Source organism: Meriones unguiculatus, chromosome 14, assembly GCF_030254825.1.
Source record: "Meriones unguiculatus strain TT.TT164.6M chromosome 14, Bangor_MerUng_6.1, whole genome shotgun sequence".
NCBI classification, from domain to species: domain Eukaryota; kingdom Metazoa; phylum Chordata; class Mammalia; order Rodentia; family Muridae; genus Meriones; species Meriones unguiculatus.
In genome coordinates this window covers 20,719,329-20,862,098 of record NC_083361.1, presented here as the reverse complement: position 1 = coordinate 20,862,098, position 142,770 = coordinate 20,719,329, and the positions used below count along the sequence as shown (strand labels likewise).

The 142,770-nt window shown below is 45.8% G+C and overlaps 4 protein-coding genes across 6 annotated transcripts; 1 reads left to right on the top strand and 3 right to left on the bottom strand.

Annotated features, from left to right (window-relative positions):
- Positions 1 to 48,184: 48,184 nt before the first annotated feature.
- On the bottom strand, positions 48,185 to 65,115 carry Gp2 (glycoprotein 2). Its single transcript, XM_021653014.2, has 11 exons — positions 63,986 to 65,115; positions 62,741 to 62,876; positions 59,767 to 60,216; positions 58,578 to 58,706; positions 57,864 to 58,075; positions 57,258 to 57,406; positions 55,782 to 56,027; positions 54,587 to 54,749; positions 52,892 to 52,976; positions 51,209 to 51,253; positions 48,185 to 48,664 (listed from the first exon to the last, which is right to left on the bottom strand). Exons 1-11 carry the CDS (start codon positions 64,076 to 64,078, stop codon positions 48,606 to 48,608), a joined length of 1,767 nt encoding a protein of 588 aa, XP_021508689.2. The 5' UTR covers positions 64,079 to 65,115; the 3' UTR covers positions 48,185 to 48,605.
- A 2,451-nt stretch (positions 65,116 to 67,566) lies between these two features.
- On the bottom strand, positions 67,567 to 81,188 carry Umod (uromodulin). Its single transcript, XM_021653012.2, has 11 exons — positions 81,008 to 81,188; positions 79,216 to 79,404; positions 77,462 to 78,244; positions 77,265 to 77,372; positions 76,696 to 76,904; positions 75,739 to 75,887; positions 73,647 to 73,892; positions 71,026 to 71,188; positions 70,398 to 70,479; positions 69,686 to 69,727; positions 67,567 to 68,102 (listed from the first exon to the last, which is right to left on the bottom strand). The coding sequence occupies exons 2-11, from the start codon at positions 79,307 to 79,309 to the stop codon at positions 68,041 to 68,043; spliced, it is 1,938 nt and encodes a 645-aa protein (XP_021508687.1). The 5' UTR covers positions 79,310 to 79,404; positions 81,008 to 81,188; the 3' UTR covers positions 67,567 to 68,040.
- Positions 81,189 to 86,527: 5,339 nt separating this feature from the next.
- Positions 86,528 to 118,429, bottom strand: Pdilt (protein disulfide isomerase like, testis expressed). The gene is made up of 12 exons (XM_021653004.2): positions 118,384 to 118,429; positions 111,633 to 111,832; positions 107,386 to 107,592; positions 100,930 to 101,063; positions 99,645 to 99,782; positions 97,853 to 97,963; positions 97,646 to 97,771; positions 95,340 to 95,537; positions 92,541 to 92,661; positions 90,309 to 90,487; positions 88,931 to 89,020; positions 86,528 to 86,943 (listed from the first exon to the last, which is right to left on the bottom strand). Exons 2-12 carry the CDS (start codon positions 111,823 to 111,825, stop codon positions 86,668 to 86,670), a joined length of 1,773 nt encoding a protein of 590 aa, XP_021508679.1. The 5' UTR covers positions 111,826 to 111,832; positions 118,384 to 118,429; the 3' UTR covers positions 86,528 to 86,667.
- Positions 118,430 to 118,497: 68 nt separating this feature from the next.
- Acsm5 (acyl-CoA synthetase medium chain family member 5) lies at positions 118,498 to 139,172 on the top strand. Of its 3 annotated transcripts, none has more exons than XM_021653007.2 (14): positions 118,499 to 118,675; positions 120,606 to 120,812; positions 123,874 to 124,084; positions 126,122 to 126,329; positions 128,246 to 128,389; positions 128,725 to 128,878; positions 131,306 to 131,385; positions 132,799 to 132,922; positions 133,694 to 133,774; positions 133,935 to 134,036; positions 136,279 to 136,406; positions 136,488 to 136,587; positions 138,070 to 138,189; positions 138,560 to 139,172. In XM_021653007.2, exons 2-14 carry the CDS (start codon positions 120,615 to 120,617, stop codon positions 138,602 to 138,604), a joined length of 1,695 nt encoding a protein of 564 aa, XP_021508682.1. In that variant the 5' UTR covers positions 118,499 to 118,675; positions 120,606 to 120,614; the 3' UTR covers positions 138,605 to 139,172. The 3 variants fall into 3 exon arrangements, with proteins under 3 accessions (XP_060222934.1, XP_021508682.1, XP_021508680.1); XM_021653005.2 differs by having other exon boundaries at positions 118,501 to 118,675; positions 138,544 to 139,172; XM_060366951.1 differs by lacking the exons at positions 138,070 to 138,189; positions 138,560 to 139,172 and adding an exon at positions 137,004 to 138,054 and having other exon boundaries at positions 118,498 to 118,675.
- The last annotated feature ends 3,598 nt before the right edge of the window (positions 139,173 to 142,770 follow it).

The following is a 142,770-nucleotide window of genomic DNA, read 5'->3' as shown; positions in this document are numbered from 1 at the left end:
ATCACTAGCTATGCTTTAGGGGTGATGTAAGCAGCAAGTGGCTTAACATTTTTCAACATCGTAATGATTTGCTCCTAATACACACTCTTACAGATCTGACTTTTGAGCTACCCACATGGTTATTCAAAGTCCAAACCACATTCCCCTATTTTCTTTCAACTGGGTAACAATGTGACCAAGTTCTGGCCAATGGGCTATAAGCATACAGTCGTGTGTCATTTCTGAGCTGAGTCCTTAAATAAAACAATGTGGATCTTTTCTGCATTTCCCCATGCTGCTTCAGGACAGCCAGGTTGACAAGTAATGATAACCATGCTAATAATATGAGAGAAGTATGCAAGGAATTGGTAAAATAACAAGTTCAAAAAATTGCCAGCCTAAGACTGTTTTCCACTATGATCATTGCATGCTAGAGGAAAGTAACCTTCTATTTTGTTAAGCTTTTGCCACTCTGGAGCTCTGGTACAGTGGATAAAATGACATTTAAATAATACGGTGAGTTACATCCTCGCTCACCAATATTAGATAATATATAGTGAATTATACTCTAGGTGATATATTGAATCATTTGAAGACCCCAAGTCCTGAATAACTGTACTATTTCTTGAGCACCTGCCACATGTCAGGCTCTGGGAGACACAGTAAGGAAGGGAGCTACTCTAGTTCCTGAGAAGGACACCAGCCACGAGGGGGACAGTGTTACGTGGCTGCCACAGAGCACTCTCCTCTGAGAAAAACAGCCACTGTCTTCACTAGATCCGTAGACTTGGATCATTCCCTTATAGGAGGGCAAGGGACTGTCATTAGACCCCTATCTGAACATTGAGCTACTCTTCCCAGCCATGTGTATACAATGGTGTCTCAATAGGGTGCTGGAGGATATGGGATAGGGAAGGCGAAGCGAAAGGAGCTCTGTCTGTGTGATTCCGGCCAAGACGTTATCCGTACTGGGTGAAGACTTTCCAGTGTACTCTCACTTCTGCCATTCACCCCTCCCCCGTGCATGCTTTTTATACGAGTCTAATTAACTGGTCCATTCAGAACCTGATTCCCTGGGATGAACTTTTTAACCCACGGCAGGCATCACTGGTTAATCATCCTTTCTTTTCTAAGGGCAGACAAACACTTTCAACGCCACCCTGCAGACATTACCAGGTGATCTTTCCTGACTGAGAGGTGTGACAGCCATATGGCCTTCTTGACTTGTGGGCCATGTATTGAGCCTTGTGCACAGTGCTTGCTTTAGCACTTGTTTAGTTTCCTGTGGCTGGTGTAACAACCTGGGTGATTTGTCAGGGGTGGCGGCACACACCTTTAATCCCAGCACTTGAGAAGCAGAGGAGCTCTGTAAGTTCAAGGCCAGCCTGGTCTACAAATCAAGTCCATGACAGCCAAGGCTACACAGAAAGAAACCCTGTCTCAAAACAACAACAACAACAAACCTGGGTGACTTAAAGCAGTGGTAATCTAGTTTTTCACAGTGCTGTAGGCTGGAAGTCTGAAATCAAGGTGCCAATGGGCTGTCCGCCCCTCTGGGGGATTTCTGGCCCTTCTGCTACTGTCATTCTTTGATGTGAGCCTCTCACATTGCCTGTCTTCCTGCCGGGCCTCCCTTCACGGTGCTCCACTCCTACACCACTTGTGGATGTACTTATGGACCAACTCCCTCACCCAAGATACACTCTTCTCAGTATCTTTAATTTGATCACATTTTGTTTGCATTATGGTAGTATTTTCAGATTTTGGGGAGTAGAATATGGACATATGTTTGGGGGAACCTCTTAACCACCGTAGCACTAGGGTCCCCAGGTAAATAAGAAACAAGCTGTTCGCAAGAGCCTTATAGACTGATGGAGACATAAACCTAAACTAGCAGCTGTAACATTACACAATAAAATACTAGCAAATAAGGTAGGAGGAGGCCCAAAGAGAGATACCTAGCCTTAGTGAACAGAAGGTTCTAGAAGACTTCCTAAAAGGGGTGATATCTTAGTTATTTGTAGCTCATCACTTGGTCTATTTGCACTCTTTCAAAGTGTGGTCCTCTCTAAGCAGCCAGTAAGTATTTGACTTCTACTCTCCCGGCTTGAAGGCAGTACTGTTAGGCATTTTGAGATTGCTGCCACAGAAAAACAGGCAGAGCTCTGAAAGCTCTAGAGAGAGGATGAATCAGAAGGGCAAAAGGAGATGATTAAACCTGGAAAAGGAGGTGTGAATGATGGAGCAATGAGAAGGAAAGAAAGAAGGAAGAAAGGAAGGACAAAAGGAAGGAAGGAAGAAACGGAAGGAAGGAAGGAAGGAAGGAAGGAAGGAAGGAAGGAAGGAAGGTGGAAGGAAAAAAAGAAAAAGGACAACTGGGAGCTGAGGCAAGGCTGAAAGAAAAACCTTGCACTCTGGCTTTGTGCCATTAAGTGATCCCTGCTAGAAAGGATGCAGCTATCAGGACTTGTAAAAAACAAACCCATCTCTGCTTCAGCCGACTTAAGCAGAACTTGTTGGCTGTACAGAATGGAGAGGCCCACATTATCCCTTCAGATCTGTCTGGATTCAGGGCTACAAATGACACAATTTAGATAGAAAGCTAATTGCTCCCTTTGTCTCTGGGATACGATTCCCTTTGTCTTGCTTCATTCCAGCGGGCTGAGAGCTTCAAGTTGAAATGTCAATGGAAGAAAAGCACTTCTCTCTCAGCATTTCAATCAATAACTTCATGTTCTGAAACTTATGGGCCCAGTTGTAATTATGTGCCTGAATCAGAACCAATTATGGTGGTTCTGAGTTGTCTAGCCTGTCTGGTATGAGTAGATGACAGATAGAAATCAACTTGTGCTTATAATTACTTCTGCCACCAAACCAACAGAGAGATGGCAAGCTGTGGATCCTTAAAGGACAAAAAAAAAAAAAAAAAAAAAAAAAAAGGCCACTTAATACCAGGAGATACTGATCATACAAAACCTGAGTCTCTACACAGAAAACCATAATAATTGCTATTGTCACTCTGATCCTGGCGACGTGGTCCACTTGCCTCTCACAGTAATACAATAAAGTAGACACACTGGCTGGAAGTTGGGGTGGTGTGTCCATTTTATAGATGTGGAAATCGAGACTAAGTGGAATGAAATTGTCTCCTAGTGCACATGGACTCAGATCTGAATCCACCTGGCTCCACAGCCTGTTTCTTCTGCCAGACCAAACCTCCTCTCTGGCCCCTGACTTGTGTCTCCCAGCTTTCTGTTTCGGTATCTTCACTGGTAAGATGAAAACTGTTATGGTTTGAATCTGACCTGTTCCCCACAGACTCGTTTGCTGTTTGAGGAGGAGATTGTAGAACCGCTAGATCAGGAAATATAGCTGGCAGTGGTAGGGCCCTGGGGATGAGTCTTCTAGGCCGTAGCCTAGTCACTTTCATTCTTACGTTATGCTTCCAGATCTTCTAAGACACAGGACTCGGCAGCCACAACCTCCCACTGTCATGTAGATGGGACTGTCTGAAACAGTGGCTCAAAACAAACTGCCCCTCCCCCCCTAAGTTGTTTCAACTAGCTATTCATTCCCAGAGAAGAAATGCAACTAACTCAGAGATCTGCTCACTGGGCTACTGTGAACGTGAAATGGTGTGTAGTCAACAAATGTCAGCTGTCAGTATTGGCAGTGGCTGGGCTCCTACAACTGCCCACAGAAAGCTATTCAGGGAAAGTAGTGTGAGAAATTGTCCCTCGCCCCAGAAATCCCACAAAGGGGTCAGGAATGGCTCCTGTAGGCAGATTCCGGGTCTTCTTGTCCTCTGCAGACCTCCCACAATTAAAATATTTTATATAAGCCATCGGCTTGCAGGATTCTGAGAATCCCACCCCAGCATCCAGAAGGGCCACTTGACTATAAGGACAGCTGACAGGGCTTCGAAGCCTCCAGCCTAGCAAGGGAAGTACTGGTCCTTGGCTCTATTCCAATCCTTCCTCCTCCACCTTACCCTCCCAGGAGTGGCCGGCTGTGCTGGAGATTGGCGAATTCTCTCTGCATCTGCTGAAGTGAAACAGCATATTGACGGTGGCCTGCAAATGTGAATTAGATGGGATCTGCTTTGCACTTCAATAGAATAACAGGTGCTAGTTCTCAGCGGAGCCTATGCTTCTCTTCTGTTGAGATGCAGGGGAGGTGAAAAGAGCTGCCTCCTCACCTGTGTCGCTGATGACTTCTGAGCACTGGCTTCGTAGCTCCTGTCTGCCTGTCGTTTTATTCATGGTCTCAGGGTTCCTTCCCATAGACACACCCTCCAGGAAAGATTTTGTTATCTTAAGTGCAACATTCAGCTTTTTATTACCACAAAAAAATATCTGGCCCCAGCTTGACCCCCTTGCAACTGCCTTCTCAGGGCAGTTCAAGGAGGAGCGGATTGTGGTGATGAAGGCCTATAATCCCAGAAATCCAGGTCCCTGGAGCAGGAGCAGCAGGAGACAGGAGTGTTATCCAGTGAGATTCTAGCTCAAATTTCAAAATAAAAAAGGACCAGGAGCAGGCATGGTTGAACATGCTTGTAATCCCAGCACTCAGGGAGACAGAGGCAATAGGATTTTTTTTTGAGTTTGAGGCCATAATGGTCTATAAAGCAAGTCTAGGACAGCCAGCGTTACACAGAGAAACCCTGTCTCAAAAACGGGGGCTAGGGATGTAACTTGTGGTTCAATGTTGCCTGGCATTTGCAACTGGTTTATTCTTCAGTATAAGACACAAGCAACCTTAAGGAGTTGTGAGAGTAACATTCCTGAGGCGTGTGTCTAATGACCCAAAGATTCCCTACTGAATCTCAGCCCCAGAGGACCCACCAGTTCTGAAGAGCATCATCTTGAGGAACAAACCTCCAGTCACCATCGGAAATGGGGTCAGAAACCACATCCTACCCCAGCAAAAGGTTATATGTGGAGGCTGCAGTATTCCACATCAGACCAAAAACTTGAATGCAGACCTACCTGAGGCAGGGACTGCACTGGATGCTTACCTTTCGGAAGACATTTGAAAGGGAGACACTGTGCTTTCGTAGATCTGGAGTTTCGTGAGTTCTGGAGCCAGAGCAGGGATTGGCAAATGTTTTCTGTAAAAGATCAGGTAGTGAATAGTTAGGATTGGGGGCGGGGTGGGCCACTTCTCAGCCTTCTTCCACTCTCATCCACACTATTAGGGTGGTAAAGAACCCACAGAGAAGCAAACAGATGGCCTCTAACAGGGCTACAGTGGTATTTATGCAGGCACTCACTACCTTTTTCAATGAGCAGATATGAAGTCTTATTTAATTCCCCCATGGACCTCCATTTTCTCACCTGCAAAGGGAGCCATAGTATCCCTTGATGCCAGTTCTAAGCGTGCTCTTTGATGCATTGCGAAGACTGATGAATCTATGCGTGAAGAGCTCTCGTAACAGGGTCCGCCATAGAATGAAGGTCATTGCCATATGGCACCATCTCAGCCAGCATCAGCATCTTCAGTACCATCTACCCAGAGCTGTTAAACGTGATCATGGTCAAAACCTGCTTCATGAGGGTGCTGTTAGAATGAAAGGAGAAAATGGGTACACAGAAAGTGACCTCTGAGGTAACTGCACCCACTTTTATAAGGATTAAAACGGGAGATGACACAATTGCTTGCATGGTGCCCAAGCCAGAATTGTAGGAGAGGTCAGTCTCAGAGTAGAAAGTCAACACTGAGTAGAAAGAAACCACTTGACTTTTGCACTTGCAAAGGACAGTTCCAAGAGGGGTTCCCTACAGAACCTGGGTTTGGGAGGATGGGAGAAGAGTGCAGTGACGGTTTTCTATGGGAGAGAGTTACATGAAATACCACCATGACCTAGCAAAAGGAAACTCCACATGCCTGCCCTCCCTAGCTCCAAAGAGGCGGCATCACTGCTCCTTGCTGCATAGACCCTCCTGGGTTTCCTCTAGATAATCTACACTCCACATCTTTCCAGGGGTCAGCTGAATTCCACAGAGCTTAGGGGTGCTTAACGCTTACTCAGTTTATGTCTTCCGTCTACCTGGCCTCCTTGAATGTGATGAGAGCAGCACAGCGTCAATTTAATGTCTTCTGCAAACACAAGCTGCCCAGATGCCTGCCTATGAGTTTAAGCTGTCATGAAGACGTACTATACCAAGGGTTAGCTGGGGCTATGGAGTCAAAGATTAGGTTTTGGGTTCTAGCACGGGTATGGTCTTCTGCGTGACAACAGGCAGCCTGACCTGCCCGAATCTCTGTTTCCTCACCTGTAAGACAAGGAGTCCCACAGGATTCAAGGAGAGAGCAAACACATGGAAATGCAAAGCTTGGTACCCAACACATAGGAAGCTGTTACAGTGAGAGAAATTACTGGATCTTAGGGTACAGGGCAGGATGGCTTTAATCCATTCAACCCTCGACATGCCACTGTCTGAGAATGTGAAGCCCTTACATTCTCCACCTGTGAGAGGAGTATAATGATTGGGAATACAATGGCTTTCTAGAGCACTTGATTCAAAACTTGACACTTCAGGAACAGTAGGGATTTGTGTTACTGTCATGTCCCCATGGTTCATAATCATAGCGGATGGCAGAACGTGGGAATCTGAAAGGACCAGTCCTGCCTAAGGTCTGTCTGACTGGGTTGGACCAAAAGCAGTTGGAAGATGGCCTCAGCTTCCAGCCTAAGCTTTAAGACTCTGAAGTCAAGATATGATCGGGGCCACATTAACTCCGGAATCGTTCTTGGCATCTACCTCTGCCAGCTGCCTGCAGCTCTTAGCTTACAGCTCTATGTCTGCTTCCACTGACATGCCACCTTTGCCATCATCTGCCTGTGTCTTCACTGTGTATCTCTCTGCTTCTTTTGTAAAGACACTTAGGAAAACTCTTAGGGCTTGTAGTAGTTGGTATTTTGCTGCTGTGCTAAAACATCACAACCCAAGCAACCTGGGAAAGAAAAGGGGTTTATTTTTCAGGTCACACTCCATCACTGAGAGAAATCAGGACAGGAGCTCGAGGCAGGAACAGAAGCAGAAGCCATGGGGGAACACAGGTTAGAGGTTTGCTCCTTGTGATGGTTTGCAGTATTCCTGAACCTGTGGGTTTCTACTCCTTTGGAGTGTTGAATGACCCTTTCTCGGGAGTCATCTAAGGCCATAAGAGAACACAGATATTTATATTACAATTAATAAAAATAGCAAAAATTACAATTATGAAATAGCAACAAAAAGAATTTTGTGGTTGGGAGTCACCACAACGTAAGGAACTGTATTAAAAGGCTGCAGCATTAGGAAGGAACCATTCCCTTATGGCTTGTTCAGCCTGCTTTCTTTCAGTATCCAGGACCATCTGCTCAGAGGTAGCACTGCCCACAGAACCTGGGCCCTCCCACATTTATAATCAATCAAACAATGCCCTTCTGACATGCCCAGGGGCCAATGTGATGGAGGCAATTCCTCAGTTAGGGTTCCCCTTTCCAAGGTGTCTCTAGTTTATGTCAAGTTGATAAAAACTAACCAGAACATGGTCCACCAGATAATCTGAAAATAAATAAATAAATAAAAACCCAAACAACAACAAAACAAAAACAAAAACAAACAAACAAACAAACAAAAACCCCTGCTCATCTCAAGATCCTTACCCATACCTGCAAAAATGTTACCATGCTAGGCAACATCAAAAGATCCTGGGGGTGGATTCTTGCTACCTTTGGGAGCCTCCATTCAACTTACTTCATTTTATGGGTCTTATGGAAAGCATGAGCAACATGACCTAACTCTGGGTCAATGCACTGAACTTCTGTGCTACACTGCTTCTTCTGAGCTGCTGTCTATGGGTGGTTTTAAGGATTTAGTGAGACTTGTGAGAAAAGCACTTAGCCTAATGGGGAGAAGGGAAAATGTGGGGAGACTCAGGGAAAAGAAGGAGGAGACTTAGGGAACTAGCAAGGGAGGTGGGATAAGCCTGTTATTCTCCACAATCTGGAACAAAATAAACTGTCGCTTTTGAGGTCTTGTCAGAAGATCCCCAAGGTCAAGTCCAAACCACAACTGAGTGGTGTACCCTGCTGGTGTCTCTTTCTTGAACTGTTGGAATTCATTGATTATTGTTTATCCCAAAGCCCCAAATCAGCCGGTCACAAGATGTCACTGAGCCCTTCTCCTGACCCCTTCCCTGGGTGGTGCCTCGCTCTAGTCTCTGAGGTCTTCAGCCTTTGACTAAGAGGAAGTGACTTCAGCCATAAGGGCTAAGGCACACAAATGAGCCAGGCACCTTGGCACAGGAAGTCCCTCTTGACCTCTTAATCTGCTCTACCATATGCTCTGCACGCTCTGGACCTGGTGTCCTTAGCAGAGAGCAATGTCCTTTCTGATCTGATTTTGTGGCCCTGTCTCTGATGACTAAGAGCTCCTTGAGGTCAGACATAAACCAAAGGCTTTGGGGTCCTTGACTTCCGGGCCAGATGTTTCCCTCACATTAATGCATAGCATTTCAGCAGAGGGATTTTGTGTTCTGCTTACTGCTCAGTGCTATCAAGCAACCACCCAGAGAGGCATGTCCTCTGCATAGCAGGGGCAACAGTGAGCCTGGGAGCTGCTCCTAGGGTTGGCACTTGGGACTAGCTGGACTCATAATGACTTTGTGAATCTCAGGTCCTCCTGGAGACAATGAATTTTAGTGGCTAGACAGATGGCTCCCCGCTGGCCAGGGAACACAGCTGTTCCGGTAAAAGAATCTGCCTGAGCTCCAGAGAACACCTGCTAGTCTGAAGAACACGGACCACTCAGTTGCAGATCGCAGCACAAGTGTGTCCTCCCTCCACCAGAGCCCGTGAACTCTTCCTCTAAGCTGTGTGACAGGCCACGGTGCTTGACCTCTAGATTTCGTTGTGTCTGGCATTATTAGGTATTTCCCCCAATGCAACATTGATTCTTATGTATTGTGGTGGGCTGCTTCAGGGCCGTGGCAGGCTTTCCAGGCCAAGTACGGCAGGAACCGTACCAGCAGGTATCTTGAACAAGCAGGAAAGTAACCAAGAGCATTGGTTAATAAGAAAGTGCATAAACTCCACCACCTGTAGTGTTATGAATATTTATTAAGGACTTGTTGGACTAAAAAGATTGCCAACAAATAGCCAACCAGAACAAATCCATGCCAGGATGTGAATGGGCACTAACTGTATCAAAAGAAGGGCAGAACAGCCAAAAGTCAAGCAGACGCTAGGCTGGAGATGTGGCTCAGGGGTAGATGTGGCTTGGTGGCATCTATGAGGTGTTGGGTTCAGTCTCCAATGAGAGGAAAAAGTGCACTGGGAACTGGGCATGTTGGCGCATGCCTACAATCCTAAGAGTGAGGAGCCGGATGTAGGAGGATCAAAACTCAAAGGTCAGAGCTAGAGAAAATGGCTGAGTAGTAAGAACAATGACTGTTCCTCCAGAGGATTAGAGCTCAATTTTAAGGACCCACATACTGGCTCACAACCACAACTGTCTGTAACTCCAGTCCCAGGGTTTCTAACCCTGTCTTGTGGCCTTGGTAGCACCGTGTGCTTCTGCGGCGCATAGACACACATGGAGGCAAAACACCCATGCCAATAAAATAAACACATTTTATTTCTGAAAAAAAGAAACCAAGGTCCAGACAGAGCATTGTGAGATGGCGACGGCATGACAACAGCAACAACAACTGCTCTCTAAAAATGCCACTGACCTGGTTCATTTCACATTGGCCACCTACTGCTGAGCACGGAGCTTGCCCTCGAGTGCGGATTGCGTGCCCAGTGAGACTCCACTGGGGAAAACCATCTTACCTTTTGTGAGATGTTTCAATTGTACATAGCCCCTGGGTTATGGTTGGTGCTTTGTGTCTACTTCACATCTCACAACACAGGGAGAACGCATAAAAATAAAACCTAAAGCCATAATACATAAGCAAAGATCTGTAAGATCAATCATCATTGTCATCATTATCCTCAGCCAAGGAGGGTCTCAACGGTAGTGAGTTTGAACTAGACTTCAGTACATGAGATGCTATCCCTCATAGACAATCAGGCAGACATGGCTTGAAGTAATAGCCCCGCTATTTCTTGGTTGAGTGATCTTGGCGAAGGCTTCTTTTTCTGAGTCTCAGTTTTCTGATCCGTGATAAATGTCCCTCACTCACAGGATTGCTTCAGGGCTTACATGAGGTTGTGATTATGAATTCATTTTTTCAAATTTCATTTCTCGTTTAGGATTTTTATAAAAGCACTTATTAGTTATATCGGAGGCAAGCAGTAGGCAGGCTCCGGGTAAATGGCAGGTGAATATGGAGAGAAATGACATGGGCTCTTTCTTTCCTTGCACTGCACAAGAGCAGAGAGGATTCTTGGATCTGCTCAAGAACTACAGACCAAGTGTCCCTAAGCCATGGCACCAGGCATGGTACAGGAATGCAACTCAGACCTTGCAAAAACTCTACTACTGTTCGCTCCTGGTCTTATGAAGTAGTTTTGGAGGAGGAGGGTAGGAGATGGAACTCAAATGGTAAAGCACTTTCCTTGGATGTGTTGAACTAAGCCATGCTTCTTAACTCACCTGCCTGTTTAGGAAGGCCTCTGCTTTATTCCGTGTTGTACTGGGTAGGTAGAGCCATGTGTTGGCTTTGTGCTAACTCTCCTCAGTTCATAAGACTCTGACACATGAGGACCCAGATGAGGACAGGAACCATCATTTGGGATTCTGCCCTTGGATATTGCTTTCAGGTACTTTGCATGGTAGCTAGGCCCCTGAAGGAATTTCAGAGGTGACAACAAGATGAAGGACAATGTGGTCTACTGTGTCGAGTGCAGGCTTCACGTTTGAATTCATGCAGGTTTGAACGCCAGGTGTTCAGCTACCCACAAGCTTAGTGAATTTCATCAAGTCCTCCCGTCAGACACTCCACCTCAGAGACATAGTGTCAGTGGAGTTAGAACCCTCGTCTGAAGTCACAGAGCCAGCAAGCCAGGCAGTTTCACTGAATTTCAAGACTGTCTGACACCAAAGCCCAGAACTGGCTGGTTCCGTTTCTATTCTGCATGATTTATACAGATTTATATAAGCTATGTTGTTAGCCATGTTCAGTGAGGCCAACAAAGATGGCCACTCATGAAAAGACTTCTACTCACAGTTTCCAAGAGGAGGGGCAGCTCCATGCCATTTGGAGATTATATGAGGAAGCATACATACCCCCCCAAACATAATATTGGTCAGAAGACAAATGTGGTAGGAGGAGACGAGAAAAAGAACATATCTCATTATATTCTCCATAGGAAGAAATGATGAGGCAGGATGATTACTCAGGCTTGGGATAGGCTGGCTGAATAACCTCAGCAGAGTCTGTGGTGTGAGGATCTCCTGGTTTTCCTGTTACATGGTCTGATGGTGGTTGGGACAAGAAACGTTGGCCTGCGGTTTACAAGCCTGCTAAGGGAGGCATTTGAATGTAGTGAATCGGCTTGCATAGGAAAAACTGCTGAAGAAGTTACAATCTCAGGGATCTAGGTAGCTCTGGGAAGAGTGCCTCCTCCTTGTTTATCAAGGTCTTTAGATGTCAAAGCATCATGAAACACAAAAACATCAAAGAAAACAACAACAAAGCACCCCAAGTGAAATGAATACCCTCATCCTTGGTGGGCTTTCTGAGCTGCATAGTTCTTACACCTGTGGTGCTTCCAAATGAATCTGCGTGGCTGATGCCCTTTCTTCTGCCCTGAGGTCAAGCCCAGGCCTGAGGGGAGTTCTTCCACTGTGCAACTGCAGTCTCACTGAGTAGTGTTGGAGAAAGTGACCTGGTAGAGTGGCTTGCCTAGCATGCAGAAGGCCATAAGTTTGATTTCAGAATGAACGGGATATGGTAGCAAATGGCCATAATCTCCACATATAATCTCCACTAGTAAGGTAGAGGCGTGAGGATCAGAAGCTTAAGGTCATAGTAGGGCTACATCATAAGTTCAAGATCAGCCTGGGATACATAAGAGCTTGTTGGATTTTTTCCCCTTTATTTTAGTTTGTTTTTCTGTTTTCTGTAGTCCTGGGGAACCAACTCAGGGTCTCACACATGCTAGCAAGTGCTGGACCACTGACCCACTCCATACAAAGGTTATATTCCTATGAATGATGGCTATGAAGTGCAGTGGCACGGCTTTGAGCTCAGTCAGAAAGTGATGCAATGGCATTGCCTATCGCTGCCAGATAATCCAAGTATACATTGAACACACAGGACTGACAGCTTTGCTGTGGGTCATGGGCAGTTAGCAAGGAAGCAAAGTTATAATAAACTCTGATTGAAATGAAGGTATGGGTTACCTAGGAATAACCTTAACTAAAAATGTGTATAAGCTATGCTGTGTCAAGCTATAAATCTTTCCTGAGGGATATAAAAGACGAAAAGGTGCAAAATGCATTTTTAGTGCTGGGTATCCACCAATTTATCTGGTTAAATAATATTATATAATTCTCATTAAGACATTTTCAGTTTTATTTGCTGCCTAGTGAAATATTAAATTTAATCCATAAGAATTCATATTTGAAAATAATCAGAGATTTTATGAAAAGAAGATTAACAAAAAACCAGAAGAATAAATCCATCTAAGGTGGTATAAAAGCTGGGCATGGCTGCACGTGGCTGTACATGCTTACAATTCCAGGGTGTGGGCAGCAGAAGCAGGAAGCATGAAATGCAAAGCCAACCTTGGCTACAGAGAGTGTCTGAGCCCAAACTAGTCTACCAGAGACCTTGACATAAAACAAACAAACAAACAAACAAAACCATCCTAGGCTTTTCAAATCGGCGAGAAGTGCTTTCTACATTTAAAACTGTTAGGTAGATAAGCTAGCTTCATGTAACAAATCAAGATGAGATTCCCTACCTCATGATTTACAACAAATTTCATGTTGTTTGAATGACTATATAAATAGTAAACAAATGTAAGCCTTTGTAAAACGATAGAAATGAAGTTTCTTTTTTCTTTAGAAAGTGAAAATGGAAGTCAGAAATCACCCAAGGAAAAACACTGATGGATTTTCTTACATAAAATTTTAAATCCATGCAGCAGAAGAAAACAGCATTAAAGGGCGAAAGATGCACAGAGCAGTCTTTGCAGTATCAGTTCTTTACCGTTTAAAATGTCAGCATCCCTAAGCATGCCAGTGGAAATGATGGGCAAGACATCTGAACATGCACATTCACAAAACAGAAAATGAGTGTTTAATAAACATTTTAACTTAATATGAACACGATATATATGTGTATATATACACATATATGTATATATATGATTGAAAATTTAGAGTTCCAATTAACACTTGTAACTGATAATGATGTCATTGTTTATGTGAACAGACTGGCTCTGTCCTTTTTGGTAAATTAAGTCAAATAGTTTTAAAAAGCTCATATCCTTTGTCCTCGGCTAATCTACATCAAGAAATTTAAATGGAGCCAGGTGTGGTGGTGCATGTCTGTAATCCTAGCATTTGGGGAGGAAAAGGCAGGTGGACCTCTGTGAGTTCCAGTCCAGGACAGCCAAGGAGATACAGAGAAACCCGGTCTCAAAGAAAAACAAACAGAAATTTAAATGGAAGAAAGTAGAGGAGGATGTCTGTCTGGAGAAGAGACCCTAATCATTTAAGATCTCAAAATATTTTTATTGCATTGATTATTATGGCGTGAGGGAGTTCGACAACCTGCACTGACAACCTGAAGGAATCCTTGCACCACGAAGGTCTCAGGGACTGCACTCAAGTCATCAGGCATGGAAACCAATGCCTTTACCTGCCGAACCATCTAACCAAGCCCTTTAAGTTATTTTTTTAAGATAATAACAAATTAGTGGAAATAGCCTAGATGTCTAGTGATAGCGCATTGGTTAACTATCTCTTGTACTTATACGATGGGATTTTACATAGCCATTAAAAATCACCTTACAAGTAATATGCACATGTACACTCTTGAGGACAAGAAAGATCCCACAATTCAGTTACTGTTACGTAGCTTGATGGATGTCAGCAGGGTTAGAGGACATTGGGATGGACCCTGCCCTCCTAATCAGCAGCTTGTAAAACAAGAGTTGGAACAACAGGACTGTAATTACTGTCAGAGGAAGCAGACTTGGGTCCTGGCTCTAGCCCTGGTGGGAGACTTTTCATGCTGCCCTGGCCTGAAGGTCATAAACAGATAACTCTAAAAACCCGGTTCCCGGATCATAGCTCTCCTAAGATGGCCTTCTGATAAAGTACAAGTGTGTCCATCACCCACACCCATGAGAGTTCATTTTGATGAGCTTGTGAACAATCCAGACAGGAAAACACCCCCAAGAAGGCTGTCATTTCCAGAAATGTATAATCTATAATTACATAAAGCCCATCTGCAGCGTAGATAAAGAAAATGGTGTTTGTGGCCAGTGTCCACGCTCACCCCTTGAGATGCTCTCCTCCCTGATGTACTATTCTCAGTGTTTCACCCACAAGGACAGGGCAGCTGAGCTGAGTCCAGCAGGAGCCCAGTGTCATCATAATTAGAAGAAGAAGGTTCCAAAGCTGTATGTGAAATACAATCCTATTGCAGCACGTATGTTATATATAATCCCCCTTTTAAAGGAAGTCCTGAAAATTAGACACCATCCTGCTAAACATGGTTATCTCGATGACTGGGAAACTGCGGCCTCTGTTTACTCTGAAAGCTTTTGCATATATATTCTGAAGCGGCTGCAGACACATAATTCTTCAATGTGTAAAAACAGGGCAATGTAACATTCTATATGGTATTTGTTATTAGGGACTGGTTTCTGGTCCGTTTCCCCCCAGTGAGAAGGAGCCTTTGGAGGACTGTGGGGAGGGGCTAGGAAGATGAGGTTGGGTTAAAGGATTCCATCCTCGACGCTACTGAAAATGAGGAGAGAATTGTCCCTGCAGAGACTGTCTGCTGTTCTGACCTTCACTCTGAAATGAAATTAGAAGGCCACTTGAAAAGAGAATGTTTTCTCTCCAAGTTTGCTATAAATATTTAAAGTGGAAAATATGGATTATGTCAAATGGTGGTTGAGGAACACAACACAGAAAGCTGAGTTTATGCTGGAACGTAAGTGTGGGAAGGAAGGCAGCTGAGCAGGGAGCTGGCCATCAGGGCGCTCAGCTGACTTGGGGTGACTTGGACAGATCGACGGTGCTGATGAAGTTGGAGGAATGACAGAAATTGCTGGATAGCCCGCATCTTGCTATGTTCCAGGCTCTGAGCTAATGAGGGCGTGCACCATTTATTATGTTTGAAATGTAACCAGAGGGAGAACATTCCCACTGGCTACAGTCGCATTCTGAGACCTGTAAGGAGGCAGGCTCAGCAAGTGGCATTTGCTCCCCTCAACAACCCAGTCCTTGTGGGCCCTTTTCTTCAGACATACAAGGGGGATAAAAAGAACATCCATGGGGTCTCCTTCTCCTGGTCCAGGTAAACACAGAGGTGTTACGTAGCTACCCTCCCCTCACAGCCCACCCAGGTAAGTCTGTATATTAAACACTTACCCAAACACACAGTCAGACAGGGTCCTAGGACTCTGGATCTGACCATTTAACTGACTCATATCCTTTGACCCAACCACTGTGCATCAAAAACCTATGGGGAAAAAAAGTGATGAGAACACCTGTCTGCAGAGAAATTCTCCAAGTATTTAAACGATTTGTCAAAATAGAAAACATGTAGAGGCAGCCTAAATGACCAGTTACAGAAAATTGCTAAAGTATTTATATTTATATATAGAAGAAGTTTATGCAGCCATGAAAAATTACAAAATGAAACAGACATGGTAGCTCATGCCTATAATCCCAGCACTCAGGAAGCTGAGGCCAGCCTGGGCTATATAAAAAGCTTAATGTCAGTCTGGGCTATAAAGTGTGACCCTGTCTTAAAAAAAAATCTAACAACAACAAATGATGATGTAATAGAAACACATAAAATACCCAGAAAGTGGTCCAAAATATAATTATTATTAGAAAAACAAGGTTGCAAGGATTATGTATAACATATTCCTATTATAGGAAGAAATAATATAACCTCCTTTAAAAAAAAAACCTTCTAGGTTAGGCATGGAATTATAAATGGTTTAATGATTGTAGGAGACCTAAGGTTCTGGGATGTTGGATGCAAAATAGAGAATGACAACGAGATTGAACAAACATCACTTACTCCTTCATTCATCATACAGGTACTGGACACAGCTTTTGGCACACTGAAGGACCGAGGAATGGTCCTTCCCCAAGAAGAGGCACAGTCTAGTGAGAAAAACATTGGCTGAATGAGTGAATGAGCAAATGAAGATGTGAGCAGAGGGAAAAGTTGAGTGAAATCTAAGCATAGGGCAGTTAGGGGAGAGATGTGGAGACCTGAGCCTGAAAGGAAGCTTAAGATCGTGTTTTAAATTATTTTTCTAGTAAATTAGTCTTGACCTTGTTTCATACCTTTGTTAACTCTTGTTCTAAACAAAACTATAGACGGGAAATCTGATGTTAAAATAACTAGCTTCCCATTCTCTCCTTGCCCCAGTCTTCCAGGTTATCCAACCAAGATCTCAAGACTTCTATGTCATTTTCGGAGGCTCTGGGCTACAGTCTGGACCCATTAGGATGAGGTAGGCTGTGCTGTAACAAATAGGTCCAAATCTTCCTTTGTGGCAGTGGTTGTGTGGTTTTGTTTTGCTCTGCTTTATCTTATGCAGGGTCTCTCTATGTAGCCTAGGCTGGCCTTGAACTTGCAATTCACCCACTTCAGCATCACATGTGCTGTTATTACAAGTATGAACCACCAGGCTTGGTTGTCTCTGGAGCCCAGTGCCAAAATGACAGATTTACCCATTCATGTTCCACGACCTTCTTGAGTTACTGTCCTCTATTATAGTTATGGCGGAGGGATCTTCTACTGTTGGCGGGGGCGTAATTAATCTGTCATTAGGGTGTTCTTAGAGTCTTCAACCTGGAAATGCTACAGCCCCCTCCCACTTGGCCACAGAGAGTCACGGGACTGTATGGAGAAAAGAGAAGAGCAATTCTCCTTTGCACCCAGGAGGAGAGAAAAAACATTTTGGTGAGCATCATCAGTGACTACCCCAGAGGCAGGAGAGAGTTACCCACTTACTGGCTGTGTTAATTTGGAGAAGTCACTAAAGCTTTCTGAGCTATTTCTTTTTTGTCTTTTTTTTTTTTTTTTTTTTGGTAAGACATATAAAGCATAAACAATTCTAGGGCAGGATATTCCCTGCCTCTCTTTTATTGTCTATTTCCCCCTCCCTCATGCCTTCTCTATGTTTCAACCCCCCTCTCTAAAATATCAGGGTGGAGAGGGACAGGCCTAGGTACAGAAAGGTCATGTACTTTCTCAGAGCCCAAGCCAACATCCTGATGAATGTGGAAGCGGGGGACAAAACTTAACCTCAGAGTCCATAAAAAATTTACAGAATTGCAAGTGCCAAGCAAAAAATACAAAAGAGTTCTCTGCACTACGGGAAATTATTGAAGCCATAAAGATCCCGGCTCTTGCAGATGAGGCTGTTGGCGAGTGGAGCAGGGCAAATCGATAATGTCATACTCCTTGCCTGGATCAAAATGCTGAAGGAAATCACTGCAAATAAGAAAGGGACAAGGTTCGTCTCAGTCAATCACGGCACCAGCTGAATCCACGGCAGGGCACAGCCTAATCGGCAGGCCCGGAATGTTAAAAGCCAGGAAAGCATTTAATCAAAACCGGAGCCATCGTAGATTCTAGAAGATAATTACTCAGCACTGTGTAGAGCAGCCTGGAGGAAGGGTCCGGCCTATTGAGATCAATGCTGGTTTCATCACTCCAGAGAATTCTGAAGTGGGACAGGGCCCAGTGGGGGAATGAGAAGAAAAGCATCACAAAGCAATGATACAAAGATGGCATCTCACTGTGGAGGCCTCTGCTGTGGGTATCATGGGTAAGGCACATCCATCACTTCTTCATTCACACAGTTATTTATTCATTTGATTTTATTTCAGTGCTTAGGTAGAGCCCAGAGCATTGCACGTGCTGGGTAGGACCTCTCTCACTGAGTTACACTGCCAGATCCTGGGATTTTGATTTGGGGTTTCAACTGGATAGCCCAGGTTAGCCTTGGTTTTGTGGTCCCCATTGTCTCAGCCGACCAAGGGCTGGGATTCTAAGCATGTGCCACCATGCCTAGCTCTGGCAAGAATTTATTGAACATCCACTCTGTGATGGACATAGCTTTAAAAGTTGAAGCCCCACTAGAGGCTAGAAAAGTTGGGTGTCTTCTCTTGTGGAGCTGACACTGGAGAAAAGAAGACAGTGGAAAATAAGAAAAAAGAATGTAATTATGTTGGACAATGGTCATGAGTTAAGTCAGTTAGTGGAGAGATACACAGAAGGTTCAGGAAGTCGTAGGCTGCTGAGCCTCTTCTGGAAGGAGACACTGGAAAGAAGACTGGACAGACAGCCTGAGGGAAGTATGGAAGCCAGAGACAGGAGCACAATTGGTATATTGTATGTAGGGGTTGGGGGTTGCCCTCAGACTTGGTACAGAACACACCCAGATACCAAACTCTCAGCACAAAGGAGATTTATTACCCCTGAGGGACAAGCAGGGCGAGGGGTTGCCTCTGGACCTGGGAAAGGCAGATAGCAAGCAGCAGGCATTGGGTTTTTAAGGGGAAAAGGGGAAAGTCTGTGTTAGGACAAGTAGGTAAGTCCCTGCTGGCCATGTTAGCCAAATAATGAATTTTGATTGTTGGACTTCACTGTTTAGTCTTAGGAATGAGTCAATGGTCAAATAAGAGAATGGACTTGGGGGCTAGCTTTAGGAATGTAATCTAATTGTTTAATAAGGGAGAGGGAAGGGCAAAACCATCTTCCATGCTTGGGCCTGTTAGAGAGTCCCCTTCACTGGGGACTTTCAGGATGCAGGAGAAGCAGAGGTGGGAATTGGACCAAGGAGAACCTTCCAAGCCACAGTGAGAACTCACAGGCTCTGAATGACTAACCTGATGGTCCAAGTGGCTGAACATAGTGATTTATTGTGGCTTGGTTCATGTCGGTCTTCAGTTGTATTTACCCAGGACCTGAGCAGCCTCATGATTTGTGGAGGATGCTGGTCCTCCATCCTCCGTGGTATGCCGGAGTAGCAACAACTAGATTCTGATATGATGAACACGCATGTAACAAGCCCTCATGGGTTGACTTCAGCCCCCTATGCTTGGCCTGACCACATCTCTGCTCATTGCTATTATTATCCTCTTGTGCTAATACCTATTATGTATGCATGTGTTGGAAACCACTAGATCTTATATAATAAATATGAAAAGTATTTGTTTTTAAAAACAAACACGCTTTTAATTTAAAAATTTCTGTATAGAGGCCAGTAAAAAGCAGTGATTCTCAACCTTCCTAATGCTGTGATCCTTCAATACAATTCCTCGTGGCCATGAGATTATTTCTTTGCTACTATTGTGAACTGTAATGTAAATATCGTATATGCAGGATATCTGATACGTGACCCCTGTGAAAGGAGAAAAAGAACAGTAGAGGGGATTTCTTTAAACTACTTCCTGCTGATTAGGGGCATCATGCTCCTTGGAGCAAGTCTGATATTGTGCTTAGGATATTTCCAACCAGCAATCCAGCAAACAGCAAACAGCAATCCACACAACAGTAGCAGGAGCAGGAGCAGGAGCAGGAGCAGGAGCAGGAGCAGGAGCAGGAGCAGGAGCAGGAGCAGGAGCAGGAGCAGGAGCAGGAGCAGGAGCAGGAGCAGGAGCAGGAGCAGGAGCAGGAGCAGGAGCAGGAGCAGGAGCAGGAGCAGGCAGCAACCCCTGCCTCTTCAGGAGTCCCAGCTACCCTGCCTTTTGGGGCTCTGGCATTATATACCCTCTGTAGAAGTCCCAGAATTCCAAATGTCAACTGTCTTCAGCTGGCAAAATCATGCCCCTGCTAGAACAGAGCATCAGGCAAATCATAGCTGCTATGGTCAATCTGAAGCAACTCATATCCCACACCCGGGATTTAAACAAAAATATATTCCTGAAACTTTTCTGTGTTTTTAAAGAAACCAAAATTCTCACTACATGCGCACACACACAGCAAATGAATAAAAATAAATAAATGTAACAATATTTTATACATTTGTTGCATACATCACACTCTTTTGATACATGTTTTATACACACAGGAGAATGAATGAACAACCGTTTTATGTTTATAACGCTGGTTTCATTGAATCTTCTTGTGTGAGCATACACTTGAAGTATTCTGCATGCCTAGTAACTTTCAAGAATACAATATATTGTTATTAATTGCAGTCATTTTTAATCTATGAGTAAACTGAGGTTCAGAGACCATTGGCTTCAGTGACCACCAGCTGTTACGGTTTTGGAAAGTGTCTCTGAAGTCCTATGGGCTAATGTCTGGGTCCTCAGACTGGTCCTGTTGGGGAGTGAGGCTTAGTGGGAGGCCTGAAGGTCATTGGGGTCACATCCCTAAAAAGGATCACGGGACCTTCTTCCTCTCCTTTCCCTCTCTTTTCCTAGCTATGAAGGAGGGCAGCTGACTCTACCAAGCTCTCCCTGCCATTTCCGTCAGCTCCTCCCCCCATCCACTGAGGCTCAAAGCAATGGTCTGCCCAATACCCATCTGAAACAGTGAATCCAAATAAACCCTTCCTCTTTATAATTTGATTACCTTGGGTATTTCATTAGAGAGATAGAAAGCTAGCTGCCATTCCAAAAGAGAGCGGTCTGAGGATTGGTGATGATCCCCTAATAATCCTTATTTGTTTTGTTCATTGCTTGGTACTCAGCTTTTAGCACGACCCTTGAAAAATAGCAGCCGTTCAGTAAATCTCAATCACTGTTGAAAACTAACAACAACTCGTGCCGTCAACAGAACAAATGGATCTTTATTTTAACAGAAATAAAATTGCGTTAGGTTATTTCCTCCTGAATTTAGTTTTTCTCACTATGGACATTTTTCATTATTAGCGAAAGTCTAGAATTGTTCTTTCTTTGTGTGTGCATGGGTGTGTGTGTCTGTGTGTGTATGCATGCTAAGGCCAGAGGACAACCTCAAGCGTCATTTCCCCCAGTGTTGTCCCTCTTAGGTATTTTTGTTTAGAACGGGGTCTCTCACTTAGTGTTCAGCCCACTGATTAGGTGAGGCTGGCTGGCCAGAAAACTCCAGGAACCTACCTGTCTGCATCTTCCCAGTGTGGAGATTACAAGCGCACGAAGGCATGAGAAAAGTTGGTTTTCCGTTTTTTTTTTCCCCCAACTACATGGTTCCTGTCCGTGTGGTGCTTACAGATACCGATCAAACAATAAAACAGGGCTACCTGGTTGTAAAGCGTGAGCATATAAGCAGGGAGGTTCTGTTCCTCTTTTGGATGTGATTCATCCCTAAAGTATCATGGGTTGGAATCTTGGTCTTCTTCAGGGGTGGAGCCTGGTGAGAGATCCTTAGGTCTTCTGCAACAAGATCATAGGAGCCCGGGCTCTTTGACCTTCTACTTCATAATGTCACGTTTCTTCCCAGATATGTTCCCCACCATGAAGTAATAAAAACCACTAGACTCCATTTCAGAGCCTGTACCATACTCTTGGGGCATGCAGAATCCCAAACCGTAAGCTAAATAAACTTCTGTTCTTTATACAGCTATCTGGCATGAGGGAACTACCTGTTACAGTAGTGGAAAAAAAAAAGAATAATAGAAGGGTTTTAGAAGTGTGTCAGAAATAACTTACTGGAGTGAGCATTAGGGAGACTTGCGGGGTTACTGCAGATCTAGAAGATATCTCGAGATGAGTGGAAGGGTGCAGGCCAAGCTGGCAGAGGGAGATGCTACAGGAAAAGAGAAGGTATGTGCAAAGGCCCTGGGACAGCAGAGGATGTGAGAGACTGAAGGACTGGGGGAGGCTCAGAGTAGCTTGTGCCCTGCATCCTACGAGTGGTACATGAACGATCTCCTAGACACCCCCCCACACACACAAGGATAGCAACTCTAATATAGGTTTCCAATTCTTTTTGTTTGTTTGTTTGGTTTGGTTTTTGGTTTGGAGACAGGGCTTCTCTGTGCAGTCTTGGCAATCCTGGACTTGATTTGTAGACCAGGCTGGCTTTGTACTCGCAGAGATCCGGAGTGTTAGGATTATAGGCGTGTGCCACTGTGCCCGGCAGGTTCCAAATTCTTACTGGTGACTTGAGGGTGGTTTTAAAAGACACAAAGCAGAATTCTTCCCCTTGACTGGAAGAGACCAGGGCGTCCTCCGCACCCTTTTCCTAACTGCTTAGCTTCATGTCTCTTTCAGCATGACTCCCAGAGCCAGGCCTGAGTCCCCTCCTTCCCTCACTGGAAGTCGTTCTGTCATTGCTGCACTGTGAGGTCAGGGCCAAACTGTTTACTACTGACAGGGTGGAGACAGCTTTCCACCATCTCATTTAAAGTTTCTTTTTATAACCTTCATTGCCTGCCTAGGACCGACCACCCTCCGGGAGGTTCTGCTATACGGGAATCCCACTTAGCTTGATAGAAACCACATCTGTACCCATGGGATGTCATCTTCCCTGCCACACACACAGGACAATCCAAGTACTCAGGGCTGTTTCATATTAAGTTATGACTGAGGCAGAGACCCTGGTTTAGATTAGGCTACATCTCACTCCGACAAGTTGATTTTCAACTTGTTTATTCTTATCATAGGTTCAAACGTCTTGGAATCTGTTCTCGTTTAGGGTCACCTTGTATTGTGGTAGCATGTGTTGCTGGCAGTGTCCAGATAAAGACCCCCTTTCCTTTCCTGATCATAATAAAATGTCTGATTTCCGAGTTCATGACTTTTGGACTGAAGATTACATCTCTCAGCTTCCCTGGCATCTAGGCAGAGTCCTCTGAGTAAGTTCTGGCTCCTGGGAAGTGTACAGCTGTGCTGCCATCTATAACTTCCTTAAAGGAAAGTAGCATTCCTTGTCATCGTTCATTTCACAGCTGGCTGTAATGTCTCGATTTTGCACAAGAGTATGTATGACACAAAATGGCAGAGCAATGAGACAGCAGGAACCTGGTATTTATGACACCATGAAGTGTCCATGTCACCTCTGTTAGCTGCCACACTGTGAAATAGGAGACAGTTAAAATAAAATAACCACTGTTACTTGAGCAACCAACTTGTATTCTAAATCACATATTTTGCCATCAGATAAGTTACAGGGCACATACTAGCTACTCATGAAGTTGTCACTATTCAACATTTTTAGAGTTTTCCAGTTAACAGTGGGGATGAAAATGAGGGCACTTAAGGAGTGTTCTACAGAGACAATCTTTAAAGGAGGTGCCTTAATGGAGATGGGGTAATATTGGATTAAGATAGATCTTTACAGAAAAGATACACGCGAAAGCCGGTAATACATTTGGTAAATTGGTGTGGATGCAAGAGACATGCTTTATGATACAATGGGGATTTAAATGTGATGTTTAATTCCAGCAAGAAAGAAAACATTGATTCCCTCGTAGGGGAACGGGACTGGGAGATGGGAATGGTAGACATTCTGGGACTTTTAAAATTGAAGAAAGCCAGCCTTCTTTGTGCTATACCTGATGCCACAGCACACCGTCTGCCCTGTTTGCTGCAATTCATTGCAGCTATGAAGCGATGTTTTTTTGACTCCAGCTCATGCTCCTCAGTATAGGTGGAGAATGTGGAAAGACTTTGGTTTTCCTTTCAGACCTTGCCTCCAAGAGAAGGAAAGGGGAAGGGAGGTAGGGAAGAGATCGAGATTCTCAAGTTTCTCTAAGTAGCCAAACACAACAAAGCATCGTGGGTAAGGAGACGGGAGGCATAAAGGCTCTGTTATGGTATTAGGAATGTAAGGTGTCTGAGGAGATGAAAGAAAGCTGGGTGGCATGCCCAGCTTGACATAAGGCAAGGCAGGTACTGTGCCTTAACCCCAGATGAGGTTTCTTCCCCAGAACCTCTTGGAAACTGGTGAGTCCCGGGCGGGAGATGAGGCTTACTAAAGCCTGTCTAAAGTTGTCCCCTCCACTGTCAGAGCTAGTAACCGGTGTGGCCTCAGACTCCACAGTGCAGCGATGCCAGAACCCCTCCTGGTGAGGGAAGGATGGGACTCAGGCCTGGCTGCAGAGAAGCTGGCTGAGACGGTAAGCTATGCAGTTGGGTGAGGCAGAGGATGCTCTGGATAAGCGCTCGGGTCTGGAATTCAGGGGAGATTTGCACTCGCATCTGCATGCCGTGCCTTTCTTGCCAGCTCTGAGAACAGAAGTGATCCGAGCTTCTGGAAGGTCAGCTTCCATACTTACATATGTAGGATTTAATATCATTTGTACATAAGATTCGAATCATGTCCAAGCCGCCATTGGAGTGTTGTTTATCAGCCCCTGCTTTGTTCTGGGAGGCTGATGTCTTCAGATGAATTAATTGATCAACTCCTTGAAGATGAATATGCATGCTTGATGGAGGATGTGCCGTCAGCCACACAGCAAAATCCTTCATTGATCTGCCCTCTGAGAACCCGAGTGGAAAAGAGGTACTGGATTTAGCAGAGAAAATGGTCTCCAGCCTGATTCTATTGCTAACTTAATATTTTATGTTTGCAGAGTCCTTTCCCTTCTTCTGCTGGCCCAGCGGATACTGGCCGTTGATGGCTCAACCTGGCCAGGGTCCTGGGAGCACATCAGCAGAGGCCTAAGAAGCATGGAATCTGATCTGGAAGAGTTTTGGCTTCTTCCAACATTCTATAGACAGCCGCTGAGCTCTCCTTCCACGAGGTACCCAGCAGGCAGCTTGTACCCTGAGTACAGAGATGAGAAAACTAAGTCTCCACCCTCAGAGGGCACAAGTGACTCAGTGAGACAAGGCAAACAAGGTCACTTTCCGGTGCTCCACACATCTCTCTAGCTCATCGTTATCCCACCTCTGAAGGGACCCTCTAGCTGCCCAGAAGCTCTGTGGTTCTTAGTCTTCAGCCCCACACCATGCGCTCCCTGCTGGTTCCTATTCTCTAACCCCGAGCTCCTGCACAGGCTGCCTCTTCATACAAGACCCTCTGCCTCCTACCCTGACATATTGCTTCATTTCTGGTCTGTTTGGGGATTTAGTTCTGATATCTCCACCCCTCATAAAGCCTTCTTCAATGCTCCATTATCAGGCCAGAGTCTGTTTAGATGCCCTCGTACCCCAGCATATTCATAGTCCAACCCTCACTGCAAAGAATAGCAGCCGCCTGGTGCTGCTGTCTTTGAGGCCTTACTGAAGATTTGTTAAAGTTGTGCCTGCCCACTGCACGAAGGGTTGAGCTTAAGTGTCTGTGTAGGTGTGTCTCAGTAAATGTACAGGAATTTCAGGGGCGGGTGGCAGGGGATGGGTAGGATGGAGGATGAAGCTATCACTCGTTTCCTGGATCCTCCAAGCCAATCTCCATTTGCTCTCAGTCACCGAGAGCTTCAGATCCCCCCCCAGACCCCACCCACACTCAAGCCCCTACACTCATTTCCCGAGAAGTCTCCCAAAAGCTTTGTGTCCAGACAATCTCAAGGCTTTGCCCATTAGAAGAGGAGTTGCCAAACTTCTCTGCAAAGAACCATATGGCTTTCCCCCTAGTTTTGAAACCATTACATTTTGGTAATGACTCTATAATGCTGTCTTTGTAATGAGAACGCTGCTGGTGATGAGGTTTGGATAAATGGGTGTGGCTGAGTCCCAATAAAACTTTATTAACAGCACAAACATCGGCACCTTTTCCATTATATCCGGTCTTATAGTAATGAGATCATTCAGATGGGGAAGTCTCCACACCTGCAGGGCTGGGTTGGGACACCACAAAGCCTGATGTGTGTGTGGTAGGGGACTCCCTTGTTCACAGCCCACTTCTCCTTTCCATTCAAGGATGGTTCTGTCTGCATTCAGGTTGGGAATTCCCTGCTCAGACAGCCTTTCTGGAGACAGCTTTACAGCCACAGCAACAGGTGTGTTTCCCAGTGGTTCTAACTGTCATCAAGCGTACATTGAAGACTGTCATTTGAGGCCTCTGATCACAAACTCCCAGCCTCCAAAACTGAGCTAATAGAATCCCTTTTCCTTATGCATTAGCCAGCATCAAGAATTCGGTCAATATATCACACAGTGGAGACACAGACCTTGCCCCAGAGCAATATTGCCAAGACTCTTCTTCCCTTGGCAGCACTTCCTCAGGGTCCAGAACCCCAGCCATGAGGCCTTGGTTCTCTCTTCTCCCAACACCCATCAGTCAGTTCCCATAAGGGGTTATCAAGGAGTTGCAAGTCTCTCAGCCTATCACACCAGCAAGACAACCTCAATTACCATTTTCTCAGCCAGAACCTCTATGACACCAAGCACATTCTAAGCCTTCTCCCTAACTGGCTGATCATTCTCTCAGTGTCCTTTTTCTTTGCAGAGAGGCCGGAGCCTATCACAGGGACTGTTTATTTACTCCGATTGCCGAGAAGCTCTGCATGCAGCCTGAGTTGTTTGGTTGCTTGTTTCTCCAAATTGGGTATTGTTAAGTTAGGAACATCAGAGATTGACGTCTGAAGCCACAATTATACCCTGTGACCAATACCGATTTCACGCTGCAAAAGATTTCTAAGGGCAGAGCTGCAGCTCACATTTTATATTCTCCTGGTGGATCAGGAAGTGTGGCTGAGAGAGTCCATCCCTCAGGTTCCCACGTGGAGGATAGTCCCTCTCATGTGAAGGCCTTATAACCAGAGCAAAGTGGAGCATCAGGGGCAAGCAGGGTGTCTTCCTTAAACCAAGGCCACACAGGTGCTGAGCGTCATTCTTATAGACAAGATTTGAAATCCGAAGTCAGGACTTCTCAGGATGAGCTTGGCAGGATCTGAGCGGTTGGGTGCAGAGGTTCAGGTTTCAGAACCTCCTCTGTGGGAGATGGTGACAAAGGGAGAACACCCTTGGCAGAGGCCAGGAAGCCCTCTCCCACCCTGCAAATTAGTTCATCAGCTGTCAGCCCCTCACCTTTGGTTGGCCCTTTCAGTCAGTGAAGAATGTACCCCTCCTCCCCAAGCCCTGTTGCCACAATCAGTTTCATCAACCAGTCCTCACTCAAACCATTGTTCAATAAAAAGCTGCTTCAGGGTCACTGGGTGAAAAGATAGGCTCAGCTGACAGTTTGAAAGACTGAGGCTTTCACTGTCTTTCCCGGAGACAGTACATCACACAGTCACAGACAGACTTCAAACACAGCCATAGTGAACCGGACATGCACTTAGGTCTTGGAAATAAGCTTTTTCTCAGAGTTCTAATCACATTTTCCTGTACCACTTTGGAGCATTTTCTTACCTCACTGGGAAACTCCAAAAATAAGAATGTAAATGTTCTCATATACAGCCAGGTGGTGGTGGCACGTGCCTTTAATTTCAGCACACAGGAGGCAAAGGTAGATGGACCTCTGAATTTGAGGCCAGCCTGGTCTACAGAGAGAGAGTTCCTGCACAGCCAGAGATGCACAGAGAAACCTTGTTTTGAAAAACCAAAAACAAACAAACAAAATCCCCAACCAAACAAACAAAAACCAAAAGATTTTCTCATATACTTATCATATGACTTGTCAATTTCACTCCTAAGTATTTACTCCAAAGATCTCAGAACCTGTTCTCACCAGACTGTGTGTATGAAAACAGGCTAAGCAGCCCCAAATTGGAGACAGTACAAGTATCAATTAACTTAGGAATAGACTGATGAGATGTGGTATATCCATATAATGGACTACTATCCAGCAAGGAAAAGAAACAGTGGCTGCTAGAGCATGTAATGATGTGGCGGTAAGAGCTAGATAAAAAGGACAATGTAACGTATGAGCACATATAAATTAAAATTATTAAATTCAAAGTTACTGTCAGGAATCTGACCAGACTCACTGGGCATTAGTTCCTTGGGCAGGATGCACACCAGCTCAGAGAGAGTTGGCAGGGAGAAATGTTGGACTTGATGGAGTTTCTAAACTGGACCATAGTGATGGTTGTACAGCTATAAAAAATTTACTAAAACTTGCAAACGTGTATGCTTACATATTTGATGGTATGTTAATCATACTCCAGCAAGGAGACTTGAAACCTAAAACTAATCCTCTTGAATTTCCTGTCCTCCTTTCCCTCCCCTCCCAGTCTCTTCCTTTCCCTTCCCTCTTCTTGCCTCCCTCTTTCAAATGCTCTCCAAAGGTTTGCTGAACCACCTAGATATTCCTAGCCCTACACTGGGTGTTGTTTCTAGGGGGCCGGAAAGATGGTGAGGGTGTGACCACTTGCTGTGCAAGCCTGAGGACCTGAGTTCAAATCCTCACACCCATGTTGAAAGCTGGGCATGGTCACGTAGGCAGTTGTAACTCCAGTGCTGTGAGGATGTGGAGCCAAGAGAACTGGGGATCTCTGTGGCCAGGCTGTTCTGGACAAGATGGTCACAAAGCTTCTCACATGTCTCTGGTCAGAGTTCAAATGGCATTTTCCCAAAAAGCCCTTTCTACCCTGACTGTAGGCTCAGTCCCCTGTCACCTGTTCTTTGATGTCCCTTTGCTGTTTTGTCTGTTTGTTTTGATATTGTTTTTCCAGACAGGGCTTCTCTGTGTAGCGTTGGCTGACCTAGACTTGATTTGTAGACCAGGCTGGCCTCTAACTCACAGCGATCCGCCTGCCCCTGTCTCCTGAGTGCTGGGATTAGAGGCGTGTGTGACTGTACCTGGCTCCCTTTGCTGTTTTTGTTCAGAACACTTCAGCTTGCTACTACAAATCTCTCTGTGTGGTAGCTGGATTAATGCCCCAGGCTCTCCATGACTTCCCCAGCCCCTCCCGCACGCACATTAAGCTGTGAGCTTTGGCATGGCAGAAGCTCATATATTTTTGTTTCAATAATTTCTTTGGACTCAATAATAGCTTTGGCATAAGGTATAAGCCCAACCATTTGTCTGATCCATCAAGCAATCGATGAATTAGTCAGTTCATTAATTCACTCATTAAAGGCCATGTTTTCCACTGAAAAGTCCACAGGGTGGGAAGAGGAATTTGGGACCAAGGCTACAGTCCGGAACTCCCAGAATCAAGTGGAAAGTGATTCTGAGTCCTTTCTTCTTCCTCAGCAGTTAATAACCAGGTGGCATGCTGCACCCTCATACATCTGTTGGCTTTAATCTAACTGTCATGTTTCCTACTGCTCATTGGCACAGTAATTTAACTTTTTTTCCTCCTAAAACCTCTTCTGGTAAATTGAGTTTCCAGGAAGACACACCATTCTTATTCTACGGCATCGCTCCTTTCTGCTCTGCCCTGATTTGATCCTCAGAAGACCAAATTGTTTGAGGGTGGGTGCATGTCCATATGACTCCATATCAGAGGCCAGCCTAGCATGTTGCTCCTCCTCTTTGTGGAGACAGGATCTCTCATGGTCTGGAGCTGTCTCAGCAGGCTGGGGCAGTGGCTGGTAAGCCCCAGGATCTGCCTGTCTCCACCACTCAGTGCAGAGATGAGTGTGTACCGTCCTGCACACCTGGCTTTTTCATGTGGGCTTTGGGGATCAAACTGAGTTCCTTGTGCTTATGTAGGAAGCAGTTTACAGGCTCAGTTTTCTTCCCAGACCTAAGCCTTTAATCCTTTTAGCAGGTTTTATAGCATGCCAAGCCAACACACTCAGAAAGGACCATGGCCTTGACTGATTCTTCTTCGGATCTCTTCCACCTCGTTTGCTTTCTGTTCCATGCACACCTTCTCCTGTGCTAACCTAGTGCCTTCATTTTGCTACTTCAATGCCTATGACCTAAAAAGCAATTGAACTTAGGGTTGAATAAGATCCCCAAAATTTGAGTACATACCAAATACACAGATCTGATTTTTTTTTCTGGTTACTCCAAGGTGTATAATTTCTAGAAAATCCCCAGGTGATGCTGACACTGCAAGTTCAGCATCTCTGAGGACCACTCATGTCATCCTGACTCTGCATGTATATCCAGTGTATCTAATGGGCTGAGAAGAAAGCAGATGTGCAGACCTCCTCCCAGCCAAGCAAGCAGGAATCTCCAGATGGGAGGCTCATGTGTTTCCCTAGTAATTCCGAAGCTTTAAAGCCCAGAGAGGCTTCGGCTTATCCAGGATTAACGTCTTAGTGTCATTTTCTGTTACTGTGATAAAGTATTCTAACAAAAGTAACTTTAGTGGAGAAAGGGTTTATTTTGGCTTACAGTTCCAGATTACAGTCCACCAGAGCAAGAAAGTCAAAGAGCAGAAACTTGAAGCAGAGCAAGAAAGTCAAAGAGCAGAAACCTGAAGCTACTGGCTACCTAAAGTTCATGCTCAGAAAAGGGGGGCTGGTAAATGCATGCATGCTGCTCCTCAGTTCCTGTTCCTGGACAGTTCAGGATTCCCTGCTTAGGGAATGATGCCACCCACAGTGACCAGATCTTCCCACATCGGTTAACATAATTAAGATGATTCCTCACAGAGGTTCTCAGAGGCCCTTCTCCCAGGGTTCTAGATTGTGTCCAGTTGATGAATTAAAGATAACCATCATGGCCACATAGCAGGGGCAGTCAGTCAGGCTCTCCAAAATGTGTGTTTCCCAATACCTGACATTGGGAGGGTGTCTTCTATACATTACCACATGTAATCCTCAGTTTACAGACGAAGAAGCAGACTTGGGAAGGTGAAGCCTCTTGCCTGAGGTTACAAAGGTAGAGCTGACCTCCAGGAATGCCAGTCCTCCGGTGCTGCCTTCCCTTCAGACAGGTTCTATCACACATCCCTCCCTGCAAGGTTCTGAGATCATTCCCGAAGGGGGCATTGGAAACCTGTGAGAGCCAGAGACAGTGGATGGCTGCAAGGAAACAGGGCTTTCTAGACAGAACAGAATAGTTGCACATATGAACTCACAGTGGTTTTGACAGCGTGCCCAAGGTCTGAGCAAGCTGAAGCAAGAGGAAGCCTCAGCCTGGAGTGAGGCAGGGGGTCAGGTGGGCATGAGGTCCCATTCCTAGCTGAGGATCTCTGGTAATTAAGAGCTTCAAGAAGAGGGTGGGTAGTTTTCTTGAAGAGTACGGGCCTCAGTAGGTCTAACCCACCTAAAAATATATTAGGCAGCACTGATTGGACTCTATGGGTTAAAAAAATAAGTGAGACAAGGTTGGGAGAGTGTAAAATGGCTGTAAAGTGAGGGTGGATCTGGGAGAGGATGGAAAAGAGGATGAAAATGAGATGTTCAAAATACAATTTATAAGCTTATCAAAAAACTAATAAAGATATTTAAGAGAAGACACCCCAGGACTGGAAAATGAAATGCCCACCATTGCATTCCAGTTCCATTACTTGGCACAACTTAGATAGCAGGTGACCCTGGGTGGCTCAGTTGGTTTTCCACCCCAGAATCCCTCATTTGTAAACCAGGGACTTCTCTTTTCTGAGGGGGAGGAGGAGCAAGAGTGAGGGGGGAAGTTGGGTGAGAGAGGGAGGGGAAACTGTGCTTAAGATGTAATATATGAGAGAATAAATCTAATTTTTTTTCTAAAAGGGAAAGAATGGAGGTGATGCCTGGCTTCTGTGCTCTCCAACCCCAGTGAGAGCATCCAGGATGTTCCCCAGCTCTCGAGGGTCTGGAGAACGGTTCTCCATCCCATCTCACTCAAGCCCAAGGACCAGGAGGCAGAAAGATCCTGTCTCCTCCTGCCTCTGGAGAGAAGGTGTGTAGTACCTTAGCTGGGGGCTGCAGAGACCCACCTTGTGGCTCCAGAGGGCTCTGGGAATAGTGGTTTTCCCTCCCCCATGCTCACACTCCCTACTTCTGGGGAGAAGAGGGGAGGGAGTGGGCAGTGACTGAACAGTCCATCCAAAGCCAAGCATTGATCTGCCTCTTGATGTTGTCATAGTAACAGCTTTTCCACGTGGGGAGAGACCAGCTGGCACCACTGGACTCTCTTTACCCCCTAGCTTCCTGCTCCCCACAATCTCAGATGCCTGCCCTTCTGCTCCTTACAACTGTCCTGTGCTCACTGTTCCCTCCTGCACCTACCCTGCTCTTTCGTCATTTCCTTCTGCTTGCTGAGACCCCCATGGCTCACTTCTTCCTTCCCTCTGCCAGTCACCACTCTTCCAGGCCATGAGGCCCCAGGCCTGCATGGCAGCAGCATACTGGCTGTCTCCAGGACACCCACAGAGATTCCTGGGATGGGGGAGGTGGGGTCTCCTTCTGGGCCTGGCTATTCAAGTTAGGTTCTTTCCTTTCCTTACAGCAAGCCCTTGACCTTAGGCCAAAGTCCCCTTGGGGAAAGGGAAACATGTCACTGAGCTTACTTAGCCTTAAAGAAACCGGAGAGGGAGGAGCTCATTTCCTGAAGGCACATAGACCTAGATGCTACTCTCTGAGCTGCCACTTACTAGCTTTGTATTACTCTGCAAGCAAAGACTTCTGAGGACAGATTATTCTGTTAAAATGAAAAATACAGAAATAGTACGCACTTTACTAGGTTATAGGGCAGGCAAAATAAGATGCTAATAGTAGCTCTCCTGAGCTAGGAGCTGGTGTCTCATACGCATAATTCGGTCCCATGATGTTGCCGCACAGATATCTCCAATTACAGGCAAAGGAAGGGTTCTCAGACAGGGTAATGGCTTGCTGGAGGTAGTTGGGTGGTGTTCCTCAGGCATTTTATTTTTTTTTTAATCACAGGAGGAGAACTACTGGAGTTCTTGGATTTGAACTCCATAGTTTCTTATCTTAGGACAGTAGTAGTATGCCTGGCGCATAGTCAGTCAACATGTATCACACCCTTGATGGTCTTGATGGTCAGTTAATTAAAATATTACCATACGTCTAATTTTCTTCAGGGATTAGAATCCGTAGTGATAAATTATACAACATTCCTTGCTCTTGAAAACCATAAAGTTTGAATCTCTCCTCCCCCGCCTTCTTCCTTTTTCTCCCTCCTTCCATCCAAGGTAAAGAGGGAATCAGAAACATCATCAAAGAAGGTGGTGGTGGATGGGCAGGTCACTGCTGTCTTGTGACACGTAGGCGATAGGAGACGGACATGAAGTCAGGTAATATTATCTGCTCAGTGACACTTACACCCAGAGGAGGAAGTGGTGGGTTCTGTTAGAACGAACTGAGAAAGGACTTTGTGAAATTACCAGGACTCTTGCAGAGACTTAGAGGGACAGTTGTTGGGAGAGGCATGCCATGTAAGAGAAAAGATATACCTGGAAGAGAGAGAGAGAGAGAAAGAGAGAGTCCCTGCTGTGACTTTAAGTCAGAGGCTGTCTGTCCTAGCTGCATATTAGAAAGACCCGCAAAGATTTCTCTTTGATTTGTCTTGGTATGAATGCTGGGCTACATCCCTGGAGATTCTTGCTTACTTGGTCTGGTATGGCACAGCTATTGGTGTGGTTTATAAAGTTCTTGGTGATGCTCATGTGAATCCAGAATGATGCTCTGTGTTTGGTGTTTTGGAAACACTAACTCATTTATCTCCATGACAACTCCATGAAGTCAGTGCCAAGGCTCAGATCTCATGGCAGTTGTAGGGTTGGAGCATAGTGTCTCTCTCTCCCTCTCTCTCTGTCCTTCTGTATGTACATATCTCTCTCATTCTGGGTGTATATATGTTATGTATGTTATGTATGTATGTATGTCTTTTCAAACAAAGGTAGCAAGGAAGTCATTAAGGAGGAAAGCAGAAAGAGCAGAGATGTTGTGGATGGATAGGCTGCTTACATACACTGAGCATGTGGGACTCTTTCAAACTCCAGCTGTGTCACCCAAACTCTTAGACTACAGCAGATGTGTGTCAAGTTGGCTGCACATAATAGAAAATCCAAATGACATAAGCTTGTTGAAAATAGTTTTTTTTAAAATTTTTTTGAGGAGGGTAGCATAAAATGCAGATACGGGAGGTACAAAGGTGGTCGATGCAGAAGTTATAGTAGTTTTCTGATGTCACCAGTATTCCAGACTCTGCATACGCATACGACATCCTACTCTCTCTGACACTCACTGATGGCTTCTGTCATTCAGTGCATAAGGGCCACCACAGCTTTTGTCCTCAGGCTTGAATTCCAGAAGCATGAAGGAAGGGAAGGGGTGCAAAGAATCTGCTCCCAAAGTCAGAGCATTTCTGAAGGAGACAGTCCGGAAGCTGCATTAGACAATCCTGCTCTGGTCAGAGCTTAGTCACACGCTCATTCCTCCCTGCAAAGGGTGAGGAAATGGGTGTTGTTAATTTATGTTTTTCCTTATTTTAATGCTTAAAGGATTTTATTTTGCTGTTAATGCTTGAGGTGCTCATAGGCATCAAGTCCCTTGAATCTGAGTTCTAGGCGATTGTGAGATGCTAAACCTAGGTGTTGGGAACTGAACTTGGGTACTCTAAAAGAGCATGAGGTACTCTTAACCACTGAGCCATCTCTATAGCCCCTGTTAGTTTATTTTTTTTAAAATCTGGACCTATCGCCACCAACAACAAAATATGGGTTTTGCTTTTGAGGATAAAGAGGAGATTGGTAGCCAGCAGTGGTGAAACACGTCTTTAATTCCAGCACTTGGGAAGCAGAGGCAGGTGGATCTTGTGAGTTTGAGGCCAGCCTGGTCTACAGAGTGAGTTCCAGGACAGCTGGGAGCACACAGAGAAACTCAGTCTCAAAACAAAAACAAACAAAAAACAGAGAATGAGAAAGAGAGAGGTGATTGATCAATTAATCAGTTGTCTCTTTCACCTAGGAACCTTCTACTTTCAAATGTTCCTTCTCCAAATACAACATGAATTGAATGCAGATTATCAGGCTTCGTGATTCTGTACTTGAAGGTATTCGTTGATGATGCTCATTAACAAGGAGAGAGAACTAGCTGTGGTCTGTGCAGTACTCCAGATGTTTCCAGCTATTGTGTAGCACCTTGATGATGTCAGAACATATCCAGGCTTGTTCATTCATTCATTCATTCATTCAGCCACCTGCCAAAATGTGAGCATCAGGTATCTCCTAAGTATCAAGGATACATTGGTAAGCAAGACAGACATGGTCCTGCTCTCCTGCCATCTTGAAGCTTATGGATCAGCCAAGAAGACAGCCACTAACAAATAACATTGCAAATGTTCAAACAAGAGCCATAATGAGTGTGGATGAGATATAGATAGACTATGGAGGAAATGGGAAGGACTAATTCAGATGGAAGATGAGGGAAGAGGCTTCCCCCAAAAGTTATTTCTTTTGAAACTAAATTAAGGAAAAAGGAGTCCACTAAATTCAGAGGAACTACACCGTAGATGGAGAACAGGAGATTTAGGCAGGTACTGAGGCAGGGGAGAGTTTGATTCATTCTAGGAAATGAAAGATGACTCTCGTGCTTAAAGACCATTAGTAAGAAGGAAGCTGGCATGGATTAAGACTGATATACTCAAAAGATGCCACAGCTTGCTGGACCATAGAGGCTTTGTTTGGGGGAGGAACTTGGATTTTATTCTAAAAGTGATGGGGACCCATTAGCAGAAATGGTGCATAGCTGACATGATACGATATGAATCTTGAGACAGTCTTCTGGCATATTCGCTTACCTATCCCTTTATCCTCTCATGAGCCCACACACCTGTCATCTGTCCTCTGTTTCATCCAACCATGTCTCCTTTCGGGCATCCACCCATCCATTCTTTATCTGCTTACTCTATTATTCTTCACCCATGTATCCACACATTCACCTATTTATCCATTCACCCTAATCCACCTAGTCATATATCTACTCATCTGTCCATCAACCCCCCAAACCCTTCATATATCCATATATTTGCCCATCCCTCCTTATAACCACCTACCCTTCCACCTAGCTGTTTTTTATCCAGTTATATACATAGTCCACCCATCTCATCCACATGTCCATTTAATTGTCCATGACTCTATGTATCAAATTATACTTGTTAGTTTTTATTATCAGCTTAACACAAAATAGACTCACCTGAAAGGAGGGAACCTCAGTTGAAGAATTGCCTCCGTTATTGACCTGTGGACATGTCTGTGGGAAACTGTCTTGATTGGTGATCGATGTGGGGCTCAGAACTAGGCAGGAACGTCCAGGCTGCACAAGAAAGCAAGCTAATACACCCAGAGGGAGCAAACCAGTAAGCATCATTCTTTCGTAAGTTCTGCTTCAAGCTTCTTCCTGGAGTTCCTGCTTTGGCTTCCTTCAATGACAGATTATAAGACGTAAGATGAAATAAACCATTTCCTAGGGTTTATTTTGGTCAAAATCAAGTTGATTCTGGTCACGGTGTTCACAACAGCAAAGTGACTAGACTACCACCTATCTCTCATCTGCCTACACAGACATCTATATGCTCATCTATCTGTTTAACCACGTACCTTCCCACCCATCCACCCACCCAGCAATCTAATTATCCTTTCATCAAGCATTTATATAGTCTCTTTAAGTGCCAGATTCTATCCTAGGTGCTTAAATCAGATGGTTCACTCTCTGTGAGAGTTTACAACCTACAGGGGCAGAGAGACACATAGACATCACCTCCGTGCAGAACATAAGAGCAGTGAATTTTAAGAGGTATGGAAAGGACTCACCTATAGTGATCTGCTTGCCGGGTGCTCATGGGAAGCAAAAAGCTAACAAGTCATTCATCGCTCTGGCTGCCAAGGATGAGGACATCTGGGGCATGAGGATCATGTCTGAGAGAAAGAGAAATACATACGGAAGTGACAGCCTGGGAATTTAGCTTGGGGACAGAAAAACTCCTCAGAAGATACCAGAAAATATAGACACATAGACACATCTGGAATGGATGGAGCTCTCCTATGACCCTGCTGTCCAGGTTCCCCCTGCTTGAGTTTGAAGATTCCTTGAGAGCACGTTGGTAATTTTTCATTTTTGTTTTAGGGACCATCAGAGAGAGAAGGATCTTTTTTTTTTTCATGTTTCAGACATGAAAAAACAAAAAAACCAAAACTATACTAGAATAGCTCGGTATTTGGAACCTGGCTTTCTCCAAACCCCATCCAGCTATGAGAAAGTAGAGCAACCTCTTTGAGGTTTGGCTAACTTCAGCTCTAACACAGTGGATAATGCTGAGCTTGAGGTATCCTAGGATTAAGGTAGAGCTTAAGGTCAAGTTCAATGGCTTGACTATTGTAACAGAGCAGAGAACTTGAGGGAACGTACCCAGTTACAGTAAAAAGGAGGTAACGGTTAACAATGTGGGTACTGGAACTGATCTCATGGAATCAAGTCTTCCCATTTTATCCTTTCCCTTGATTCCATTTGTGTCTAGAAAGCTATGTGCCCAGTCATGAATTCACAGTAGAAGCAATGTCAATATGTCTTCCTTGGACCCCTCTCAACACTTCAGATCATTTGGTAGAGGAATGCTGGGAGTTGAACCTAGCACCTTACTCACTCCAAGTACAGATAGCATCACAAGGCCCCATCTGAAGCTCTCCTCACAGCATCTTGACTCTTCCTCCAACAGATGGAAGACATCCTTCCCTCTTGGGTTAATTACGCATTGACAAAGCAATGGTGAGCTTGGGCTACACATAGCTTCTCACTTTACAAAGGGAGGGGAGGTGGCTTCTGGGAGTGATTTGAGGCCACGTTGCTGGTAAGCACACAGTGAGTTGGGTTTGAACTTAGGCCTGTCTAACTGGGATCCTGACCTGATAGAATTTGGAGCTGACTTGAAAGACAGGCACTGAAGCAGGTCACTTCTAAGAAGGGATATAAAAACAAGTTCGGAACTGTGGGGACTGTAAAATGGGTGATGTGGTGGACTGGAACTCATGGAGGATTCTCAGGAGAGAAGTAAGCAAGTCCCCAAACCATTCTACCCAGCACAGTACTGGGACCTGGGATGTTTCCAACAATCAAAAAGCAAAATGCTTTCCCAAAGATGGTGGAATGAAAAAGGCAGTACACGCTCTGTCCCTCCTCCAGCATCTAACACCTTTCCTTGTTGAACTAGGAGGAACAAGGTGAACACGTGAACACATCAGCACTGGGGGCTTGGAAAGGGACTGTGGCAGGCTCAGGGCTGCAGCTCCAGGGCGGGTGTCTCACTGGACGCTTGGCAGTCCCTTCTCAGAGCGGAGAAGGCCAAGGGGCTAAGAGTCATCGTCACTCCCCCGCAAGTAGCCGTGTGACTTTGGGCAAGTCATGTCTCCTGTCTGGGTATCTGATTGCTCATCTGTAAAATGAAGGTTTGGAACTAGATAGATTCTGCAAATCCCTTCTGGCAATAGCTGCTGTAAAACTGATACTAAGGCCGTCCTCTTGCTGAGGAGGTGCTCTCACAGTGCCCTCTATTGACCATTCGGCAGAGAGCAGGGGCAACTCAGCTCTCAGCTCTCAGCTCTCAGTTCCCTGTTGCCAGGCCTTTATCAGCTGCCCGCCTCCTGCGGAGAGGTTTAGAGCCACAGTTCAGAGTTAGGACTTCGAGAATCACTGGAGTTTAGAGAGAGACTTAAGAACTTTGCATCAAAGTAGTGTAAGCCAACACTTGGTTGGAGTAAAGGATTCCCAGACTGCTGTGTATGAAACGGTGTGTATAAAGATCCCCAGGGCCCGCCTGAGAGAGGTGGTGTCTACATGAGGCTACAAAGTGCCGACCTGTTCATGTGGGGACCCAAGGAGACAAAGGGCATGACGTCTGCAGCTTTTATGGGGTGCTGAGGAATCTTGGGTTGTTCAGGTCATAGTGTCTAGCAAACAACTTGGGAAATGGCTTGGCAAGAGAGCTAAAGCTGAATACACACACCACAACATGAATGGGTCTGATGAGTCCCTGTAGCTGAAAACTGGAAACAACATACAATCCCATCAACCGTAGAATAGATCAATAAACATCAGCAAAGCAAGCTCTGTTCTCCCAATAGAAGGATGTCAGCAATTAGAATGATCAAAGTGTAATTAAACACAACAAACAGTACCAAACTTACAAAGGCAACTTTGAACATAAAAACCTTGGCTCAAAGATCCCTATTGTGTGATTTCTTTTGTAGAAACTTCAAAAATAGACACAACTATAGCAGGAGAAAATGGTTAGCCTGAGGAGATATAAAGAAGGGAGGTGTAAGGGGCGGCTCCGAGGGAGCATCTACTGTTCGATTTTACTTTCTGCGAGACAGGGGTTTTGCTGTGTAGCCCAGATTGACTAGGATTACAGGCATGCATCATTGCATCGGACTTATTCCAGAAAGTGGGTGTCAGTGACACGGAAGTGCTCACTCTGTTAAAATGTATCAATCCACAGAGAGACATGGCCATGAGATACACATTTTGTGCCAGTACAACACAGTGAAGGTATTATGTAACTGTAAAATGACTTCACATTGTTCATCACAGCCATGCCTGCTTCACCCTAGCAGGAATAACACAGACATGGCTGATTTGAAGATAAGCTCCTAAGTGCTTATCTTCTACCTGATAAGACTCAGCTGGACAGGAGAGGATGACAGGGCAAACCGGCTAACCCTGTGCACCTAAGGAGAGAGGAAGCAATCACCAATGAGCTGCTTCACTGGGTTCCTCAATTAGGACCTGAGAGAACCAAGGAAGGTCAAATCCTCTTTCTGTTCATCTCTGACCTTGAGCCTCCTTTCTGCCTGGGCTTCTCGGGACTGGAGAGGTATCATTCCAGGATCTGATCTAAATGGATGGTTCTGAGGCCAAGGTTACCAGAGGGACTTTGTCTTGGGACAGCCCTGGACCTGTGCTGGGGGAGGGAGGTTTGAAATGTACAGCTTGTCAACGGCAGAGTCAGTTTGTCCAGCATCTTCATTTACAGTGGACTCCAGGGAAGCCAAGTGGTATGTTTAAACTTTTACATTAGTGGAAGTCAGGCTGAGCATGAATTGCCTTGTTCCAGCCCCATGACACATGGGGTCGGGGGTGAGGGGGAGGTATCAGTCTCCTTGGGGACAGGAGAGGAGGTTGGATTAACGCATCAGTGACATTCTTTTGGGTCTTCCAGATCCAATGACTCTTCTGAGTTCCTTTTGAGGATGAAGGGATTGAAAGATGCCCCAGGAAGAATGGTTTTAATAGTCTTTATCCTTGCCAGAACTAGTGACTGTCAGCACGCACAGGCAGCTACGTATAGGCATGCTTGTCACAGGCTTGCATACATGTATGTGTCTGTATTTGTACATATGTATATACACAGACAACTCGACAAAATTCTGAGGCAGGGTTTTGGTATCATAGATCAACCGAGGTCATTCAAGGAGGTAATATGTCCAGGTAATATGACTTCGAAGTTGGTCTCGTCTGAGCTGTGCCACCTTGAGCAAGTGACACAGTGTTCTTGAACCTGTGTCTCAGCTGCAAAGTGTGACCTTGGATGTACTGGCACACTCACAGGCACCAAATAAGTGGTAGGCATACGATATTGGTATGACATTGGGGGTGTTCCTTAAGCTTCTCTGTGTCCCAATTTCTTCCTATGTAAAACGGAATAATAGCCCCATGTCAAAGGACTATTTCGAGGATTGAGTTAAAGACTCAATCAATAAAAATAAAGTGTTTGACAGGCTTGTTTTTACATTATATACCAAGCATTCACAGGGTATACTGCATGTGTTAAAGGATGAAAAATGTAATGTTTGAAGTTCAAAATACAATAATCAGATGCAATGCTTTTGTAAGAAGCATTCACCTACTAATGAAAAGACTAAAATTCTTTTCAGGGAGGGAGGTAACAGTAATTACTTGTAGTAAGAGGAAAACCGTTCTGAGCAGGGTTTCAGTGTGGAGTACAGGCTTTGCCCCCTCATTCCCAGAACTTCCTTTGTTGTCTAACACCAGGTCTTACAAAAGGTAAGGTGTACCCACAAGGCACCGCTTGAAGGGCATTCGGAACCAGTGATCAGCCCACCTTTTGTCTTCTATTAACAGGTCCAATGTACCATCTAGAGCCTTCTGCTTTTGACCCAGTTTGAGGAGAGAGGGAGTTTAATTGTCATATGTAATGGCTAGCGTTGATTGCCAATAAAATCTGGAATCACCTAGGAGTTGCAAGGAAGGATTGTCAGGATCAGGTTGATCCTTTGTCATGTCGGGGTTGGGGAGGGGCATTGTCTCAGTTATACTAGCTACTGTGGGAAAACCCAACCTACTTTGGGTACCACTATCCGTAGGTAGGGAGTCCCGAACTGTGCCAGTGTAGACAGTAACAGAGAGTGAGTTGAGAACCAACAAGTGTGCATACATTCATTTCTTTCTGTGCTTGAATGTGATGTCATGGGTAGCTTCAAGTTCCTGCCTTGACTTCCCCATAATGACAGGCTGTGATCTGGAACTGCAGCCAAATAAATACTTTTTTCTCTTAAAGATACTTTTGTTGGGATATTTTATCACAGCAATGGAAATGAGTCCCAAACCACAACAGCATGTATTCAGTGTACGTAATGATGTGCTAATCACAGATATTCAATGTATGTAATGATGGGCTCATATAGGATACTCAATGTATGTAATGATGGGTTCATAAAGGATACTCAATGTATGTAATGATGGGCTCAAAAAAGGCTTCTTCATTTGAGTTTTCCTCTTGCTAGGCCTATGTCCTTTCCAGCAAAGTTTTGATTCCATTTTTTATGTCACATATATAAATGATTTACCAGTCCATAGGTGAGAGAAAATATGTGATTATTTTTTCTGGCCCTGGCTTATTTTGTTTAACATGATGGTCCTCTGTGACATCCTTTTTTATGAAAATGGCACAACTTTATTCTTTATGTGTCACTAAAACTCCATTGTGTATGTACACACTACGTAGCCTTCATCTAGTCAACTGTTGATTGACACATGGGCTGACTCTCTATAGTTAAGCTCATGGCGTATGGGACAGTGACAAACATGGGTATGCAGATAGTTCTCTGTTGTGCGCCAAGTTTGATTCCTTTCTGACTTAGACAACGTGACTTTCAAGGATGCCTTTTGGTTTTATATATAAGGGGTGAGAAGGTAAGTACAGAGTTGTGAGAAGCTGCTATTAGTTATTCTGATGAGAATAACAATAGTTATGATTGACAGAGATGATGCTACCATTATCCTCCCCATGATGCATTGCAAAGTAACCTCACAGCCTTTGTCTTTTTTTGTCTCTGTCAACTTTCTAGTTACACCTACTTTAATTTACACATTGGGAAGAAAGTGCTTGTATGGCTAGCCTGGCAAGGGTCCAGTCCCTTAAAATTAGCTCTTCTCAGGCTACCCATAGTCAACTTAGAAATTGTTCAAATAAGCCTATCTAACCCTTAACAACACAGTCAATATATAAGAAAATTTATGAAGACAAAGCTGGTTTTGTTTCTAAACTGGAGCTCCCAAAGTCTGGTATATCACTTGGTTTCCAACGTTTTTCATCATCATCATCATTATTTACAATTAATTGACTTTGTATCCCAGTTGTAGCACCCTCATCTCCTCCCAGGTCCACCCTCCCTCCCTTTTCCTCCGCTATCCTTCTTCCCTAGTCCACTAATAAGGGAAGTCCTCCTCCGCTACTGTCTGACCCTAGTCTATCAGGTCTCATCAGGACTGCCTGGATCCTCTTCCTCTGTGGGCTGGCTAGGTTGCCCGACCAGGAAGAAGTGATCAAGGAGCAGGCAATCGAGTTCATGTCAGAGACTGTCTCTTCTCCCCTTACTAGGGAACCCACATGGAGACTGAACTGTTCTATAGGCTACCTGTGAGCAGGGGTCTAGGTCCTCTCTATGCATGGTCTTTGGTTGATGCATCTGTAGTAAACCCCGGGCCCTGTTTGGTTTTTTTGTTCTTTTTGTGTTTTGTGTTTTTTTGGTTTTTGTTTGTTTGTTTGTTTGTTTTCAGTTTTGTTGGTCTCCTGTCCCCTCCGGATCCTTTTCTGGTTCCTAACACTTAAAAAAAAAAAAGAACAACTACATTGCCTCAAGCATTCTAGACAAGCGCTCTACCACTGAGCTACATCCCAAGCCTCCATGTGTCTTTTCTGATACCCGTGTACCTAAAAGCATCACTGTATGACCTCCCGAGATTTGTTGGCTCATTGGTTGCTGCATGCATTAAGTTCTGGACCAAACTTAAGTTTTCCAAACTCTGCTTTTTAAGCTTTTTATTGATTTGTGTGTGTGTGTGTGAGTTTCACAACATGCACCCCAGTCTCTCTCGTCTCCCCATCCCTTCATATCTGCCCTGTGTCCTTGCATCACCCCCCCAATAATAAAACATACAAACAAACGAAAAAGAAAGCGTAGAAAACATCTTGTCGTAGAAGCTGCAGTGTGTCACAGTATGTCACGCAGTCTACCCTTTCGTCCATGCATCTTTACTTGCAAGTGGTCCTTTCAATGATTTGTTGGTCTGGTACAAGGCCTTTGGATTCTGCTACTCTATCAATTCTGGATCCTCACTGGGACTCCTCTCAGATATCCTTTTGTTGCCCTGTGTCACGGAGATCCTGCAGCTTTACTTCTGCAGGACCAGCTCTTTCACATGCTCCAGCCGTTCATAGATGAAGTACATGTTTGGGGTAGGCTCCACCCCTCACTGACAACAGCACTTGGGAGAGTAGGGGCCTGGACCTTGCCTGGGCAGCACAGTAGAGCCGACTGTGGGGGAGGGGGCATGGGTGAGCTGGTCCCTAGGGCATGAGCAGGGGAGTTGGCACCACCACTCATCTGTCATGAGGTTGCATGCGTGGAGGGGTGATGCCCTCTTTCCCCTTCCCCTTGCCACTTGCTTCAGTCAGCAGATCTGGCCCTGGGGTCATGAGATCATCGAGAAAGCTGGCCATGTACCTTAACAGCTATGACACTTGGGAGAATGGGTCCTGCACCTTGCCTGGGCATCACAGTAGGGCTGGCCCTGATGGCCAAGGCATGAGTGAGCAAGCGCTGAGGGTGTGAAAATGGGAGAGCTGTCCCAGGCCCTCACCGGCTACAGCGCTCAGGAGAGCGGCCCCGTACCTGGGCTGGACAGCACAGTAGAGCAGGTTCTGGCCGCATGGGTGCGGGTGAGCCAACTCTGAGGACAGGAGAGTGCCTGTGCCTCTGTCCCTTACTGGCTGCCTAATTAGGTGAGCTAGCTGGGGTTCAGTGCCAGAGAGTTTTCCCTAGTGTGGCAGGGTGTGGGAGAGCTGGTGGGCTGGCCAACTCAGCTGGCACTCAGTTCCAGATCCAGGGCCTGGCATAGCCTTGGGCATCTACATGATTGCAGATCAATCCAGACCAGTGATGTTTACATGGCCTTTAGTGGACAGAGCCCTGCTGCTCATGGCAATGGATTTGTACATGGCTCTCAGGGGCAGCAGAAGCTGGGACTTGAGCTTGGTCTCAGGTGGCGGTGCTGGCTACTCACAGCAGGCAGTTTCTCTCCACTCTCATGTCCCCAGTTCCACCTCTCTTCATGGTGCTCAAACTGTTCCACTTCTCTTTCTGTTCCATCTGTCCACCAGATACTTGAATGTCACAGTGGCTCCCAGTGTAGGTGGGCCACACAGCCAGAGAGCCTCTGTGTGTCTTCCAACTGCCCAAGCCACGTGGTGCAGCTACAGGTGGGCCTTTTCCCAAACACTTAATAAGTTTGTTCACTCCCCAATTTTGCCAATAAATGGAACTCCAAGGCCCTCTTTAACTCAATTATAAAAAGGATCACAGCCTTCCTTATACCTAATTCTCACATTCTCCCTACCCATTCTTCCCTGACTTGTCTCAGATGAGTGCAACTGATGCTCTGAGGCCCTGATTCCACATCTCCTCCAGGGCATTAATTCTATCACTGTTCATGCCTCTCCTATGTCTACCTTGTCATACGCATTTTGCAAGGGATAAAGAATGGACACACCACTTCTCTTCTGAACCTCAGTTCCCATCTATAGAATGAAAGGACCAGGCTCCCTGGGACAGAGAACTTTCCTCCTCTCCAAGATGAACAAGTCTGCCTTGGTTTTGCTTTGCTTTGCTTTGGCTGCCTGTACTCTGCATGCATGCTTTGCTGAGGAGAGTCTGAGCACCTAGAGAGTAAGACTTCCCTGTGCCCTGTGCTCTGTGACCTTTGCTTCTGGCATCTTCTACCAGCTTCTTCAGAAGCTCCAACAGGACTAAGCCGACTTTTATGAATCTGTGTCAGCTTTCTTCTCATTATCTATACCCATCATTCTTCTACTATAGAGCTTCCAGATATGGGACCCAGAGCACATTCTTATCTGTGCCATCCTGGACTGGACATGTTCTTATTCAGTGCCTTGCTGGGCAGCACTTGGTGTAGAGGAGGAAGAAAAAGTGAATGGAAAAAGATACATGGTTGGAGTCCTGCCTGCCTTGTGAGAACTAGGCATAAGTCATAATTTTGGTCCTGTGCCTTGGAAATGTGTGTGTGTGTGTGTGTGTGTGTGTGTGTGTGTGTGTCTTCATGTAAAACAGGGACTTATGAACTTTGGAAGGGGTTTTGAGGATGAATGCATGTCATTGGCTGGGACCAGGATGCTGGCAATGGGGAAAGAACAGGTGACAAGTTCAAGTGAAAGACCACCTGTAACCACATTGGGGTGGTGCCAAATGCTCTTGAGGCAGGCATGGAAAGAGAGAGAGAGAGAGAAAGAGAGAGAGAAAGAGAGAGAGAAAGAGAGAGAGATAGATAGAGAGAGAGCTTTGTCCTACATCTTCCATTCTCAGGATGAGATTTTAAGTCTTAAGTTTGAGATTTCTGGGGTTTGAAGGTAGGGTCCACGAGAGCCCCACACATATGACAAAATACATGTTAGCACTGAATATTAACACTGGTATGCATGCTTCTGTTTGCTAACTCATTAACTGTCCACGTGTCAGTGAGCACACGCACATTTCTACCAGCTCATACAGCTATGGTGGAACATTTATACATATGGGACATACGAAGCTGTGCTACTGTGTGTGTACTGAGTTACTGGGGACAGAACACAGACTGTAACTAAGATCATGTGCTCCAAAAACTGCCCACCTGGGAGTAAGCCCTGACCTCAGCATTTAAAGTCTATAGTAGCCCCACCCCAAAGATGGTTTGCTCATTTTTAAATTGGGGAGAATAATTGTACCTACCTTCGGTACTTAGGGTGAGGTTAGGATGTCCACAGTGCACATTAAAATTATCGATCATTGCAAGGTTATTCGTGCTAGTAATAAATATGTAGGTGGCTGATTTGGAAGGTTTAAGTGTGGCTTTTTGTGTATGAAGATTATGACCTTGGGTACATGACCTTAACGACCTACTAAGGTTAATAGATATGCATTAGTATGCATAGCTATTAAACGTTTTATGTTAGTGTGGATGTGCATTGAGGTGCACACGACTGGAAAACCAAGGACAAGTATGTATGTATCTGAGTGTGGTGTTTTTAAGGATGTTCTACCAGGACCATCTGGGGGAAAGGATTGTGCCTCATGTATGATCTTATCTTGAGCATGGGCCCAAGATTTAGCAGTTACTCAGTATATTTATATTGACCAAAAGAACCAAGTAGATTGGCTAGTTAGGGACTTATTGTTCAAATAGCACACTCATTTGGAAAGAAAGAGTAAAAGCAGGTGTAACTAGTTACCTCGTTAGTTATATGGCACATAGGTGGATAGATAAGTTGATGATTGATGAGAGGGAGGGCTAGATAGATGATCGCTATAGACAGATATCAATAGGCAGGTAGACAGCAGACATTTGTACATCCAACTTTGGTTCTAGTTGGGTGGAATTCTGTCTACTTATTCTGAAGAAGATACTCAAGTTCGCATCTCCCAGGAAGCCCCATTTTGTTCTTGGTTGTTTCATGTGTTGTCTTCTGCTTGCTGTGAGGGCCTGATGAAAAGGGAGCCACGGATGGAAAAGTAGAGTTTCCTACCTCACACCTACAAGAGCTTGCTTCCTTTCGCCTCTTCCAGTGAGGTTCATCTACAATTACACTTAACAGGAGAACTGTACTATTTAAAATATTTAAAAGACTTGATCTGGCCCCAAACCTTTCATTCTAGCAAATAGAGAAACTGAATCATAAAGAATGGAGAAGGTTACCAGCGTCCAGGCCTTTGCTGTAGGCCAGTTCCTAGAAATACAGTATACATTGACCTTAAAACTCACAGAGAAACAGAAGCTGCTGTCACGGCGGTCTGTGGGATGCTGAAGAAACAGTCCCATCCATTTGAGACCCGCCCATGAGGTTAGTCTCATAGGCTGTTTAGTGTTAGTTGGTCCCATTTACCCAGTCTCAGTTGACAGGAGCTGGTAAAATCCTGACCCAAACAGCATATTAGAGTGTCCTAAGGCACAGTGTGAGTGGGGGATAGCAAGACAGTAGAGCATCGCTGCTGTTCTGTAAACTAGGAAGTGATGTGCAACCGAAATGCAGGAGACACACAAAGATAAGCAGGTGTAACCAGCTAAATAGTTTCAGGAAGTGTGACAGATGGAAAGATGGACAACCTGCTGTCTCATGGCTTCTTCTAAACTGACCCCTAGTGTGTAAACAACTAGGACGTACTGTTTGCCCTACGTCTTTTTGCTCCACTGTCATCACTTTACTTAATGTAATCTCCAGAAACCACAATTAGTAAGGCTAGAATCTGATAAACCTATATCACTCCCCTTTTGCCTGACTTGGAGTGAGTCTCTGCATCTTGAAACCACACTCTGTCTGGACATGGCAGTGCGCTGGAAACTCTGAGGAAACAGACAGGCGTTAGCACTCTTCCAGAGGTTGGAGAGGCCTTGTGAACAGCTGGGGAGAGAGGAAGCCTCCTTCATTGGTCACGTCTTTGTTAAGGTGCCTTGCAATAATTCATTACACGTCTTCAAGAAGGGACACTACCTATCTTCCAGGCTTTGTTGCTAGATCCCCACAACAGGGTCAATGCGTCATGTTCTGCCTGGTTTCTTCTGTTTACTCTTCCAGAGCGAGCACACCGCAGTGATAACAGCAAGTGCTGTTCCTCAAGGCAATGACAACTCTGCATCAGAACAAAGCAGTTCCTCCAGTGTACGGTCCCCAAGTGTAGAGATGTGTGTAGTTCTAGGTGTCATTGTAGTGATGGAGGGCATGGAGGAATAGTGGTACCAGTCTCCCCTTTGAGAGTCTTCAACCCCTTCCCCACAATTACATGTTCCCATGGCAACTGTTTAGACCAGAATGGAAACACATCAGATAGAATTAATGCAAGGGTCAGTGTGTTCAATTCATCAGCTGTCAGAACAAGAACATTTAGAAAGAATCATTGGACTTGCCCTCTCCCACCCACTAACAGGACACCTCTACCCAGGAGTTATTGATACGCATTGCATCTCCACTAATTACCAGTACCAAAGAGGCGCCTAGCAGGTTTAGGTTCACTTTCTAGCTCTCACTAATGAGTGAGGAAATTGGCATAGGACAAGCTGGCAGATCCTGAGCATGAGAAAAAGAGCAACATAAAGGATAATGCTCTTCCCTTTCCCCAAACCCATCCTAACGCTGAACCAGGTACGTTCACATGAGACACAGAAGAATCCAGCTCAACTAAGGGACGGATAAGAGCCATTGCCAGAGGGAAGAACATGAGCTTCAAGGCCAGATGCCCAGCTGGCTTCTCAGAAGAGCCAAGCCAGGAAGACAGGCAGGAAGAACATGGGCCAGGCCAACGGGAACTCTGAAACACAAGAGACATGAGTCAAATGTTGAGCTTTGACACTTAGCAGCCAATGCCAGCTGGCACCCTTGTCAAGTGCAGTAGAATAACAGAAAGGCTGCATAGCCCTGGATTTGGTTGGGACAACTGTTTTTCCGTTTTCTTCTGGGTACACGGAAGACAGTTTTCTCAGCCTTCTTTGCAGAAAGGTTGTACCATATGATTAGATCTTGCCAATGAAATAAGGATGGAAACTATAAATTTCATTCGTGGGACTAGTGATAAAAGCCTCCAGCATGTTCTATTATTTGCCAAGTATCCTAGATGTGACTCATAGAACATAGTGAGGTTACCAGGAATTACCAGACAGTAGAAGGAGTCTGGGTTTCTAAGGACTTCCTAGAACAGAACTGTATCCTCTAGCACCAAGACATGGAGGATTTGGGTTATTGGCTTTAGCTTTAGTATCACTTACACGTGACTAATCATGAAGAGACAAGAAAATGGGGTAGAGTGAAACACCTCTGGGTCTTGACTATTTAGCTTGGGATCTCAGCTCTGGAGCTACCTGGATAGATCTGGACAAGACATTACACTTCTCTGTGCCCAAATCTCCTTATATACGAAATGTAACTTTTAATTTTACCTACTGATATATCAGATATCATTGGGTTTAAATAAATAAATTTATATCAAGCATTTATTGCAGCATTTGTGGACTGGGAACTACAATTCAGTGGGAACCTACATGTATGGCAAATGTGTGTCCTTAAATTCAATAGCCAATGCCACAACAGAATAAATATGTGCCTAGAACATGGTAAGCATTGTGTAAGTGCTGGTTTATGAAAACTAAACATTGATATCTAATGTGTGCATGCATGTGTATGTGTCTTCTGCACACTATTATATGTTTAGTGTTAAGGAAGGGAACTATTGGATGGCGGTTGTCTTGTATAAGCATGTCAACACCTTTGACACCACTTCCAGATTACAGAATCCCCCCACCCCCAACAATTCGGAGTAACTTGGTAATGTCCTAGAGAGTCTGGAGGGGAAAGATTCTCAGAAACACAAATGTACGACAGGGAGTTTTTACAATGGGACACAGATGCATGATCGGTTAATCCTGAAACACCAGAGGTGATTCCAATTGCTGGCAAACCTAGAACCATAGAGCCCTCTGATGGCCACTTGCCCCCTGTCATCATCAGATCCATCTCCCTCCTCTAGAAGGCTCCAACCTCACAGCCCGCCTGAGAAGACAGACCAGCACTCCGGGGAGCCATTGTTCCTATCTCTGTGCTAACCTAAAGGAGTAACAGAAATGAAGACTTCAAGGCATTTTTTGCCCTGTGCTCTGTGTAATTCACACCATGACTCTTACTTCTTTGAATACCAGTTCAGATTATCAGATGCTTATTTGTTAAATATGTAGACTGCTGCAAAGTTGAGGTCAGAACATGAAAGGAACATTTTCCTGTCTATCTTCACTAATATCTGTCTTTTGTGAGATAGAAAAATATGTTTTCCATCCTATCCAAAACACATTCCAAGTCATTCATCAAAACCCCATTCAGATATCTGTGCCATGTGAAACTCTCTTGCTTATCTCTGCTATGGCTAGTTAGGTCTCGTGCATGCCTGCTCTGTCTACCTGCTTGTCATTTATCATCTTCTGTTCCTGTCTCATTTATTTAGCCAGCCGTTGTTGCCTTTGCCTATAGGGTTCCATTCACCTGATACTTTCTAATCTAGAGAAATTTTCTCTCTGGGTCAAATATCATTTCCTCAAAAAAAGTTCTTCTGATCCATGTTCTCTTCCTACTTGAATCACTGAACCATCAAACATTGTTTGGGCACGTGGCCATGCAAAACAGAGATTTCATTTCCCAGGTTCTTTTGCAGCGAGGTGTGGGCCACATAGCTAGGTAATAAACAAGGAACTGTAGATGGAGGCATTAGCTGCCAGAATGTTCCGTAACACTAATTGACTTCCTTCATATTCCTCTGTCCTGCAGCTTGGCTAATATCTTGGACTATAAAAATGATGACCTCCCCTCAAAGAGCAAGATGGAAGAAGCTTGAGTCTTTGATTGGTTGCTTGATCATAGACTTTCTTTACGCATAGATTTCACTTATGTGTTAGGGAAATAAACTTCTCTCTACTCTAAGACTATTACTTATGCCTATAGCTTCCTATCACACCACCCAACTTTCATTGCTAATTAAATTACTTTTTGCTCTTGATTGTCTATTTTTTTTTTTACCCTGGAACATAAGCTCTATGAGGGGAAGGCACTTGTCCAGTCTTGATCAGCGTCATTGTATCAGTTCCTAGAACAGTGCCTGGCTTATAGCTGCACTTGGTAGACAACCCCTGTTAAGCAATGGTCTTCTCTGCTAGATTATAGAACCACACTTGGGTTAGCCTCGTTTCACTAGCCAAGTTTCCCAGCACAGAGCCTAGCACACTGAAGGGGATGCATAGGTCTCCAGAGGTTGGGAAGGTGGAAGGAAAGATACTTAGCAGTGCTGTGAGAAAAGCGTAAGGAAGCCATTTACCTGCCATATTGGGAGTCCCGCTTGAGGCGTGTAGAATCTGAGCAGCTGTAGGCAAGAAAAAGAAAGTCAGAGCCTCCTTGGTCGTGCTTTGAGGGCTGCATTTCTGGAGCCATTGCAGCTCCCAATCCTCCTGGACCTGATCACCACCATCACAGGCAGTCTTCACTCTGGAGACTTCTGCCAACTGGCAGGCATATATCTAAGCACATTCCATGCAGCTTCCACCTAATTTTCCTAATCAATTTGTGAAGAGAGTACCTTCAACTCCCATTTGTCTGGTAGGAAGACAGAGACTCAGCGATGCCAAGGAACTTGCTAAGTTGAGGTTTCAGACAATAGCTGAGCTGGGATTCTAGCCCCAGTGTGATGGTTACTTTCCATTGTCAATTAGAAAGGGTTGAGAGGTTCCTAGGAGGTAGCTGAGTACAGTTTGGGGTGTCTGTGAGGGATTTTCCAGAGAAAATCAACTAAAGGAGTGAAAGACTTCGCTGAATGAGTGTAGTACCATTCTACTGCCCAGGAGCCTTGATGGGTTAAAAGGGCCAAAGGTAAAAGCTCCATGAAACTCCTCTCTCTCTCTCTTTCTTTCTCTCTCTTTCTCTCCCTACTTCCTTCCCTCCCTCCCTCTCCTTTCCTCACTTCCTGGTTGCAATGAATTAAACAACTTTATTCTACCTCACCCTTCTTCTGTGACATTCTGCCCAACTAAAGGCCCCAAAATATGGAGGCAAGCCACCATGGACCAAAACCTCTGAAATCATGATCCAAAATGGATCCCTCCTTCTTTAAGTCATTCCCTCAGCTATCTGTCCACAGCAATGAACAGCTAACAAACCCTGTGTGCTTGCTTCCAATGCGGATACCCATAATCCCCCCTCCTCGAATTGTCCTGTGACACCATACAAGGCTCTAAGTTGAGAGCTCAGGAAAGGAACAGGACCACTCAAGGCAGAACCTTCTTCATGGGGTAGCTCAGCTTGTTCATCCCAGAGGTAGAGGTGGGAACAGTGCTGGCCTGAGGCTGCCATGAGCAGCCAAGCTGATGAATACATAAAGCTGCTCAGCACAGAGTATGGGGAAATATTATTATTTGACTAGAATTAACATGATTGCATCTTGATTTCTTCAAGGCAGAAAGTTCTTTCTTTTTGGAAGGAGGGGTTCTTGAGTCCTCCATTCAGGTAGAAATAAAAACCCTGACAGCACTATACACACTTATGCAGGATGGATGAAGAGTTGTAGAGGGGTTGCCTACCTACCCTCCTATCTCCAGAGGACCATAGCTAAATTTTGGGAAGCACATTCACCCTAAGGGACCCTGTGTAAGCTCTAGGGAAAGGCAGTGAAATCAGATGCATCTGGTTTCATTCTAACTCCCATCATGCCTAAGCAAGTGATCTCAGGTGAACCTGTGAATCTCCCTGAGCCTTTAATTCTAACAAATAAATGGACACAGCCATGGGAGGATTAAGCTTGCTGATAAATGCGAGAGCGGTTTCTCTCTCACAGGCACCACCATAAATGCCAACACACTTCCACTCATAGTTAAGAGACATTTGTTGGTGATGGCTGGACTGAGAAAGCAGAAAAACCCAGGGTGGCTGGCATTGGTGACCCCAAGCACCTAAAGTCAATTGTCGGCACTCGGCTGGCTATCCTTGTGCCAGGATGGTGTGCACTTACCTCTCTTAGTAATGGGTCCTAAATCTAGAACCCGGGCTAAGTTGATGGCAGGTCCGTTACTGCGGAGTCGGCTTGTAGAGCAAGGCTGTAGAGACATGGAACTCCTGTTATATCAAAACTTAAACACCTTGTCCCTATGTGCAGACTGCCATGGACACAGATACCTCTAGACCTGTGGCCTAAGCACCTGGCTATCCCATCCTATGGCCTTCTTTTTGGTGCTGTCGTCTCTTTCAACTGGGAGAATCCCCAATCGTGCCTTAACACACTTGGGTTTGAATCTCATCTCTACTCTTTCTTGTATAATTGAGGCAAGTGTCTTCATCTGTCTATTATAGTCAAATAGTTGATACCTTGTTTTCTTTAGTTATTCATACATTCATTTATTCATTTATGCATGCAATCATGTAAGAAGGCCAAGGACTGACACCAAGTGTCTTTCTCTATTGCTACCCACCTTACTTTTTGATACAAGGTCTCTCAGCGAACCCAGAGCTTGTCATTTTGGTTAGGCTGGTGACCCAGTGAGCCCCCAGAATCGTCCTGTCTCTGCACCCCCGGGACCTGGGTTACAGACACATGTGCCATCATCCTGGTTTTCACATGGGTTCTGGGGACCCAAACTCAGTTTTTTGTGGATGCACGGCAAGTGTTTTACCACTCAGGCCTTCCCAGCTCTGCATGGCTGGTTTTAAATATTAAAACAAAGCATAATTGCAGCAACATATAGACATACCATAAACACCCAAGGAATACCAGCCATTCAAAACAATCCCCATTAGGAGTGAAAGTATGGGCACCAGAATCACAGCTCAGATGGGGAACACCTCACTTTGGGGACACTAGCTCTATGTGAAGTTGTGGGTTAGGGACTTCTCTGAGCCCTGGTTTCTTTATCTGCACAGTAAGGCTTCATTTAGTCATTGTGAGAGCTCAATTAGACAAAGATGTAGCAGTTTTAGTCCAGTGCCTGACATAGAGAGGGGACTGAAAAGGCCTTACGACAGGCTTGCATACAACCCTCATCAAAAGCCTGAGGTCCGGAAATATTCAACATTTGAGGGTTTCTCAGATTTGCAATACTCACAGTCTTTACGAGCTACCCATTTATAATCTGAGAATCGGCAACCCAAAATAGTCCAAAATCTGAAATTTTTAAGCTTCATGTTGGCCCTGAAAAAATTTAAGACTTTGGGATATTTTGGATTTGAAATTTTTGAATCAAGGGTGCTTAACCTGTAACATCATAATTTTTCATAATAGATGTATGCCAAGGAGAGCTGATCTGCTTTGTGAAGAGACAATAATTGCTCATAAATAAGCTGTGGGAATGCTCAATATCTGTCTATCTTCCTTCTTTACCCTCTCCTCTTTCTTATATTCATCTGCCCACCCATCTGTCTTTTCACCTCTTCAAACATTCATCCATCCGTTCAACCAACTTTTTTCCTTCTCTCCTCCATTCCTCCCTCCTTTCATCCCTCCCTCCCTCTCTTCCATCATTCCTTCCTTCTTTCCTTCCTTCCTTCCTTCCTTCCTTCCTTCCTTCCTTCCTTCCTTCCTTCCTCCCTCTCTTTCTTCCTTCTTTACTTCTGTTCATGTGTTTATCCAGCCTTGTTTCCATCTGTGTCTCCATCTCTAAACCCAGTATGTATGTGGAGAGCCTACTGGGAGCCAGTCCAAAGAGACACTCACTGGTTCACACTGCTCACGGCTGGAGTCACACAGGTGAACTTCACAGTGCAGGAAAACTAGGTCATAATTTCCAGCAAACATGAACATCTGTACTGAGAATCGGCTTTCTGAGGACACCCCATTCTCCTCCACATTGATGGTGGCATCATGTTGATTTGGGCAGCTAGGAGAATGAAAAGGGCAAAGGTATAACTTCTAGCACAACACTGGAGAATGTTGAAGCTCTCTCTACCCCAGACACCTTCTGTCATGCTTTTATGACTTCTTTTTTAGTCCATCATTTCTCAATAAGTTGGTATGGTTTAAGTTTTTGGGTGCACAGTTTCTAAGGTAAGTCAGAATATTACTCTCTCCATTTTAGGTAAGTGATCCAGGGCTAGTTAATCACTTTTGTTGTACCTCCATAGTCTAGTTTATTTTTTTGCCACATTCTTTTTTTTCAATTTTAATTAATTTCTGTAGAATTGCATACACACACACACACACACACATATATATATATATATATACACACACACACACAATGGAATGTGATCATACCCTCCATTTAACCCCAACTCCCCATGTATCCTTTGACTGTAAGGAGAAATAGTCACATCCATTTCATATAACTGATATAGAGCACTTAATGAGGCTGCTGGGGACACTTTCTCATCACAGTGGTGGACATACAGCTGAGCTCAAAAAATGAATATTACCAAGTACCATTAATATGACTTGAATTGTGACTTCCAGGTAGGCATTTCCTTTTTTTTAATCATTAAGTGACATCCAATGATAGCCTACAATATTTGTAATATCATGTTCGCTTTAATCTATGCAAACAAATATAATACCATCTTTAACACATATATAACATATATGTAATATGTAAACCTATATAATAGATTATTGTTACTTAATTGAGCTATATTTTAAAAGTAAGCTTAATGGAAAAGTTATCAAGAATCATGAAATGGAAAATGATTGGCATTTCCTTACCCCACTCATCAAATTTGTTTTAATACTTCAGGTGAAACTATCAAGAATAACACTCCAAAACAAGACAGGATGATTATAACATGTATTGCCAAATTATTTCCAAACGGAGTGAACTAATTTACACCTCTGCCAGCAATGGATGAGATGATATTTTACCCAACACTTAGCTGTGACCAAAATAAAATAATAATAATGACCCAGAGTCTCCTGATACCTGTCTCTGATCATGAAGTACTTCAGGGGGTCATTTCTGTCTTCTGTAGGGGTGGCATAGCAGTTCCTCAACAATAGCTTAAATGTGGAGGCATCTCCTCTCTCCAAGATGGCACCCACATAGAGCATAGACTCCACAGGAAGCACCACTTTGGCCCCTTCATATGGTTGTGTGTAGCCCTGGTCTTGGAAGAGGGCCATCCTGACGGTGAACTCTCCTGCCCCATCCACGTCAATATTCAGAGAACTGAAACAAGGAAAACCACAAGAGTAGAGACACTTGGCTTTGACCAGGAAAAAAAAAAGAGGCAAATAAATCAAGCCCTGTGCTCATATGAAGTTACAGAAAAAAGAGAAACTTTGACTTCTGAATAAACCAGTTGATCATCCATTGAAACAGAGCACTTATTGGCAGCCAAGCCTGTCTCCAGGATTTGCACCCCTTCCTCCTATGTGGTGGGTTCATCAAGCTCTTACTCAAGGAACAAGATTGGTACACAGCACCATCTTATCACCTAAGCGAGAGGGCTTGAGATCAGCTCTTACAGGCTCACAATTTTTAGCCTTCCTTCCACCCCACAATCTTCAGATGAACCCAGTTTAAATCAGATAAGCAGCTTTCTTTCTTTCTTTCTTTCTTTCTTTCTTTCTTTCTTTCTTTCTTTCTTTCTTTCTTTCTTTCTTTAAGAACATAGGCTCCAATGTGAGATAGCCTGAAAACTTTTGAAGTTTGATGTTTTTTGTTTTTGTTCAACCCTTCTCATCCTGCAATTCTGAGAGTCCAGGAGGCAATCAGGAGATGGGCCAGACACCTTGGATTTCCGGCTGAAGGTTTAGAAGAATCCCTTGGCAATTCTTGGACAATGTAAAACCTGGGTCAGTGAGCCTTGCTCCAGGCACAGGCACAGGGAGAAACAGATACAAACGAAAAGCTCTGCCTGCATCCAATCCCACCCAAACTGTTGTTTCCTTCTATTTCTTGTGAGGATAGCTGTTGTTTCTTCAAAGGTAGGTGTAAATTTACTGGGTCTAAATTCCAAGCCTGCAAGGAAGCCTCCCTACCCCCTTCAAGTCTCTCTCCTCACCGAGATTAGTTCAGGGACCCATGTCCACTGACCAGAAGCAGCACATGCTTCTCCTACATTGCACTGTCTGACTTGAAAATGATTGTCAATGAAGACTATTGATACAGTTTGTTGCCTGCTGCCTTTCTCCTCAAGGTGAATGAACTTGTCTGGCAGTTTTGTTTCCTGAGCACATTTTAAGCACTGATCCATGGTACAACATTTCCTTGTAGTAAAAGCTTTAATTTCACAAGTGCCTTGAGCAGGCTGGATGTTCTTGGCTACAATACAGAGTTAAATAATTTAGTGAGTGGCAGCTCCTGAAGCAGGTTGATTGGCAGCACCGTGTGGGCATCGTAGATTGTATGTGTGTGATAAATGTCAGAGCTACAGGTCAAAGGTCAAAGCCATACCTTACAATGGGCTGGAGTGCAGTTTGGAGGCTGATCTTCATGTCTAGTGGGTAGGTGCACTGGAAGTTGACATTGACGAGGAAGTCCCTGATAATGAAATCGGTGGCCAAGGAGAGGGTGTTTCTGTAGCTGGCATGGGTCCCATTGCTCTTTGGCATAAACGTGAAACCACACGCATTTAGTAAGCAGATGTGTGTAGATGGACCTTAAACTCAGAGCTGCCTGATCCCACAGTCAGTGTTCCCAACCATGCAGACACCCTGAATTCTGACCCCCAGGGAGTAAGGAGTCCTCCTTTGACTGCAGAGCTAGCACTTATGGGAAGCCCAGAGTAAACGCTAGGAAATGAATGATTGACAGAGGCTGCCATGCTTGCTCTTCCCTCCCCACCCCTGATTAGAAACCATCATAGTCAGAGCCGACTTCATGAAGCTCAAATGTTAACCCACCCGACCTAAGCCCTTTAACGTGGACCAGAATGTATAAATTCACATAACCCTAGAGGCTCCAAAAGGATAAGACATTTGCCTAGGACCTCACAGCTATGAATATGTTCCCATTTGCACAAACACTACCCTCCAGCAGCAAAGTGTGAATACCACCTACCTCCAGAATGTTCCCACAATCACTAGCCAGAACAGGGCTGGTCATGGACACCCAGTTGTTGGGCTCATTTTGCATGATCCCGCTGCAGTTCCTGTCATTCAGGTAGGCAATGATCTCTTTGTTGAAGCCCAGACCTCCCAGCAAACACTTGTCCAGCTTCACCTTGATCTCCTTGGCTCCACAGTCCAGCTGAGGCTGCAAACCCTGAATATCTAGGAGTCCAAGAAGGAGGTCAGTGGAGTGGACAGAGGACATGGACAGTGAAGAGCATCTACATTCTCTCTGCCTTTAGGCAAATCCACCACACCCATCAAGTTGCTGAATAGACTGGATGAGGTCTGGGACCCCAATAGAAGTCACACTCGGACTGATACAGAGGTCTCTGGTCCAAGATTTCCAAGCATCTCAAGTACAGGATTGACTTAGCTGCCCTCGGGAAATGAAAGTGGTCCTGTAATCCGGACTAGAGCAAAGCCAGATGCCCGTGCCAGAGCCACCTGTTGATACAGTGCTCCAGTAGCTGACCTGGAAGTTTGGTCCGGCACCACCCTCTCGCACCCTTGCAAACCAGCTGGCTTCGTAATAAGCAGACCAAATACATCTCAAGATCTCCACAATGTCAGTTCCATGGCCCTTGAGTCTGTTCCCTGCCTCATCCTGACCCTCTAAGCCTCTTCCTCTTGTCCTGCCTTCTCAGGCCTGGGAGCTGCTCACCGGAAACATTGAGGCCCTGCCTACAGACACAGGTCCAGATGCCATCCTGGAGCGTGCATTCCTCCTCAGGACGACAAGGAACTTCACACTTCCCTGGTGTTGGTGATGGTGGTGGTGTGGTGGAGGGGTCTAAAGGAAAGGGAGGAAGAAAGAGGATCAGGATGCAGAGCAGGATGGGTCTGAGTCCTCCCAGGCCCATACTCTCAGTCCTTCAGAATCTTTATAAACATATGAGATGCTCACCAGAAGAGCCCAAGCCCCCAATTTGTATTTCCTGACTCCCAAATCCAGCAGAGCGAGGAACATCCCTGAAACTGCCAGGCCAAGTGCTATCCTAACTACTTCCTCTGTTTTTTTGGCTCATTTGACCCTGGTGGTAGAAATGTGTGACAGGGCAGAATGATTTTAAGTCCACAGTTGAAGGGGCTATGGGGCCTGGGCTTAGGTCCCAGTGTGACCTTTCTGTGCTCTTAGATCCTAACATGAATGACTGCACAGACACTCTTTCGTGGACTGAGCTGGGGGATTCAGTGCATCGATGGGCTAAGAGCAGAATGGTAGTGGGTCCCGCGTGAGCAGTGTGAGCTGTTTTGACCTTCTGTTTCAGATCAGAAAACAGGTTCTAAGAGGAATAAAGTCTGAATGAGCCTGGGTTCTTGATTGTGTGTGTGTGTGTGTGTGTGTGTGTGTGTGTGTGTGTGTGTGTTATATGCATGTGTGGGAGTGAGCACTCAGACATGCACAGAGGCTAGAGGAGGACATCTAGGTGTCCTGCTCAGGCACCCTTCAGCTTATTTCCTGAAGACAGGGTCTCTCTTTGAGCCTGGGTCCAGCTTTCTGTCTCTGGTCCCCACAGTCTGGGGGTAACAGGCATGCTTGGCCACATCCAGCCTTTTACATGGATGCTGGGGATTTGAACTCATGCCCCCATACTTTCACAGCAAGCACTTTTACCTGCTGATTCTTCCAACTAGCCCAATATTACGCAATACACATTTTTAAGTCAGGCTATCTCACGCTGAAATGTAAGTTTCTGGCTTGTGCCTGGCAGCTCCTGCTTCACATTGCTATGTGTGTATTTCTGACAGGAGCCCAGGAGTGCCTGCTTTGCCTAGTCTCCTCTTGACCATCTCCTCTGGCACCACTGCATCCTGGGTGCAGGCCACCTTGCTCTGTAGCTGCTGCTTACCTGTGCAGTATCTCAGGCTGCATTCAGGGGTACCCTGAAACCTATATACGTGATAGTCTCCCGACTCATCTGCACAGGCCTTCACCTGGACCTCAGAACTCCAGAAGCAACAATTTTCATTCCAGTGGGCACAGGCTGTGTGTCCGACAATGCCATCTCCGAGAACAGGGTGAGCTCCATTCAGCCACATGGGAGCAGAGGTGTGGCACCGGTTTACATCCACACAGGTCTCTGGCATCCTCACTCCTCCGTCACCTACAAAGCGGTACCAGCCATGCAGGTCAATATCACATTCTTCTGCTAACTCCGTGTTCTCTGTGCTTCTGGAGGGATCATCCAGGACTGTGTAATTCTGGCAGGGGTCGAAACAGATGCCAGCCTCTGGAGTTCCAGGGGCTCCACAGTCCAAGTCCAGCCTGTAGGAGCCGACATCTCTGGGGTTTCCATAACCTGGGAAGAACAGAGAGTATGTGGGTGTATTGAGGTACCCCACAGCCTTGGGGGAGGGGGTTAATCCCTCCCCTATTTTGTTTTGAATGTCCCAATGACTCCAATGAGGCCAATAGGTATACATTGCAGTAATGAACACCAAACTTTGTCATTCAGGAAGCAGAATGATCAGCAGCAAGGACACCCAGGCCACCACCTTGCACAAACTCCACTGCCTCACCCAGGATTTCAAAGAGCCTCTCTGCCAGCCACTAGCAGGACACTTCCAGTGTCCCACTCATTCAATGTTTGTTTTGCTCATAAGTGTAATACAGTCTCCCTGAGAAGATCCTCAGACATTAGTCAAGTGAAGCAGAAATAAATATTAGCAAGTGGCTTGATTTGGCAAAATACGTTCTTAAGATAAAAGTTGTCCTAAGTTTGACCATCTCACAGATTTGTTGTATAGCCCTTGGAACTTTCCCATGCATGTGCACACACATACACACACACACACACACACACACACACACACACACCCAGTTGTTTTAAATGTTGGTTGCAATTTTTAAGTTCTTATAAAATCAGCATTGGTCCCTATCAGTCGGTAACAGCACCTACAGATCCATCGTGTCAATCATTCCCAAGCTTAGTGTTACTGGTATATTATTGGCTGTGTTTTTCATTATTGTGCAGCGCTCTTCAAAAAGAGAATCAAAGGACCCTTGGCCTCCGACCCACCCAGTGCAGTAGCTGCTTCTGAAGACTCCAGGCATCTTGAACAGTCCCTGAAAGCCGAAATCACCCCCGCTAAAAACCACTCAGCTGGCACAACCATTTCTGATTGCTGGTTTTCCTTTGGGGGAAGGGGGAGCAATGATGTATGAAGAGGCAGAGAAGTGATGGAGGGGATGATCAGATGGCAGAAGAGGAGACTTAAGTGCAGCTCTGACCTGCTGGCTGGTGACCTTGAAAGGTGGTTAAGCTCTCCTGAGACTCGTTCAAAACCAACCCTGGGAGTTCAAGGTTTCCAGACCCTCTTCCCACACCTCAGGTCCTGCCATGTGCCCACCTGTGTTCTGGTTCCTGTAACTGATTTATAGAGATGCTTTTCAGCGATTCTCTTTAAAAATTAGTTTCATGCAGGAGGGGCTGAAGAGATAGCTCAGTTAGTACAGCATCTTGTAAGCATGAAGATATCAGCGAGATCACAGAGAACTCACTTTTAAAAGCTCAACATAGCGGCATGAGCTTCTAAGCCCAGTGCTGGGGACATGGAAATAGGTAGATCCTTGGGGACTCCCCAACCAGCTAATCTAGCCTACAGTGAAAGTGAGAAACCCTGTCTTAAAAAGCAAAGTGAATGGCACTGGAGGAATAGCATCTGAGGTTACTCCAGACTTCACATGTGCGTGTGTGTGTGTGCGCACACACACACACACTTATAAGTATATAAATATGTTCCATCTAAAGAAATAATATCTTTGATAACACAGGCTATAGGGATGGTACTATTTAATATTCATAAAATAAGTGTGCAGTCACTCAAGTGTTTGAAGAGCTTCCCAGGCTGCCGGGGTCATTTTGGGAGGGTGTGCTTCATTTTAGGAGATAAAGCCTTAAAGATTAAACGAAATGGTTGCTGTACAATGCCACACACAAGCAAGTAGGTCCAGCCAGTTACCTCTAAAATAGTGAATTAAGCACACCTTTGGGCTCACAATCTTACATATATCAGTGAGACTTTTTTTTTTTAAGGAAGGAAAAGCTATTTTCCAGCCTTGCTCATTTTCCAGTGTTTGCTCTAAGGACAGGAATCGTGGGCCTTGTTATTCTTGGATCCTTTCCCACACACCCTGTGATTTCCCATGGGAGGAAGAGCACAGCTCTCCTCCAAGCCTCCAACCATGGCGCTCACATTTGCACCCTTAGCTGGAAACTTTTTTCTACAACTGTCTGGGTTGCTCCCATTTGCAGATCTTAGAAGCTGGGTGTAGTGAAACACCATTTTAATCCCAGCATTCTGGAGGCCAGAGCAGGAGAATTGAGAGCCAGCAAAACACACACACACACACACACACACACACACACACACACACAGAGAGAGAGAGAGAGAGAGAGAGAGAGAGAGAGAGAGAGAGAGAGAGAGATGGACAGACAGAGAGACAGAGACAGAGACAGACAGAGACAGAGATAGAGAGACTGAGAGAGATCTTTAGAATATGTAGATATTGTTAAATCTGCCACCTTCATTTTTACAGATGAGCAACTTGAGAAGGAGAAACAAGGTGACAGGATGATCTCCCTTACCTTTTGGTCTGTGCTCTCTAATCACCTCCTGAGAGGGGATGCAGAAGCTAAGGATCTTGCTCCCCTGCCCTTCCAGGCTCTGGGAGATTGATGATTTGCTCGCTCTCTAGCCCTGACTCTTTGCTTACAATTCCCTGTTCCTGGAACCAACCTGAGCAGCCTTTTCTCCCCCATCCCTCTGCTCCCTCCCTAGATCTTGTTAAGTACCTGAGATCCCTGGAGAGCAGACACTCACCTTGCTGTATTGTAGATGGAGATACCAGTGTCAGAATGCAGGAGGCCACAGCCAGCCACAACAAGTCACAGCCCACCATCCTTTGCGTAAAGTGAGGTTTGCAGGTCACTCTGCACCCTGCAGACTCTCCATGCAACTATGGGAAAGGAAAGGCTCACATCAGGACAAGCCAACAGAGCCCTGAGCCCAAGGGTAAGGTTGAAACTCATATCATCAGTTCAGCACCTATCATGTGACTCTATTCCCTTGGTACCCCTTGCACGTTTTGTCTTACTTAAGTCTCTGAACCACTGTTACAGTTCCCATTTTGTTTAGTTTCAAGAGTCCATTAGTCTAAACAATATTTATACAGCTGCTTCTCTGCAGTTATGAACATAACGTAGCCCACATATGGCAATAGGTCCAGGTTCTCAGAATCCAAACTGCTGGCATGATGTGCAGAAACGGAGTGGGCTAGGAGTAGGGGCTTTCCAAGATGAAATCCATAGAAATCCAGCCAAAGGTGGGTCAGGGCTGCAGAATGTCCCTGAGCTGCACTCGGAAAGTCCCTGTACAGGTGGAAGTAGACGCTCTCTGGAAACCGAAGGCAAGAATTCCAGTGATTGTCAGTAACTATGGATAAGAATGCTGTCTATCTTGATTATATGCATCAGGTCCCGCTAAGACCCTCTGGGATTTCACAAGCATAGCACTATGTCAGACTGAATTCTAAGGCCCTTTCTCCCAGCACAGAAGATGGAATACACTGGCTTCCCAGTTTTAAAAAAAATCTATATATAATGAAATAATTAATAAATAAATAAGCAAGCAAAGAAGTAAGTAATAGGTATAAGAAATGCCTGCCAACTTCAGGTGACATTTGCCTTTCTGTGCCATTGGACCTCTGGGTGATTTCTTGCAGCCTCTAAAAGATATAAATTGGGTCTAGAAACCTGTTTCTGGTGGGGTATTATGATTACATTACAAGAGAACAAAGACAGAGGGGTACCCAGGACTATGGTGTTAGAGACGCCAACCTGAGTGGACACCCATGACTTCTTCTTAGTGGGAAGAAAAAGGATGTTGTCTATAAGCTGGCCACAGCCAGCAGGCAACTGGGACCACTGAGTGGTTTGGGGAGCATTGGTCAACGGTTAAAGTCCAGAGTCACTCCTGGGTTCAGAAAGCTTGCAGATGGCCCTAGCAGGTCCAGTCGATAAAGAGAATGAAACTTACCTCCTCGTTGGGCCCTGGAGCAGGACTTACCTTGAGAGAAGAACCCAGACCCTCTTCCTCCTTTGCCCAGCGTGGGAACATGACCTGCTGCCTGCCTCCTTTATACTGACACTCCCCGCCCATGTGGCTCTTCACGATTGGTGCTGAGGTAGGACTGGCACTAAGCGCCCAGGCACCAGGACTTGTTGAACATAGGTAAGATAAGCCATTTACCGTAAGGGGCCGTGAAAGAAGGGCTTACGTGACAGCCACATGGAAACTCTTCCAGAAGGTTCTGTTTCACACGAACGTTTCTCAGGAAGCAACTGCAGTATGTACTTAAGGTTGGCTACACCAGGCGCTGCCAATACCTTGCAATCATTATTCCTTACATCTAATCCTCCAATAAACCCACAAAGCCGATGGCATGTTTATTCCCACAGAACAAAAATTAATGAGAAGGAAGCAAAATAACCCAAAGGAAAGTAGACAGAAACCAAATAGGCTTGTTTGTTCAGCAGATGTCCAGTGTGATTCCTGTTCCTGGCTGATTGAAGTAGAACACTTCTGCTTGACTCACTTGGGGCCAGGGAGCATGAGAGAATGAAGAAAGGAGGGCAGAGAGCTTCCCATTGTTTGTTTTAGTGACAGGGTTTCTCCGTGTAGCCTTGGCTATCCTAGACTCAATTTGTAGACCAGGCTGGCTTTGAACTCACAGAGAACCACCTGCCTCTGCCTCCCTGAATGCTGGAATTACAAGCATGCGCCGTCGCACCCTGCTGAGCTTCCCATTCTTAAACCATGGAGTTTACCCAGTTTCTGAGGAAATATTTGGAAATGATGAATCAGCATCAATATAGCCTCTCCTCCAAGTCCTCAAAATAAGCGGATTAGCCTAGGCCTTAGAAGGCACGAGACTGTGAAAAAGGCTTTAAGAGTTTGGCCCATATTCAGTCCCTTCTCCAAGTCTTTCAATATCTAAACCCATTGTTCCCTATCCATCCAACTTTTTGTCTCCCCGCCCCCCGGCCAGTTTGTACTGCCCACATATTCTTGGATGTGTGCAGTTCCTCTGGAGTGTAGTTGAATTAGCAGGGGCTCCACTCTTAAATACAGTGGTCTCTCTCTCTTCCAGCCAATATTACAGAGGCATTTTCTCAACTGAGGTTCCTCTTCCCCATAACTTACTCTATCTAGGTTGTATCAACTTGACAGAAAACCAACCAGAAGAGAGGACTTCAATCTAATCACTGCAGAGGGTATAGCATAGAGTTTCCTTCATGGCAGTGGGAGTGTGGCAGTGGGTGTTCACATCACGAAAGCCCGGGAAGTAGAGAGCAATACAGGAAGCAAGGTCACGCCCAACCTTGAATGGCCTGCTCCGAGTGATCTGCTTCTGCCAACTGCACCCCACCTCTTAGAGGCTCCACAGCATCCCAAATAGCACCAGCAGAGGAGGAACAAATGCTGGAAAGAAGGGTCTGTGAAGACCATTTCACATTCAAACTATAGTACAGAAGTTCAAATTCACTCACAGGTTAACCCAGCTTGGATGACTCTCCTGAGCCATTCCCCACGTCCTGCGTGGCTTCTCCTCCTGGGTTCAGACACTTGAGGTCCCTCAAACTCAACAGCTCCCATTCTGACTTCCTCCCTCTCCCTGTGTATGTCATCCACCTTTGTCGATGGCAGCACTTTTCTAGTCTTCCAACCTGGAGGCTTGACTCTTTCCTTTCATTCTTGGGCCTCTAGTCCAGGAAGTTCCACACCTCCACCTTCTACATTTCCAAAACCTTGACTCTATGCCCTCTTCTTCATTTGTTTCTACTTTGCCAAGTGAAGTTTAGGTCGCCATCTTGTGAGAGGGTGGTTTCACTGTTTGTTCTTGTCTCCTTTGTTTCTGCTGGTTTCCCTGTACCCTATGAAATCCCTGCTCCCAGAACCCTATGCCCCAGGGAATCTGACCCTGTTTACACTTCCTACCTTTATTCTTATCACTGTACCTACCAGTTCTGCTTCTGCTAATGCAAGATTCTCTGACTTCCTTCTCACCCCCAAATGTTAGCATAATCTTCCCCCTACCTAGATTGCTCCTTGTTTACCGTATCTGCCAGAAAGCTTTTCCTAAAGCCACATTCTTCCTGGCCCTCTGCTCTCCTCTAGGCCTTTCCAGGACGGCTCTAATCACACTCATTTGCCTGATAACTAATCTGTGCGTCAGAGTCCATAGGCGCTTTGTGATCAGCCCTTCTGATCTTCACTGAGAAAGCATTTGTTTAATCAACAAATTGACAAAAATGTATATTCTAGGCCTTCTCTAGTGAGTTGGGCTTCCAATGTCCAGGTGTCAGTCAGCCTTGTGGAAAGGCACAAGTTCAAGGACTTTTGCACTTGCTGTTTCAGCTACCCGTCCCCAGTAAGATGTGCTGTCCCTTTCTTCTCTCAGCCTCTGCGTGCCAATGAGACTACATCCTGTCATTTTATGTGAAATAGCACTCCAGTACACTATTATGCCTTTCCTCCTCCCCCCAGGTGATTGTCACCATCTGTCACATTTCATGGTTATTATTTCAAAGCATCTTCTTTACCAAACTGGCTGTTTTAGTAACCTGCTATTTCCTCATACTGCGCCCAGAATCTCTAGGGGATACACTAAGCTGTGTGGCTTGCAGATAAAAAGCAAGAAAGGAAAAGACAAGAAAGGGGCAAAGACGTCATTGTGACGTTTCTCCTCTGCCCATCACCCAGTTTTTGTCTTTAGCTCCTGCTCTTGATTCTCTTGGCCCAGACCTTCTCTTCAACTTCTGCTGCTACTATGTCCCAACACATACCATGCTGCGTGAAGTCACTTGGTCCAAGCTGACCACAGAGTAACTGTGGATGGGATAGCACTGGGCCAGCCTATGGGCCATCTGTATAGCTCTTGTGTAACAGCAAGAGGTCTGCACATTCTGTGTATGTCTTTGTGCGATAAGCATTCTCTTAACATGAGACACACTGTCCCAGCATTCCTTCCTGCAGACCCACAAGTGTGACTTTCCCTGGGATCTGATGTGAGGCCTTGGCCTCTCCTGGAAAGTTCCAGGGAAGCAGCTGGGTCAGAAAAAAGAGTTCCCATCAGCATTGGTGACCTTAGGTCTAGAGATCTCTGGGCTCTCTGAGTGTAGAAAGTATGTGGTTCCTGTTCATGTACAAAGTTCTGCAACGACTCTCTCCCAATGGAAGGGGAGGTGGGTGTGCTCTCCTCTCTTCTGCCCAGGCCTAAGAAAAGATCTACAACTTGAGGATTGGCAAGTAGAAGCCCAGTGAACAGGAGGGAGCCACAAGACACCTATTATTGCTTCTACATCTCTTCTCTAAAACTTGATAATCCCAAGTCAGGGGCTGGCTTTGTCTCATCTGCCAGTGTTTCTTAGTACCCAGGGTAGGCCTAGAACATGTGGAGTCCTCAAAGTCCATTTCTGGAAGACCAAATGTGCCTAGTGAGAAGCATCATGGTTGTCCCATTGCAAAGAATCAGCCACCTCCTGCTGTCAAACTCTCCACTTCTGGGGTCCCAGGCAGACTTGAGAATTTCTCACTGCCTATGCTCCCTGTTAGATCCCCAGAATATCTCAACAACTAGCACAGGAACAGCTTGGTAAATATTTAATGAATGAAAGACCGAATGTATTTATGGACAGGTGAAGTTCAGACACGCGTTGAAGAACATTTATTGAGCCCAGTTTCTTGGAGCGACTGCAAAGTCCATAAACATAGGGAAAGAGTCTGTTTTACTCCCACCTCACGATGCTCATCATAACAAACCGTCCCCACAGCAACTGTGTGCTCATTAATGATTTGAATTAGTGACTCCAAAAGCTTATGAGTTAGAATTATTATTTTGCCACATCCCTTAAGGAGGCAGGGACTTCATGTACGGACATATCACGAGTCCCATTTGGAGAAAGAGCAGCATTGAAAGGTACCAGCTTGGTTTTGATAAGTGAGGATTAAAGAGAGTAAGCAGTGTGAGCTCCCTCTCCTGCGGCTGGAAACCAGGCTGCATCTCCCCTCCTGGCCAGCAGGAAGAGAGCTGAGAGACACAGCAGGTTTCCTGCTGTCCATCACTGAAAGTTCAGAGCCAAAATGGCTGAGAGAGGCACTGACAGCCAGACGCTCAGGAGCCCTAAAAGGTAAACAAATGTAGAGTCATGGCAAGGGCTGGTGTGCTTTTGTGCAAAGTAACCTAAGACACTTTCTTACAGACTAGTGTGGAAAGAAGGCTACCCTCTCTGGACTAGGCAGTTAGAAGAAGCTTGCTTCTGAGTGTGAAAATAGATAACGGTTCCGTTCCGTGTGGACTGATTTGAAAAAGGCAGTAGTGTCTCCTGGAGTAATCGGTGTGCACTCTCTTCTAGTGCCTAACAGACTCAACCATCCTAGAGACCTTCGAGGCCAGTCACAGAGGAGGAGTCTCTGTCATAGGAGAACTGTGACTTTCCAGCTCTGAGCCCAGCGGTATAGAACTTAGAACAAACACCAGCTCGCTGTAGCGACCCTCTTAGACCCAGGTTTCATAAGCCAAGAAAGGCAATGGCTATGTGGATTCAGTTTTCATTTGGAGTGTCAAGTAAGGCAACAGGCATAAGAAAAGGGCCACAAAAATGCCACCAGTCCCTGGCTTTTGTGGTCCAGGGCTTGAAGAAAAAAAAAATAAATGGAGTTTCTTGTTTATCTAGTATGCTCTATGCACTACTAAGTTTGGTTCTTGGAAAACAGTGGCCCTCAACAAATATTTGTAGCTTGTGGAGCAGCGCCAAAAGGTGTCAGAGATGTGCCTCAGCTTCAGGAAGTGCCAAGGAAAGGACAGGGCGGGTGTGCATGTCCTTGGGGAACATGTTTGTAACAAATGTATGTGGATGTCTGAGCATATCTGCATGCACTGCAGCTGTGTGTACATCTGTGTAAAAAGACAAGAACATGTGTTGTCTGTGTGTGCAGATGCGAAAGTGTGTGATCAGAATGTGCATATATGAACATTTGATATCTGTATATGCATATATGTGTATTGTGATATGTGTACAAATGCGAGTGTGTATGGTCTGTGTGTTCAGACGTGAATGTGTGCGATCCATGTGCAGATGTGAGTATGTGTGGTCTGTAGCCCATGAATGTGTGTGCAGATGTGAATGTATGTTCTCTGTGTATATGAGCGTCAATATGTTGTTTGTGTGCAGATATAAGAGTGTGCAGTGCAGTGGTGCACGCCTGTGATCTCAGAACTCGGGAAGGCAGAGGCAGGCGGATCTCTGTAAGTTTGAGGCCAGTCTGGTCTACAAAGTGAGTCCAGAACAGCCAAGCCTACACAGAGAAATTCTGTCTTGGAAAAACCAAGAGAGAGAGAGTTGTTTGTGCATAAATTTCTGAATATGTATGTGCATATAGGAATGTATGTGATCTGTGTGTATGCAGATATGGATAAATACACATGCAGACATAACTGGTGAAATCTGTGTACAGGTATGAGTGTTTGTGCAAACATACCAGGACACTGCATTCTCTTGGGCTGTTGGGTCATGCCCAGCACTAATGAGAGACAGCACGAGTGTGTTCATGCATACAAACCAATGTCCAGACATTTCCAACACAAATCACCTCTTGGCAGCTCAGGCTCTGAAGGCTATGCCCTCCAGCCCACTCAGACCCCAGCTAGAAGCCACAGAAGAGTGTCATGGAGCAGATAAGTGTAGAGAAGGGACCTAAACTTACTCAAGTTGCTGAAAGCAGCCTTGGACACGGGGGCCTGGACACCTTTGGGAAAAACAGAAGATCCATGAGAAGTGAGACGTGTGGCTGAGACAAACTCCCTTCACTTGTACCGTCAAGGTCATCTTTCTAAACCCAAATCTGGTCACACCACCCTCCTTCGCTGGATCTTTCTAACACCCCATACCTATTGCCTTCAGAAGAAAGGCTTAAAACCTACCAAGATCGCCAAAGCCTCCCAGGGGCCACACCTACCCTAGGTTAGCCAATATCGCTGGCATACCTTCCCTCAGTTCTCCTAACAGATTGGCTTCTCCTTAGTCTTCCTCCATCACCCACACTGGGTTTGGTTTCTACATCAGAACAGCCCCAAACTGTGTACACTTTCTTCCTGCACTGAGGCAACTGCAGTTAGTTCTACATATCAACATGATGCAGTTTCCCCGACTAGTTCATCAGACCCAAGGCATCAGATCTGTTCTGCCTACCACAAGACATTAAACCACAGTAAGCAGCAGCGCATGTCTCTGCAACGGATGAATGAATAAATGAATGCGCTACAGCTGGCAAAAGAGCAAGGCAGCAGATAGCCCCTCTTGCCACAGAGAATCCACTGCTCCTCACTCTTCAGTTCCCAGTGAGACCCAAGGAGACAGGTTCTGCCCACCTTGCCTCTTCCCCACTCAGAGGCATGATGGAAGAGTAGATCTCTCACCTTGTCGTGTGATGGGACCCAAGTTCAGGACACGAGTGTGATCTATGATGTTCCCACTTCGAAATCTAGTACCAGAGCAGGCCTGCAGGGGAAGAATAACAGGAAATCACTCACGTGTGGAGAGGAAGGCAGAACGTGAACCGTGCATGAGAAGTGGGCAGCCAGGTCAGAAGAGCATTCCCCCTGCCTCAGGCAGGACATAGCAACTCACATCCAAGCCCAGCCCCTTACTGTAATTGTGGGAACATCACTTAAGCTCTCTGAGCTTTTCCAGGTGAGAAAGTGAGCTGTGCACTTCCCTTGATTTTTGTGATGCCTGAATATATTAAAACACCTGATTTGCACTCGATGCTGAAGGCTTAGCTCCTGTTATTGGGAGATAAGCTTGCAGCTTGCAAATAAGGCCAATTTATCAGACAAGCTCCCTGAGACTGCTGCCACCATTTCCTCACTGCCAGGTAGACCAGGTGTCCTGACTGGCCCTGCCCACTCTGTCATGCAGCTCTGTGCCCTTGTGTTAAGACAGAAAAATACCACAAGTGCATGTCTTCCTTTATGCCTGTGGCCAAATGTCTTGATGATAGAGATGAGTGTTCCAGTGGGCTGTTATGGTGGGTGCATGACTCACGGGTTTGCATTTTTCATTCTGAGTGTCGCACAGGTACACTTCACAATGCAGGTAGACAAGGTCGTAATTTCCCGCAAACCGGAACATCTGAACAGAAAATCGGCCCTGAGGGGACTCGCCATTCTCCATCACCTGGATGGTTGTATCCTCTGTGTGTGGACATCTGAATGGGAAACACGAAGACATATGATGGGGTTAATAGGTAATCGAAGACTCGGGAGTCCACTTCCTGGCCTTAAATACCACATCACCACCTGTTAGCTGTGTGACTTTGGGCAGCCCATTAAACCTCTCCGTGCCTCAGTTTCTCCATATGCACATGAGAGTAATAATTATAGCCCATGTCAAAAATAACTGTGAGGATTAATTTCATTGTTTTTTTCCAAAGTGCTTAGAACAGAGTGTGGCACACAGTAGGTGCTCCCTGTGTCTAGAGCTGAAGAAAAATAATAAAAGTCTTCAACCACGGAGTTGGAACAATCCAGAAGTCAGAAATTTCTCACTTCCAAGGAACTATATTGAAGAATCATTAGCTATTTTATGCTGTTGAATATGTGCCTGTCACAACAGCAAAAAACAGGGCATCCTGGCAGCCACTGGGCCAACAGAAGTGTGCATGCTCATCCGCAATGCATGCAATGGCATACAAACACAGCTGCCAAGAGAAATACACCAACACACAGAGGATCACATATATGCTGCGCATTCTGGGCCTTGAAGTGGGCACTCCTGTTTCATTTCACATTTGCTCATTGATTATTTAGAAAATAGAATGTAATTTAAAGGACGGAGAAAGGATTGCTCAGTGTGGCATTCACTCTGCTATATATCCACTATAAGTCAGATCCAATCGTAGCATCTCAGACTCTATTTGACAAAAAAAAAGGAAGAGGAAGAAGAAGGAAAGAAGAAGGAGGGAGTATAAGTAAGGGAGGAGGAGAAAGGAGGAAGAGGAGAAAGAGGAGAAGGAAGAAAAATAAAAGAAGAAGAGGAGGGGGAAGAACAAGAACAAAAAGAACAATAAGAAGAATACAAACAGGAAACAAGAACAAGAAAAAGAAGAAGAGGAAGAGAACGAGAAAGAAGGACTTGAAATTAAGTAGTAATCCATTCCAAAAGGGAAATCTATATTCACCGCAGCTCATGACAGCCCCAATAGTCAACCCAAATAGGTATCCTAGTGTCCCCTCTGGTCACCCTCATTGTCCTCAACTTTTCTCCTGTCTTGTGATGTAGCAACACTTCTCCTTGACTCATTATACTTAGGCCCAGTTTGTCATACACACACCTAGAGACACAGCTACACACCACATTTCTTTCCACTTTCTCCAGAACATGCACACCACAATTTTCTACTCAGGAAAAATAATGTAGGGACCCTGCAGAGCATGGGGCATTTGAGAAAATGAACATCGAAACGCATACACTGACTTGCACCTCAGAGTGAGTAAGTGAAAAAGCCAAGGATGGCACTCGTGTCATTCTAATGCCCTAATAATGTAATGTCAAGTTTACATCAACGTTGTCCTAATTCCAGCCTTTTCACCTTATTTAGATACCACCTCTCTGAGTGTTTGCCTGTGCGTCCCAACATCTGTGTTTTTGCTTACTTAATCCTTTTTTTCTTTCTTATGATACATTTCTGCAGACATTTAGATCGTGGGCACATACGGCGATTGCTTCGTATCACTTGCATTGTAAACAGAAGAAATCTTACAAACGAGAGCAAGGTAAACCCAAGAGCTACCGGATATTAGGGGGACAGTGTTAATATTAAGAAATTCTAAAGCAGACTTCTCTTTTCTTGCAAAGGGATATTCTAAAGAGAAGGTAAATATTTGGTGAGCGCCCAACTGCTCATTTATCTTTTAGGTAGTCAGGCTGATTCTAAGGACCATCCTCAGGGAAGAATAGGTCAAGGCCTCTCCGAAGTGCCTTTCCTCCCTACGCCATGGGCAACGAAGCTTCTCCTTCCTCCATTCCATTCACCCAAGGGCTTTTTAGCTTTTGTTTAATTGTCTGTCTTGCCTTCAGGATTTAAACTGTACGAGGTAGAGGTTTTCTTCTCCTCCCTTCAGCACTGTATCAGTGAAAGCCTGGTAATGAGCAAACTTTCAAAATCTCTGCTTAATTAAGGCCTCTTAAGGAAGGGACATCACACCAGTGCCCTCAGAGTTTCAACTTCTGACCATGCCCACCCCCTGCTCTCCCAGCCACTTCCTTCCTGCTGCTGCTCTGAGACTGCCTTTCCATCAGATTTCTTACATTTTCTCCGTCAGGACCGCCCACTTGGCCCTCCAGTGAGCATATGCAACCCTCTCCAAATATAATGTTTTATTGCATTTAGATATGTGCTTTACCTATTTGCAAGAATATTATAATGCATCACATATTAATATCTAGTGAGAATTCTAGTGAAATAACACCTAAAAACTACCGGATAGCATAGGTAGATCTCTGCATTCTCAGACCCTTCCGTGGCTTTTTGCCTGTATCCTGGGTGGGTCAGGACTATGGGTCAGTGACCTACAGGACCATGAAGATGTATCTCCCCCCATTAATTCTAAAGACATCTCCCCAGATCCCATCCAGGAGCCCCCAAATAGGACCCACTGCTTTACCTGTCCTGGATAATGAAGTATTTCACGGGGTCTGTGGAGTTGCTACTGGGCGTGGCATAGCAGTTGGTCATTAGCAGTACAAACCGGGACAAGTCACCCCCATCCAGCACGGTACCCACGTACAGGAAAGCCTCAGTGGACAGCATCACAGAGGGACCTTGGTAGGGCTGCGTGTAGGTAGGACTCTGGAACATCGCCATCCGCACGGTGAACATGCCTGTCCCACCCAAGCTGATGTTCAGAGCACTAGAGAGGAAGAAGAGCTGGTCAGAGGACCAGGTGGAGGGCATTCACGGACCTTTTCTGGACGACATTCTCGGGAGGGAAGTTCCCTGAAGTTATCTGGCATTTTCATTCAGGAGCAGGGCGGGATCCCTCAGAGCTGCTTGCGAACTGCAGTGAACACAGGGGTCTCTCAGGCTCTGGCTGGGCAGGTCTGAAGTGGTACCCAGGTTTCTACATCTCTAACAGGCTCCCAATGATGCTGATACCACAGCTCCATACACCACACCCTGAGCCACATGTGCAGGGCACTGCTGGTACCCCCTTGCTACCATCCTTTAAAAACGGACAAATTCTCGGGGGGACCTGCCTAGACCTCTTGAATCTCAACCTTCAACGGGCAGAAAGAGATGAGCAGGCAGGAGTCCTGCAGACTTGCGTTCTGAGGATCCGTCTTAATGTTCCTTTCAATACCCACATCAGACTGGGTCTCATCAATGGGTGGGTTTTAATCCACATACTCACACTGGTGGACATTTTACTGCATGGTCTCTTAAAGGACATGGAGAGATCGGGGTCACACAAAAGAAGGTACATGAGAAATGCTCAGCAATACAGAGGTCACTTCACAGCAGGGAACAGGCTGAAGCTTCCTCGAACCCCAGAGAGGTTTGCTCTCTGACACCTTGAAGGCAAGCCTAGGATATGGCCGCATTACCCCAGGGCACTGCCTAGCCAAGTAGTACTCCATCCAATAGCCCAGAACAAGCAAGTCTGACACATCAGCCCGGGACCCTTCCCAGAGTCTGTGTCTTCGAGGGCACTGGTTCTCAAGCTATGGGTCATGACCTCTTTGGCAAACCTCTGTCTCCAGAAATATATACATTACTATTGATAACAGTAGCACAGTTACAGTTATGAAATAGCAATGAAATAACTTTATGGTTGGGGTCACCACAACATGAGGAACTGTATTAAAGGGTCGCAGCATAAGGGATGCTGAGAACCGCTGCTTTAGAGATGCTGCTGTGATACCCTAATGAGATGTTTTGTATAAAGAGAACATGAGGTGTGGCCTACAGCAAATGCTCAGCGTAAGTATCAGTGGCCCATGACTCATCATACTCAAAGACTTTCAATTTTGTTTAGCAATGGGATTCAATTATTTTTCCACCAAAATGGATGGAGTTTCCCTGGTTCATCTCTCCAGCTAGCTTTCCACCCTAACAAGCCACCTCTGAAGAACACGAGTTGTAAATGCCTCTTTAATCAGTTCAGAGAGGGGTGGAAAGTGAGATCTAAATATGAGATATGATGGCGCAGAGTCCCCTCCAGAAGCAGGACCACCCAATCCTGAAAAAAAAAAAAAACAAACAGAGGCTGGTATTTTATTCACCTTTGTAGAATGTCACTGCCCTAAGAAATGCAGTGGAAGTATTATAAAGGCTCCTTGGCAGATGGAGGGAGGGAGGACAGTTAGATGGTGGATATGGGTTCCCCAAAGCTATTCAGTTAATATATGGTAGAGCCTGGGTTGGAACCTGGGTTCTGGGATTCCTCACTAGGTATACTGCCTCCCAGACAGCAAAGCCAGTGTCCATTGTCAAGGCAACTGAAGATCTCATGGTGAGGGCATGACTGGAGGAGGTGAGAGGCTGAGGGGCTACAGAGCTGGCAGACTGAGGAGAGGAGGGGATGAGGGGGTCATGGGGTGAGGGGTGAGAGGCTGAGGGAGTGAGGGAGTAAGGGGCTGAGGGGGCTGTGGGGTTGAGGAGATGAGAGGTAGAGGGGCTGAGGGGGTGAGGGGTTTGGGGGGTGAGGAGTTGTGGGTGGATCCCCCGGGAACACTGTTGCCCCTTGATGGCCACACCTGACCATGGGCTGTAGGGATGTCTTCAGGCTGACTTTCATGTCCAAGGGGTAGGAGCATTCGAAGTTGAATCTGATGTTGACATCCCGGACTATGATCTCATTTGCCAGGTAGAGGGTGTTGCTGTAGGTGGCATGGGTTTCATTCGTCTGTATCAGGGGAAGAGAAGTGGGAGAAAGGCTGATGAGACAGACCTGAGCAGACCCTCAGCAGGGTTTGATAGCCAGTGAGTTTGTCTGTGGACACCTGAAAGCTGCCCTCCCAGTCTGCGTGTTACAACAGCAGTGACTTTTGGAAGAGATGTCATGCTCTGACCTACATTCTCCTCCGGCATCACTCCACCAATGCTTCCAGTGGCCTAAAGTGGCAGGGCTGCTGAATCCCTGCTTCAAGGATGAGGGGATCGAGGTCCACAGTTCCCTGAGAAATGAGGATGTCCCCGAAGAGCATGGGATCTACACAGCCTGGGCTAGTTTCAAAACTGCAGGACTTCTCGTCAAAACTGAAAATGCTATGCAGGCTATCCCTAATTTCATTTCATATCATCCCTGACACATCGCAGTTTCTTCCTTTCCTCCTTTCCTTTTGCTCCTTCCCATTTTCCTTCCAGGGATAAAGGAGGCAAGAGGAAGCCTCCTTGCCAGCCACGCAAAAGTTTACGTGCTGATATCTTCAGAGGTCTCTGGGGGTGAGGCTCTTCGCAGGATCCCTGGACACAGACAGGCTTGCCTCTGGTTTCTTAGTGGCTGGAAGCCATCACTGTGAGCCTAGCCCTACCTTTTCCATCTGTAAAATGGGGGACCATCCTTAATAGCTCAAGCTCACATCAGACACATGAATCAATTTAATCCACCTTACAGAAAAGTCAGACAACTCACCCAAAGCTCATAACCAGGATGGACTGGGGCCTTAAATAGACACCACCCCAACCCTGCTGTTACCACTGGCAGGACTTACTCTCAACACTGTCCCGCAGGGACCATGGCGGGCAGGGGTCACCACGGAAATCCAGTCTCGTTCACCCCTCTCATGGAAGCCTGAGCAGTGGCTGTCACTCAGGTACATGAAGACCTTCATAAAGCCCAGCCTCTGCAGCTGGCACTTGCTGAAGGACATCTTGATGTCATTGGCCCCACACTCCAGCCTGTGCTCCAGGAGGGAGACATCTGAAACGGCCAGGAACAACAGGATTAGGAGCCTGTGACTGGGCCAGGGATGTATCCAGGTACCAGGCATGTTTGCTGGGCTGGCCGCCAGATGCTGTCACTTTAAGATGCCTTGGACTGATGCCATATGCATGTTAGTTTCCCTCTTAGACGAAGAGCCGGCTCAGAGTTTGGAGCGGCAATGATAACTAAGAAGTTTTCCCTGTCAGTCAAGTGTTTGGGGGCTGCTGTATGGCTCAGTGGGTAAAGGTGTTTGCTAACAAGCCTTACTACCCGAGTTCGGTCCCCAGGAACCTACAGGGTGGAAAACCAGAACCGACTTCCGCAAGTCGTCCTCTGATCTCCTCCCAGGGGCCTCACCGGTGATGTTGGAGTCCTCTTTACACTGGCAGCGCCACCTGCCGTTATCCGATATGCAGTCCTCATCGACCCTGCACTCCTGGCAAGTCCCCTCCACGGAGCTAGGATCTGCAACATTATCAACACGTACCCGTCAAACAGCTTGTGCCTCGAGAGACCCCTGCAGACTAAGGGGTGGAGGGTGTCGCACGGCTCACCTGTGCAGTAAGCCAGATTGCACTCCGGGGGCTCCGTCAGGTTGTAGACATAGTAGCCGCCTGGGCAGGCCTTCACCTGCACCTCTGTGGACCACAGGCAGCAGTGGCCGCTCCAGTGCGCGCAGGCCGTGCGACTCACGATGCCCTCGCCACTCGACGGGTGCGAGCCATTCAGCCACATGGGTGCAGCCGTGTTGCAGCGCAGGATCGGCACGCAGCTCTCAGCCATGCGCACGCCGCCCCGGCCCGTGAACCTGTACCAGCCGTGCAGGCCTGTATCACAGGAGTAGCCGGAACCGTACTCCGTGCTGCGCCAGTAATCGACCAGGGTCTCATGCACATGGCAGGGGTCCTTGCACACCAGTGCCCCATCCGGGCCCTCGGGCAAACAGTCCAGCCCTGGCCCACAGGTGCCCTGGGAACACTCGCAGTGCCAACCATCCCCTCTATAGCCCTCGGGACACGCGCACGAGTAGTTGCCCTCTGTGTTGACGCAGGCGGCCAGGGCGTGGCAGTTATTGAGTCCCTGCTCGGAGCACTCATCCACGTCCGTGCAGCCCAGCTCAGGCGTCAGACGGAAGCCGTCGCGACAGAAGCACTCGTAGGAGCCCAGCGTGTTCACGCAGCTGCTGTTGGCAGAGCAGTTGTGAGTCTGCGGGGTGGCGCACTCATCCAGGTCCTCGCACACCAGCCCGTCGCCGGTGAAGCCCGCCTGGCAGGAGCACGTCGTCACCACCCCATCCTCCTGGCAGGTAGCGTTGCTGTGGCATTCAGAACACTTTCCTGCGGACGGAAGAGCCCAGCCTCAGAACCCGCGCTGCTGGGCGGATGCTCAGGCACAGACCTCGTTACCTTGATGACGCCTTAGAGACCTACCCTCCAGCTCCCCGAGTAGATTCCTCTCTCCATCTAGTTAAGCATGGCCTTCACATGGCGCCTTCTTTTCACCCCTTCCCAGACTTTCCACACTCTGTGCCTTCTGCCCAGCGCCTTTTCTCTGACTATGCAGCCTTCACCAAGATCCTGTCTCTTCCCTCTGAAGACCTCCCAGCCCATTTGACAGGACACTCACACTTGGCTTTTAACAGTAAAAGGAAAGAGCTGCTGTTTAGCGTCACGTACTGTCATTTACTCCATGTCTGACAAAAAGATGGGCCTTTTTCATTCCGCAGCTCACTTCCCAATGGGGCCCCCTGACACCCACTTTTATTTTTTTTATTTACAGAAAAGAGCATTGAGATTCAGAAGGAGTTAGCCCCTTGAAAATTGTCAAGCAGGACACACACGCCACACGCATGGCATGAGCACAGAACATGCGCTTTTAACCACGACCCCACAATTATATTTAGTGTTGCTCTACGATGGAAGGCGATGCTCCCCTCATGGAATAACCTCACACTTAAAAGAGAGGGGCCTGCAAGCCACCTGGGGTCGGGGGTCCAATCTTCTACAGACTGGGCATGTTTGTGACTTTGTAGTGACGTGCAGGAAGGATTCAGAGATGTATTATACCATTGCCCCGACATCAGCCTCACCCACACGTTGTTAGTAATTCAGTCTCAGGCCCCTCGCTAGACCTGCTAAAGCAGGATTTGCATCTTAACACAACTTCCAAGTAAGTCCTGTGCACAGTACAATCCGCAAAACAGGCTTAGAATAAAGATCACGTCGAGTGCGCTAAGAGACAGATTAAGATTGTTTCTGCAAAGGGAACATGTCTACATCCCCCCCCCCCCCCACACACACACACTTACTTGCTTCTGATGAGTCACTGGCTCCAGCTACAGTGAACCAAGGGGTTATCACCAATACCACCAGCATCCAGGTCAAAGAGAGCAGCCGCCCCATCCTTTATCCTCTGCCCTCTACCTCTGGACCTGGAAACACCTGCCCAGAGGCGAGGATAGGTTACGTACTTGGGATTCCCCTTGTGTTTCTGATGCCTGAAAGCCCGAGAACAGAGGGGAGTGAGGCACATTCGTGATCCAGCTCCCCTCCCTACAGTCAGAAGGAATGCTTTGGTCATGCACCATTTGTATGGATCAGAAAACAGCATTTATATAGGCCGAGAGGCACAACTTACATGGATAAGGAAGACTATGCAGTTCTGTAGCTTTAGTTTTTGGTGGGTTTCCAAAGCCCAGTGTTCCATGCCCGTCTACCCAAGGGCCACGCACCACACGTTTTGAAGAACTGAGTCTTTTATTTAGGGCAAAAGAAGTTGCAAAAAGTTGGTGCTCTGGACTCACCCCCTTATTAGAGGCATCTTTGGGTTTCCACGGGCGGTTCTTGATCACCTGAACTTACAATTTGCTCAACAAACTTCCACTTACTGGGTGGCTACTAGGTACCAAAGAAGGAGCCAGATACCAAGGAGAATAATGAATGCAGTCTACATGGTCACACCAGTCATGTGCAGAAACGACAGAAGATGAGGAGCTCTGGAGATGATTAACTTCATATACACATATGTAACTGTAACACAGGTCACTATTTTCAAAAAGGCTATTTGTGATGCAACAGGTGAAATAATTCTAGATGGACGGAAGTGTCACCCTGAGTTTTACAGCAGCGACTAGGATGGCATGATGGTTAGATATGGGAGCTGAGCTGAAACAGAACCCGGTGCCCGTGTTACCCAGCACAGCGCTGTGGCACCGGGTGATATGTCCCAGTGTTCTCATCTACGCAAGGAGGACCACATCTTCCTGCAAGCGGCATCTAGGAAATGTCAGGCCTAGTTCTGAAAAGCTCCTGCGCTCATGGAACTTGTGTGCAAGAACAAATGTCCTCAGGGTTGGGAAGATAGCTCGGTCGTCAGGAGTGCTCTCTGCTCCAGGACCTGCACCACCTCAGTGGCTCACAACCACCTGCAACTCCAGTTCCAAGAGACCCTCTACTCCCTGGCCTCTGGGTGCACCATACATGATATTGAACATAAATTCATGCAAGGCACACATACACAAACATAAATAAAAGTGATAAAAAATATTTTAAAAGGACCAAATGTTTCCTAGACCTCTGAGTCTGAGATATGATATGATATAAAACAGGCACAACCTCATGCACACTAACACACAGACATACACAGAGAGAGAGAGGAAATAAAGATTTTAGGAAACAACTCATACTTACAATATATGTTGCTTGCTGACAAGGTGTATTCAATAAAATGAAAACTCTAATAGAAGCCGCATGACCTCACAACCCACTGGTGAAGCTTAAAGAGCACCGTGGCATTCCCATGATTAATTAAAATGGCATATGCAAAGACCCAGCATATAGCAGATATCTTTGCTCACTGCCAAACCCCAGTACATAGCACAGAATATACGCTTCAGGAATATCACGGAATAAAGAAAAATCGCTAGCAAGGTTATTTCGAAAGCTCTGCTTCAAAAAGGAGGAGATTGACATGTCACTGACCACAAAGCTAATAATCAGTGGGGTAATGAATCCAGGGGCTCTGACCCCAGTGTCCAGGTGCTAACCTTCCTCTCCCTCCACCCTGAAAGAGAGAAGGATTAGACAAAGGAGAAGCCGTACCTGAACCCCAGAGAACAGAACTGGTCCATTCACAAGGAAGTGCCTCTGATCAATATATACACATCTGCCCTTGGCAGGCACTCTGTCCTCTAATTATTCTCTTGCTTCTGCTCCTTAAGATTGTTTCTGTGGGGGTAGAATTTTTCTTTCCTTTTGGCGTTAGAGTTCACCTTTTCCAAGCCATGAGGCTGTTGTTGTTATTTTTTTTTCCTTACTAGTTACTAGTTAGAGACACGAAATGATTGGCATTGGGGGTCACACCTGTGCCCGGAAATACAAGGTCTCTGTTTTGCACGTTTTGGCAGCAAGACATTCCTCAGTTAGACATTAACTGGCAGAGTGGTGCCAAGGTGCTCGGTGTTTTCTTGGTCCTGGGCAAGGACAAGGTGGACCCAAGCCCAGGGGACCCGGCAGAAGACAGCATCTGAAGCCACCCTGTGTTAGAATCAATTGACTTTTGCTTTGAAGTCTGGAACACACTCCTGTTCTCAAGGACAGCCTCACCAGATCAGCCCTCCTGGCTAGAGTCCACACAGGAGGGAGAGAGCCTCTGAGGAGGGTGTCAGGGTACAGGACAATCTGGATATCCCTCAACCGGACCTCTGTCAGACAAGACTGGAGTCCAGTCAGTGGGAGTTCTCTGGGCTGACAACTGTTGCTTACCAAGTGCTTTTCTTGGGCCAGACTGGTCTCACATTTTTTTTTTTTAGTAAATGAGCTGAGAAATAAATTAGAGAAGTAACACCCTTCACAATGGCCACAAATAATGCAAAATATCTTGGCATAACTCTAACTAACCAAGTAAAAGACCCGCATGGCAATGAAAAGAAGCTAAGTAAAAAGGGGGACACTTGAGTCTCACTGAAAAGGGGTAATAGATTAGTCATTGAAGGTGGATGGGGGAAGGAGACTGGGGAATGGTGGGAGAAGGGATGGGAACAGGAAGGATGAGGTGGGGGAGGATGAAGGAAGAGAGTACTGGGAGAGGCAACAGGATTTGGGGGGTGGGCATCCCTGGGAGGAGCTAGAAGCCTAAAACACTGGAAATTCCCAGGAATCTGTGAAGGTGAACCTAGCTAAGACTCCTAGCAGTGGGGGATATGAAGCCTAAGCTGGCCATCTCCCGTAACCAGACAAGAGTTCAGATGGAGGGATTGGGACACCAGCCACGAAAACTCAGACCCACCATTTGCCCTGCCTACAAGATGTGCAGAGGTAAAAGATGGAGCAGAATTTGAGGAGACAGCCAACCGCTGACTGACCCAGCTGAAGACCCATGCCATGAAAGGGAGCCCATCCCTGAAAATATTAATGATACTCTGCTATACTTGCAGACAGGAGCCTAGCATAACTGTCATCAGAGAGGCTTCACCCAGCAACTGATGGAAACAGATGCAGAGACCTACAACTGAACACTGAGTGGGGCTTGGGGAATCCTGTGGAAGAGGAGGAGGAAGGGTTGATGGAGCCAGAGCGGTCAAGGGCACCATAAGAAAACCTACAGAATCAACTAATCTGGCTCCAAAGGGGATCATAGAGGCTGAATTGCCAACCAAATAGCAAGCATGCGACATACATAGGCCCTTGAAAAATATGCAACAGTTGTGCAGCTGGGTCGTCATGTGGGGCTTCTAGAGCTGGAGCAGGGGCTGTCTCTGACTATATTGCCTGCATTCACATCCATTTCTCCTAACTGGGATGCCTCCCTCAGCCTCAATAGAAGAAGATGTGCCTAGTCTTACTGTCACTTGATGTGCCAAGGCTGGTTGATATTCATGTCCATGGTATCAGAAAAAGGTAGGAGAGATGGAAGAGGGAGGGTAGGTGAGAGAAAGGGATTAGAAGGAGAAGAGTGAGGAAAAACTGCCATCAGGATGTAAAGTAAGTAAATAATTAATTTTAAAAAGATCTTTTTATACAACATATATATGGTTTCCCGTCCCCTACTCCTCCCAGTTCCTTCCACCTCCTGTCATACAGATCCACACTGTTTCTGTCTCATCTAAGAAATAACACAAATAAATAAAAAGCAAACAAATCAGGATATGACAAAAATAAGCAGATTTTTAAAAAGGCTCAAGAAATGCATATGTAGACACACACACACACACACGTTCACATACCCAGGAATCCCATAAAAACCTGAAAATGAAAACCATAATAAATATGCAAAGGACTTGTAAAGTATGGGGAAAATCTTCTTAACATTACAAGACAAACAACCTCCAAAGATGATGGCTGAGCAAGGCACTGATCTGTGAGTATGGCAGAATGCCATTACGAGTTATTTCATTGCTATGGTTTGTTGTGTTTTGTTTTTAGTGAAACAGTAGTATTTTACGTTCCCTTAGTCCCTGGCCTATCTGGTCTCAGGTTCTAACCCACCCAACTGTGGTTGGGTATGGGTTCCATCACATGGAGTAGGCCTTAACTCACCAGATATTATTATTAACTCACCAGTTATTCCCACAAGCTCTGTGCCACTATTGCAACATTGTTATCTTGCAGGCAGGTCACTCATAGACTGAAAGATTTGTGGCTGGCTTGGTGTTTACCTTTCTCCTTTGGTGGAGAGTGTCTTCAGAGTATTTTCTAGGACTATGAACACTTCCGTGGACCTCCATAGAGATGAAGGCTCTATGTGGGCACATTCACTGTGTTGGATGAGTTCTGGAGGTGTTGTCTTCAGCAAGGGGCTTGACTCTCAGTTTGTGGAGAGCACCAAAAGCCTTGGCAACAGCCTGGGTTGTTTGGGGGTTCTCCAGGGATCCCTTTAGCTACTGGAAACTTCATTTGGTGACAAGAGATGCAGAGAGTGTGCTCGTATGTTGTCTCAGTAAAACAGAGGACTGAAGTTCAGAGAAATTGAGTAACTTCTTAAAGGTTACACAGCTAGCTAGTGCTCACTGCAAACTGAAGCCCAAATTTTACTCAGATTTACCCCTTCAGTCAACTTTATTTCTTGAGGGTTAAAGAATATCCCATGCTTAGTCACTGAAAGGTCTTATTCTGACAAGTGGTTCCATCTTTTTCATTAGGGTGGAGTTAAGGGGATCAAAGGTTTTGAGAACACGATCAGACAGAAAAGAAGGGGTTCAAGTGACAGATGGATACACGGGAGAGGAGCTGAGAGCAGCCCTTCCCAAATGAGGACTATCTGGGCCCCATCTCTCTGCTGCTTCTCCTCTCCCTTCTCTGAGGATCTAGGTGCACTTGTGGAGCAGGCACACCACAGTCTTTTTCCTCTACTTCACTGCTTGTCGTGGGCTCCGTTCCATGTGCTTTAGCCTCCACAGCCCCCAAGAACCCCTCCTTTGACTGGTAACCACATGGCTGTGAGGTGGAAGCAGGTGAGTCTTACATCGTGTCCTGAATACTAACACCTTTCCCCATAGGGGCATCTGGCGCCAGTGAGTTCCAGGGCTGCAGGCTGCTCTCTGTTTCACCCGGATGTGAGCAGGTTGTGGGGGGTGGGGTGGGGGTGGTGGAGGAATTGCTTCTGCGGGTCTAAAGACACAAATAGCCTTTACATGTGTGATGGGTGGAAAGCACAGAGGCCCGAAGGGAATTTAGGGAGCAAAATCCCCGTAATAATACCCTTCCCTTCTCAGAAATCCCATAGCCCTTGATGAGATGAATAAGAAAAGCAGTATAACTATGAAGCACTGAGTAATGGCCCCCAAATATACACATCCTATTTCCTGGAATGCATGAATATTGCCTTGCAGAATGAAAAGGACTGTATAGGTGTGATTAAGTCCAGGCGAGAGATATGAGGTGGGGGGAATCCTAAAGGTTGAATACAACCACCACAGTAGAAGATGAATGCAGAGGAAATGTGAGGATGAGACATAAGGTCCTGGTGATTCCAGGACAAAACACAAGCCAAGGAATGCAGGCATCTCCCAGGAGACTGCAAGGCAAAGGTTCCTTCCGGGATGCACCAACCCTGATGAACCTTGGCTTTTAATCCAATGTGAAAAAAACTGAGACGGGGTTTCACTAGGCAGCTCATAATCCCCCTGCATCTGCCTGAGCGCTGGAATTATAGCTGGATACCAAGCCTAACCCATGAAACTGATGTATAATTTCTGGCTTCTCAAACAATGTGAGACTAAGTCGATGTTGTTTTAAGCCATTAATTCTGTGTTTGAAACAATCAATGAATCCTGGACCTGGAACAATGTCCTCACCTCTTCCCTTGGTGATAACCATGAAGTCATGTCTCCAGGGAGCAGGTGTTGCCTGATTTTGTTTGTTCCAAGGACATTTTCTGAGCCTCTACAATGTACCACGGAGAACACGCAGCAGGCACTAAGAAAGCAGTGTCTCTCTTTGTATTCGTGAGGCTGGTCATGGTGGGAACAGGAGTGTACTGTTCAATCGCTTGATGGAATAGCAAAATGCTCTCAGGTATTAGTGTCTTGGAGGACTTTTTAGAAATGGCAACATTTGAAATCTAAATGATGAAAGCAGCTGGGTGAAGATGGGGGGATGAGTTTTCTGGAGGCTTGAGTTTAGATAGAAGGAACAACCCCACAGAAAGAATGTGTTTCGTTCAAGGAATACGTAAGTGTGACTGGTGCATAGGAACTCAGAGAACTGGGGAGAAATGGAGGTCCACAGAGCTGTCTAGACTTTGCAGAAACAGACTGGAAATATTCTAAATGTCATGAAGATGCCAGCGGCAGGGTGGAGACAGAACAGATAGTGAGCGCTGAGAGCTGCGGTGTTTGGAATCATCTCTGCATCTCTGGGAATCTAGAAAGGGAGTGAAGAGAGGACCTGTAGATTATCAGGAGACAGACCAGTTCTGAGTCTTTGGCTCCCAAGAAACAGTGGGGTGACTCTCAGCAATGCAGAGAAGTAGGTGGGGTCATGGGGAGGGAAGCGAGCAGTCACCTAGAAAGAACAGGTGGATCACGTGGAAGGAAGCAGCTGGAGTCACAGAGGAAGTAGGTGGAGTCCATGGAAGGAGAATGGAGTCACAGGGAGGAAAATGGGTAAATGCATGTGAATCATCAAGTTTATAGTAATAGGGAAAAAACACACAGGGGATTATTCTGCCATGACTATTTGATGGTGGGTTACTTCCTGGCTTGTAGACATCTAGAGACAAGCTTGGAGTTGGATCTCTTAGCCTGTCGAACACCTGATTTGCAAGACTTAGCCAGACTTCCTGAAGGCACAACTAGTGGGAAGTCGCATACAGAGGGGCTAAATAGGTGAGCTCTAGAGTGACAGGAGAGATATGACTCCCACCAGTTCTCCAGCTGAGTGATTCTGACTGGTACTCATCTCCTTGTGCCCCCATTTGTTCATCTGAAATGGGGACAATGAAACTGGCTTGTAGTTATGCTCCAGAAGTAAGTGAAGGCCTGGGGAGTTGCAAATACCCAGTCAGTATTGGCATCGCATCGTGGCTCCCCTTGCAGCCCTGGCTGAATTCCATGCCAAGCGGCCCTTTCAATGAGCACAATTTCAATTAGCTAGGGGAAAAGAGGACATGAGCAAACAAGATCAAAGACACGCATGAGCTTTATTGTCTAGCCCCCACCCAACCTTCCACTTGATCCATGGCAATGTCAGAGTAGATGCACTCAGAAACTGATGTCAGGACCTGGAATTGGGCTCCTTTCCCCCCCAAGGCTTCAGAGAATCTAAAGTTCTTCTCTGGCTTTGATTTTCCTCTCTGGTTGTGGCCCTTGCTTCGGCTGAGCCTCCTCCGCCGCCTTCTCAGCAGTTTCCTTTCTGCTCGCTGGCAACTCTGGCTTGCTTATGTTCCTCGGGGCAGGTGACTCTTTCGAGGGTCTGTCTTGTTTGGTTGTGTCCTCTGGCTTGAGCAACGGCTGCTCAGGCAACTCCTCCATGACATGCGTCTCTGGCTCAGCCAACTCTTGCTCCTCTATCACTTCATCTTGCTCAATGGACAACAGCTGGTAAAGAAAATGTGGGAGCAAGAGAGAAAAGGGGGGGAAGAATAAAGAAAAGAAATAGGTGTGATCATTGTAGTGATGATTGGTAAAGCTGTCCTCGATGACGCCAGAAAGAATCCTCTTCGGCTTAAGTCTGTCCTCAAAGATACAGTGAGATGACAAAGTGCCCAACTATGGTTTTGACCTCTTTGGCAGGTGGCACACTTCTGCCGATATAGCTGCCTAGCCCCTAACTCTAGGACAGAGCAGGTGACTTTCACTTAGGTAATGAGGTCTCTCTCTCTCTCAATAAGGAGGACCCAAGGGAGGGTGCCCAAATGTCACTTAGAAGGGGAACTAGGATAGACAACAAAAGTGGATGACGAGAGGGAACTGGGCAGAAGATGGAAAGGGGGGGAAACAAAGGTGGGGACCAGATTTGGGGAGAATGGGAGAGGGGGAGATGAGAGGGCTGGGAACAGGAAGGGAAGGAGCAGCTCCTGGTCAAGCTGGAGGCCTGGGACAGGGTGGTCTAATGGGAGGATATGGGTGTGACTCTAGCTCAGAATCCTAAAGGAGGGACATGAAGATGGAAGTGACCACCTCATAGTCAGGCAGGGCTAGTAGACGAAGGGGAACAACAACCCACTGACAAAACCTTTGATCTAAAAGTTATCCTGCCTACAAGAAGTGCAGGGATGAAGAGGGAACAAAGATTGAGGGAATGGCCAACCAATAAGTGCCCCAACCTGAGACCCATGGTAGAGAGCTAGCCCCTGACACTATTAATGATGCTCTGTCTGCTGTGCTTGAAGACAGGAGGCTACCTTGACTGTTATCTGTAAGGCTCCAGCCAGCAACAAATCAAGACTGATGCTGGGACTAGCAGCCAAGCATGGGTAGGAGCTCCAGGTGTCCTGTGGAAGTGTTGGGGGAAAGATAAAGGACCTGGAGGGGACAGGACCCTCACGGGAAGACCAGCAGAGACAACTAACCCAGACCAACTGGGACATCAATAGAGAGCATGCATGGTCTGGACCTAGGCCCCTGCACATATGTCTTTATGTGGGTTGCCTGTTGAGTGGAGAAGTGCTGTTTCTTGGACTCTGTGAGTGCTTTTAGATTGCATCCCCATGGTGGGGCTGCCTTGCCTGGCCTGGGGAGGGTGGGACAGGACGATGAGGATGGTGTGACTTGGTGTGCTGAGGAGGATTGATGGAGGAGGCGGCTGCCCTTTTCTGGGCAGAAGGCAAGGGAAAAGGAGAGGAGGGGGGTTGGGTAGAGAGGAGGGATGGGACACCCTTGGGATGTAAAGATGATAAGCTGAAATTTAAAAATGAGGTCTCCCTCTAGCATACATGTTGCAACTACTGAGAAGTGGGCCTTTGCTTTCCAACCAAGGGGAGGTGAGTTTGAAGTCATGGTGTTGATATTTATAGCTATGGGGAAGCGACTGCTTGAGAAAACTGCCAAGACAGAGATAACAGATGGAAAGGCAGAAAGCAGCTGTGCCAAATGTCCTACCAGGAAAATGGGTACACACCCATTGCTGCTGAAGCAGGCAGGCAGTGTCTTTGATATTAGCAACAGGAAGCATCCTGATTCACACAAAATCTTCTAGGAGGTGGCTCACTGTGGCATGGTTCAGAGGAGGGGGAGACAGACTGTGGTCACATCCATCAGGACAAGCCATACCGGAGGACAGACCCCCATCAAAACGTTTGGTTGTCATCTCAGGAAAGAGACAAGCAGGCTGCTTTGAAGGCTTCCTGCTACTTCTGAGTCTGTTTTCTAATGGCCACCATTTCTGCTTCCTTGTGGCAAGTTCCCTTAAAATAACCAGTGAGCTCACTCCAAGTGGACACTTGTCCATGCAGCCTCAATACCATCTCCAGAGAGAATGGAATGACAGATGGAACTCATTGTGGCATAATTTTTATATGGGCCATTAGCTTCCTGGTAATTGTGTGTGGGAGAGAAAACCCATCCTGTAAGCTTTGCCCCTTACCTCCTCTTCTTCCTCAACCCTAAGCTTGACATGGCTTTCCAGGAAGTCACTAAAGGCCCTTATGGTGTGTTCTCCTTTATACATGACAGCCTAGAAAGACAACAGAGCAGGATTAAAATAGAGCCTCTTCTTATAAGTCTCTCATATATTATTATATAAAACTAAATTTAGGATTAAATTCCTAGCAATCTGGACCTACCAAAAATACCTTAACCTCTGTGAGCCTCCTTTTGCATGGCTCTGAAGTAAGGATGGAAACCTCTCCCATTGGAGGACATGAGGAATGTGCCATATATGAGTTACAAAAGCCATGCTTTATATAGGTGTAACTCCTGGCTGCATTACCTACCTGTGTGGTCTACTTACTGAACTTCTATGACTCAGTTTCCTCATATGGGACTAATTCCAGGAGTTTCCCTGTAGTGTGTTGGACTAAATGAGCTAATGTAAGAAATGTGCTTGAAGCAGTGCTTGGCTTATGGTAAGAGTGTCTGTCTGGTATTAGTGGCATTGTAACAATAATGAAAATGGTGGCCAGCATGAATTCATAATAGTTCCCTTTCCTTTGTGAATCTTTAAGGGGGTTAGAAAGCTACCCACTGGTTGGTTAGACTTTTTGCCATGTAACTTAAAATTTGTGACTCTTATCCTGTCAGTGGGATGGCATCACACTCAGTCCTGCCCGCCTCATCACTCATGATACACATTCTACCTACAGACTTCATGACCCCTCCTTTAGTCTAATTTAAATCCCCACCATTCTCCAGAGTCCCAAGTCTGCATGAAGACTTTAGTCATATCTGCCCTCTCGTTGCATATATAGATGGACCCATGCCATTGTGACTTTTTCTCTCACTCAGCCACTCTTCTCTGGAACAAGGCCCTTGGCTTATGCCTCTTTGATTAATACCCTTCCCCATCTACCAAAGTCCCATAGATAATATGTTCCACCAGCCCTGGTGATGGCAGGTTAAGAACTAGAATTCCCAAATGAAAAGAGGATTATTGACATGTGGCACAAATTCTTTTATCTGGTAGTATTCCACTCCGATATAAAAGGGCCCTTTATCCTCTGTAGTATAAACTACAGAGAGCTCAGCCTCACTACTACAGGAAACTGTATCACTATACCCAACCAAAACATCCACGTCCATTTGACACAGGGATTGGTCAACAATAAGCAATGGACTCAAGTGTGCACAATTACAACGAGTCTTAGAACTTGTGCGGAATATGCTGAAAAATACTCTGACCTTGAATATGACCACACACTAGGGACTAGCGCTGAGAATGTTCAGCAGAATGCTGAACTGGAGAAGAGGCAAGTTCTTGATGGTGACATAACACTTTCAGCTATGTGGTCCTACGAGCCCCTCACCTCTTGTGAGTCCGTAGGGAAAAGCCTGAAGAATGGGTACTGTTCTGGCTTCTCCAGCTGAATGTCGTTTGCTGTAATGTCAATCTTGGCGATGATGACTGTGGAGTGGTTTTGATACTTCATGCCCAACTCTTCCAGCAGTTCTAATAGGGCCCTGCACTTCTCAGACCAGGGCGCATCTGGAAAAGAAAGGTCTTTCTCAGCTCCTGCTGTCCAAGGACTCCGTAAGCTGATGCCACACAGCACCGCTGTCCTCTTCTTACCATGCCTCTGCTGAACAAGCCTCACCCTCATGCCACAGCTTACTCTTACATATCAGTATATGATTACTATTAAGTAAATCAAAATAACAATTAATCCTAATCCCCTTTCTCCTGGGCACTAACATTTTCCATGCATTAATATTTTCTTTAAAACAACAACAAAACAAAACAAAAACTTTTCTTCTAACATGGTGTTCCACTGCAGCTGAAGAGAAAACCAAGAAAAAGATTTATGCTGTTGTTATGTCTGAGAACATGGTGTGTTTGTAGGACAGAAGTTAAGCTACCTGCCCAGAGTCATCCATAAAATTAAGCAAAGGGAATAGAATTTGAAGTCAGGTCGCGTGGGCTTGATTGTGGCAGAGCGTAAAGTTACATAATATTATTATCACATAACAATAAAGTGCACCTTTCAGTCCCTTGGAAGAGAACATTTCCAGGAAGCTGAACAGGTATGCCCTAAGACTGTGATGACTACCTTTGGCAGGGTCTTTCTTGTGGAAAGTTCCTTGGGCTTTGAGTGGCCCAGACGGCTGGCCCTTTGGAAAGAGACCAGAGTAGAGATCCAAAAAACTGGAAAAGCCAGACCTCACTGGTTTCACCTGCATTTGAAGCTCAGAACTCAAGAGTTTTGTTCTATGGGAAGAATGGCCTCAGAGGCCCTGACATTACACTTTTGCAGGCTCATCTATCCACTTACCAGCCAAGTGGCCCCTGTGATTAGACCTCCTGCCTGCAGCACCCAGAGAGCCCCTGGAGCCTGATGGGCCCTGGCTAGGAACATGGGAGACTCTAATGGCCAAAGCCCCAGGGTGCACTCCAACAGCCCTGCTTCCAAGAAAATGAGGCTGGTCTTGCCTTTCATCAGAAGGAAATGAGTGTTCTCGGAACTCCGTGTCTCGAGTAAGTAAAGGCTGCCCCAGCTCTGCGATGAAAGGGAACAGATTGCTATGACTCACTCTCAGAAGCACTGTCAGCAGGCAAGTGTCTGCTTCATTGTGAAAGGATGTACAATGGAATCAGCACATGATGGCTTCACTCTGGGTCTTATTACTTACCGTGCGACCTCGACCTGTGTCATGGAGAAGGCCACTGTGCCTTCCTCGAGACGGTGTTGTAACATACCAGAGGCCAGACTCAAGCTTGGCTCAGTGCACAAGCTCACTAAATGATACCTTTGCTCTTCTGAGGTAGCTTTGGAGTCACCTTCTACAGTGTCTCATGGAAAGAAGGCTGTAGTTTGGGGAGGCTCACATATAACCCACGGATGATGGAAAGGGGCCCCAGCCCTTAGACAGCAGTGGAAATAATCATGATAGAAGAGACAGCAGTCATCATTTGCGAAGTGCTTGCAACATCTCATTTGCTCTAGAGAGTCATCGTCACGAAACATTTGCACCCCTACCTCACAGGGGCCATTGGATGAATCATGTAAGGCCCAAAGCAGGGCATTTCTGGATGACAGTATGAATGTACTGCCGGAGCCTGACTGAAAATGTTCAAATGCAATTTCCAGCACTCACTGAATGGTACTGGGAATGTTCCTTTGTTGAGATTCTGTTGAGTGACCCATACATGGGAGGCGTGACAGCAGCTGCTTTCAAGAGGATGTGGTGGGGAATTCAATGACATGGGACTCAAGGCTGAGTCCTAATATACTGTCGTGTGCAACAAAACCATGTCAGTCACCCTCATTATGGTTACAAATTGCCACAGGCCTGGATTATGTTGGGGAAGCATTCATACATGTGAAGAATTAATTTGGGCGCCAATTTGCCCGCGGCTGCTGGCATCTTGAGCTAATCCTTTTGAGAGTCAAGAGATAATCCTCAGCACGGTTTGAGAGATTTTTGGTTAGAGACTGCACTGTCCAAGAATTCAGAAGCAATACTTGAAGAGTAATAGTGGGAAAAGGGTCGGGGTGGGGAGGCCTTAGCCCCTCTCTTGTCGATTCTCTAAAGCTACTTACAGAACATCACAAACACGTCCTTCTCCTTGTCAAAGACAACCACATTGAAGTTCTTCCCCACGAGCTTCTTCACAGACCCTTGGTCCCAATACTGGGGTATCTCTTCGCTGGATGCGTGTTTCTAGGAAGCAAATTCAAGAGATCTAATACGCTCCGCTCCAGAAAAGAACAAGCAAGCTGGAGCCCCCCCCCCCCGCCCCCAACCCTCCATTACAAACAGTGAAAAGCTTTGTCATGAAGAGACAAACTCTTGAAAGGATTTGAAATGTTGAGAGAGTCACTAACTCAGCGCCTGTTCTGCACTGTCCAGAGCAGACTGGGGTCAGTCAGAGCACCGAGGGAGAGTCAGAGCTCTGGGCTGCACATACGTGACTCCTGAGATTCTCAGATCACTGTGGGAATTGTGTCGTTGGCCTCTCAACTAGAATGTCTGAAAACAATGGCTGTGAGGGTCAAGACCAAGGCATTTCTGCTCCAGCTTCTCTCAAGTGCATCACTATTTCCCTTTTGGTTTTCTTCAGTGATACTGGTCATCAGTTGCCCCAGAGCCTAACCCCACCTGAGGCTGTTATGTTCTTTCCATCACCAGGAAAGCCTTCTCCAAGTTTTACCCCTCCTCCCTCTAGCCAGTTAACACAAATTTATCCTTCAAGATGAGCTTTGGGGAATTATTTTTTGATTTCCCAAGTTATATGAGCTCCTGTTACCATAAGTTCTTTAATATGTCCCCGTGTGTTACTTTCAAAATATTATCACTTATTTTTCTCCTTTTTTGCCACACTAGATGGTATGCCATAATGGACTTTTTCTCATCTCTCATCAAGTGTCTGTACACCTAAAGACCTCAGTAAAGAATTTTCAAATGAATGACAGAAAGAATGAATTCAATTCAGTGGCTATTTTTGTTTAAAGAAAATTTTAAAGATCTTAGGACATATTTTTCTATACAATCACCGACTCCTGGATATCTCTTCAGTCTATACCCCCTTTTCCATTCTCCCTGTGATTACCCTAGTCTTGATATCCCATGCTTCTTATATCTATCCCCCCTTCATCTCCTCCAAAATTTCATGGTGTCTTTATTTTCTACAATTAAGGCTTTCTTTCTATCATGGAGATGTGGTTTCTCCTGGTATATGGGATGCCAAATCTGTACTATGCTTATGAAGTCCTTGTTGTCTGGCTTCTGTCAAACCCTTTAGGTTTTTTCTTGGTGGTGCTATCCCTCCTCTTGAAGGTGCTCACTGGAAGCATAAAGGTGGTGGGAGCCTCAACATGGAAGGCGAGCAATGATGCAAGCAAGGAGGAATTAGGAATAGACAGATCAGATAGAGATCATTAGAGAGGCAGAGGATGTCTATCTGTGTTCCAAGAGCACAAGAGAACGTGTTGGCCTTTGAAGAGTAGAAAAACATCTTACATCTAAGTGGAAAGAAGCTAGAAGCCAAGGAGAGTCTCAGGTACATTATGGATATGATAATGAAAGACTTCTCTCCTTGATGATATACGGGTAGAGTGCTGAGCTAAGAATGAAGGTAGGAATGCTACTGGAAAAGAGATTGATCTAAACATAAAGAGATAAACACCTTAGAGGAATTTATATAGAGATGTTGGGGCATTTCTTGGTAGAGGGAAGTTTGGTTGGCGTGTCCACAAGGTCAGTCAGTCTAATGGTGAAGTTGCTCTTTTCCAACATTACTATAGAAGTGTAATAAAACTTAAGTAGGCTCAACAGGAGTTGGATTTTTGCCTGGAGGTATACATACCTTCTATACTTTCAGGGTATAGAAGTAGAACATGGAGATGACGAGGAAGTTATCAGAGTTTAAAAACACAAAACCATAGAACCGAAGTTCATGGAGAATGGCACCAAAGAGGTTGAAATAGGATCCAAAGATTAAGGGTAATGGGAGAGGTGAGGCTCTGTAGCAGTGTGGTCAGTCAGTGGGGAAGTGAACTAAGAGGAGAAGCTTGACATGAGGCCTTTGGAGGAACTTCCAGCTCTGAACCATGCGCATATAAACAGGTTGGCTGAGATGGCATGGGCATTCCAATTCATGGGGAACAGAGATAAGCATGCTGGATGTTAGCGTCTAGGAATGATGGTAATGCAGCATGGAGATAGCCTGCACTGAGGAGCCAGCATCCTCAGAGAAAGGGAGATGGTCAGAGGATGGCAACAGAAGTAAGTGGTGTGATGCCAAAAGCATGGAAGGCAAAGAGTGTTGAGTTTTAGATGACAGAAGGAGAAATGGTGTGGAAGTATCTGGAAGGACACAAGTTTAACATTTGACATCATGGTCACTTGAATCAGAGAAGAGCTTCCCCTTGAGAAGGCTGCAGAGGAGGCAAGGTCTCCGTGGAAATAGACAGAAGGGAATGGAAGCAGTTAGAGCTTAGTTCTCCGCAGATGCTGAGTTACCTGAAGACTCTCTACACACTCCTAGCATTATCTAAAACAGTGGAAAGGATTCTCCATTTACTCAAAGATGGTAAAATAAACATTGTTACTCTGCAGGAGTGTAACTAAGAAGCAGCTGCAAGAAGATTGAAATCCTCCTTCAGAGGACAAGTCAGTTCTTCTGAGAATTTATTTTATAACTAAAGAACCAGTGGCCTATCTCCAGCCTCAGAAGAGCCACAAGCTGCAGTGATTCAAAGTGGGAAATGAAGAGACTGAGTCACGTTGGACCTCAGGTAGTCTTTGTTCTTCTGTCTCTTCCTATGGATGAATGAAACCAGAAAAACTGTAAGGAGGTCCTGAGGTTCTAGCCACAACTTACCTGAGAGCAAGCTTACCTTGGCAGTTTTGCTGAGGAAGCTGAGGCAGAATTTCCTGAGGCTTCCAAAGGTTATGTCATCTGTGGGCATTTTGTACCTGGCATCAGAGCTTAAGTTCAAGATTTGAACGGAGGGGACGTTGACTCTTGAGACACGGAAGTACTCGAAGATGTGTTTGTTTTTGGGTTCATCAGCATTCACAAGGATGAAAAGGATCTGCAAGTCAACAAAAGCTTCTTGTAGCTCTGGACCCCTCAGATCAAGGGAAGGGAACCACTGAAAAGCTAGGAACTAAAAGAACTCAAATAGGGAGCTCCTCCAGGCAGGCTCACTCCTGCACCCATGGGCAGACAGGCAGCCTCCCCAGCCCGGCTTCTATGCTGTACATAATGTTCACAGCTTCAGGAAACGAGCAAGTCCTGAGCATCTTTGCTCCATGTCTTGGTTTCCTTGTCTGTAAAATGGTGAATTCTAATCATAATTGCTTTAGAGGATTGCTTTAAGAATGCATGCAAAGGCCTGATCTGGTGATTGGCAGGTGGAAGAATGTTTCCCAAGTGTCAATTCAACATTGCCCTAGGAAGGAAACCCATAACCCATGTATTAACTCATTCACACAGCTAATGTTCATAGAGTACCAAGTGCATATTAAAGATGTCATTGGACACAGAGGGCTGTATAGGGAATAGGGAAGCTCTGCCCTGTGTAACTTATGTCCTAGTGGAGGAGATGGATATGAAGTACGTTTAGATAATGACAAGTGAGGCTCAGAAAGCACAGCAGAGTGATGTGTCGAGTAAAACCACGTAGGTGAGGTAAAGTTAGGGTGCCAGGAGAAAATCCTGTATTAGCAAGCAGGGAACTGTGGTCCATCAAGTAGAAATGCAATGCAAATGAAAGCTCTAGTAGCCAAAGGAGCATAGAGATCAGAATATTCTGGAAAGGAAAGGCCAGTGAGACATGAGGACTATGACACAGAGCATCATGGGGGATGAAATCATTCTGGGTGCCATGGAAACTATCAAAACTAAACAAACAAACAAACAAAAAAGCAAAACTGAAAACAAAACACAATAGACTATTAATCTGTCTTGAACACACCTAATATATGTATATATGTATATATAATCACCTGGGTTATAGAAATACTTAGTATATATATAATAAGTAACAGCTATTTCTATATATATGTGTGTGTGTGTATATATACACATATATATTTTTTCCAGGCAGTAGGGTGGACATGAAGAAAGAGTTATTAGGACATTATCAGTCACTCTTTGTTTGTAGCTCATTAATGACATTTGGGGTGCTCTCTGGTTGTGGCAACAAGAATTTAGACCTTCATCTCCTGATCTGTCCCAAAATAAATTCAAACTATCTAAAAAAGAGTTAAGGCAAAAAAATAAAAATAAAAATAAAAAATGAAGCAATAGAGTTGAGAGCCAGCAAGCTAGCTCAGATACCTGCGGCCAAACCTGATAATTGGAGTTCAGTTTCCAGGACCCATGTGGTAGAAAGAAAGAACAGACTCAATACAGATGTCCCACGACCTTCACACACATATTGTAGAATACATGTGCCCATGTACATACATATACATACACACATACATGTATATATGTCCATTTTTAATTTTTAAAAATTAAACATGGTTAAGTGTTGACTATTATAGCTTGTGAGAAGTCAAAAGAGCCATCATGTCACAGTCAGTCACATTAAATATCTGAAAATCTAACACTGAAAAGCAACGAAATAGATTAATATTTGCATGAGGTATATGAGATTGGAAACATCTTTCTGAAAACTGGTGTGTTTGGTCACAATACACTTGTTAAGTGTGTTTATACTCCAGGGTCTTTGCTGCTTACGTGTTTATGTTTTGACATTATCATTTCAGAATAACTTTAAATGAAAAATATCTTTCCTGGTCCAGATGCCAGCAAGTGCATTAGGTGTAAGATATAGGAGATGATTCCTTCTTACTGCTGATGATGCCAGTTACAAGCACCAGGAAATGTGCTTTACACTTCATTGCTTTGAGTGTGAACTTTCAACATTGAAGTCAGAGTCTATGTAGAACATAGACTTCAAAAGACCACAGGTTTGCCTTCCCCCAAAGGAAGAATGGAACACATTCATCTAAAATAAAATAGCAACCAGTATATAGCACTGGTATGTGACTCATGAAAGATATATACAAATTATATGCAAATGCTTTCTGAATTAATATGCAATGAGTAGAAAAGACAACTACCCTCAAGAGTGTGCTGTTCTTGGGTGCCGTGAAAGACCCTCCAATGACAATGGGTTGTTGTACAAACCTTGTTCTGGAATTCCTTTGACACCAGTCTGTAATGATGGATGATGGTGCTGTATGGCTCTGAGTTTTTGGAGATAAAGAGCAACATGTGATTCAAGATGTTCAGTTCATAAATCAGTTCCTTATTCTGCAATTGCAAGGAAAACATGTCATTCAGTGTACACACAAGAGCACCCTCTATCCTCCCGGGACCCCTTTGTCCACTGACCTCAGAGTTGAATTCAATCACAAGATCTGTGAGCTCTTGTTTTATGATATGATTGAGAATATCTTTGTTCGTGCTGTCATTAATGAGTTCTTGGCGTTTTACAATTTTTCCCTTGAGCCAAAGAAAAAGCCTGTTAGAGGGCAGTAGCTTTCATAATATATACACCTAACAAATGTAAATAGCTCAGTCCTCCCACCCATGAAAGCGAAACACTAAGGATACTCAGAAGTGTAGTACATAACCCAAGTACTTAAACCTGAGCACCGAGCAAATCCATCTGTGTGTGAAATGTGCGTGCACGACAGGGACTGTGACTGAATGACAGTCCCAGGTGCTGTGCTCTGAAACCCAACCAAAATACATTTACTAAGGCTGAACACCACGGCCACACTACCATCAAACAATGGCTGAAGACACATCAGGGATACCAAGGCAAACCTAGATCAGGGAGATCCAGAACTTCCTGAGAGGAAACTCTGGCCAACTTCCGGCAGTTAAAGCCGGTCTGTCAGCCTTCCTGACTGCACAGGGTCACACCTTCAAGAAGGTCTGCTGGCTCTCTCAGTTCCTCACCACTGTGCTTTTCGCCTAATGAACAGTTGGCATATCTAACCCTGCTACGTCACCGCTTCCCAGAAGGATCTGGATAAACATAGGGACAGTATGATTGTGTACAGTCTGTGACTAGTCCTCTCCCCTGCTTCCTTCCAAACTCCTCCTCCCCGACACACACACCAGCCCGATGTCGTTAGGACACAAATTTGATTCTTCTCCTTGTTTTCTTGCTTCAGCGTGTTATAGCCCCAAGTTGTCCTCTGAATAAGGTTCCAGCTTTTTTCTGGTCATGGCAGCAGTCCCTTAATACTCGTTAGGGAGCTTGAGCTGTGCCAGCCACAGTTCCAAGCATGGTGTACACATTGGCAAACTCGGTCCTCAGAGTATCTCCAAACAGTCGGATGCTACTCTTGCCCTCCCGCCTTTTCCCTTTTCTTCTTCTTCTTTGTCTCTCTTTCTTTGTTGTATTCATAACCCTCCTGCTTTCCACGTGAGGAAATTATGGCACAGAGAAGTGAAATAACCTATGCGAGATTGCTAAGTTAGTAAGAGATGGAACCAGAAGTTAGCCAATTATCTAGTTACTGCTAGTATTGAGTCCTGAGATTCACATGTACTAAGCACTACCATTGAATCACACCCTAAACCTGGAGCCAGGATTTAAAACTAGGCAGTCTAACCATAGGGCTCATATTCCTAGCTGTTTAGGATATGCATTCCTATAACATTATATGGGCTGAGAAAGAAAAATCATGGGAGAAGTTGGAGGGGGAAAAGGAAAGGAGTAAATTATATAATTACAATTTCAAAAATGAAATCATTATAATAAAATTAGTAAATAAAATATATCTATCTGCTTGTAGGTATAATACAGAATCCAAGTACTTAATAAATGTATTCAGCATTAAAATATGCAAACATACCTACAATGTATTTTCCATAATTGTTATTTGGCTTTTGATTTTTTTATTGATTTATTCTGCAGAACTTTAGATTTGTAGACAGTATACATTTAACAGAAGCCTAATAGGGTTTATCCATACTTTGTGAAGGGACTTCCCAAATCCTGTGTATGACAAATACTGGCAAAGGCAGGGGGCCCAGGAAACAGATTTCTCACAAGTCAACTAGTCCAGTGACACTTAACTCACAGCTACTGGAGCCAGAGCCTGTCCCCAAATGCCATCACTTACTATGAAGTGAAAGGACCATCATGAGCAATAGGACCAAAACCTACCTTTTTGAACACCAGGACGCTGTCAAGGATCACGTGAAAACGCCCATAGGAATTTTTTATTGGTATGGCTCCAAACGTTAGTTCTGGGAAATCCTTGATTGTGTCATAAAACAATTCTGCCACTTCTTCCTCTAAGTCCTGTTTGGGAAAGCATGCTTCATAATTCTCTGGAGGAGGCAACAGTACCTGGCTTATTTGAGGGGAAGGTGGAAAGAAGTGCCCATCTGTGCCTTTGTTTTTCTAAATTCTGGGGTTTGCTGGATGGTGTAAGTCCTCTTTTATGGATGTTTCCTCTAGCTATGTCTGAACCCCACACAGAAAAATTCATAGAGATCAATAGAGATAACTGTGTATCTTCACTTTTTTTTTCTATTATTAAAATAAAGGTTGTTCTGGCCCATGAATCGAGAATGTTTCTAAACTTAATTTCAGAATCACTTTCAGAAGAAGCCATTGATTTTTTTTTTTTTTCTGCACATAACGCCAAATGTGAACTAGTGTATGGATGCAGTCACACTCTTGGCCTTTAGGATTCAGCCTTCAGAATGAAAGAATAATATTCAGGCCAAAAATATTCTTCCAGAAGCAGAAAGGAAAGAGCTATGCACTCTCCTCGTGTATGACTATGATAGCAATGACTGACATCTACTGAAGTGTTGTCAACCTAAAGCAGATCAGTTAAGGCAAACGAAAAGCTCATTTTCTACAAGCAAACACACTTGGTAACATTTATAAGGATAAAGAACAGAATCAGTAGAAAGTGTTTGTCTGATAGTCACGCTCAAATTGTTTATGGGCTTCGTCCAAGCACCTCCCACGCTAGTTCTGGATGAGGATTGATCCATCCTTAAATGGATGTGTGTGTACAGTGTTGATTGTTTCATGTGGAGGCTTGGAAAGAGTTTATGGGTAGAGACTCGCTTATCAGAAGCAGACTAACAGACGCCTATTAGAACCAGTTAGAACTGTCCTCAAGCCCGAAGACAAAGTCACCTTCTTAGTGTCTGATATTCCAAATAGATACCCCAAAGATCAGTTTTACTATTAAAACCAAATAAATATGGATGCCAATCTCCTCTTATGTTTCTTCCCATCCTCTAACTTCTAACATTTCAACTTGCGTGTTCTCTTTCTTCATTTGAACCCAGGAGCTCCCCGGAACACCAGCTCAGTGGTTGGGAAAGTTGAGCAAGGACCAATTTTACAAACTTTCCTCACCCTGAAACCTTCCCACACATAGTACTCAACCGAATGAAAATAACCTCCCACCTCTTCACCCCGGTACCTGGAAGAAGCCAACAATGACCAAGGGCCTGGAGTTGACAAAAGCTGCCACTTCCTCACTGTTGTTGAACAAGAGTGCTTTCTTGCTAATTTGTCTTCTCAACCAAACAACCAAAGCTGTAGATTCAACCACATCTGAAGAAAGACAAGCAAATGAATCCCATCAGAACTTCTTTTTCTCCTGAAATCCAAGGCATGGACGTATGAAGAGAAGCTACATGCCACTAACCTTTCTCCACAGCCAAGACGCTATACTGAAAATTATGCTTATACAAAACCCTCCCAGCAACTCTAATGAATGGAGGATTTTGTTCTTATTCTTCTCATTCTGCAGATGAGGAAAGCAAGGTTCCTCTTGCCAACAGCCAGTTCACCAGCCCACCTGGGAATCTAACCTGAGGAAGCATCCCCAGCCTTTTCTATGGTGATAGGAAAAGAAATTGTTTTTCTTAAAATATAAGTAAAAAAATCATATATTTCTGTACATTTGGAGAACATTCCATTTCTGCTTCTAATGCTTTCACTGGGACCCAAATATCCTATAAGGTTTCAGAATCCCAACTTCCATTCCTCATCTGCCAAATGGGAGGAGACAAGTGTAGAATTCCTAGCCTCTGAAATGAGGACACGTATTTCTAATATGTCTGGAAAGACATCATATCAGAATGGACACAGAGCTGTGTACAAACAGACGTGCCTTTCTTATGGAACATCAATTCCATAAGACAGAAAATAATATAAGCTATTGTTTATGTCAATGTCTGCTGTATAGGGTGGGAGAGGATTTTTTAAATAATTTTTTAAATAATCAAGATTTATTTTTGAATAGCTTTGGGATGCAATCAGACCATCAGTTGTGACTGGATTCCTTTAGCTATTCATGTACTGGGCATATGTGTATTGACTTCTCCTCGTTGTAACAAAGTGTCATATGTAGCTTTGCCAATATGATGAGTAGAAAAGAAGCACATAGCCAACAGCTTTTGAAGGTCCTGTATGCTGAGACAATAATCAAATAATTGCACAAACAAGTGTATAATCACACCCAAACCAAAGTTATATAAGCCTATAGCAAAAATGCCTGACCTAGAATCCAAGGTCAAGAAGGGTTTCCTAGGGACAATGACATAGGATCTGAAATCTGGAAATTGTTCAGGAGGTAAGCAGGAGGCAGCAAGGAAGGCCCTCCAAGATAGAGCAAAAAGCCTCGTAAGGATTGGCCGGTCCACCCAGAATTGCAGGGGCAACTGAAAAAGATTCTTGGTGTCACTGTTTGTATTTTTGTCTTAGTTACTGCTCTGCTCCTATGACAAAGCACTCTGGCAAAAGCAATGTAAGGGGGAAGTGTTTGTTTGGAGTCAGAGTTCAAAGCCTAGTCCATAACTGCAGGGAAGTCAAGGCAGCACCCAGGGTCTGAAAGCAGCAGGTCACACAGCATCAAAAATAATAAAACAGGGAACAGCCAGTGCTCAGCTCGCTGTCTCCAGTTCTCATACTCTAGTACGTGTCCAGGGAAGAGGGCTCTGCCTGTAGTTAATGTGGGTCGCCCCACATCAGTTTGCCCAGCGAAGATAACCCTCCCCACATGTATGCCCAGAGCCCCGTCTGCCGGCTGATTCTAGATCCCCGTCAAGATGACAGCACTAGCCATCACAACTCCTGAGGACAGCGGTTCTTTACCTTCCTAATGCTCCGACTCTTTAAGGCAGTTCTGCGTACTGTGGTGGCCCCCAAGCATAAAATTATTTTCGCTGCTGCTTCACAATGGTAATTTTGCTAAAGGGGTGGCGATCCAGTGGGAGGGAACATACTTAACCATGTTCTAGGCAGGAGTAAATATTAATGTACGCGTGATGACTTTTCATAAAGTAAAGATGTGCCTGTAACTGCTACCCAGATAAAGATGTGGGGCGTGGTCCTGGCCAGCCCTTCGGAGTTGTAGTATGGTGAGAGAGACAGCCACACAAATAAGTGTGAATGCTGAATGCCCCACCAAAGCCCCCCCCCCCCATCTGGAAGTAATGGTATTCTTAACCTCTAACAGCATGCATTTGTTCACCTGTTCCTTACCTCCTACAGCTGGAATCCTAGGGAATGTGTTTACGTGGGGCACAGTGACTGCCTATCATTAGCATATCAGGGCACAGAAGATGCCAGGCTCAGCTTTGGTAGATACAATTAGGATTGAAACAAAGCATGAGGCTGTACGCCTTCAACCCTCAGGACGAAAGCAGGAGAAGCCAAGGCCAGCCTGAGCTACACGGTGACCCCATATCAAACAAAGCACACACAAAAAGGAAATAATCGAGAAAGTAAGCTCCAAATAAACTTAACCTTCAGGCCATTAAACCCACAGCTGCAGCCTCGGATTTTCCCCGTGCCAAGCCTTTTTATCGCCCATCTCCTCCCTGCCCCCAGTCACTCTCTCTCTCTTACCACCCCTTCCCTGCCCTGGTCATTCTCTGTCTTACCAATCCTTCCCCTGCCCTGGACATTATCTTAAGACTTCTATTTTCTTCTGTTAAGCCTATCACTTTCTCAAGTTATGACTTGGAGTTATTTGGAGTAAGTGTCGTCATTGTGAACTGCCAGGTATGTACTTAATGCTAAAAAAAAAAGCAAAAACAAAACAAAAAGCAGTCACTACAGAAAGAAAGAAGGAATGAAGGGAAAGGACCACTGGGACAGCCAGCGTGAGAAGTTGCTTCCCTGCTTCCCAGGCCTCTGCTTGCCCCGGCAGGCCCTGTGGATTTCAGGGAGTCCTGAGCTTGACCGACGTCTTGTTCCCAAGTGTCTGCAGCTTGGGCACTGCCCTTGCCAGGCACGGTGCCTCCCCCGGCTCTTGGCTCTCTGCCAGAGGACACAGTGGCAAGTCAGGTGTGAACGCTGTGTCAATGATTGACTGGGCCTGAGCCTGGCTGCATATTTCCAAGCACAAGCTGTGAATACTTCACTAAAAGAGGCCCCAGAGGCTGTCTCCTTCCTCCGGGGAGGCGGACACAGCCAAGTCTCCCAGCGCCAGTCCTTGGCTATTAGAGGAGAACAGGACTGGGCTTTGACCCGGCAAGAACTAAATCCACCTCCATCCTGAGCAAGGCTTCATAATAGTCAGGTTGCAGGTGGAGCGCAGAGCAGTGTCTCCTCTTGGAACTCCAAAGAGCCCTGTCAAGTAGGCATTATTCATTCTGTCTAGAATGAGCATGAGTAAGCCGAGGTCCACAGCTTCTTCACTCAAGTGCTCACAGCCGGCGAACATCTTATTCTAGAGTCCTGAGGCCCAGAGTCCATCCTGGCACCCCATTTTCCCCTTTCTCTGCTTGGGAAGCAACAATTAAGGAGAGGGAGACGAGCAAGCTCAGAAATATGTGTTGTTTTCTTGTGTCTCCCTGAACTGAGCTCTTGTAATTTCATTTTGCTCAAACTCAACAACTATTAAGAACATAATCGTTCCAAGCACTGGACTAGGCCTAAAAAAAATAATAGTTAATAGTAAACACTTCTATTTCTTTAACACACTGCACAATGTAGAGCAGAGTTCAACAAACTATAGCCCATGAACCAAATCCGGCCCGCTGTTTGATTTTATAAATAAAACTTTATTGGAATTACAGCCTTTCCTGTTCACAGAGTGGGTAGCTGTGACAGGTTTTCTGCTTGATGGGGCTAAATCACATATTAAGAATCCCTTTCACTGCTTACTAGCTGGAGTACTGTTTTTGTAAAAAAAGAAAAAAAATTCAATTTATTTATGTATAGGGCTGTGCTGTCACCGTGGAGCATGCGTGAAGATCAGAGGGTAGCTTGTTGGAGTCCAGCGTGTGGGTTCCAGGGATCAAACTCAGGTTGCCAGGCTTGGCAGCAGGCACCTTCACCAGCTGAGTCATTTTGCCAGCCCTGGCTAGGATGCCGTGTAGGAGTCCTATCGCTTTGTAGAGCTCTGGCTGTAAAATAATTGCCATGCTGTTGAGCAGCACCTGGAGAAGCACCTGGAAGTCAGCGCTGGCTCCAGGGATCTGTCAGGCCCCGCGCCCTGCAAGCATTGCTTCATCTTCCCGGCAGCCCAGGGCAGTAGAGCTTCCACAGGCCCCATTTTCAGATGAGGAAACCGAGGCTGGGCAAGAGGGATCGGCTGCTCCCGAGGCAGGTGGTGAGGACTTGAGTGCAGAGACTGGGTGGAGGCTAGCCCATGCCCTGTGGTGCTCTTCGAAGACGCTAAGTAGCAGATGACCTTCTGTGAGGCAGCCTCTTGATCAGGATGCACAGATACCGTGGGGACACGGCTGGGGGCAGGCTGCACACCCTGAGCAGGGGCAGACTTCCTGGAGGAGGAGGCAGATGCTTCCTGCGTGGCAGAGGAGGCCTCAGCCACTCGTGGCCACCAGCAAAACTCCGGAGTCCTTGAGTCTCTGCCAAGCTCACGTGGCGCGAAGAACTGCCACACAGTCATCTTGTCATCTCTTGATGGAATCGGGGCTCAGTGTTCCTTCAGCAGGGATGGGCAAGCCAGCACCTGAGTCATGCCGTGAGCAGGCCTGAGCCTGCACCAAGCACCTCAGGCCTGCTTCTTTCTTCACGGTCCTCCCAGAAGCCAGCACATCATCAAGGACCCCTTTCATGGGTTAGAGGGATCCTCCCTACTGTTGAGGATCATTCTTCAGGATCCCTAGCAATCAGATCCCCGTCTCTCCTCTGGCTTTCACACACTACTCTCCCCTGAAGCCCTGCCTGGTCTGTTCTAGAAAGTTCTCCCTCTGAAGAGCTTACCCAGCCTGCCTGTCCAGTCTCTCTCCCGTTCCCACTCTTTCGAGCACCCTGATGACCGCATTGTACTTGCATCCCTCCCTCACAGAGTCTCTTTCCAAACCTTTGGCAATAGTCCATCAGGTTGGTTCAAAGCCAAAACCTCTACTTGCTCTCGGTCTCACGAGGTGGACTGGGTCCTTCGCTTGTCCCGTTTAGCTCCCAGGCTTTTCGTGTGCTCCCTGCCTAGAAGAAAGCTTCAGAAATGCCAACGCCCGCAAAAGGTCATGCCTGTCTTCTGATTCTGCCACTCGACACATATACCATGGCACCATTCCATCAGCCTGTGAGAGGATGGCTAGTCTCTTTTGTTACGTTTATTTGTGGATTAATTATCAAGGCTGCATGCCACGGCTCCCCTGCGGAGGTCAGGGAACAACACAGAGGCACGGGCTGCCACCTTCCACCATGCGGGCTGCAGGAGCTGAACTCAGGTTCAGTCTTGAAAGCAAATGCCTTCACCCACCAAGCCATCTCAGCCCCCCTCCCGAGCCCCTTCAGGCTTCGCCAGCTTTGTAACATCCATCCATTCTTTAGCCCAGCCGTAAATCCATCCGTCCATAGACTTGCCAGCCCCTGTCTATCCCATATCTGCTTACACACACCCCACATCTGTTTACACTTGCAAATTAGGATCGGCCATGTCACACACTGAGATGCGTAACTCTCCAGACATCTTCAGCAGCAGGGGAAAGCTGTCAGTGAGTGGGTGTGTGAAGAGACTGGTCAGCAAACAAGGCAATGAATGATGCTGTGAGGGAAAGCGCTGGGGAGACACCCGCCTCTAGATTTTGTTCTATTACCCCCAGTCCCTCTAATTTGTTTCTGTGTATGTATGTACACAGGTGTGTGTGTGTGTGTGTGTGTGTGTGTGTGTGTGTGTGTGTGCACATGCTCGCCTGTGCATGCTCACATTTAGAGGCCCAAAGATCAACCATGGATATTCTGTAGGCACCATTTCTTTTTTCAGATGGGGCCTCTCGTTGGTCTAGAACTTACCAACTAGGCTAGCCTCGCTGGCTTGCCATACCTGGTCATTTGCCCATTTCCACTCCCCCAGCTCTGGGACTGTAAGAAGGCACCACCACGCCTGGCACTTCTTCACAGGAGTTCTGGGCATCAAGCCCCCGTCCTTCGCAAGCACTTTACTGTTGAAGCTATGTCCCCAGCCCCTCACCACCTCCCCTTTGGCCCAGCAGTGTTTCCCTGTCAAAATCCTCTACGCTACAAGAGTGGGCTTAGAAAGAACCTCTGGTCTGGTAGTCTAAAACTTCCTGTTCCTCCTTAGCAAAGATGCTGTGATGGGGACGTTGCAGCCGAATGTTCCCATTTTCCTTCTAGACACAGAGCTGAGCCACGTTTCTCAGCCTTCTGGCATTGGAATGGGGTTATGGATCAGAATTCCACTCTGTGAATCGCCAACAGGAGTGACTCTGCCACTCTCCAGCCATGCCCACTACCAGTGGCGAGCTCCTGCCTCTGGATACTGAGGAAAGAGCAGGTGGCTTCACTGCTCAAAGAGAGAGATGGAGCCACAGCAGAAAAGGGCCCGCATCACTGAAAGGTCATGTGGATCAGAGCCTCTCACATCCTGCCTCGAACTTCCAAGCAGGCTTTCCATGAGCTTGGAATCAACCTAATCCCCAACCGCCATTACCTTTGCAGCTGATGGGCTCTGACCTGTTACCCTCGTAAAACAGCTTCAACTCCGGGGCTTGCTTGATGTCAAACTCCTGCTTAAGCTCCGTCTCCACGGTGATGTCCACTTTGCCAAAGCCCAAGCCGTTCTTGCCCTTGCCGAAGATTTCCACAGCTTTTCCCAGCTCCTCAGCCAGCTTCCTGGACTGCTTCAAGGATGGATTGTCTGAAAGAACCGGTGTGAAGATAGATACAGCTTCCTGCTCCAGCCCCACTTCCTGCTCTTGTTTATCCTAGCAGCCCCTGGCTTCTCCTGTGTTCACAGCTAAGGAGTGGGCTTCAGAAACCTGACAGAAGGTGAGGCAAATGGGTCATAAAATGGGACAATTTGGGAGATTATCAGAATCAAATGAAAATAATTTAACGATTTGTAACATGGTGCTTAGTATTCTTCTACGGGTTTTAAAGGCACTAAAGGCTATTGCCCCCTCAATGATCTTATGAGGTAGATGTGGTTGTTGTTATTATTATCTCAGTTTTATAGATGAGGAAACTGAGGCACAAAAAGGCCCACATACTTGATCAAGGCCCTGATACCAGGACATACTTAAGCTGGCTACAGAACTCTTTTTTTTTTTTAACTTTCACTAGGCACTTAAGTTAATTCCTGGCACATAATAAGGATATAATGCATTTTGATTACTACTGCTATTAACTGTAACTTTTTCTGTGGTCAGAAATTAAGGGCGCTAGCAGTAGCTCATTTGCGCCACCTGGTGGAATATCTTGGAACTAAGCAACCATTGTCTGGGCGCTCTCATACAAAGGCAAGCGGGGTGTGGGGAGTCCCATGTATTCAGCCCCCTCTCTGATCCCACCTTGGGAAGGGGTAAGCCCAAGGGACCAGGCACTCTCTTAAAGTATCTGATAGGCTGAAATCCTTGGTTGTTCGCGTCGCTGGGCAGTGAGGTGAGGTAGGGGCTCTTTAGTAAAAACAGCCTCACGGACCTAACCTTGGTCATGGGTGGGCTGTCCTAGCTGGCGTGGGAGGAGATGAAATGGCAGACCTCCTGAGGACACTGAGAGAGTTCAGGTCCCCGCTGCCACATGTCTGGGACTGGCATTCTGAGTCAGGATTGGGGGAAAACCGATTCCCTTTCAAGTCACACTATTCTGTCTTTTCCAAACCTCTTGTCCATCTGGAGCCCTTGGAGAGAGTACAAGTCACCTCCTAGCTGTGGGCAAGGCCACATCTGACAGATGTTTCATAAAGCAAGGCTGGGGAAGCTGGGCCTTAGGACAGCTGGCACTGGCCCAGCTGCCAGTCACTGGCTCAGTGACGGAGCCTGAGGGTGAGTGATCATTCTCATTAAACTCCCCACATGTGGATGGGAAGCAGAGACTTTCTGCCTCCCTCACAGACCGCTGCTTCTCCTGTCTGCTTCATCATCATCATCACTACCTTCATTACACCCATCCATCACCAGCAGCAAACTCTGGCCTCCTTGCTGGTGGCTCTGCTCTGGGGGCCTCTTCCAGCTTCCCCGTGGACCTGGCCATGCTGGGCTCCCGGTTGCATAAGAGTACAAATGCTCAGGCAAGGGAAGCATGGGGATGGTTGCCAAATGGTGGAGCATTTAGAGGTTCCACACACAGCCCTTGGGTGTCTGAAATGGAGGGAAGGGAGACCCCGTGGCCACGGACACGCCACATACTTCACTTCTGAAGCTACTTAGCATTTGTCTCCCCTCTCCTGGCTGTGAGTTCCAGAAAGGCCGTGTGGCTCACCGCTCATTCCTCAGTGCTGAGAATAGGTCTGGGCAACCCAGCATTCAATAAATAGTTACAGTAAATAAAGTACATCTTCCGAAGATCAGTGCAGTGCTATGGGATGGATTGAGCAGTAGTTTGGGTGGGAGACTGGGCGTTAAACTGAGACAAGCTGTGTGACTCTAACCTTTTTGAAGCTTGTTTCATGGGTAGGATGGGACCATGGTACTGAGCGCGGTACTCACAGTGAAGGTGCTTGATAGATGTCCGTTAGAGTCATCATTGCCATGGTTATAACCGTGACAGCTATCATCATCTATACCTTTCCATCACCACAGTCTTCATTGCCATCAGCATCCCCACAACCACCCCACCACCATCACCTATATCATTATCATTATTTCTGTCACCATTGTCATGAACTCTGCCATCATTACCATCACCTCCACTATGATCATCATCATCTCCCTCAACATTACCATTTATATTCTGTAGTATCTCTCTCTCTCTCTCCCTCTCCTCCCTCTCTCCTACTACACTAAAAATGCTCTAACCAGAAGCAACTTGGGGAGAAAATCAGTTTATTTGTGTTATACTTCTGGGCCATAAATCCTTCACTGAGGGAAGTCAGAGCAGAAACTCAAACAGAAACCAAATCATAAACCACGGAGAAATACTGCTTACAGCCTTGCCAAGGACTGCCTGCCCAAGCAATGATGAAGCATTCCACCACAGTTCAAGCCCTCCTATATCAATTAATAATCAATACAATAGCTCATAGACATGCCCTCAGAACATGCTGTAAGCAATTTCACCATTGAGCTTCTCCTCTCAGATGACTCTAGGCTATGTCAGGTTGGCAATCAAGGCTAACCTGGGCAATTATCACCATTGCCATTATTACATCCATCATTCTCACCATTGTTGATACTATTATCTCCTCATCACCAAGTACCACCATTATCCCAATCTAATTACCATCTCCATCATCATCACCATCAGTATCCACTCTAATCCCAAGACAGATTCTTGCCACCTTTGTCTTAGGGACAAGTGGTAAATGGCCCTGATAACAACTACTTCCAAATCTTTTCTTCTGTCCCTTTCCACCAAAAAGTAGCCTTTCCCTCTCTCTTTGACCCATTCAAGTTAGTTATCACAGAGAAAATGAGGATACAAAGAAAATATCATTCATTCATTCATTCATTCACTCACCTGAAAAGTGTGGAGACCTACCGTGTTCTAATAGTGGCAGATCTAGGGATCAAGAGATGGGTACGGCTAGTTCCCCTGCCCCTTGGTACACACGTTTAGAAGTGCTTTTGATACGACGTGACAAATGCTGCCGGAAAGAAGGCTAACAAGACTGGGAAAGGTTCCTACCCGGCCTAAATGAGTATGGAAAGAGTTCCCTCACGAGAAGCTTAAACCTCACAATCCAGGTGCAAAACTGAAGGAAGGAATATGCTACAGAACAAAGTCCATGGCAAAAGGCCCAGGGGCCTGAGCCAGAATATTCAGTTCTGACAACTAGAGCTGCATTCTAGAAACCATTTCCTCTGGGTGCTGTCCAGAGAACGCATTTGGGTGGAGGCTGGAATCCATAAAGAAGTCTACTTCAGGTCTCAGGTAGGTAGTGGTGAGAATGAAGCCGGCGGTGACAGAGGGGAGAGCTGGGGACCACAGGGTTCGATGGAGACCTCACAGGGTGTGGAGATACGTTCTAGACACAGCACAGTTGGGGATGACTTGGGGGCTCTGATTTTGACATGGGAGCACGGCAGTGCCCTCAGTCCACACAGGCCGTCAGAAGAAACTGCTGTTCAGAACCAAATCCGAAGCACTGAAGTTTGTTTTAGACACAGGCAGCATTCGAGGCCCGAGAAAGAAAGGTTCTGCCAAGCATTGGCCTTGAGTTCTGTGATCTTCAGAAAGATGACTGACCAAAAATTTGAAAACCACTGAGATCCCCCCAAAACTCTCCTGTATACAACTCCCATTTACCTTTGAAGAAAACATTTATAATCTTTCCTCAAAGTGATTTTCCCAAAGGTCACCTTAAAAGGTCTACCAGTTTTCAAAAACTCATTTTGAATTCAATTATGTATTGATGGAATCAATGATGGAAACTTAATGAGTTTAATTGAATGTCTCTTTTATATGACAAAAATCTGTGCTGGTGTGAAGGGAAGTATTCAGATACGTCGAAGTGTTCATATTGGTTGCTATCAAGCTAATTAAAAAATGTGATGCCAGGAGCTGAGGGCTTGTATCAGCCGTAGAGGGTTCAAGAAAACAGATTACCTTAGCGTCCCTCTGTGATAAAACAGCTAGTAGTGAGTGGAAGCTTGCGTTTTTACAGGGACAGGCCTTTCCCAGATGTGAGCATCTGCAGTATTTTTGTGCTTTCAATGCATGATAGTATATGGAACTCCTGTGACCCCCCAAAATCAATGAGACAGGCATCACGCTTCATTGCCAGAGCCGGATACTCACGGAAAATCACCATTAGGAAGCGAGTGTCATTCAGTGCCTGCGTGAAGCCTGCAGGAGTCAGCACCATCAAGTTATGATCCTCCAGGATGTGCACAGGCCGGGAAATGTTGATGCCACTGTCTATCTCTGGTGAGCCAAGGACCTCAGAGAGGCAAGCCGACAACAGCAGCAATGGCGTCCAGAGCAGTTCCATGCCTGGCCTGCAGGGGGCGACAGAGGAAACAGCACTCAAACCCTTTGAACCCACTCCCTTCCTTAAGGCCTGTGGGTAACGTGGAGCTAGCAGGGCTCGCAGAACCTCAGCAATACACACAGCTTGGCGACAGCCCTACCGCAAAAGACAAAGTTGTCTGGCCAACTCGAAGGGAAGATAGAACAGCTCCCATTCATGAAGGCCTGGAATCAAGCCTTTGGAGCACAAGCGTTTGGAGCCCACTGGTTTCCACGCACTTGGAGAGAATTTTGCAGAGATGAGTCCCACGCCAGAATCCTAAAGTGAGCCTCTGATTGGTCCCTTCCCACCACCCCCCATTTTACCAGTACCGATGCTGCTTCCTGCTCCTTCAACTCTGGCCAGCCCACTTCCTTGCATTATGCTGTCCTGGATCTTTGAAATGTTCTTGAGAGTAAATGCTCTAAAAAGTCATAGCCACAACACACACTTATAAACAATAACACAAAAATATGTCAATCCAGGTGTAAGGACACAAGGGTATAAAACAAGACTGAGGTCGGCCTGGACTATACAGTGAGTTCCAGGCCAGCCTGGGCTACGAGATGTGATACTGTCTCAGATATGCAAACAGCAACAAGAGCTCGAACTGTCAGGTAAAAAAAAATAAAGATCTCTCCCATGATCTCACTGTGGAGGAAGCTGATCATCCATAATGAATCCACACTAATGTTGAAGATTCCTATATGCATATTTTAAACCATAAACAACAATCAGATTATACAGATTGTTGAGCGCTCCATTTTCTTTTCCTAACCCTGGATCCTCTGGAGGATTTAAAGAACATGACTGATCTCCTACCTCAGCCAAATTCAGGTTAATTCAGAATTACTCCGGATGGGACCTGTCTTAGTTACTGTTCTGATGAAACACCATGACCAAAACCAGCAGGTTGTTAAGGAAAGGGTTTATTCAGCTTACACTTCCGTAGCACTGTTCATCAATCAAAGGAGGTCAGAGCAGGAGGTAAAAAGGGGCAGGAACCTGGAGGCAGTTCATTGAGGGGTGCTGCTCACTGGCTTGCTCTCCATGGCTGGCTCAGTCTTTCTTATGGGACCCAGGACCTCTAGCCCATAGATGGCGCCACCCACAATAGGCTGAGCCCCGCCCCCCATCAATCACTAAATGCCCTACAGGCTTGCCTATAGCTCAGTCTTCTGAAGGTGTTTTCTCAGTGGAGGATCCCTTCTCTCCAGTGACTCTCGCTTGTGTCAAGTTGACATAAAGATAGCCAGTAAATCTATGCACGTCAAAGGTTCCCAGATAATTCTTCACTTGTTGTTGCTTTTTCTCTTTACTTGGGACATTTTGAACACGTACAAACTAGGGGAAATGGCACTGTGTATCTATAAGGCACCCATCTCAAAAGCACATAGAACCATAAATTATTCCATAGTCTCATAATCTCTCCGCTGAGTTATCGTGATGGTTTATCCCTCAGGCATTCTGCATGTCATTTATAAATATGTCAATATGAACTGCTAAGTGATAGGGAATTTTTAAGAGCATAGAAACCACAGTACCGTTATAATATCTGATGAAATAGTAACACCTTTGTATCAACTGTCTAGGCAGCGTATAAATTTTCCTGACAATCTCTTTTGTGTGTATAGTATGTGTGTATGATATGTGTGTTTATGTCTGTGAATGTGTGTGTGAGTGACAATGTGCCTGTGAAGGTCAGAGACACAACCTCGGGTGTCATTCCCCACTTTCTACTTGCTTAAGGCATGTGCCCTAAACGTCTGATTCCCGAGCCCCAGGTCTGCAGCATTGAAAACAGACCCCACCGGCTGATAAGACACTTGCTGTGAGGAGACCTCATGGCCACTGCGACTTTTATGAAGGAAAGCATTTAATCGAGGCTGGCTTACAGTTTCAGAGGTTTAGTCCATTATCATCATGGTGGGAGCACGGCAGCTTCCAGCCAGACATGATGCTGGAGAAATTGAGAGTTCTATATCCAGAGCCACAGGCAGCACGAAGAGAGACACTCTGGGCCTGGTTTGCGCTTCTGAAATCTCAACACCCACCCTCAGTGACATACTTTCTCCAACAAGATCACACCTTCTAATCCTTTCAAATTGGGCCGCTTCCTGGTGACCAAGCATTCAAACCTATGAGCCTATGGGCGTCATTCTTACCCAAACCACCACACTCAACCATCAGCCTTCACCATACCAACCTTACTATCTCATTCATTCATTCATTCATTCATTCATTCATTCCTTTATTCACTGTCTTAGTTAGGGTTTCTGTTGCTGTGAAGAGACACCATGACCACAGCAACTCTTATAAAGGAAAACATTTAATGGGAGATGGCTTACAGTTTTAGACATATTTGTCTATCATTATCATAGCAGGGAGCATGGCAGCATTTAGGCAGACATGGTACTGGAGAGATAGCTGAGAGTTCTACATCCAGATCCTCAGGCAGCAGGAAGAGAGAGTGAGATACTGGGCTGGGCCTGAGCTCCTGAAACCCCAAAGCCCACCCCACTGACACACTTCCTCCAACAAGGCCACACCTCCTGAGCAGTGTCATTCCCTATGTGCCCATGAGGACCATTTTTCTCAAACTACCACGTTCACTCATTCATTTGTTCACTCGATATTTTTGAGGTCATGACACATGCTGTCTTCCCTTCTAGGCAAGGAAGACACGGAAGTAAACAAAACAGACTAGAATCTTTGTGTTCTGCTGGGAAACAAGAAGATGAGACAAAAAAAAAAAAAAAAAAAGGAAGATGCTGGCAAGGGCTGAGGGACAAGAGCAGATAATAAAGATTGAAAAATGGTGGAGGAAGGGGACAGTTTTAAAGCGAGGTTGACGGCAGGAAGCTTTGTTCAGGGAACATGTGGCTGATGCAAGCAAACAACTGAACTGCTTACATTCTTCTTCGGGAGTGGAAGGGAAGTAATCCCTCCTCCCAGCCATCACCCCCTTGCCCCTCCCGCTCTTTCTACTGAGAGTCCCCTGAAACTTAGGCTTGCCTCTACATCATCTCTGGGAGACCCTCAAACTGCACCCATGCTGGCACTGTGCCCTCTGCTATCCTCTGCCTGTGCCTAGCCCACTTGTTACCTGGGTATGGCCCTCATTCTTTATGTGCCTACCAGCATCCTTTGCCATCCTTTCTGGGGCCCTCTCATCTGGACGGTGCTCAGTTCTAAAAGCTCTAAGCTCAGATTCAATGTCAGTCCCCAGTTCAGGAAAAGTGGCTGAAGTGAGACCCTTCCTTGGCAAGAAGAATGGACACTAAGGGGTGTTCCCAAGCAGCCCTCTTGTGGGATTTTGTCCACTAGGTTCCACCAAGACCCCCAGATCCCAACCACCATTGGCTCTTATCCAGACTGTGATGCTCTCTCGATGGTGACGGTCTTCTATCCTTTGTGTTCCTCAATCTTCTGAGGCACACAGCAGTCAGATATCACCATTTTTAATATGAATAGACCAAGTTGCTTCTCTTTCTGGGAAGGTTCCTGTGATCTGCCAGCATGAATCATCTGAAACATGTGTTAGTCTGTCTGGTCCCATGTCTCTGGACCTTGTCCTTACTGCCCTGTGACCTTGGTCCCTTCCCAACTCCACCCTAGGACTTTGCCTCTGCCTATAACTTGTTTATTTTACCTTCTGGAAATCTCATGGTCACTCAGATCCCTGCTTAGAAGCTGAGAGTATTCACCAATGGACACTAGAAGCCAGACGCTCAGATACCGAGCTGTGGTCTTCCCACCACAACTTCCCAAGGGCCGAGATTTCAGATAATGCACCACCTTGTCTGGATCTCCAAAATTGTTAAATATAAATGAATAGCAATGTTCAGAGTGTCTCCTAGAACCGTGTCTGGAAATGCTTTTGATGCTTGGTGAAAAGTGAGTGAATAGATAGCCTCATTAATTCTCACAACAAACTCTATGGCCTATTTTAGTGCATTCTCTCTCTCTCTTTCTCTCTCTCTCCCTCCCTCCATCCCGCTCTCTTTTTCTTTCTTTTAACAAATACTAATGCTTGAGTCCAAACCCAGCAGGTTCTGATTTAATAGGTCGGGTATGGTTATGCTAAGCCTATAAAGCCATTGTACTAACCCTGATGTATTGACATTTTAAATGTATGATACACTTGACAGAAGGAAGGTCACCAAGGCAGGTCACCTGTCAATCAGATTGGTCTTATTTGGCATGCTCATACCTTCAAGCAGCTGGATTAATTTGGGGGCTGTCAGGCCGCGTTCAGCTGGGGCAATCAGCTCTGTGGCACTCAGAGGAGATGCCGGGGTCTGAGGAGCAGGCTTTAAGTTAACCCTTTTGATGAGAGCAGGACCTGTCTGCTAATGGGCGTCCCCAAGAAATCCAGGGGCAGAAATGAAGTTCCTGCTTGAGCTCATGGAGGCCACAGCTGCCTCTGAAACAATGTTCTGAGTTCTGGGATTCTAGAAGGCCAGGCTGGGGGCTGGAGAAGAATGGGCCATTGTTGAGTAAGAGGGGCCCAGCCCAGAAGCCCTGCTGAAAGCTTGTACCCATGGACACTAGGGACCAGAGTTTCTGTGGAGCCTGGCTGCAGGGGAGCTGGTCTGTGGACTGGAGTTTGAGCCCCAGCACTGTCCTAACCAATGTGATCTTAAACACGTTTACTCTTTCTGAGGCTTGGTGTCCTCTTCTGTTCAATGATGTGGAATTCACTGGGTATGGAAAGAGTTAAACTGACAGGTGCAAAATGAGCAGCTGAGTATATGGAAGATAGCAGACTCTCCCATCTCCACCACTGCCCATCGCGCAGCCTTCCCTTCCCTTCCTTTCCCGTCTCATCCCTTCCCTTCCCTTCCCTTCCTTTCTCTTTCCAAGCACAGGGAATTGAACCCAGGGCTTCGTACCAAGAGCCACACCCCCAGGCCTTCTTAGACCCTTTCCTTGACTGTCTTCCAGCCACATCAAGCCCCTTCTTCTTCCACAAATACAATGTCCATGCTCCTATCTCAGGGCCTTTGCACCCGCATTCTCCTCCGTCAGGAAGCTCTTTACTCAGGAATCACTCAGCTCTTTCCCAATCACTTTGTGTAAAATGACAGCCTCACCCCCACCTTGGGCCTTAATCACCTCCTAAGTTACATGCCATTCCCTTTGCCTTAGCACATACTTGGCACCCAGTAAATACTTACTAAATAAAAGCTGTTTGTATTATTAACGTGTCATTGTTATGGACAGAGTCTTCAGCTTTGGGCTCTCTACTGTCCCAGCTCTTATCAAATGCAGACAGACATAGGGATAGTGAGATCACCTGAAGATAGTTCATTTGTCCAGATACCTGGACCTGAAGAGCATATCTCTAAAAATTGCTGCAAACATGGCATGCAATTTATTTATTGCCTAGGACCCAGTAAAAACTCTGTGGCCAAGTTAGCTAGGGAGAAACAAAAGCTGTCTATGTAGAAATGGGCCAGGTTGATCTGACTGGGAAATGAAGCCAGAAACATGGCACCATGACAGCCTGTGTGAGGCTGAGCATTTTCTCATCTACTTTCAGTGTTAAGAAAGATGTTCTAAAGTCAGACTTTACCAGGTTAGATTTTGTCAAAACAAACAAGCCAAAACAAAAAACCAACCAAACAAGCAACCCCCCCCATACCTACAATGTCAGAAATCAGTTGGAACCTATGACCTATGGAAAGCTCCGCAGCACAATATCTGGCAGTGAAAAACTACTGAATGAATCTTTGCTGTTGCTGCTAGAGGACTCAGCAAATAGTCACGAACTCTCCCAAAGACAGGACTGTTCTAAGTGCGGGGAAGTGGGCGTGCAGAGGGTCCAAAATCTGGAGCCACAAGGACCTCATGTTCCCCGTATGTGTGTGTGTGAAGGGGAGGAACAGCGTGAATTAACTAAAAACATACAGCGTTAGAACGTGGCCTCCCTGTGGCGTTCCGAGTGAGACCTTGAAGGTAGAAACTGCATAGAAGGGGCAGCTGGGCAGGAAGGCACAGGCATGCAGCAGGGCTGTGCCGGAACCAGTTTCAGGGGGAGGTCAGGGGCACAGGCAAGCAGGTTCTGCATCCCAATGGCCAGGCGATAGACGGGATCAGATTTTCTTTCTTTCTTTCTTTCTTTCTTTCTTTCTTTCTTTCTTTCTTTCTTTCTTTCTTTCTTTTTTTCTTCCTGCTTTTAAAGAAGCGGCCCAGTGTGCAGCCATGTAACAACTTTGGCTTCAACCCTGGCAGAAATAGGGAACATTAGAAAGCTTTTGAATCTAATTTTAATAGCTTTATGTAGATAAGAGCCGAAGTTCTTTTTTTCTTTTTTTCCAGTAAATGTATGTAATTGTGCTGCCTTGGCCCCCATCCAAGAGCCATCTCATTAACTCAAAGAACCCCTTGCTCTTCCTTAGCCAAGCTGCACCTTCACTTTCTATCTTTAAGCCCTGGGGCAGGGGAGGGAGGATGTTCACGTGGGAAACATCCCAATCCGGCTTTAAGGCCCTTTCTGTTAAAGCAAAGTTCTCAGTCCAGTTTCAAGTTGCTGACCTGAATTCCAGGGTACCTTCCTGAGGAGGCTGACTCCAGGCCAGGGTTTAATCTCACAGGCACTGGGCAGCCAGCGAAACCCTGGGAGGGAGCCACTTTCACTAGCTCACAGTGTCCTGACCCAAGGCAGACTTGTAACCCTGCTCTCTCCAGCCTCTGCTTGGGGCTAAAGCTCGCTGTCAGAATCCTGCCTTCGCCAGCCTGCAGAAAGTCTTCCCAGGAGCTTTTGGGTCTGTTCTGCTGCTGAAGCTGAACACAGATGTCTTTCCGGTGCCTGGGATTTTAAAACAAGGTAACTGAGCCAGAAATCCTCCCCTGACAGGTGTCACCTACCCAGAGATCTTTGGGGATTAAATCAAGGATAGGCATGACCTTAGGGAGTGTGGGGAAAGGCCTGAGGACTGCAGAGGTCAGCCATCAAAGAGGGAAGAGTCAAAGGGAAGAGCACAGGGCAGATGTCTGAGGCCACATGCCCAGGGTTAGTGGCTGTGGCGGAGGCTGACCACAGGCTTTTCTGGAAAGTGAGACTTGGAAGAAGCGTTTCCCTTCTAAACCCCCTTCTCTAAAGAGGAAAGTAGTATTTGCGACAGAGTTGTCATAGGGCTTAATGAAAAACTTCTTGTTTTGTTTTGTTTATAATTTTTACTGTTGATTAAGCATATGTTGTTATACATAATAATGGGTTTTGGTATGGCTTTTTCAGACAAGCATAAAATGCTCTTTCATTGTCATCATCCCCATGGACACCTTCTGTCCCTTTCTGCTCTCACAGATCCCCCTCTTCTCAACATTTTTGTCCTTTAAAGTTATTATTTCTGGAACGCAATGAGCTTAAATGGGGTTGCTTCCAGGAGCATGAAGAGTTAGTTCCAGCAGCATGCGTAATTTATTGGTGGAAAATAATGTTTATAAAGTTGTTTTGTTTTGTTTTTTTTCTCTTCAACATGCTCTGTGCTCAGCCAGCCTTCAGTGGTGGTGGGAACAGGCTTTCTGTTGTTCGAACACGTTATCATTGTTTTACTGTTGCTTGTCCTGTTATCACCAGAGGACCTTGGCCCAAGTGACTGAGACTGAAACGGGGAGTGTCCCCAGGCCACAGACATATCGGGGATCCTGTAAACATACAGAGTCACACTCACAGGTGGAAGCTGAGGCTCTGCACCTGTTACAGTTCTGGGGACCGCTCATGCTCCAAGGCCCATACCCTGAGCAGCAAGGCCCTAAAGCAGCCCTGCCCTGCTCATGCTGACCACTGGCAGCTCCTGGCACTTGGCAAACCTTGCTGTGCATGTTAGTGTGAAGTGGACATTGCATTTGCAGTCTTGGTACAAAAACACAAGCCTCTCCTAAATGACCTCTTCTCACAGGGGTGCTCTGCCGAAGCGATGAGGTTATTTGCATGCCTGGTTACATGAGATGTATTATTTTAATTAATGCCACATGGTTCCTTTCTTGTCTGCATCTCGGTGCAATAAAGGTGTGAGTTGCGTGTGTGGTTAGTATCTTGTCTCGGCTGGGCAGAGTTGAGCTATTTGAGGTTCCAGCTGTGTTACTTACGCTGACCTGACCATCACACACTGTACACCTTAGCTGAGAGGTCACCGTGTGCGCTCTAAATCTATGTAATTATGAGTCAATTAAAATGGTTAAAATGTGCATCAAGGGGAGGGGGAGATAATTCAGTAAATGAAATCCTTGTCCCCCAAGTATGAGGGCCTAAGTCTATCTCCAGAACCTAGATGGAAGAGCTGGAGACAGGTGAATTCCTGGAGGGTGCTGGCCAGCCAGCCTAGCCTAACTGCTGAGTTATAAACCAATGGAGAAACTTGGTCTCAAAAAAAAAAAAAGGCAGTTCTAAAGAACAGTATAAACACACATACCTGAACACATATTCACATAAACGCACAATCATAACCCATGTTAAAGGTTATTTACTGTAGCAAAATTACTGTTATTGGGGGATCCCTTTGAAGGCCTGAGTTTTAAGAAGTTAGCTCTGAAAGGATGGCCTCTGATACATGCTGACCCCCACATGTGTTCAGGGAGAGGTAGGAGAGGACCTCTGGTTCAGAAAAGAGTCACTACCAACGTCACAGCCGAATGAGGCCACCCGTGTGTCTCACAGTCAGTCTGAGCTACGCCACCCTCAGGGCTGTCCACAGACTCCCCCGTCCACCCAGATCCCAGAATTCAAGGTTACAGTCTCTCCCCTTTGCTGACAGGCAGGAGGCATGAAGCTATGGCTGAGAGGCCCGGTCGGCCAGGCCCTGAGGAGTTCCTGGAGAGTCTGCAGGATTCACAAGCAGCCGCCACCTCCCCCTATCCCTGAGGTGGCCACGTGGGAGGCCATCAACCTGGGGAGGCAGCCAGTGCCCGAGTACTTCAACTTCGCCCACGATGTGCTGGACGTGTGGACTCAGCTGGAAAAGGTGAGGCCCACCCCGCCGTGGTGTCCCACATGGGCATCTGAGGTCCCTCAGATGCTGCGAGGAGACTCAAGACTGTAAGACATGCAAGTTTCAACACTGTGGCAAGCCCTGAAATTGGAACTGCTAGGCCTTAAGCCTGAGGGGGACAAATTAGACGCGGGTGGTATGAGCCTTTGCACAGTGCTTAAAGTGTCACCCATTCCTGAGCCCAAATCACACCAAATCACGGATAGCTGTGCCCCGCCCCTTCTTCCTCCACTGATGGGTCCGATAAGCGGGCTCGGCTCTGTTTTGGTGACATTCTGTCGTCTCTCGCTCTCACACACTTCCCTTCTGGGTAGGAGAAATGGGGGCTCAGGGTCAAAGTTTTTCACTTAGACGTGAGCAAAAACAAACAAAAAAAATCCTGATTTTGTTGTGGGTCTTGTCTGCACACACTTTCTTATTTTCCCTTCTGCGTGTCTATTGTGGCTATCTCTCTGCGTTATACTTGATACTAACGATTTATTGATAAGAAGAGGGTATAATTTTGACTCCAAAGAAATTTTACTATTGTTACTTTTGTTTGCTTGCTCCAAATAAAAACAGAAATGAGCAAAACCAAACAACAACAACAACAAAAAAAAAAAACAAACAACAACAAAAATGGGTCTGTGTAGCCCTGACTGGCCTGTAACTTGTTTATTAGACCAAGTCGGCCTTGAACCCAAAGAGATTTATCTGCTGGCCTCCTAAGTATATTTCCTCATTTTTGAGATAGACTCACTCTGAAACTCCAGCTGGCCTGGAACTATAGCCAACTTGTAGCCCAAGTTAGCCTTGACTTCAACGCAATGCCTCAGACCTCAGTGATTACAGGCCTGATCCACTGTTCCTACCTTATCTGTATTATTCTTAACCTTGTCGATTCTGCCACCGCTAGATACGGGAATACCACAGTGCGGTAAACTGGTAAAGACTGAGTGAGACCCAGAAGCAGCCTCTGCAGTCACCAGCCACATATCATACACACACTGAAGTGTGAACTTGGACAAGTTCCCTGAGATCTCTGGGCCTTGGCTTCCTCATCTGGAAACTAGGGATCTTGGCATCTGCTACCCTGAACAATAGTGAGTGCTAAATGAGAAGCGCATGTGCCTCGTAACCAGAATCCTCCATCCTTAGTTATCTGCAAGAAGCTCCTTTTTGCCGTTCTACAGGAAATTTCTCCTCTTCTTTCCTGTCTTGGTTTTCTTTTCCAGTGTTGGAGATGAGATCCAGAGCCTTGCACATGTTAGGACAATGTTTTATCTAGCTTTTGAATTTGGACTTTTTTTTGTTTTGTTGTTTTTCTTTGGGGCGGGCATTTTGCTCCTCATGATTCCTCTGCTTAACTTCCCAGTAGCTGAGATTTAAAGGTGTTTGCCGCAATGCCTGGCCTGTGGAGCATTCTTAGAGATCTTTTAATGATAAAAAACAAAAATGCAGGAGTGGGTGATACAAAAGGTGGAATGGGACTTTCAAAAGTTCCCAGCTTCGTGAAAACCACAGGGACAAGTGCGGAAAAGACAGAGAATCCGAATTTTTAGGGCTAAGCAGAGACTGGCAGCTGGAGTGTTTAATCACAGCTGAACCTTAGTCTGAGCAGTGAGCCTGGAGGCATTTAAGGTCTCTGGTTCTGAGCCAACTTTCTAGTCAACCAGAGGCCCCGGAAAACAGCAGCCCTTGCCACCAGCAGAGCCTGGCAGCCCCAGAAAGTGAAGGATGGCAGCGGAGCTTTTTCAAAGCTTTATTGTCACAGGATTGTTGTTAGCTGGTCTTTCTTTTCACACCATCTTTTGCTTTCACTTTTGAGATTGTACCGGAGTTACACCTTCTGGCCCTTCCCTCTCCTTCCTCCAAACCGTGTATCTATCCATCCTTGCTCTCTTCCAAATTCACGGTTTTTGTTCGAGTTACGTATTTACATAGGTGTATGTAGGTACACATCTATTTCCAAACGTAACCTGCTCTGTCTGCCTGTTGCTTGTTTTCAGGGCTGACCATTTGGCACTGGACAACCAGTTGACGTGGTTTTACTTTTGCAAGGCTGTCTAGATTTGACCCAACTCAAAACTTAACCAGTAAGAACAGTCTATTCCCAGGAAGAAATTTGTCAAAACAACTGTAGCCAAGTGGTTTAACTTTGCGTTTACATGAAGCAGAGGAAGTGCTCACATGGCAAATGAAAGATAAGCCAGAAGCTAGCAGAGTAACCAAGAAGTAAAAGGGAAGAAAGGCTAGAGACTGAGAAATGTATATGGGCTTTGAAAACCTCCAGTACACTCGTGTGCATCACAGAATCCGTGTGTATTTTAGGGCCTCAAGCATCACAGGGGACTTACATGTACCTGAAAAAGATATGACAAGGCCCTGGGCAGGCTCTCGGGCTTTGTGGCCTCATCATCTTCAGCTGCCTTTGGTCATCTAGGGAAAAGGGACCCAAAGGCAAGCAACATTTTATCAAAGCAGCAAAAAGTAAGACAGTTATACAACCTTGTTCAACTAGACTAAAAGCCAATGAGTTGTGCACTTTTATGTGGTAATCTGTAGGTGGTGTGAGAAATGCTTTAATTAAACAGGGAGGAACACAGGACAGTGTAAATCATCTTACCTTTTACACTAAAAAATCAGCATGAAAATTTTGCTTATGTTTGCCTAATTCAACACCGAGAGAATACGTAAGAAACAAGTAAAACTGACCACTCTCTGAAGCACAAAGAGGGAGCAAGCCTTTGGGTTTGTGTTTGGCTGGTTGGCTTCCAGTTTTATGAAAGAGGTTCTCATTTAGACAAGGCTAGCCCTAAACTCACTATGTAGTAAGAGATGATCTTGGGTTACAGGCATGCTACACAGCAGCTGGTTTATTCTGTGCTGGGGGTTGAACCTGGGGCTTTGTGCATCAACAGACTTGAACCCTCAGCCCATCATTTTGAGTGTTGAACTCTGTGAACACATAACCACTATGTTTCTCTTAAAAAACAAATGAACAAGCCACTCAACAATGGCTTCTCTTTTTCTCCTGGCTGCACCCACTGTCTAGGCAGGACACCGGCCCCCAAATCCTGCGTTCTGGTGGGTGAATGGCTCAGGAAAAGAAGTCAAGTGGACGTTTGAGGAGCTGGGGAAGCAGTCCAGGAAGGCAGCTAATGTCTTAAAGAGTGTGTGCAGCCTGCAGCCTGGAGACAGAATGTTGATGGTGCTTCCTCGACTCCCAGATTGGTGGCTGATCAGTGTGGCTTGTATGCGAACAGGTCAGTGAGTAAGCTTGGGGCTCCCTGGTAGGACTGACACTGCCTACCAGAACTTTGCAGTTCCCTCAACATTTGGAAGATGGAACAAAGAGAACCCCATATGGGGTTCACTTTCCCTTTTCCCAGCAATCACAAACCTGATTGCATGCAGAGGTCAGACAATAATATGATAATTAAAAGCCAACTGCTTAGTAAGGGTGGAAGTGTAAGGAGTCCCTGAAGGTTTTTAAGCACGTACTATGTGCTGGGAACTGTGTTAAGAGATTTTTCATGATAAAACTTTGGTCAGAGTGTTATTTTATTTTGCTACCAAATATCTCACTTTTGCCTACTCTGTAGTTTTATGGATACTCAGATAAAAATAACTTACAACCACATTTCACATTATCATGAGAGGTGGTGCCTCCACTCCAACACTGCAGAAAATAGCAAAGTTGATGTCAACATAGCCCTGCATCCCTACATTTTCTTTCATGTGACTTTCTCTTATTGACAGCTCTGTGTTCTCAAACCTGAACACAGGCCTAAAACATAACAAATCTCAGCCGTGGGGAGGCAGGGACAGGCAGATCTCTGGAGCCTGACAGATACCCAACTTGGTCCATATGGCAAGCTCCAGGCCAATGGGAGATCCTGTCTCAAAAACAAGGTAGATGGTGATTGAAGATTGATTGATACCTGAGATTGCCTCCTGACCTCCTACACACACATACACACACACACACACACACACACACACACACACACACACAGAGCAAACCACCCCCCTCCCACATACATGCATAAAAGAAGAACACCATTGAACTCAGAGTGTTCACAGTGGGTACTAAATTGTGCAAGAGTTTGGGAGACAGGGCAAAGGGTAGTGAGAGCATGAACTTGGCTCTTTTTTTATTGTTCTGAGCTGACCTTTCCCTCTGCTTCTTGTTCTCACTAGATGTTTTCCTCTTTGAATGAATGTGTTAGCATCCAGGAAAAATACTAATAATCTGCATTCCGATATATAATATGATAATCTGACATACTGAGGGTTTTCAAATGTCAAGTTTGCTCCCAGGTCCTTATTCCTCCTCCTTGAAGGTGGATGGAATCTGCCAGACTTTACATAGCTTTGGCTGAAGCAATGTGGGTGTTCTGAAATCCCTGCCTACTGTACCTCCATTATGAGCAAGTGATCCACATACAACACACAGGTTTATTGCAACATTTTATTTGAAAGGCACGAAAAGCTATTGGACCAAGGAGTTGCTAAAGCAATGCAATATAATACATTCAAGACCATGGACTCCCAGTGTCTTAGTCAGTCAGGGTTGCGATTACTGTGACGGAACACCATGACCCAAAGCAACTTTGGGAGGAAAAGGTTTATTTGAGTTACATTTCCATATTATAGTCCATCACTGAATGGAAGTCAGGACAGGAACTAGAGCAGGGGTGGAACCTGGAGGCAGGAGCTCATCCAAAGGCCATCAAGAAATTCTGCTTACTGCTTCCTGGCTTGCCCATCATGGCTTGCTCAGCCTGCTTTCTTAGAGAAGGTAGGACCACCAGCCCAGGTACGGCACCACCCATAATGGGCTGGACCCTCCCATGTCAATCACTAATTAAGAAAATGCCCTACAGCTGGATCTTACGAAGGCGCTTTCTCAACTGGAGTTCCCTCCGTTCAGATGACTCTAGTTTGTGTCAAGGTGACACAAAACCAGTCAGGACAGGCAGTATTAACACTGCTTTAGCTCCGCAATTCCAGCAGTATTACACATTAGCAATGTACTCTTGGGTAAGCCATTTGGTTTAGGGAAGGCATGAAGGCCTAAAGAGGCAGACTCTTTAAAAATGGATGGCGTGTTCAGCACAACGGCACTCATTTCTGTGCATCGTGGGAACTAAGCGAAGGATGCCTGGGAAGTTCTTACCATGGACACATGCTCCACATCTTTTGGACTTCATTGTTCCCTCTTCAGTTACTGTGTCACTGGCCTCTACATTAGGATCCTTCTTCTCTCCTAACAACCTCCCTTCTCTGTGTGACCCCAGGTGTGGTCATGATCCCAGGTGTCTCCCAGCTGACAGCAAAGGATCTCAAGTACCGGCTGAAGGCATCCAGGGCCAAGTCCATCGTCACCAGTGAGTCCCTAGCTCCACAAGTGGATGCCATCAGTGCTGACTGTCCCTCCCTCCAAACCAAGCTTCTGGTGTCTGACACCAGTCGTCCAGGCTGGATCAATTTCCGGGAACTCCTGAGGTAAATTGGGACCCTCCAGGAGAGTAGCAATGAGCTAGGCTTTGAGCATGGGGAGGCTGAACCAGATAGACACAGCATCCTGTGAACCCCTCAGTGTTCAAGGTCACTGAGTCACTGGATGTGTCATTGTCTCCCAATGTCCTCTAAGGTGGTGGCAAAGATTGTTAGCCAGAGCATATGAGCTAAAAGCTGTGGCACATTTAGTTCACAGAAAGCTGTCAATAGTGAAAGAGCGGCCTTACATTGGCGCTTGCTGCATGCCAGGATCTGTGCTAACTAAACATCCTGCATTCATTTGTGCAGGAAAGATGTAATGACAGTTACTCTGTGGCTGGCATTGTCTTTGGGTGCTCAGAACACTACAATAAAGAAGAAATCGTCTTGCTTAATCCTCCTTTGAAGGATTAACTTTACTTTTACAGGCGAGAAAGCAGTCTTGGAAAAGTGAAGTGACTCACGTAAAATGCCAAAAAGGAATAAAGTCACAATTAAGGCACAGTCAAAGAAACTTTGCCTTGTAACAAGGATGTGGCAGGCATTTATTTGGGAATTTGAGATTTTGTCCTCAACAGAGACCAGAATGCCTGTCCTGGTGGCTCATACCTGACACCCTAACACCCAGGATTGTGAGTTTGAGGCCAGCCTGAATAATAAAGCCAGACCCTGTCACAGAACAAAATAAATAATTTAAAAAAAAAAAAGAAGGAAGGAAGATTCTAAAACAGACCCTGGAATACTGGACTCTTGGGACTGGAGTGTCACCTCAGAGAACAGATGTGCCTGAACAAATACCGATTGTGTGTGGTTCAGCATCTGACCAGGCATACCTGAACCACAGCCCTAGGAGTCCTCACCCTTAGCTAAAGCTCAGTCCGTGGTACTTTGGTGAGTTGTCAGATTACCTTAGATGTATCCTCTTTCATTTCAGTTATCTTTAAAATGACCCAACCCCCAAAAACACCAACGTTCCGATTTCATTTTGTCCAAGGCAGAGCACAAGTAATGGAATTTCTCTTAAACATTAACTCTGAGATCCAAGACACAGCCATGGCTAAGAACCATGAGCTAGCTGAATCTTCAAATTCCAGAATTTGGGAAATTATGCAATCTCAAACCCTTAATTTTTGAGAAACCATTTAGACAAATGTCTCTACATTGAGAACTGAGTTGGGGATGGGGCTGTTCACAAGTAAACAGAATTATACACATGAGAATGAGTGTGTCCCAATTCAAAGTCCTCAGCCCCCTTCAAAAAAGTAGGTAGGGATCTTCGTGTGTGTGCGTATGTGTGTGTACCTGCATGCATGTGTGCATATTTGTGTGTGTATGTGTATTTGGCTTGTGTGTGTGCATGTTTGCAGGTGTGCTATCTGTATGTGGTCCGTGTGGGTATGTGTGTGCATGTTTGTGTGTGTATTGTGTGTATGTGGTACACGTGTGCGTACTTGTTCATGTATGTACGTGCAAGCCAGAGGTTAACGTCAGGTGTTTTGCTCTATCACTCTCCACCACCTTACTTTTTGAGACTCACTGAGCCTGGAGCTCACCATCTAGGTAGAATGGCTGCCCAGGGATCTCCAGGGATCTTCCTGTCTCTGCATCTCTAAGCCTGGAATCACAGATGCAAGCAGCGTTTATGAAGGTGCTAAGGATCTAAACCTCAAGTCTTCTCCCTCGCACTGTACTGGCTGAGCTATCTACCCAACCTCTCACCAATAAGTCATTCGGGCATTTTGGGTTTCAATTTCCTTGGCTACAGAATGGTTGGAGTGATAGTACCTATCTATTAAGCTAACATAGCCCTCCACCCGGCACCCCATGCGTGACGTGTTGAAGCCTTAGCCTGCCACTGTTGTATCTTTGGTACCTCTTGGTGTTTGGTTGTTGGTGTCACCTCGTGTGCTTGCTCTTTCCAGGGAGGCGTCTACAGAGCACAGCTGCGTGAGAACCAGGAGTCGAGATTCTGTGTCCATCTACTTCACCAGCGGAACCACAGGGGCCCCCAAGATGGTGGAACATTCCCAGTGCAGCTATGGATTGGGATTTGTGGCCAGTGGAAGGTACTTGGACAGCTTGTCCAGAAGGTGGGGGGAGAGAGAAGGAGCAAGAGGTGGAAATGGAGGTCAGAGAGCAAGCAGAGGGTAAGACAGGTGGGGCCTGGAGGGCTTTACTGTGAGGAAGCACAGGACCTGTTCTTTCAGTTTTGTCTTCTTAGCCTATGACACAAGTGTGCTTGTTGAGACAGTGGTTGAGTTGATGGATCTTGTCTAGATTGACAAGCTTACGCGGCACCTCCTGTGCTGCGAGCTCCAAATAATGCGACGGGAGTAATGCAATCCATTCTAAAGGCAGCGGCGTTGACGAGGGTGCTCTGACTTTCCCTCATTTTTGGCAGGAGGTGGATGGCCTTGACTGAATCTGACATATTCTGGAACACAACTGACACAGGTTGGGTGAAGGCAGCCTGGACCCTCTTCTCTGCCTGGGCCAACGGAGCTTGCATTTTTGTGCATGAGCTGCCTCGAGTTGATGCCAAAACTATTCTAAATGTAAGGGGGTGGTGGAGAACCCAGTGCTGGGGATCTGAGCTTTGCACACTGTTGGGAAAATGCCCTACCACTAAGCTGTCTCTCCAGCCCTTGTTTATAAACAGAGTCAAACTATGTAACTCAGGATAACCTTGAACTGGAGGCGTTCTACACTGAAGTCCCAACAGTTGAGGTGACAAGCGTGTGCCATTCAGGCCGACCTCTGAAACACCTCTTGTGTCTTGGGTGTGAAGGAGATGAGTGGAAGACATGTTTTAAGGTGGAACGAGAAAAATGCATGAATTTAATGACAAATAATCTCAGAGCCTTCCTTAATCTACTTTCTGTCCACCTAGAAACCTTTAGTCATTACTTGTGCTCAAAGTAGATCCCCAGGCACAGAAGCATTTTATCTCTCAAAACTTTAGCAAAACCTTCTATTGCATTCTGTGCCTCTCTTTCCACCATCTTCTTCCTTGTGCTCTTGCCAAAACACAAGCTATTTGTCAAAACAAACAGCTTTTAGGTAAAATTCAAATTCTAGTGGTCAGCGTGTGCTGCTGTCTCTGGACCTTATTATTAATGTTTCACCCAACTTTAGGCCCAATACCTCCTGTCTAATCATGATGTAAGGGGATTGACAGCCCCAGTGAGGACACTGAGTGCCTTTGTTCTGTCTTCTAAATGGCATTTCTTGAACCATCAATGAGCCTATCTCCCCATACCCATTTCTATGGGACAAGCTGGGTTAGATATGGCTAGAAGTATGGGCTTCGCCATTGGTCAAACTCAGACTCTCATCCTCATCTCCTGACTTCTTTGAGTCTCGCTTTCTAAGTTGTCATGAGAACTGAAAGATATCAGGTTCCTAATACATTAGTTGTTATTCACTTCCCATCATCACTGTTCGTGTAGGACTTGTCAGCCACTTGTGTTGCTTTTCTCTTCCCTGGCCCCAGCCATGGCAGTATATTTATGATCTATTGCTATACTGTGTATTAAAATCAGCAGCTTTAATGCAAATGTTTATTATCTCACAACTTCCCATGGTAGGGAACCTGAGAGCAACTTTACCAGGTGGTTTTGGAGAAAAGAATCCTTGTAAGGTTGCTGCCAGGTAGTGACCAAAGTACACTCATACTAATAGCAGCATTCACAGTATTCTGTTCACAGTAACTAAAAGGCAGGACTAACCCAAGCATTCATCAGAAACTGACAGTGTAAACCACACACACACACACACACACGTTAGTCAGCCTTTAAAAGCAAGCAAATTCTGATACTCTTGCAATATGAATCTGGAGGACCTCATGTTAAGTGAAAGAAGCTAGGCATCAAAAGACATACACTACATGACTTCATTTATATAAGGTACCTAGAATAGTCATGTCCATGAAGACAGAGTAGAATGGCAGTTACCATGAGCCTAGGGAAAAGGTATCAGGAATTTATTACATAATGAGTACACAGACCCACTTTAGAATGATGAAATAACTCTGAAGATGGGTGGTGCCACAGTGTAAAAATACCTTAAAATGAGTGCAGTAGGTAAATGTGATATATATATATCACATATATATCATATATATACATATATATATATGTAAGGATAATTTATATTTCTGTGTGTTCACATGAATGCAGGTACATGAATGTGTGTAAGTGTGTGTATACTTGTAAATATATGTGTGTGGTCCTGCGTTAACTTGAAATGTCATTCCTCAGGTATCACCACCTTGCTTTTGGCCAGGAGCTTGTTTATTGAGCTAGAATGCTAGCCAGTGAGCCTGAGGGAATCTACCTCACTCTGCCGCCATAGTGCCTAGTTTATAAACATATTCAGCCACACCTGAATCTTTTTCTTATGGGTTGGATTCTGGGGACCAAACTCAGACTCTTATGTTTACACTAGTTGAGGCATCTCCCATGATCTCCAATAATAATTTTTACAAAGCTAACATCTAGGAATGCAGTCATTTCAGGGTACGGTTAGGCCTGGGTAAATCTGTTTAAAATCTGCATTGTAGTTTTGTCAGTTGTGCACTGAATACTGGGCCAGAGGCATCATTTCCTCACTGTGGGTCCTTATCCCAAGGACAGCTAGAATGTACTTGCAACCTGGTACCTTATCTTCCCAGACTGGGTCACTCAAGAGAGGGAAAGAGGTAAAAACAGCTGAGACAGAAGCTGTCTTCTTCCTATAATCTAATCTCGGGTGGACTCCCACTAGGTCTACAGGATGCTATTGGTCCCACAGGCTAACCTTTGTATAGTGTAAGAGGAGACAAATGCCAGAAGGTAGAGATCACAGAGGTCACCTTGACAGATAGGTGCCATTCTTAGCTTTCTGCTCATCTGCTTTGTCAATGAGACTATGAAGAGCCATTTTACCCATCCCATCACATCTGAGGGTCTCTAAGAAAACTGTTCACCTCTTGTTTCATTTAGACACTCTGCAAGTTTCCAATAACTACCCTTTGCTGTGTTCCAACCCTCTTCCGGATGCTTGTACAAGAGGATTTGACAAGGTACAGCCTCTGCTTGACACGCATGGGGCCCTCCTACGAGGACCTACGTGGAAATCCACCTTTCAAACCAACTCTTGTTCTTCCTGTTTCTCTGCTTTTGTCTTCCTATGACATTCTTGCCTCACCTTGTCTCTATGTCTTCATGTCTCTCTGTTTTGTCGCTACCTGCGGTGTTTTACACAAACACACTCCTATATATCTTACATCACGCTTTTTAAAGGTGATTTGTGGACCCTCAGAATTCATACCCAGAGAAAACAAAAGAAGGCTTAAGGCAATCCAAAACTTAACGCTTGAGGTAAACTGTATCCCCACCAGATACCATACCCACAGGCTAGTCCCTAAGCATTTTCTGTGGCTTCTATCACAGAAATCACTGGATTTCCACCCACCATCTATAGAGTGGGGTTGGTAGCCAAGGGTCTTTCATTTGCTTACTCCTACAAGCTCACCACATTATACTCTGTATCTCCCAGCCCAAATTAACCCAGGCCAGCCATTCTTGGGTGTTTATCTTGGGACACCCAAAAGAAGGTGACAGCACTCTGTGGATAGCTCTTATCCTGGGCAAATCCAAAGCAATGCCCACTAGTTGGGCTGGGCTATGTGTGGAGATATTGGGGGATGACATCATTCAGTAATCTAGTGAGCCTAATCCCTGTCTCCCTCTTCTATCCTGTCCCAAGGCGCTACCTTCCTGTGCACTCATCTCCCTATATTACACTTGCTGGCCATGAAATACTCCTAAGAAAAGAGCACCTGCATGATTTTGAATGTATTTCTTTAAATACAAGAATCCATCCCATTCATTCCTTTCTTGTGAATAACTCCACATTTTAATTTTGCCTGGAAGCAGTCCCTGGGTAATTCAAAACCAATTAGATACTGCTTAGCAATACTGAGTAATGCAATTGAATCAGTGGAATAAAAGAAGGAGATAAAAATGATTGAAAATGTATTTATATTTAGGATAATTTTTAAACTGAGACAGATTTTCTAGTTATTTCATATCTCTGGAAATTTTATGTCAAGTTTTCAGAATTGGGGAATTTTTGGAAGGCTATTTTTAATCTATTAAAATTTGATCAATTTCTTGTTTTCAATCAGATCATTGCATCAATTGATTTTATTATCAATCAGTTTGTTGTCCAAATTAATTTGGACAATCCATTGTTATGCCCAAACCTACCATAGGAATCTGATTTTAACCTCAAATCAGATAGTATTGATCTGTTTTAATGGTTTGCATCTGTGGACCATAGCTGCAGAGAAAGGCTGTGCTACATGGAGCAGATTCTGGGACAGAAGGAAGTTTATCTTCTAGGGACTTTGGGGCTCTGGACCTCTAGCAATGCTAGAGGGTAGGTGAGAATGTTTATCACAAAGATGGCCTTGTCTTCCTGCTTGAGAAAGGTACAAGTTTCAATGCCTGAGGCACTGTTTGACTGGAGGAGAGGCCCTCAACCCTGATGTGAGGGACAAGTGGAAGAGCCAGACAGGCCTGGAGCTCCATGAAGGCTACGGACAGTCTGAAACAGTGAGTGGGTATCCCAGGCCACCTCATCCAAGCCCACAACCCATCACAGAAGACCTGGCCCTAGGGAAGACTGGCAGTGAAGCTCCATTAGCCATTCTTCCTTTGGGCAGTGTCAAGTAATTCCACATACACCATGGGCTGCAAAACAGCTTTCCAGATACCATCATTACTTTTTTTTTTTTTTTTGTAGATATGACAAAATATCTGGAAGAAACAGAGAGAAAAAACTTATTTTGGCTTATCATTTTCTAGGGCTCAGGCACGGTCACTTGATCCCTTGAGCTTTGAGAACACTATGCAGTTCAGGCTAATGATGGAAGAGGTTCTATCATGCCACCCATCTCAGAGATGCACTGCCTTCTAGATGACTCTAAATTCAGTCCAGTTGACAATGAAGATTAATATTTATAATTGTTCAAGGAAGTTGTGACCCCAGAATAGCTGGCAGTATGTTTTTAGTAAAATCTTCAACAATGAACCCTGCAGTCATCTTGACAAGATGTGGGGATGAGTGAGTCTTTGAGCTTAATGATACAATATGGTTCTCCAACCATGAACATAATTAGAGTACTTCATATGAGAAGGTTTGCTGGCCATGGAAAAGGGAGATAAAGACATTTTAAGGGAAAGAAAGAGAAGAGTATGAAAGTGAGGGAGAGAAAGATGGCAGAAGAAAGAGGAGAAGGAAGAATCAGATAGCAGGTGAGAGCAAGCATGGGTCAGGAAATAGGTGGATGAGGCTTCCCTTCAGTGACACTGGTTTCTCTCCAGGTCGTCATCTGTGGCAATCCAAGAGGCTCGACAATCAAGTCTGGATCAATGGGGAAAGCCAGCCCGCCTTATGATGTGCAGGTAGGCAGCCTCTGTTGACAGTGCACGGAGCAATCTATGTGCTGGGGAGTACAGGCTGGGCTAGCGGGTACCATGGCTGTGTAAGAGATGCTCGCGTGGTTGTGTAAGGGATGCTCGCGTGGCTGTGTAAGGGATGCTCATGCTGTGGTCTCTCTATCAGATTGTAGATGAGGAGGGCAATGTCCTGCCTCCAGGAAAAGAGGGGAATATCGCTGTCCGCATCAAACCCACCAGACCATTCTGTGTCTTCAACTGTTACCTGGTAAGAGGCGCGGAACAGCTGTGAGGAGTCACAGCAGTCACTGCATGCCAAACCTTGAGAAGCACATTCAGTAAATATCTGTACCGTAACCCCTGCAGTGCCTGCCTGGAGCTGGTTACTGTTGCTATTGGTCAGGAGCACTGTTGTGGATAAAGAAGCTACAACATCGGGATTGCTTATCCAGTATCACATAACTAATATGCAACTCCAGAGGTTTATACAAGAGTGTGTTGAGGGCACAAACACATGACAACTTTATCTTCATTTCTCCCCAAGAACCAAAAGTAGCCATCTTCATCCATAAAAAGAGTAAAAAGAACAGGAAACACTAGGCAAATTTGTGTGACTGCCACAGTGTGTTTGTTTGTTTTCAGGGTGTTTGTTTCTCGTCTGCTGGCTGGACTTGTATCCTGGGATTTCAGTCCAAGGTTCCAAATTAAGACAGTAATGATCTGTTCCCTAGACATGCTTTGGCTAGAGTCTCTTCAGACTCTTCTCTATAAAGCTCTCAGACATAGGAATGCATCAGAAACACCCAGGGAACTGCAACTGTTACTGATGCTCACACACCACTTAAAGCAGATCAACTGAACTTTGGAATGATGAGGATTGGGCCCCTGCCTAATTCAAAGGTGCAGCCAAGGACTGAGAACCATTTGTCACAGATACGCTATCATTCATATACTAAGCCGATTCTGCATTGTACAGTCAACTTATCAAGACCCATGAAAACATTTGTTAGCAATTTAGTTAGAGTTTGCATTACATCTATAAATCAGCCCAGAAAAAGCTGACATTTCACCCATACTTTCTTTTTCTTAATTGAGTGTGTGGGGGGAGGGGTACATGCTTATGCTAGGGCATATGAGTGGAGGTCAAAGGGCAGCTTGGGGAAGTCAGTTCTCTCCTTTCATCAGTTCTGTCCTTTTACCATGTGGGTTTGCGAATTGAACTGACAGCATCAGGCTTGATCGCAAGCACATTTGCCCAGTGATCCATCTCCTCTTCATTTTTTTTTTTTTTAATCTTTCCACTTGTTTATATATTCTGTAGACCAGTAAGAGTTCTGCACCTCGACCTTATAGACTTTCGGTAAGAGAAACCTTTTAGATATTCATTAATAGTGTCGCTTTTTCCTCAAAAGAACTCAAACTTTTTGAGTGTAGATAAACTTACTTGTGAAAAAGAATGTACCCATGGCAAGTGTGCAGTCCAATGACTTTTGACAAAGGTGTATATCTATGTAGTCACCGCTACAGTTAAGATATGAACACTGTCCTCACCTAAGCACTCCATGAGCCGCCTCACGTTTAACCCTCTTTACCTCACACGCCAGGCGACTGGAAAACCGTTGTTACTATATAACAATTTTGTTTTCTTTCTGAGAACTATACATGGAGTCATACAAGATCCATTTTTTTTAATATATCTTAGACTCAGGATAATTTATTTGCCAGTCACCCATATTTTTTCATGCACTAGTAACTTTTTTCTATTAAATAGTAACGTCTTCTTTATAATTTTTGAAATTGGGCTGGAGAATTAGCTTTGGGAGTAAAACATTTGCCATGCAAGTGTGTGGACCTGAGTCTAGATTCTCAGAACCCACCTAAAGCTCTACACAGTAGCACGGACATCTGGAACCCCAGTGCCGAAGAGGAGATGGAGACAGGAGAGTCCCCGAAGCTCAAAGACCAGCTAGTGCAAATAAACAATGAAAGACTCATCTACACAAAGCAGAAGGAAAGGACTGACTCTGAAGCTGTTTCTGACTTTCATTAATGGCATTCATGTGTCCACATTCAAACACACCGATGTGTGTATGTGTGAGTGTGTGCACCTGTGCATGCCCCCCCTACACACACAAGTAATTTTTTGAGTGACAGCTTGCATTTTTCTTTACTCCACCCTATCAATGGGGTTTCAAACCAACCCTTTACTTTTTACTACTCTCAGTGTATTCCCTTATCCAGAGCCAATGCCCTGTGTATTCTCCGGAATTCAACTCTTCTAAGGATACTCTGGGGGCAGTTGCTCCGCAGCCCACCCAGCAACTCTCATCCAGCCAAAAGAAGGGAAATCACAAATCTGTAGGACTCCAGCCCTCTAGGAAATTCCAGACAGCTTGAGCCTTGAGACTACCTGTTGAAGGGTGGATGGACACTGGGTGGGCTCCCCAAACAGGGGCTGGCCTAAGCGGTTGTGCCCAAATGATCCTCCATGGTCTTCCCTTGTCCTCTAGGACAATCCTGAGAAGACAGCTGCATCAGAACAGGGAGACTTTTACATCACTGGGGACCAAGCTCGTATGGATGAAGATGGCTACTTTTGGTTCTTGGGGAGAAATGACGATGTAATCAACTCCTCAAGGTCAGGTGGTTTGCTCTTCCTGTCTTTGAGGGTCTGTAGGGCTAAGGGAGCCATGTGGAAAAGTTGACTTTTCTCTTTCAGCTACCGGATTGGGCCTGTTGAGGTGGAGAGTGTGCTTGCTGAGCACCCGGCTGTCCTTGAGTGTGCCGTGGTCAGCAGCCCAGATCCCATCCGGGGAGAGGTAAGCAGTCAGGCAGGAGCACAACCTCCTTGTCCTCTAGATATTAACACCCAAAGGAACATGCAGGAATGTCAGAACCCTCCTTTGGTCTCGGCCCCACCCCTAGTACCACAAAGCCAAAAGTTCACCCTCAGTCACACATTCCTTCTGATTAACCTTCTTCGGAATCATAAGTACACGCTACAAAGACAAGATGGGAAAATACAAAGTTTAGTTTTACTTGGACAGCAGACAATCCAAACAATCCAAACAATCAAACGAGGCTGCCCACTGGGGGAGGAGACCTCAGTGGAGGACACAGATTGTCATTAATCCTCTCCAGTTTTTGGGTTTTTTTAAAACCCTTTTTTTTTTAAAGCCCTTTTTTTGGGTTTTTTTTTAAAACCCTTTTTTTTAAAACCCTTTTCTTTTTTCAGGTGAGAACCTAGCAAGCCCACCAGACATGACCTATGGGAGTTGTAGCCGGAAGGGATAGCCAACTTGAGGGACGACAGAATGCTTCTACATGGCTTTAATATACTAGAAAGATGAGCCAAATTTAATGTACTTTCAGCAAGCAAAGGTGAACTCCTCTTTTGTGGGCCCCAAGAGGAAGGAAAGAGCAGCTCCTAGGCAGTAACAACCCAAAGGAGGGGAGAATTCTCTGGTTCACAGTGTCAAGGGTTTAGTCTTTTGTGGTGAGAAAAGGAAGGCAGAGAGAGTAATGAGGCTCATGGTTTGACTGGGGATGGGGCGTAAGCATGTGTGAATAATTGAGCACACGTGTCACAGCACATGTGTGGAGGTCAGAGGAGGACAGTTTCTAAGAGTCAAACCATGTAGCCTCCATGGAGTGAGCTCAGGTTGCCAAGCTCAGCCTCAAATGCAAATACCCTCTGAGCCACCTCACGATCCTAGAAATTATGTTTTGAACAATTGTTCCCTCTTTATCAGGACGCAAATTGTAGGAGAAACATAGGCACTCAAAGCCAAGGTGCATAATGTTTCTTGAAATGACTGAAGCAGAAATGGTGTGGCTCCATGTTTGCTGATGAGACACTTACATGCTTCACACTCAGAGACCCAGAGGCCCCCTGAACAGGGCTGTGTTTTCCTCAGCCCTGCCTGGACAACCCTTGCTTCTCTATTCTCCTGCAGGAAAACTTGGAAGTAAATGGCCATTGGCATTGGGAAGCTATTTCCTCTACTGCCTTTGCGTCTTAAGAGAATTCATGCTGGCTCCAAATGGAGCTATTACAAGGTTAGGGAGTGGCATGGAAAAGTGAGGCTCTAAAATGATTCCATAAAAGCCAACGCTTCAGTAGTTTCTCAGGCACAGGAAGGCATTAGGAAAAACAGTGTTGATCACATCACTCTGTGTGCTCAAGGAACTAGCAGGACCCTCCTGTTTGAGTTTTAGTAGCCACACGTGTGCAAGGCTAGCTCGAGGAGTAAAGCATCATTCCCGAAGGGCTGACCCCTTCTGGTGTCCCTTCCCCGCAGGTGGTGAAGGCGTTTATAGTCCTTTCTCCAGCCTATGTGGCTCACGACCCTGACGCCCTGACGAAGGAACTCCAGGAACATGTGAAGACAGTAACTGCTCCATACAAGTACCCGAGAAAGGTAAACACCCAGGGTCCCGAGACATAATCTGGGGAACCAGACGGGTCCCCGCTCCCTGGCCTGGCCTCCCAGGGCCAGGATCTCTGCTGGAGATATGCATCAGCCAGTTTCTGCTTCAGCCTTATTTGTCTTTCTTCACTGGGTCCTGCCCAAAGCACACTATGTTCTTACTGTGGGAGCTGACCTGTAGATGAGAAGCAAAGGTTCTGATGAGTTTCAGCTGTTGTCACATGAGAGAAACCCTGAACGGCGGGTGCTTTCCGAAGAAGTAGTAAAAGTAGTGACTGAAGACAGCCGTCCTTCTGGGAAATGGTGGTTTCTGAGCACGATTGTGTCTGTTTGTTTGGTCACCAGGTGGCTTTCATTTCAGAACTGCCAAAGACAGTTTCTGGAAAGATCCAAAGGAGCAAATTGAGAAACCAAGAATGGGGGAGATGAGGTGTAACCCATGCGATGCTCTGAAGATTCTGAAAGAAGGAGCTGGGGTTGGCCAGCCCCTCCTTGGAACACTATCTCTTCAAAGAATAGGCATGAAGATGGTCAGCTTCCAAATGGGCATTACGGGGCAATGCTGAAAAATTCGAGAGCACCCCTGGTCCAGGGCTTACAGCCACTGTCCAGTTTAGCTAATGTCCATGATTTAATGTTCCTCTCTAGAGTCATCCTCAGCATCTGTCCATTGGTTTTACTAAGAGAATCCTGCTGTTCCTGAGACATATGGATCGCTACAACCTTAGAGCATCTGTGCTCTCATTATGCCAGTGGGAATGTAAAATGTGACCATTGGATGAAGCCATTTGGTCACAGCTTCTAAGCTATAACAGGGGCCATACCCTTCCATTTAGGAATCACACTGTTGGGACTATAAAAGAAAAGATTCAGAATGCATAAAGTATTTGATATACAAAGATATTCAGGGACGCATTGTTTTAAACTGAAACACACACACAAATGCCAAAATGTGATTAAATCAATTAATGCTAGCTTGCTTGCAATTTATATAACAAGTTCTTAAGCACAGCTCATGTCCTGGGGTGGAAGGGGACTTAAGTTATATTCAAGTTTATTCAAGTTTAAAGGGGAAAACCGCCACTGGGAAGCAGCTGCAAAGAAACACATTGGAAAAACCACCAATCCCTTCCCTTAGACACTTACCATCTCCCAGATTTTCTTAAGAAATAGAAATGATTGTTTCAATGGACAAGTTATTGCAGAGAGAGACCTTCCAGACGTGGGAGAGGGTGCTGATCAAAAAGCGGCTCCAGTATGAGCGTGAGCACCCGATTTCCAGATCTCTCATAGCCATGTGAAAGCCAGCTGTGGTTACCTACATCGGGGACCTTAACTGCAGGGGGAGGGGAAGACCAGAGGATCCCCAGGTCTCGCTGGCCAGCCAGTCTAGCCAATCGGTGAGCTATGAATCCACTGACTACCGGCCCCAGAGTGCACGCGCACACCCATGAACACGCGCACATACAACATATGTATGTACACACATGTGCAGTCCCCCAAAAGGAACCAATCTTCCAGGACCACCCCCATGTCTCATACGTAGCTCCCTGCTCATAAATCAGTGCTCATTCTAGAGTAGTAAATATCCAGGGCACAGCAGTGGGAAGCCACGTTCTTCTAGGCCCTGAATCTGGAAGGCGTGGCTCTCGATGACTGAGACTAAGCACAAAAGGGAGAAGCTGGTGGAAACCGACAGCCTGCCTGTGACCTCTACCCAAACCCCAGCATTTCTCTTCACTGGTTAATATGTATTTACTGGGCAACTACTAGTGCTGGGGCCTGTGGAGATGATGACAGGCAAAGTCAACCTGTACGCTTGCCAAGTCTGCTACAGGCAAGTCCCAGGATGGGGTGACTGTTTCCCTCAGTTCCAGGGTGCGACTCTCACAGCAAAGTGTTGGCAAGCTGGCTCCATCCAGAGGCTACTCCTCACATTGCAAGTGTTGTGTTGGCCCTATGCCTCAAGTGCTCTTCTCCCACGCAGGCAAAAGATGTGTGTACACCTGCATCTCAACTTCCTCGTCTTTGAAGGACACTTGTCACCTCCTACTACAGGAGGACATTTGGAAGCTCATGACCTACCTTAATTTTACCACTTTTTAAAAAACTTTGACCTTGAGTAAGGGGCTGGAGGTCGCAAGCTCCAGGGGCTGCCTGGGACACAGAATAAATTCAATGCCAGCTTGGATGAATTGATGAGTCCCTGTCTCAAAACCAAGCCAGTAAAAAGAAGGGGTTGGAGATGTAGCCAGTAGTTGAGCATTCACCCAACATGTGTAAGGCCCTGGGTTCAAATCCCCAATAACACAAAAGCAAGTGAATAAGCAGGCAACCAAAATCCTGTTTCCAAATCCAGCAGAGACATTCTAAGGTTCTAGGAACTGGGATTTCAACAAATAAATTCAACCCATAACACTGCTTACGAAAGTTTAGTCTTTTGGAGAGGCTGATACTATTTCTCATGAAGCAATAGCAATAAAGATATGACCATGATAAGTGCCATGAAGCACAGTGTCTGGCAGGCCTGGGGAACTTGGAATGTGTGTAGGTTTGTGTAAGCAGTCTCCAGGGGAGCTTGGGAGATGTCCTAGCGGTTAAAGGGCTTGCTGTACAGCATGATGACCAGAGTTCAGATCCCCAGAAACTGTAAATATTCAGTGAGTATGGTGCTCCAGCCCTGGAAAGCGGAGGTATGAGATCCCAGAAGAAAGCTGACTTGAGAGACGAGACATACCAGTAAACTCTGGAGTTTGAGTGTGGGGTCCTGCTCTACCCTAAGGTGGGAGGACAATGGAAGATGGTTCCTGGTATCAAACCCAGGCCTCCACATGCGTGTGCAACGCCTGCTCCCCGATGTATAGCCTCACACAAATACGTGCGCACACCCGCATTCATGCATGCCTACTCACAAATGTGCCAAAGCATGCGTACACATATGCAGATGACGGGTACACCCATGAGAGTGGGGCCGGGGAGAGAAGGCTCTGCTGAGCTGGGACCGAGGGAAACACGGACATAGGTAAAGAGACAAGAGAGTGGGGCCTCCAGACAAAGAACGCAGGTTGTGCAAGGGCCTCGTGGGAAGGTAGAAGAAAGCAGCTGTGCTTGCTGCTGGGAACGCTGCACATGCAGCTAGAGCCAGGCACACCCACGCCATTCACAGGGCCTTCGCCTGTGCCCTCACGTGAGCAGACACTGATACTATCCTACTTCATGTATGGACTGACAGGCCCAGCATCGTGTTGAAATCCACACAGCTGTCACCTCCCAGAGCTAGGTCAACTGGCCATTGCTTCGCCCTCATGAATAATTCAATTGGCTTCACTTAGGCGTTGGATCTTTGCACACACTTGAAGTGTAGATTCCCCTTTAGAAAGTGAAACCTTAAAGCAATGTAAAATACCGTATTTATTAAAGAAGTTTATTTTCTTTCTCTTGTCTTACTATGTAGCCTGGCCTGTCTTTGAACTCTAGAACCCCCTATGTAAGCCTTATGGGTACCGAAACTGCAGGAATGCGCCACCATTGGCTTAATTAACTTATTTCTACTATGTTAATTATCTAAGCATTACATACAGTGCATTTTGATCACATTCACTCTCCGCTCCATCTAGACTCCTCCTAGATCCACCCCTCTTTCTCTACCCACCCAACCTTGGCTCAGCTTTTTGTTTCATTTTGTTTTGTTTTGTTTTTTGTTTTGTTTTGTTTTGTTTTAAACCTAGCAAGTCCAATTTGGGCTGTCTGTATACTTGCAGGCGAGGGGCCGTCCCCTGGAGTGCCACCTACCTGCAGGACAGTCATGTCCTTAAAGAAAACTGACTCTCTTTCTCTCAGCAGCTTTCAAGATCTAGCAGCTCCTCAGCTAAGAGTGTCATGTCCACCTTTCCCCCACCCCCACTCCATGTTGAGTCCATCTTGAGCTTACCCAGGTCTTGTGCATGTTGCCCCAACTACTGTGTGCTCATACGTGCAGCTGCCCTGTTGTGTCTGGAAAACAGTTTCGTTGTCACCCATAGGTTCTGGCTCTTACTGTCTTTTCACCCCCTCTTTCGTGATGATCCCCGAGCCTCTGAAGGAGGGAGTGTGGTGCGGATGCCCCATTTGGCACTAAACACTCCAGGATCTTAAACGGTTCAATGTCTGTGTTAATCACACCATCTACTACAAAACGGAGCTTCTCTGATGAGGGTTAACAGGCTCACTAATCTATAGGTGCAGAGACTAAATCATCAGGAGTGGGCTCAATACTACTTTCCATTAGGAGAAGAGCAGTAGCAGGGCCCCACCTAGGGCCTATGACATGTCCAGCAACAGGCTATTAACCCCATAGTGGTACCATTTATATGTTCCATCTTGTGTATCGGGTTTTAAATACAATCAGAAAGTGTCTGGTCGCTCCCATGACATTACTGCTACTATTGTACCGCTGGGCAGGTCTTGCAAGGCCAATCATTATTGTGGCCCACAGGGTTAACAGATAACGAAGATGAGTGGTTACTTTCCTCCTTCAGTAGAGTACCTAAGCACCTTCCAGCACTATGAAGGCAGCTAGTAGGGATGAGGCGT

Excerpts from the sequence above, each read along its gene's own strand:
- Gp2 (XM_021653014.2), bottom strand. The coding sequence starts at position 64,078 with ATGGGCGGGGAGTGTCAGTATAAAGGAGGCAGGCAGCAGGTCATGTTC. Across the intron at positions 60,217-62,740 it reads TCCATCTACAATACAGCAAG|GTTATGGAAACCCCAGAGAT; the intron begins GTGAGTGTCTGC and ends TGTTCTTCCCAG. Across the intron at positions 51,254-52,891 it reads AGGACCCATTACTAAGAGAG|CTGCTCAGATTCTACACGCC; the intron begins GTAAGTGCACAC and ends TCTTGCCTACAG.
- Umod (XM_021653012.2), bottom strand. The coding sequence starts at position 79,309 with ATGGGGCGGCTGCTCTCTTTGACCTGGATGCTGGTGGTATTGGTGATA. Across the intron at positions 77,373-77,461 it reads CAATCTGGCTTACTGCACAG|ATCCTAGCTCCGTGGAGGGG; the intron begins GTGAGCCGTGCG and ends ATAATGTTGCAG. Across the intron at positions 68,103-69,685 it reads GGCTGCTTTCAGCAACTTGA|GGCTCCTGAGCGTCTGGCTG; the intron begins GTAAGTTTAGGT and ends TTTACCTTTTAG.
- Pdilt (XM_021653004.2), bottom strand. The coding sequence starts at position 111,825 with ATGGAACTGCTCTGGACGCCATTGCTGCTGTTGTCGGCTTGCCTCTCT. Across the intron at positions 97,964-99,644 it reads GCGTCCTGGTGTTCAAAAAG|GGAAAAATTGTAAAACGCCA; the intron begins GTAGGTTTTGGT and ends CTTTGGCTCAAG. Across the intron at positions 97,772-97,852 it reads TGATTGAATTCAACTCTGAG|AATAAGGAACTGATTTATGA; the intron begins GTCAGTGGACAA and ends TTGCAATTGCAG.
- Acsm5 (XM_021653005.2), top strand. The coding sequence starts at position 120,615 with ATGAAGCTATGGCTGAGAGGCCCGGTCGGCCAGGCCCTGAGGAGTTCC. Across the intron at positions 128,390-128,724 it reads GGATTTGTGGCCAGTGGAAG|GAGGTGGATGGCCTTGACTG; the intron begins GTACTTGGACAG and ends CATTTTTGGCAG. Across the intron at positions 136,588-138,069 it reads CAGATCCCATCCGGGGAGAG|GTGGTGAAGGCGTTTATAGT; the intron begins GTAAGCAGTCAG and ends CCTTCCCCGCAG.